Genomic DNA, 144,179 nt, shown 5'->3' on the forward strand with positions numbered 1-144,179 from the left:
CATATAAGCACAAAGGTATGTCATACTACCAAACGTGCAATCAAGAAACACTTAAACATGTTATAATGCTGAAACATGTTATCAAAAGCATGTGAATGCATCAAAGTACATCAACAAAAGCATGATATGCAGCCAAAACCCATCGTCCTAAGGTGTTCAAACCTAGGAGCTCTGATACCACTTGTGACGGCCAAAGTTTTTCAACCCGGTGCGTCAGTGATGAACCGAAAGTTGACCCAATAACGGATTTGAAATGCGGAAGCAAAAGATAAAATAATAGTCCCTAAAGGTACAACACATCTCTAAGACCCTAATATGATCCTCAATGAGGTCACAAAACCAAAAGAAAACAAGTGCGGAAGTGATAATTCAAAAATGGACTAAAAGGGGCCTAGGGGTAAAATGGTCATTTCCAACATAAAATTGAGTGTTACCGAGCATACCGTTGGAAAGACAACGAAAAATTAATCAATTTCAAAAAAAAATTCACTTGATTTGGATTACGGATGAAGAAGTTATGGCTAACGGAAGAAGAAGGGGCAAAAAGGTCAAAAGTAGCTAACCCTAGGTCATCTAAACGTTTAGGAAGCCTTTCTAACCGGTTAGAAGGCTGAAAATCATGTCCAACCCACTGCCCAAGCACATGTAACCGTTTACATAGCCCTTTGTAATCGGTTACGAAGCAAGCAAGGGTTTTTAGGCAAAAAATGTGATTTGAAGGGCCAAGATGACATTTTCTGGAAAAACACAAAAAAGAAACCCCCCTCAAAATTGAGTTTTCTACCTGACTCGAGAGGAAAAATAAAAAAAAAATAAAAAATAAAAAAGCATTTTGAAATAACCAGAATGCCCCTAGAATAGAATAAGGTCAAAACTCAAAAATATGCAACTTTAGGATTTTGTTTCATCAAGAAAGGTATTGTTATCCAAAGTGAGTATGCAAGTGCACGCAATATGATAAAATAGATGTACCAACGTGGCCTAAAGCCTCATTATATTCCATTATCAAGTTTTAGCATACAAAACCTCAATTTCTCACAAACAAGCTACAATGGCAAAACTTGAGTTTTAAAGAAATATACTTGCAACCTTTCATGTTGATGGCTCTTGGCCTCATGTTATACATACAAAACAAGTATCAAAAAGAGTACTTAGATACACATTACATGAAGGAAGTCATCTTAGCTTCTAAAATACCATACATCCATGGTATGCAAAAGTATTACATTCAAAAGATAAAACATGCTAAACAAGTGCATGCTAATACACAAAAATGCTTCAACTAGCTCAAAAGCTTCTAAGGATGATGAGCATCCATGAACATAGTCTCTTTACCTAAAAAACAACCCAAACCACTAGGGTGAGTAATCAAGTTACTCGTAGGAGAAGCATATGCGTATACCCTAAACTTTTAATATCATTGTAAGATCAATATAAACGAATACAATGGAGCATTCCACTTAACGTCTATGTTCAAGGTGCTCTAAGGGATTATCTTAAGCTAACTTAAATATTCCTTAACAACACATATCAATATCAATGTACTTAACAACATCATCTCGCCAATAACAAGAATTTCAAGCTACAATTAAGCATTGGTTGTCAACTTAAAAATTAATGCGAAAACAAGTAATGGAAGACTTGGACATCACGCCTCGGATTTCCACCGAGAACAAAATGGTTATTCCGGGCATTAACCCGCTGGGAAGACCACCCTAGTGCGCACTATCTCAATTGGGGAGAACTCATACCTCCCGCACTAAAGCCGAACTTTAGCCATGTCACATGTAACAATGTCCCAAGAGATTCCAAAATATATATCAAGTTTAAAACTTATATATATATAATAAGGCATACAAACCACCATCCATGAACAAGTATTTTGAAACCATACAAACCATGTCTTAGGGTTCCAAATCTAGAATGGCATTCCAAATGACAATTCCTCATTATGGTACTATGCACAATAAAATACCATTAACTTAACAACTTAGGTCATGCCTCAACAATAAGCTTCATTTACTAAATATCAACATTATAGCAATAAGCTTCCACATAATTACAATTAGTAATCCACAAGGACATAGAATTATTCTAACAACAAATATAGCAATTCATATCAAAAGAGATTATATATAACATCAATAATTCTACAAGTGTTCCATATCACTAACACATGTGAAATTTCTAGAATTTACATACTACTAAATTTTATAATCCTCTACACATGGTTTATACATAACATACATGCTTAATCCAATAAACCCTATGTCAAGAAGTGAGAGTTTCCTATAATATGCAAAACTATCATATTAAAAGCATGTACACAATATATATTAACTCCAAGGATTATAAAACACTTAAAAGATAAACATACTACCACCCCTACCTCAATAGAGAATTGTATCTCTTTAATCCAAGCTACCAAGCACAAAATGGAAAACAAGTTTAGGGTTCTTGAAGAGGAGAATGAGAGGAAACTTTTCTCTCCCAAGGTTTTTAGTCTAAGGTGTATGGTGATCGGTTAAGTCGATTACAATTATAAATCAACCTTCGCAATAGCACGAATCATTATAAAATAGGGCTATTGGTCGGGTAAGTCGAACCACTGGGACTGCGCTAATCTATGGCAACCTAAGTGTCTAGAGTCTTTTTAGAATGATATGGGGTGTTCATAGAGGATTTATTGGATGTCAATTAAGCTATGAAATTAAGGTGCATAAAGTAAAGGTTTGCAAGAGTTTAAGGGAGATAAAATACAAGTAAAGAGGACTAGGGAAGTGAATCCGCCTCCATCCCTATACACATGCTAGATTAGAGCTAAATTGAGATAAAAACAACATATATTATGGTCATGATACATAGCAACACTTGGTTGCAATAATATCCTCAAGAATGTTCATTAAATTTGAAGAAAGCATGATCCATCAAAGGTTAACGTGTTTAGACTACCTAACTAAGGTGTAGCTTAACCACATTTACTTGAATGAAAGACTATCAAGCCCTAGATAAAATGGTGAAGCACATGAAGGTAAGAAATAAGCATAAATCATCAAAGGTTTCACCTAAGCAATGATCTATCAAAGTCCTCCAACTCCATACCATTAAAACAATTCCATGATCTCACTACCATTATCACCATGAGAGTGCAAGCAACATGATTAAAAGAATAAACCATCAAAGATAGATAATTGACTCAACATTAATCATTTAAATACATGAAGATCCATTACAAAATGCAAAATGCTCTAGACCATGAAAAGACCAAAGAATATACATTGTAATCCCCAAAATATAGCCTAAATTAGAACATGCTTACAAGGGAGGGGCCTTATCACCTCCTTAGATGGAGGTTTAGTTACCCATGGGAGCTTTAGAAGAAGGAAGAAGCTTGGATGCAACCTCCATTTTTGAGCTCCTTTGTTGTAGCTTCAAGAACTCTATCTTCTCCTCCTCTTTCTCTCTCCAAAAATCTTGCAAAGATGAGATATGCTCTTCTTTGTGTGGTTTCCCTCCTTTGTAGACATTCCTCTCCACCAAACAAGGCACAAAAAACCACCAAAAGACATCTCTAACCAAACCAGAAAGATGGAAATCAGAGATGAGGGAAACAAGGTGCAAGTGGGATGAAGTGATGGTTCCCGGAGAGGAATCTGCCCATAGTTCGAGCACTCAAACTAAGCACTTCGAGCGCTCGAACTAAGCAATTCGAGCACTCGAAGTTAGACCAGTGAACTCCTTCCTCTTGACCTGCTTTGCACTACTTTGGTAGAACAGCCATAACTTTCTGGTCCGAACTCCAAATGACAAACCGTTTGAAGATTTGGAAAGTTAATTCGAAGCTCTAAATATGTCATGTTTTAATGGAAGTCTAGTTCTTGAGTTTGATCAGTCAAAAATGGTGAGCAAAGTCAGATTCCACTGCTGCCAGAACTTAGCCTTGAGCACATTGCTATTCAAAGATTGAATAAAACACCATTTTTGCTCCTTTTTGGCCAATGAACCTGAAAATATATAAAAACGTGCAAATAAAGATAATTTATAAAGAATAATCAAATAATGGATTTAACTAATGCAGCTAAGGGCGCTTGAATATGCAATATTCGGCGCTTATCACACCCCCAAACTTACATTTTGCTAGTCCCTTAGCAAAACTAAAATGAAAAACTCAATGAAATGACAACAATGGGAATGCTATCACAAAATCAACTATGGCAAAATGAAATATATACATAGCTCGAATATAACTCGAAACAGACACAGGACTAGAGACGGGGTCATTGAGGAGACGACCATGCATATATGAAGCATTGATACAAAAAAAAAAATTGGTTAAACACATTTCAATATACACGCATCAACATCCTAGTCTATATAAATAACCCAATTGTCATCTCTTGACTGGAAATCAACTCTAGCTTCAGTGAAAGTGGATTGGATTCACAACATGCAGCTTTTACTTTCTTTTTCCAGTTTCAAGACACAAGTCTTCAAATCATTGAATTCCATTTTAAATGAAGTCCCTAAGGCATGAATTAATTTACAAACAACTTTGTTGCTTGTTGACAGTTTATTTTAACTCAAAAATGAAACATAAAATGATTGTGCAATGCTGAAATCCTTTAAGCTTTCTAACCAACCCATATAGCAAGCGTTAGGCCAACAACTCCCAAACCAGATGGCTTTAGGGTGCTGAGTGTAGAGACACTCCTAGGGCTTAATAGCTCGAATTGGCAAGGCTACGAACTCCAACGAACCATGTTTATAAAAATATTTTTGAATGACCGTGCAATGTCTAAGTCTTTTAAGCTTTCTGACCAACCCATATAGCAAGTGTTAGGCCAACAACTCCCAAACCAGATGGCTTTAGGGTGTTGAGTGTAGAGACACTACTAGGGCTTAATAACTCAAGTTGGAAAGGCTACAAACTCAAACTGGTCAAATTTTTCTTCTTTTTTTTTTTTTTTTTTCACACCAAAGGTATCCATCTATTAGGTTCATCAATTCAGATTAACTAGGTCAAGATCACGGTTAATCAAGCTACATGCCTCACGGTTAAGTTTCCAATGTGCATCTGTGCGTCGTGAAGCATAAAAGAGTGGAAAATCCAGCGAGAATCTAATTGAGACATTTATACAAACTAATTTGAATCCACATGATCACTTTAAATTCACATTTTTCTTTATTTTCAAAAATTCACAATTACTTCTATATCCACGGTATTAAACATATGCTTTATCTCCGACAAGTTTCAAATTATACTGTCATTGCTTAGCAAAAATATGGAACCAACAATGCAAGTTGCACCCCCAAACTGGAAGTACACATTGTCCTCAATGTGGGAGACAAAGATGCAAAAATAAAGGGCATAGGGGATAAAAGGAACAAAAATACCAAGTGGAGCGACGAAGGCAAAGGTTTCCAGCTATATAAAAGCGCAAAATGCGTCCCCCAAACTTGAAATGTGCCACCTGTAATGGGACACGAAGAAAAGGCAGAACAACGACAAAAATAGTAACAAACAGTAAAATATGGACGGAAAATTTCTGAAAAGAAGATAACAGAAATGCTAAAGGATTTTTATTCATAATAACATGATTACAAAAGGAACTGAAAGTCAATCATGTTAAACCAGAGCAACTTGTGCATAGCACAATCCTAAAGTTGAAAAGTAAAAGAAAAACAGAAAGGAAACATACACAAATACGAAACAAAATGATAAAGTTCAACACTGGCAACTATCTACAGGGCCGAGGGAAAACGGGTGAAAATGGTATTGAGGAGGGATTGAGTCTCACGCCGGTCCTCCTGTGCCACGTGACGGTCCTCCGCCGCAACACGGCTGTCGTCGGCGGCAAGGCGATAGTCTTCTTCGGCACGGAAGTAGTCCTTACGCACAGTCCGAGTGTAGTCGGCCAAAGAAATCTCAAAACGATCCATCTGCTCATGAAGACGGGCAAGACTAGCCCGGATGAAGGCTTGGTCTGGCAGTAGATCAACAGGAGGCTCGTCCCTTTTAGCGTCCTCCGCCATGGGGACATCCTCAGAAAAAGGAGGAGATGGAGAGTGGGGCAAAGGAGGAGCAGCGAGCCGAGGGTTCCGAGAATGGCTTAGAACATTGGTCCAACGGCGAAGAGTAAAAGTTTGAATCTTTTTGCCCCTTGGTTCATGAGGAGGAACAATGAAGCCCTTGTACTTCAAGAGCTTGATAACAAAGAATAGTAATGGCAAAGGCTGATTTTTAAGATGCTGCTGCCGTGCGTTGATACACTCGTCCCAAAACCGCATAAATGTGTCCCAAATGAGTTCTGGGACAGAGAACCATTTTCCTTGGTCCATGGCATACAAGGCTTGCAACATCAGGCCTCGGCGCTCGGTGCTGTGCGCCAAGGGGTAAACATTATGCTTGAGAACGGAGTCAAGGAACCAAACTCGCTCCGGAAGGGTGGATTTGAGGGTAAAGCTCCGAGGTCGATGAGGGTCATCCACGTTGCAAATGGCAGCGACAACCTGTTCCACAGTTAAAGTATCTGGCTCCTTATATAAAGGGAGATTCTCACGATTGACAATGTCATCGGGGCACTACAGAGGACAGCCAGAGACCGCCACCATGTCAGCAAGAGTAAAGAAAAAAGGGATGCCATCAATGGATGTGGTGAGAGTGACCGGCGGCTCTTCGGGGCAATTAAGATTTTGGAAGAAGAGCCGCACCACACGGGGGTAGGTGACCTTGGCAACAGGTTGGCAAATGTGCTGAAGATGCCGGTTAACTAGCTCCGCGACAGCCCATGAAGTGGTGGGAAGAGTGTCAAAGACACCCGTGAGCGGGAAGAGAAACTCATAATTGAGCTTTTTGTCGAGCCAAGGGGCTCGGGGCTGTTCATAAGGAACGACAGGAACATCCTCAGAGGGTCTAGGACGACGGGAAGGGCCGGCACGAGACATTTGGAGAGGCGAACTTGGTTGGGAAATTTCAGCGAGCACCTGGTATGCATAAAGAAAGAAAGGATGTGAGAATGAAAGGAATCTATGAAGAAACCCAAAAAATTTCAGATACGATGCTCTCTATGATAGAGCATAGCAACAAGCACAATTAAACTCCAAGGATTTGATGCCCATACTCCTCAAATGTAATATAAATAACACAAAGATTGAAGAGAAAGAGGGAAGAGACATACCTTGGAAGAAGAGTGGAGAGAAGCATGGATGGAATGAGGAGGAATAGTGGGGCTGACAGTCATATATATAAGGATGGATGAAGAAGAAGGATAAAAGTGAAATGGGTGGATGAATTATGGAAAGAGAGTAGTGGGATGTGGGTAATTGAAGGAGAGAAGTGGGATGTGGGTAGGAGTTAATGGAGGAAGAGAGGAAGGTGGAAAGGTTGAGGTTGTGGGTTGAGGAGCTGGAAAGACGCGGGAGAGAGAGAGTTCAGATTTAAAAAGTGGGGAAGGAGGGTTCGAGCGCTCGAAGTTAGGCCTTCGAGCGCTCGAACTTGAGGCAGTGAGTTTCGAGCGCTCGAAGTGTGCACTTCGAGCGCTCGAAGTTGAGGTAGTGAGCTTCGATGGACTTTCGAGCACTCGAAGTGTGTACTTCGAGCGCTCGAACTTGAGGCAGTAGGCTCTTAAATGAAAAATGGGAGTTTCAAGTGCTCGAAGCTTGGACTTTGAGTGCTCGAAATTTGACCAGTGAGCAAAGCTTGGGTGAAATGACTGAAATTGCCAATTTGTCAACATCTCTTCAATGCATGAATGGAATTTGGAGAAAATTTTCCAATAATGCATTAAAAATTAGAGGTTACACACATGTGAAGCATTCCAAAGACCCAATAAAATTGCCGGATGGAGCTGAAAATTTCCAAGTATGAAAACAAGGGTTGTAGAAGGCCTAAGAGAACCAGTTTGAATTGTTGGACACAATTTAAGATAATTCCAGATGAGGTTAAATTTTGGCTTTCCTTAGCAATTTCCCAGAAAATTTCAAAGCCCAGGCAATGAAAATGTAGAGAAGCCTGGAAATAGAAAGAAGTGTTTCTCATGCTGTGCTAAATTTAAAGTCGATAGCTAGACGAAGCTAGAAAAGGCATCAATCCTCGTAAATTGGGTCTATCAAGAGGACTTCCTCAATTTTTCGGGTTGGGACTATGCCGTCAATGCAAGGCTTAAGCCGTTGGCCATTAACTTTAAAGAGCGATCCTCTTGCCGGATCTTGGAGTTCGATTGCTCCATGAGGGAAGACAGTAGTGACGATGTATGGACCATCCCATCTTGACCGGAGTTTACCGGGAAAGAGTTTCAAGCGGGAATTGAAAAGCCAAACCTTTTGTCCCGGGGCGAAAGACTTGCTAACAATGTGCTTGTCATGAAAAGCTTTAGTCTTTGCCTTATAGATTTTGGCATTTTCGTATGCATCATTTCGGATTTCCTCAAGTTCATTCAGTTGCAAAGCACGATTAAAGCCGGCCTGTTTGATATCAAAATTTAGCCTTTTTATGGCCCAAAAAGCACGGTGCTCTAATTCTACTGGAAGATGACACGCTTTGCCAAAGATAAGTCGATATGGCGACATGCCAATGGGTGTCTTATAAGCCGTCCGGTAAGCCCAAAGTGCATCGTCTAGTCTTAGTGACCAATCTTTGCGGTCCGGTCGAACCATTTTTTCCAAAATGTGCTTTATCTGCCGGTTAGAAACCTCTACTTGACCACTCGTTTGAGGATGGTAAGGTGTAGCAACCTTATGGATGACGGAATACTTAGAAAGGACGGATTTAAGATAACGATTTCTGAAATATGATCCGCCATCGCTGATGATTGCTCGGGGCGTACCAAAATGACTAAAGATGTTAGATTGAATGAACTCGATCACAACTTTATGATCACTGGTTCTGGTGGCCGCGGCTTCCACCCATTTGGAAACATAATCCACCGCTACAAGGATGTACTCGTAGCCATAAGAAGATGGAAATGGTCCCATGAAGTCAATTCCCCACACATCAAAATTTTCAATTATTAATATGGAATTGAGGGGCATCATGTCTCTTTGGGACATGGATCCGAGCCTTTGGCATCTTTCACATGATTTACAGAAATTGTATGCATCTCGAAACAAGGAGGGCCAATAGAATCCGCTTTGAAGAACTTTGTGAGCGGTCTTTTTGGCACTGAAATGGCCTCCACAAGCAAGAGTATGAGAGAAATTGAGAATGCTTGTGGTCTCAACTTCGGGAATACATCGCCGGATGATTTGGTCCGGGCAGTATTTGAATAGCTCCGGATCTTCCCAAAAGAAATGCTTGACTTAGGAAAAGAACCGGTCCTTCTCTTGTTTGGACCAATGAGTTGGAATTTTACCTACCGCAAGGTAGTTAACAATATCCGCAAACCATGGAAGATTTGCATGGGAAATCTGGAAGAGTTGCTCATCCGGAAAAGAATCACGGACAACAGCAAAATCGGACGATTTTTCAATGAGTAAGCGAGAGAGATGATCGGCGACAACATTGTCTGCCCCTTTTTTATCCTGAATTTCAATGTCGAACTCTTGAAGTAAGAGTATCCATCGAATCAAGCGGGGTTTGGTCTCTTTTTTTGATAACAAATGCCGAAGGGCGGCATGATCCGAGAAAACTATGACCTTGGAACCTAGAAGATAGGAGCGAAATTTGTCCAAGGCATAAACTACAGCTAGCAACTCTTTTTCAGTAGTTGTGTAATTTAATTGAGCATCATAAAGAGTTCAACTAACATAATAAATGATGTATGGGAGCTTGTCCATACGTTGGCCCAAAACCGCGCCTAATGCATAGTCGGATGCATCACACATGATCTCAAAAGGAAGAGACCAATTAGGCGGTTTCATTATTGGGGTAGATGAGAGGAGAGTGCGAAGTTTAATGAAAGCTTCCATACAAGCTTCATCAAAATTGAATGGAACATCCTTGGCTAAGAGATTACACAAGGGCCGTGAGACTTTGCTAAAGTCTTTGATGAACCGACGATAAAATTCGGCATGGCCAAGAAAAGAACGGATTTGACGGACGGAATTCGGAGGAGGAAGATTAGAAATTAACTCAACTTTGGCCTTGTCTACCTCGATTCCCCATTTAGAGATGACATGACCTAGAACAATGCCTTCTTGGACCATGAAATGGCTTTTCTCCTAGCTTAGAATTAGATTTGTCTCCTTACATCTTTGGAGTACAAGAGCTAAATTGTTGAGACAAGAATCAAAGGAGGAGCCAAAGACAGAAAAATCGTCCATGAAAACTTCCAAGAATTTTTCAACCATATCGGAAAATATGGACATCATACATCTTTGAAACGTTGCAGGAGCATTGCATAGCCCAAAAGGCATGCGTCGATATGCAAAAGTTCCAAAGGGACATGTGAATGTTCGTTTTCTCTTGATCTTGAGGGGCGATTGCCACTTGGTTATAGCCGGAATAACCGTCGAGAAAACAATAGTAACTTTGGCCGGCTAGCCTTTCTAGGATTTAATCAATAAATGGTAATGGAAAATGATCTTTCCTAGTTAACGAATTGAGCTTTCGGTAATCAATACACACACGCCACCCGGTGGTGGTTCGTTGTGGCATGAGCTCACCCACTGAATTTTCAACAACAGTGAGACCGGATTTCTTGGGAACAACTTGTGTGGGGCTTACCCACTTGCTATCAGAGATGGGGTAGATGATTCCCGCATCTAGCAATTTTATTACTTCCTTCATTACCACTTCTTTCATGTTAGGATTTAACCGGCGCTGAACCTCTCTAGTAGGCTTTGCGTCATCCTCCATATGAATGTGGTGCATACAGATGGAGGGGTCAATTCCCTTCAAGTCAGCCACTGCCCAACCAATAGCTTCTTTGTGCTCTTGTAGCACCGCTAAAAGGTTGGTTTCTTGGTCCTTTAGAAGATCCGATGCAATGATGACCGGGAGAGTTTGATTTGAACCAAGGAATACATACTTGAGATAGGCCGGGAGCGGCTTAAGCTCAAGTAGTGGTGGAGATTTCAAAGACGGAACCGGAGGAGTAGTGGAAAGCTGAGGAAGTAGCTCTCTTGGAATTTTCCAAGGGGGAATATCCATGATAACGTCGACATCAAGCAGAGAATTAACTTCTTGGATGGATTGGTCAATATCAAAGTTTAAGAAGTCGAAATGAGACATGCAAGTTTCAAGGGGGTCCTTGCTTAGAATGAAGGGGAGAGATTCTTCAACCACTTCATCAATGACATCAACAAGAAAACCATCATCCTCATTGGAAGGATGTTGAGTTGCATGAAAGATATGGAGTTTGACTTGCATGTTTCCAAAAGCAATGTCCATCACCCCGGTTTGGCAATTAATTGATGCATTAGCCGTAGCTAAGAATGGCATACCAAGGATCACTGGAATATGCTTTTTTGGATTGTGGACCGGTTCCGTGTCAAGAACCACAAAGTCTACTGGGAAGTAGAATTTGTCCACTTGGATGATATCATCCTCAAGAATGCCTCGTGGATGCTTGACCGATCTATCGGCAAGTTGCAAAACCACAGAAGTCGGCTTTAAATCTCCCAGGCCAAGCTGTAAGTAAACTGAGTATGGAATTAAACACACTAGCTCCTAAGTCAAGGAGGGCCCTCTCAATTTTGTTGTCACCAATGACACAAGAGATTGTGGGGGCACCCGGATCCTTATACTTTGGAGGAGTGCTGTGCTAAATGATAGCACTAACATTTTCAGTTAACCTCACTTTCTTTAGCAAATGACTTTTAGAAGTGCGCTTTTGAGTGCACAAGTCTTTGAGAAATTTCGCATAGGGAGGGATTTGCTTGATAGCATCTAAGAGGGGCAAGTTGATCTTCACTTGCTTGCAAACTTCCCACATGTCTTGAATTTTACAATTCTTGTTCCCAATGTGTGTTGACTCTTGAAGACGTTGCAGAAACGGAGCTTTTGGCTCATAAGTAGTTTCCACATTTAGGTTAACATGTGTGGGATTTCCGTAAATGGTAGTTGGACGAGAAGAGCTTGGAATTTGATTGGAAGAGCTTGAATTTGGATTTCTCAAAAGAGGTTCTTTTCCATTTTTGTCTCCATTAACCTTGTTGTCAACCACTCTACCACTCCTAAGGGTGGTAATTGCTTGAACATGCTCATGACTCGGCCCACTTGATGGAGGGGTTTCATCAATCGCATGCATCCCTCTAGGATTTTCAAATGGTTGAGCGGGAAGCTTACCCTTGTCCTTTTGAAGCAATTGGTTCACAGAGTTAGCTATTTGGCCCACTTGATTTTCGAGCTTGGCTATGGATTGAGTATGAGAGTGAACCATTTGAAGAGTAGGCTGCAAAGATGTCAAGAGTTGCTTGTTGGAGTCCATGATTTGCTTGTTTAATGACTCCATCATTTGCTTGTTTGCAGCCACAATTTCATCAGTTGGGTAGACCGGAGGTTGATTAGAAACATTTGGATTATACGGAGGACGGTAGCTTGAGGAGGCTGGAAATTGCCTATTTTGAAATTGAGGAGGGGGCTGATTTTGATGCCCTTGATTTTGGAATTAGGAATTTTGTGGGGCTTGTTGTCGCCACGAAAAATTAGGGTGATCTCGCCATCCCGGATTGTAGGTATTGGAATAGGGATTATTCCCGGATCTTGAGAACATGGCATTAGCTTGCTCTTCATTTGGATTGGAATATTGCTCCGGTGTGGGGCAATCTTCCGTGAGATGGAATGGACTAGTACATGATGAGCATACCGAACTTGCCGAATTTTGAGATAATGAAGGAGAGAGATGTGGTGCCATCAATTGATAGAATTTATGAGATATGGCATCCACTTGGGATGATTCCTCCCTTATTGATTTTAGTTGACACGGGTTGGTGTTCTTTGCATTGGTTGAGGTTAGAGCCCTACGAGAATTATGTTGAAGTGAATTTTCGCTTAAATTCTCTAGTAGGGTCAAAGCCTCATCTGCATTCTTGGACATGAACATCCCGCCACAAGAAGAGTCAACCATGAATCTATGGGGTTCGGTTAAGCCAGCATAGAAAGCTTGCACTAATTGCCATTTTGGAATCAAATGATGCAGACATTTTCTAAGAAGGTCATGTAGCCTTTCCCAAGTCTCGTAGAGTTGTTCTCCATCCGTTTAAGAAAAGCTAAGAATGGAACGCCTCATTTGGTTGGTTTTACTCACCGGATAATACTTCTTAAGGAATTCTTGCTGTAATTGAGCCCAAGAAGTGATGGAATTTGGAGTGAGTGAGTTTAACCAATACTTTGCCCTATCTTTTAAAGAAAATGGGAAAAGATGCAGATGGAGTGCATTCTCAGGAAAACCTCTCAACCGGATGGTCGAACAGATTTCAAGGAATTCATCAAGATGCTTATACGGATCTTCATTATCAAGGCCATGGAAAGATGGAAGCATTTGAATGGTACTTGATTTGATCTCATATTGAGCCGCATCAATGTTTGACATCACTATGCATGAAGGTGAAGCATATGTAGTAGGGATGAAATGGTCCCTGAGAGTCATTAGCTCTTCATTTGGAATTTCGGCCCTAATTCCCTCATTTCTGACATCTCCTACATTTTCAGCCATTGTGTTAAATTCAGTTTCAAGCTCTCTTACGCTAAAAGATTCCCTAAGGTTTCGTTTAAGCGTTCTTTCAAGTGAATTTATGTCAACTGGCGAGTCAAGAGTTGGTAGGGAGAGCGATCTACGGCCAAACATCAACAATATATAATGCTATCAATGCTACTATTCATCATTCCTAACTCCACATATGATGTTCCCATTCTCCTCAATTATCAAGACAGAATTTAAATGGCCACGACAAGGACCGATGCTTGTACACGAAATTTAAACAAGATAAAAGCCTCAACAAGGGCTTTAAAACTAAATTATCACTAAGGTTAACACATGCACAATATATTACAAATTCAAAACTAGAAGGTCAAGAAACTTACCTGGAGTTCCCTAGACTTACAAATTTGCTAGCGTTCCCTCAGTGAGCCCCTAGTTCCTAGAATCTCACACAACTTACAACAACAGAATTGTCAAAACCACACAAGAAATATTCACAAATCATAATATTAACAATCAAACTAAAGTTAACCCTAGAACTTCGGTTGCTAAACCGTTTGCAATCCCCGGCAACGGCGCCAAAAATTGATCGGTTGAGTCGATTACAATTATAAATCAACATTCGCAATAGCACGAATCATTGTAAAACAGGGCTATTGGTCGGGTAAGTCGAACCACTGGGACTACGCTAATCTATGGCAACCTAAGTGTCTAGAGTCTTTTTAGAATGATATGGGGTGTTCATAGAGGATTTGTTGGTTGTCACCTAAGCTATGAAATTAAGGTGCATAAAGTAAAAGTTTACAAGAGTTTAAGAGAGATAAAATACAAGTAAAGAGGACTAGGGAAGTGAATCCGCCTCCATCCCTATACACATGCTAGATTAGAGCTAAATTGGGGGAAAAACAATATATATTATGGTCATGATACATAGCAACACTTGCTTGCAATAATATCCTCAAGAATGTTCATTAAATCTGAAGCAAGCATGATCCATCAAAGGTTAACATGTTTAGACTACCTAACTAAGGTGTAGCTTAACCACATTTACTTGAATGAAAGACTATCAAGCCCTAGATAAAATGGTGAAGCACATGAAGGTAAGAAATAAGCATAAATCATCAAAGGTTTCACCTAAGCAATGATCTATCAAAGTCCTCCAACTCCATGCCATTAAAACAATTCTATGATCCCACTACCATTGTCACCATGAGAGTGTAAGCAACATGATTAAAAGAATAAACCATCAAAGATAGATAATTGACTCAACATTAATCATTTAAAAACATGAAGATCCATTACAAAAGGCAAAATGCTCTAGACCATGAAAAGACCAAAGAATATACATTGTAATCCCCAAAATATAGCCTAAATTAGAACATGCTTACAAGGGAGGGGCCTCATCAACTCCCTAGATAGAGGTTTAGTTACCCATTGGAGCTTTAGAAGAAGGAAGAAGCTTGGATGCAACCTCCATTTTCGAGCTCCTTTGTTGTAGCTTCAAGAACTCTATCTTCTCCTCCTCTTTCTCTCTCCAAAAATCTTACAAAGATGAGATATGCTCTTCTTTGTGTGGTTTCCCTCCTTTGTAGACATTCCTCTCCACCAAACAAGGCACAAAAAACCACCAAAAGACATCTCCAACCAACCCATAAAGATGGAAATCAGAGATGAGGGAAACAAGGTGCAAGTGGGATGAAGTGATGGTTCCCGGAGAAGAATCTGCCCATAGTTCGAGCACTCGAACTAAGCACTTCGAGCGCTCGAACTAAGCACTTCGAGCGCTCGAACTAGCACTTCGAGCGCTCGAAGTTAGACCAGTGAACTCCTTCCTCTTGACCTGCTTTGCACTACTTTGGTAGAACAGCCATAACTTTCTGCTCCGAACTCCAAATAACAAACCGTTTGAAGATTTGGAAATTTAATTCGAAGCTCTAAATATGTCATGTTTTAATGGAAGTCCAGTTCTCGAGTTCGATAGGTCAAAAATGGCGAGCAAAGTCAGATTCCACTACTGCCAGAACTTAGCCTTGAGCACATTTCTATTCAAAGATTGAATAAAACACCATTTTTGCTCCTTTTTGGCCAATGAACCTGAAAATATATAAAAACGTGCAAATAAAGATAATTTATAAAGAATAATCAAATAATGGATTTAACTAATGCAGCTAAGGGCGCTTGAATATGCAATATTCGGCGCATATCATATGGAAGTGAGCCAAATTGAAGGGGTAAGCTATGGACTAAGCTTTCCTCCGATGGTGGATTTGTTAGGGTTTATGTGAGATAATGAAATGAAGAAGGTAAAGTGTAAAAATGGTGAGTACAAGGGCTAGAGATCCTCCACTCACTATGTACTCTTGCACTACCTCTCACACACACATAATGCAAGACTACATCATGGCCTTACACTTGTCACTAATCCAATGCCTCTTCCAAGACTCAATCCTAAGCTTACACTTGTCACTAATCCAATGCCTCTTCCAAGACTTAATCCTAGACCTACACTTGTCAATAATCAATGGTTACATGTGCACCAATCCTAGGCCAACACATGGATGACTCTCCACCTTCCAATTGTCAAAGAACTATAGTACCAAGTCTCTTCACCCAATTGCCAACAAGTGGCACCATGAGAATGTGACACTTGTCACATTTTCCAAAAATTGCAAAATGATCCTTTTTCAAAATGTCTTCCAAAATAAATTACAAAAAGGTCCCTCAAACGAAAAATAATTATTTTACATAATTATACTAAAAACCCAAAATTAAAAATAATTACACTAAAGTATGCATTCATGCCCTTTATGAAAAATAAAAGCAACTAGCATGCTTTTCAACAAAAGTGAAAATACCAATGTCATGGAAATCAAGTATCATGAATGCATGCAAAATCGGAATCAAATCCGAACACTCAAAGTGAGGTTAAGCAAGGAAAAAACGAAAAATGAGTAAAAGACGAAATAAGAAAAAGACGGAAAAAAAAAAAAAAAAAAAAAAAAAAAAAAAAAAACAATCACCAAAAATGAAAAAGGAGGAAAAAGACCGGGTCATTACAGTCTATGTCAGGGGTGAGACTCAGGGAGCATCCTAAGCTATCCTAGATCATTTCTAGCATAAATCACATCATCCATGCAATTCAAACCACATAGAAGCATGCTATACAAAGCAACATGATATAAATTCTCAAAGTCATCAACTTGAAATCTAATATATAAAAACGACAAAAAGTGGGTCATGCCACCTAATGTCTATGTTCCAAATGAATCTATAGGATCATTCCTAAGCTACATTTGAACAACAAAACACGAATCACAATATCTATACAATTTTACCAATATAGAGGCATGCTATGCAAAGCAACTAGATATAGATTCTCAAAATTATCAACTTGAAATCTAAAAATGCTAAATCAACTAAATATAACAATTTAGTATAATTAGAATTTCTAATACCACACATTAAAATATAGATTCTCTAAGTTATCAACTTGAAATCTAAAAATGTGAAATCAACAAAAGCGGATATACTTGGACATCATTCGGATCAGACCGACACAGGACTTCTTTTGGGCTACTAACCCCTGGCTAGTCTACCCAATGCGTGTACTTTTGACTTAGAGGACTCTTGTCCCCGTATTAGAGCCAAACCCTTGCCATCAAGCAATATCCCAAGCGGTTCCAAAATAATAAGTTAACAACTTATATACATATTAAATAGTACACAAAACTACCTCCATGCACAAGTAAGTTGAAACCACACAATACATGCTCTAAATCCACAACTACTATAAGATGACAATGTCGAATCTTTAGTGTATGATTCGTTACACACTATAATAATATAATTCAATATTGAAAACATAACTGAAGAATCTAATACAAGTCTAAAATCATGCTTTAAATATAATACAAACGTCAAACATAGGATTTAAATCAATAATGCAATAAAATCAAAAATTAATCAAGTAACCTAATTAATTCCTCTAAGTTTCAAATCTCAACCAAATGGCCTTTAATTAACACATGTTAAGCAACATAGCATAGTCATTACATATACCAAATCAAAAACTTAATTAGGCTATGGAACAATAAGGTCGAATTTAATTAAATCATGATAATTAAATCTCTAATTTCTAAAACAGCACCAAATGGTCCCAAATTAATATATGCTAGTGTACAAGTCACACTCATCACAAACATCAAGTTAAAAACCTAATAAAGCCAATGGAACCTTTAAATAGATTTTAATTAATCAATTTAATTAAAATCTCTAGATTTTCATACTTATCCAAATGCTCTCAAATTAAAGTATATTAAAGAACATGACAAAACTTAATTTAAAAGCATATCACGAGTTATTTCCATGCAAGGTACGGGCATGAGAATTAAACTTTCACCAAAGAAAAGTATTAAATAAAAGTTGCAATACTTTATCAAATATTCCAATTTTAATATATGTTAACAAATATACCAAAGACTAATTTACTAGTATGCCACAATTTAATTCTAAGTTGAACATCATCATGTGAATTAAATCTTAAACATAGAAATTAATTAAATTAAATTCTAGATTATGAACAAAAGCATGCATACAAGTTGTATAATCATGGGAAACACTCAATACAACACAAATATAATCCTAAAACATCCCCTACCTCCATTTGAGATGAAATCTCAAATCCCCACCGTAATGAAAGTGCTCCGAATTCGACGAAACTTCGGGGTTTTGTCGGGGACAACACGGTGAACAAGAATCCCTAGGAAGCCCCATCAAAATCACAATTTGGCTTTAAACCCAAACTCAAGAAATGGTCAGAAATGAATTCTAATAAGGGGGAAAGGTAGAGCACATCGAGGGGAACGATAAACGCTACGGTACTACACCTTTTTACTAAAGGGAAGTGGCCGAAAAAGAAGAAAGAAGGGTGGCAGCCCCTTGGCTGCCATGGCTGCCGGCCAAGAGAGAGGAGAGAGAGAGAAAAATCTGATTTTTTTCTCTTAAGAGCATCTCCAATGCTAAAAGCTATTTTCAACTGCCAAATCTATATTTTGACAGGTGTTACAGTGTCAAAATGCTACATTTTAACAATTCTGCTCCAATGGTGCATTTCATGCAAAATGCTATTTTTTGACGCAACTATCATTCTTTGTCAATTACCATTCCCACCATTCATATTTGCATCAGTAATATTAATATTAGACACATTCCAAGTCAAGTTGTAGACATCAGAAGGAAACTAAAATTAAATCTAATTAAAAAGAAACAAAAATCTAAAATATCTGGTCAAAAAAGGACCAATATATATATATATATATATATATATATATATATATACGTATAAATTTATATATTTGATTATATTGTTATATAATTTTTTTTTATATAATTTTTTTTTTCTTTTTCAAAAATTCATATATATTATATATATATTTATATTATATATATTTGAGTATATTTTTATTAAAAATATATTTATTTTTACGGCAAATCATTTCAGCCTCCCCAATCGCCTCCATCTCTATTCTCGTTCTCAACTCTGAACTCCCCCTCTCTCTCTATCTCTCCCTCTCTGCAACTGCAAACTAGAAAATCTATAAGAATCAGAAGTTGAAAACCCATATAGTTCAGTTTATCTATCTAGCTGCAAGAATTAAAAGATCAAAACCCATATCGGCACATCATTTCAGATTGTTCAAAAACCCATATCTTTCAGTTTACATCGCCTATTGTTCCTGTTCGGGTTCGCCGTTCTCAAGCTTCAGCCGCTCTCTCAACTTTCAAGCTTGGCCTCTCTCTCTCTCTGCAACTGTTAAATTGTATGTATGGGTTTTGTTTTAATTTTTTTCCTGAATCAACTAATCAAGGTCTGTAATTCTTGTTTTGCAAACTAAATCCTATTTGGTGAAATTTTTTATTATCTTTATATATATATATATATATATATATATAGACGAATTTGGGTTGAAATTATATATGTATGTGTGTGTGTGTGGGGGGGGGGGGGGGGGTTGGTGTTAGAGAGCTGCCAAAAAAATTTGGCAGCTCTTATATTTGAGAGAAATTTTGAGATTTTCAAATTTTGAGAGACCAATGAAAGGCCATTGGAGTAGCTTTTTTTACCCAACTCTCAAATTATGAATTTGAGAGCTCAAAATGAAAGAGCATTGGAGATGCTCTAAGACCTCCTATTTATAGAAAAACCTTAAAAGTGTCCCGAAAGGGCCCCGCCAGGTACGAAAAAGTGGAATTTGAGCAGACGCGTTCAAATGGAAAAACTCCATGAATAAAAAAGATTCAAAATAAGAAAATATGAACAACGAAAGAAACGGCGTCAAAAACCGAGTCCCAAGCAGAGAGATATGCCCCAAACAAGTTTGGCGGCAACCGGAGCCAGACCTGAAACTGGAGATAAACGACCAGAAGGAAATTCTAAGAGTCCATGACTTGAAGTAAAGTGAAAATGAATCCCGTACGAGAATCCAGGCTCAAAACGAGGCATTTTGCAATAACTTTCATTAATTGCACAATGGCCCCTTCAAAAAGTGAAAACTACGAAACTGCCCCAGAATGAAAATATCTACCAAAAGATATTGTTTTAGATACCCCTGAAATAAAATATCTTCAAAAGATATTTATGAAAAACACCCCAAGAAAAGAAAAAGATTCTGAAGAATTGTGCATCCATGCCCCTATGGATACTGGGAGCAACCAGAGTACTTTACTGCAAAAGTAAAGATACAAATTTCGTGGAAACTACTTAGAATGAAGATAAGTGAAGTCAAAAACAAACTCCGAACACAAGAAGTGTGGTTACGCGAACAAAGTGACAAACGGGGAAAAGACGAAATAGGGAAAATGACGAAAAAATGAATAGTGTCCGAAAAATGAAAATATGGAAATGACACGGTCCTCAAAGTAAGTTGTCAATCCAAGGAAAAGAGTCTCAGAAACTACTTTTGAGCACTCAAGATGACACTAACTGACAAGAAATTGAGCTCAGAAAGGAAAAGAACAACGAAAAAAATATATATATCCGTGAAAATCTGTGAGAAAAGAAAGGAAGGAAAATGACCGGGTCATTACAGTATTAAGGCAATACTTGTAAGAAGAAAGAGTTTTTAGGGATTTCTCGATGGCACTACTATGAGTCGAAGAATCTGAAGGTTGTGAGGCTAAAGTAGAATCAGTTGACTTGGTTTTCTTAGGAGCCATGAAAGATCGTCAAAGGGAGGAATTTGGGTTGAGAAAGGGAATTTCAGAGTTTGCAATTTAAGGCAACGAGAATGATTTTAGGGTTTTAGAGAACACAGAGCTAAATACTAGTGTTGAGATAGATATGCCCAATCACCACTTTAATCGGGAATCGATAACCATTAAGGCAGGTAGTTGGGTAATTAAAAGAGTTATTACCAAATTTTGAAATTCAAGTTTGTGGCCAATTCAAATTCCAAATGCCTATCATAAGCGATAAAGGCATTTGAAATTCAGGGGGCATTTGTTGGCACCAAAACTTGGCAGCCACCTCAGCGGTGACGTGGACCAGTGAGGAGCCAACAAGTGTTCAGCATGGTTTCAAGAAGAGTCGGCCAGCAACGAGATAAAAGGAGAAAATCTAGGAAATATATTTCAGCCACTTTATTAATAAGTTTGTTGCTGAAAATATATATATATTGTAACAAGAATTTGAATTAATTCAAATTCGGTTGTTGACTAAAAAAGGGAATACTAGAAATTCGGCTATAAAGAAATCCCTATGAAGTAGGGATTTAATTGGAGAAGGAATTCTAAAGAAAAAGAAGGAGCAGTCGCATGTGTTATAGATAAAATCAAAAGTTACAAATGGCTATTAGGCCATTTAAGGGAAGATACAGTGGCCAAGTACAAGGAAAGAAGTTGCTAAAAATTAGCAACTTTCTAGCAACTTTTCAGCAATGACTCGGCAACTTACATGTGACTAAATCAAGGAAGTTGGTTTCAGCAAGGATTTCCTATTGAAGCAAGAAGATAAGAAAAACCGAATAATAATAGGATTTGACTCAGTTCAAATTACAAAAAGAAAGAATCAAGGCAGAGAGATATTTTAGCAAGAAATGAAGTTAGATTAGTTGATTAAGAACTTCTATAAATAGAATTATTGTAATCCTATTCTAATTTGTCCAGCACCAACCACAAATCAGCATGAATCAAAAATTCATCAAATGACTCAACGTCATCTTTATCTTCAATTTATTTGTCCAAATGGCAAATTTCATTCGAAGAAATTAAGTTCCAGTAACTTATTCTTCTTTTACAATGCTTAATTATGGTATTTACAAATTTAATCTTTGTTTTATGCAACGGATTCAATGACAAATCTTTAATCAGATTTATGACATTTTAATTCGGCCTGTTCATTCTATTGCAAACATTACTTTTCAGTTCATTTCAATTCAGCCAATTTATTTTAAAGTCTATTTCAATTCAGCCAGTTCATTTTCATTTACTTTAAATCGCATTTTATTTCTTTTAAGCACCTTAGATAAAAAGTCCTTGCTACAAACAAGGCATAAAAAGAACCTTGCTAGGAGTTCTTATTAGTCTCTCTCCTACAAAATCGCCTGAGAGTCAACTATCGGAAAAAGGGATAGGCTGGTGTTCGAATTTACAATTTTCGAGTGTTTTGTACAAATACTCTTGCATGCCCGCAAAAAGTCCATCGACCGGCATAAAACCGCGCGAACACTAATAAAAATAAAATTACATCTATTTTTATAAAGTTAGAATAATAATGCTTTTTGTTTTTTCCTCGAAGGTTTGATACATGCACAAGAGAAGAATCTCGTAATGGGTCGCGAATCTGCTTTCCAACCCTTCTTTTGTTCTAATTGTTGTAAAATACGGTGGTAACTTGAAAAGGAGGGTTATGAACGGGGAAGGTTCTAACTTATCCATTTTGATGTTATGTCATGATCCATTGGACAGTTTTTTCTGGTTCAGTTCAATCATTTGGACTCCAGAAGACCCCTTCTTAATGGAAACAACCCAATAGTTGAGACACACTAGTTTGGCCCAGATTGTTTTAGGCCCAGATCACTTTTTTGGTCTGTTGAATATTTGGGTATTTTTTTGGGTCTGTTGGACTTGTTTTAGGATTCCTTCTATTTGCAGGATTTATCTCTACTATAAATACATGTATTGGAAAAGCAGTCAAAATAGTATTTTACTATTTTGGAAAGGGCGGTACTTATCTATTCATTAGTGAGCCGATGTGATTCATGAATTTGTCCAAAAAATAATAATAATAATAATAAATAATGATAAACTTATTTTTTAATTATTACTTTCCTTACCTTCAAATAAATTATACGTAATGTGTGCCATTCTGATTGGACCACTTCATCAAGTATTGTTCTTTTGATAATAATTATACATAATGTGTGTCATTCTGATTGGACCACTTCATCAAGTATTGTTCTTTTGAAAATAGGAAATGAGACAAACAGAAATTATTTTTGCTTATTTATGAAGTGTGCTCCTTAGGAAACCATTCTGTTACTATAATTAAATACTTCTTAAGTATTTCACACAGGAATAAAGAGTTAAAGCAACTAAAATACAACAATGTTATTACTAAATTCTCACACAAGAATCGTACTATTCAAGTTAATTATGTCAGTTTATGCTAATCTTTTACAAGGCACTAAACAGATGTTTTGCAAACGAATTAAATCAAGTCTAGTAAAAATTGAGACTGTTTAGTTTTTTCAAACAGGTAGAATTTTAAAATAGATCAATGTTACCTATCTAGCTTTAATTCTCAAGATTCCAAACCCCACTTTCCCGTATGATTACATACCTATATCATGTTGTAGTGTTCTATATTAATGCATCTCTAAGTTATTCGCTAACAAATTTAAATCCATCTTACCTACTCTCATTGACAAGGCACAAAATTCCTTTATTAAAGATAAAAAAATTGGGGACAATATTATCTTAGCTTATGACTTTTGAGTCGCAAACACTTCAAATCGTGACATTGAACTGGTGAAAACATTGAGGAGATAGAGGAGAATAACTCTCTTTTTGAGTCCCTCTAAAATCCCACTTCTAAGCCTTTAAATACTAGAGAGAAGTTGGAGAAGAAAGTGTATAGGTGAGCACCCAGTGGATTAGTGCCTCCCGTGAATCTAATCTAACATTTGAAACTTCTTGCATTGAAAAAAAGAAAAGAAAAGAAAAAGAAGTACTGTGAATAATTGCAGATATAGATAGAGAAAGAGAAGTCAAGGAATGACGGGCTCTCCTTCCTCCATTCTATCTTTATATATCCTTCAACTTTCTTTAATTACAAACTTAACCCACAATTTTGGCCTATTTGTTCCTTCCTCCAACAAACTCTTGAAAAATTAATAATTGCCACTCCCCCTTTTCATTCTTCTCATTCAAGTTCCCAACAATTCTCACCTAACAAATCCCGAATCCAAAACTTGTTCCGATCCCACACACCCGAATCAAATGTGCATCCGACAAAATAAAGAAACATATCTGAAAACACTTCCAAAACATATCCTGAGCCCACACACCTGAATCAAATGTGCATCCGAGAAAGTAACAATCTGAAAACACTTAATGCTGACAGTACCACAGCAGGATTTCTTAATCGTACTTTAACAACTTTACGTAAGGTAGAATTGGGTTGTTTTGGAGTGAGTAAAAAAAGTTAACGTATAAGTCACCCTTATTGTCACTCTACGTAACGGTACCATAACCATCTAATTTTTTCAAAATCTTTTTCCTAAAAAAAAAAAAAAAAAAAAAAAAACACAAACAATTTGCCATAACTTTTGACAAGAATAGTATAATAGTCTGTATCTCTTGTGCAATTTTTTTTTTTTTTTAATTAAAATTTGCTTTTATTTTGAAAGAAGACCAAAGCTGTGGTCCTATTTAATAACAATATGGACAATATAAATAAATCAAATATTTTCTGATAACTTTTATGATATCCAACTATAAAATGGTACTCCAACAACTTTCTTAGAAAATCTTTCATACTAACCAAATGAATATTAAAAAAAAAAATTATTTTCCTTTCCTTCACTTTATTTTCTTTACTATTAATTTTCATCTAACCAAGAGCACTATTTTTGGATCACTATTTCCCAAGGCTGGTGCAACAATTTTCACCTAGGTTTCTGTAAACAAACGTGCTACACAGGCAACAAGAAAGTTCAAATCAAACGGTAAATCAACAGAAACAATCACATAATCAATGTGAAAAACAAAAATGGATAATTTCCTAGGAAGCCCTTTTTTTGGTCATGACAATTAACTCTCCAGTTAGGTAGACTCAAACCCTCTAGCTCTACCTCTACCTTTCAGGAGAGTAAATACCTCTGATGCCTTTACTTAATATTGGTTTGGTAAAATTGAGAATATATTTTTGACAACTTTTATATAAAGTAGTGACTTCTCTTAAAATTCAGTTATACTTTCACTATTCTACCAAAGAATAGTCTTTCGAGATTATTACAAGGCTCAAATTCTATTTAAAAAATGTAATACCTCAACCAAACAAAAATATAATGATTTCGTTCTCATTTTTAGTAGATCATAAATGTTTCTAATTCATGTACAAGCTAGCAAGTTTTAATAACATCAAGAGAGGTATACATGTAAACAGACATCGGATCAGGCTTATGTTGAACACACTCGAGAATTATATACATGTATTTATATGGTAAACCATGAGTATTAATCATATTTCCACAGAAAAGTCTTCAGTGCCTTGTCTATCAACCCAGTCTTGTCTCAGTTCGCTCAAGAACTTGGCTTTCTCCTACTTATCATGGCCTCAAAAGTTTTGGACCTGTGTTAGAAGCCATCCATGATGTGATCACATCTACAAGCAAGTCTAGATCCTTTGAACTTTCTGCACGAAAAGCCCTCGATTCTACACCTAACGTGTTGCCTACTTCTCTGGCAACCGTCTCCCATGGTGTCCCTACAGTCAAATTTGCCAGAAGCTCCCCTCCCCGGTTTACTGCATCTGCCATTGCAGGTGGAACATCTGGGAGAACCTGCAAAATGGAAATGTGTATCAAATTTCGTGTTTCTTGTATGCAGCTTTGAGGAAACTAAGATTGCATCCATGTATCAAGCAACGATATACACACATTCAGACACAGATATATATATATATATAAAAACAAAAATGAAATTGTATCAGAGTAATGGAGGTTCCCCTAACTAAATTTGTGGTACAAATTACAACCTGTTGCAAAGGAAGCCCATGATCCCCAGGCAACAAACGAATTGACATATCCAGCATTGTGCTAATAGCAGAATCTGAGGTGAGAATCTGTGCTAGTGCTGAAGTTTCATCAATTGTATCATCTTTGAACTTAATTAGAAGATTCCTGGAAATGCCATAGTATGACTTTATCTGAAAAACTCATGATTAACACAAATGAATTAATGAAGAACTGTCTGATAAGCAGAAAAACTTTTTGTTAAAAAAAAAAATTAGAACAGAGAGAATAAAAATTTATGTACAAATTAAGTGTCACATACTAGCATGCTACAGCACAATGCATAAAGAGGCTAACTTAGGCTTCTTATAATTCTAAATCTACAGCAAGAAAAAAAACCTGCTTTCATGCTTTCGGTCTGACTAATGGCAGTTACTACAATGAGAGAGAATTCTGAATGGTAGTGCAAATAACTGAACAAATAGGATGAAACGAAACAACCACGTAAGGGTCATGCAAACGACATTTTTCTCTTACCAGCTTCTCCTTTTGTAAATCAATTGAAGGGTCAAACATAAGGAAATCATCTAAGTGAAGAATTAAACTAAGATAATTAGCCGTGACGAGTATTCTTCACTTGGATGATTTCCATATGTTTGACCCATCAATTTGCCAACTATTCCTCATTTCCTGTATAACCTTTCTCATTTATTGAATGCCATTTTTACTCGTCACGGCAGTCATTTCATTAATAGCTTTATTTCCACTACACGTGCTAAATCCCATCCTTCTTCATTGCTAGCATAATTAAAAAGCACGGGACTGTTCTCTATTGTTATGTGACCAGTATTTAGTAACTTAGTAATCTGCCTACTTAGCTATTCATGCCCTTCTGAACTCCTGAAATTGTATGGATTTACAAGACAAACTTGCTCTGGGTACTGGGTCAACATGGTGCTACATATCTCTTGTAGGTGGCATTTTTTTCCTTCCTAAATGGGAAATTCTCATTAACATCTCTCAAATCTTCACTAATAGGCTACACCTGTTCTGGTAAAGCAACAAGCAATAGTGCATCCATTACAGTAGAAATATAAAAAGAATAGAAAGGAGAGAATTGTGTAAAGGCTTAAATGAGATGAATTACTAATTCACAGCTCTAGTATTTAAAGATAAAAAGAGCACATGCTCACATTACAAGAAAGGAAATTAAATCAAATCTAAATCAAATCACAACCTATTCTAAAGCATATTCTATAGCATAGTCAAATCTCTGCTATTATGGTAAGTCATTCCATAAATCGTGGTATCATATATGCTAACACTCCCCCTCAAGTTGGTGCGTGGATATCTGAAACGCCCAACTTGGACAATGCATTCTCAAACACAATCTTGCCTCAAGTTGGTGCGTGGATATCTGAAACGCCCAAACTTGGACAATGCATTCTCAAACACAATCTTGCTGACGCCCTTTGTAAGAATGTATGTGTTAGCATATAGTAGAAATATATAAAAAGAAGAGAAAGGAGAGAATTGCGTAAAGGCTTGAATGATATGAATTACTCATTCACAACTCTAGTATTTATAGATAAAATGAGCACATGCTCATATTACAAGAAAGAAAACTAAATCAAATCAAAATCAAATCACAACTTATTCTAAAGCATATTCTATGGCATATTCTATAGCATAGTCAAATCCCTACTATTATGGTAAGTCATACCATAAATCATGGTATCATATATGCTAACATATGCATAGTCAAATCTCTGCTATTATGGTAAGTCATACCGTAAATCGTGGAATCATATATGCTAACACTCCCCCTCAAGTTGGTGCGTGGATATAAGAAGCGCCCAACTTGGACAATGCATTCTCAAACACAATCTTGCTGACGCCCTTTGTAAGAATGTCTGCAAGCTACTGAGAGCTTGTGACAAATGGAGTGCAAATTTGACCAGAGATGATCTTCCCTTGAATGAAGTGACGGTCCACCTTTATATGCTTAATCCTATCATGCTGAACGGGATTTGCTGCTATGCTAATGGCAAACTTGTTGTCGCAGTAAAGTGAGAATGGAAACGACACTGGAAGGCAAAAGTCTGTCATCAAGGTTTTCAGCCAAAGCAGCTCACCTACCCTAAGAGCCATAGCCCCTATACTCTGCCTCTGCACTAGATCGAGAGACAACATCCTGCTTCTTACTGCGCCAAGTAACCAAGTTCCCACCAATAGTGGTACAATAACCTGAAGTAGACCTCCTGTCTGAAATTGATCCTGCATAATCAGCATCTGTCCAAGCCTCAACACGTAAGTGACCATGATTGGCAAACAAAATACCACGGCCTGGACACCCGTTTAAGTAGCGAAGGATCCGAATAGCTGCATCAAGGTGAGGGGCACGAGGAGAGTGCATGAATTGACTCACAACACCCACGGCATAAGCAATGTCAGGTCGAGTCATGGATAAATAGATGAGTTTCCCCACAAGTCGTTGATACTGACCAATATCTGACAACTCCTGCCCCTCAGAATCAGCCAACCGATGATTCTGCTCAATCGGAGTATCAGCAGGACGAGCGCCAAGCTAACCAGAAGCAGAAAGCAAGTCAAGAACATACTTGCATTGAGAGATGAAAATGCCAGTCTTGGAGCGAGCCACCTTAATGCCCAAGAAGTACCATAGGGGACCAAGATCCTTAACCTCAAACTGACGGCTAAGATAGCTCTTAACCTCATCAATTCCGGTAGTATCATCGCCGGAAAAAACAATATCATCGACATACACAATAAGAGCCACTGTCTTACCACCTGAATGACGTAAAAACAAGGTATGATCAGCTGCACTTTGATGGAAACCAAACTTGAGCATAGCAATGCCAAAGCGATCAGACCAAGCTCGAGGAGACTGCTTGAGGCCATACAGAGAACGTCGAAGACGACACACCATACCAGAATGAGCAAGAGAACGAAAGCCCAGAGGAGGAACCATGTACACCTCCTCTTGCAAATCACCATTGAGAAAGGCATTCTTGACATCTAACTGAAATAGAGGCCAAGATCGAATTGCAGCAACGGAAAATAATACACGGATGGTATTTATCTTGGCAACAAGGGCAAAAGTCTCCTGATAATCTATGCCATAAATCTGAGCATAACCCTTGGCAACCAATCGGGCCTTGTAACGAGCAACTGACCCATCTGAATTATGCTTAACTGTAAACACCCAACGACAACCCACAGCCTTTCGTCCAATACGAAGCGGAACCATGTCCCAAGTCTGATTTTTCTCAAGTGCTTGTAGTTCTTCTGTCACAACATCACGCCATTGAGGTTGTGACTTGTGCTAGTGCATCTGCAACACTAGAAGGAATAGGAACCGAGGCAACAGAAGTAAGAAAACTCCGATAGGAGTGTGAGAGAGCATAATCAGAAACAAAATTAGAAATAGGTTAAGTACAAGAACGTTTACCCTTTCGAAGAGCAATGGGACGATCATCAAGCGAAACAATAGCTTGAGAAGGCGGAGCTGGTGCCGAAGGAACACGACAGTCGATCGTGGGAGTAGAAGCTTGTACCAATTGTCTCCGACTACAAACCTGTGAAAAAGGAACAATTCCCCCTACTAGAGGGGTATCACGAGGAGGAATCATAGAAGAAGAAACAGGTAATGGTAGAGGAGTTGAAGACGGAAGAAGGTGATCATCCATTATATTCAATGGGAACCATTCACTCTAAGAACCAACTGAACCACTATAGTATGGTGTATGCTCAAAGAAAGAAACATCCATGGATATAAACCGCCGATGACTGGGAGGATGGTAACACCTATAACCTTTTTGAGAGTGAGAATAGCCCAAAAACACACACTTCAAAGCCTTGGGGTCAAGCTTTGTACTAGTCTGCCCCAACTGCTGAACAAAGCACACACACCCGAAGACTCGCGGAGGAATCAAAAAAAGAGATGAATTGGGATGTAAGATTGAGAGTGGGGCTGCAAAGTTAAGAATCCTAGAAGGAGTCCTATTAATGATGTAAACAGCGGTAAGAACTGCATCTCCCCAAAATGACTGGGGAACATTCATGCCAATGCAGATTGCTCTGGCTAAGTCAAGGATGTGGCGATTCTTTCTCTCAGAAAGACCATTCTGTTGAGGAGTTTTAACATTAGCCATTTGATACTCAATCCCAAATTCTGTACATAACCGTTGTACCTCCCTATAAGTGTACTCTGTACCCTGGTCAGATCGGAATTTTTTAATGGTACGACCATATTGAGTCTGAACCATTGTCATAAAATTTTTTAAAATGGTGTATACCTCATTTTTGGTTTTCATAAGATAAACCCAAGTAACACAACTATGATCATCAATGAACAACACGAAAAATCGAAATCCAAGACTAGAAGTAACTGGGCAAGGACCCCAGACATCTGAATGAACAAGATCAAAACGTGTTAAAGCAGATTTATTACTACTAGCAGGATAATTGGAATGAACATGTTTAGCCATATGACATGTTTCACAAGATAAATCTGACACTGCCACGTTACAAAATAAGGAACGAAATAAATGTTTCAAATAACCAAAAGAAATATGTCCTAAACGCATGTGCCAACTAATAAGCTGGGCTTTATTAGATGAAACAATATTAGAAAATGAAGCTGAATGTGCTTGAGGTGACAAAGGAGCATCCAACAGGTATAGACCGTCCACTTAACGCCCATTGCCAATCGTCCATTTCAACAACAGATCCTGAAAAATACAATGAGAGGGAAAGAACGTTACACTACAAGTTAATTGTTTGGTAACGCTACTAACAGAAATAAGATTTGTAGTCAACTTGGGAACATGAAGTGTATTTGACAAAGTTAATGAAGGAGTAACTAATATGTGATCCTTTCCAGCAATGGAAGATGGAGAGCCATCCGCAAGACGGACCTTGCGTTGGCCAGAGCAGATACTATAAGATTAGAAGAGTGAGGACATACCAGTCATATTGTCTGAAGCACCAGAATCAATGATCCATGGTGTTGAAGATGTAGATACACTATGTACAGATGCAATAGTACCTGAGTGGGCATAAGTGAAGGTTGGCTGAGATGATGCCTCCATTTGGTTGAAGAATTGCTTAAACTTGTCCAAATCAGCTTAAGTCAAGGTAACTGTGGCAGAAGATGTAGAGGCAGGGTTGTCAGGAGTTGACAACGAGACTGGTTGTGTAACAGAATGTGCAGAGGATCGAGGCTGTTGTTTCTGTTGCGGTGGACGTCCATGTAGAGCATAACAACGAGATTTGATGTGACCAATTTTTCTGCAATGGTCACACCATCCACATTGTCGTCCCAGAGGAGGACCGGTGGTAGTGCTCTGAACTGACTAGGATGGTGAAGTTCCAGAAAGGTTGGGAACCCGAACTGCCATAGCAAAACGATCAACAGAAGCAACACCTAATGGATGAGTCCGGCGGCTCTCATCTGACAACACATAGGAGTATGCATCCTCAAGAGTAGGGAATGAAGATAAGCCCAATAAATGAACTCGAGCATACTCAAACGTTCAACCTGGCAAGAAACTGAAACACTCGATTCTTCTCCACAATTCCTACATATAAAACTGCATCATCTGGATCCTTCCAAGAGTGGAAGGAATCATAATACGACATCTCCTCCCAAATAGCACGAAGCTTCGCGATGTAACCTGAAACTGTCAAGTCACCCTGAGAAATCCTGGTGATATCTCGCCCCAGCTGGAAAATTCGTGCATTATTCTGCCTCTGAGAATAAGTGCGTTGAACTGAATCCCAAATCTGCTTAGCAGTCTTCATAAACATATAGCCAACAGCTATGCTTGGTTGCATCGAATTGACTAGCCAAGACATAACCATAGCGTTATCTGCAAACCACTGTGGATATGCCTTCTCTGACTCAGCTGGTTCTTTCTCCGAACCAGTAATATAGCCAATCTTACCTTTGCCACCAACAAACATTTTGGCAGACTGTACCCAAATTAAATAGTTGGAAGCATCCAACTTCACTATCACAGTTGTCAAAGGCGCCGAAGGCGCGCGCCTGAGGCGCAAGGCTCCTCCAGGCGCCATCTCAGCGCCTCTAGAACCTTAAGGCGCATGGGTTGCAGAAGGCGAGCGCCTTTTCTCTACAGGCGCAAGGCTAAAGGCGATCTAAAGGCGCGCCTGATGGAATTTGTAATATTTTAACTGTTTTCTTTTGTAACTTTTGTTTGTTTATTGACTTTATTGATTTGTTATATTATTTTATTGTTTCTATTATATTACTTTTGTTAAGTTACATTGTTACCACATTAAAAAAACAAAAAAAAAATGGAGAACAAACACCAAAACAAAGAAGAGTCGGAGACAGAGGTCACAGAGGCGACGACTTGGACAACAGTTACTCTCGGTCTCGGTCCTCACTCCTCTCGGATCTGTCATCTGTGTCGGATCTGCCGGATCTACGCCGTCGGCGACTCTGCCGGTACGTTCTCCAACTTCTCCTTCTCTCTCTTCTTCTTCTCTTCTCCTTCTCTCCTCTTCCTTCTCTTCTTCTTCTCTCCTCTTCTCGGATCTGTGATCTGTCTCAGTTTTTTTTTTTTTTTTTCTTCTTCTTTTCTTCTCTCGGCCGACTATCGAGTCGAGTTTGGCAGTTTTTTTTTAATTATTATTCTTCTTTTTTTTCTCTATTTTTTTATTTTATTTTTTTTCTTGAGTCTGGACTCTGTTCAAAGAAACTTTTTACTTTTTGATGCTCTCCTCATTTTTATAGATTAATTCATATATTAAGTTTTCTTTTATTTAGGAATTGATGACCAATTAAGATCACATGTTTTTTTTATTTTATTTTTTTTTTTTTATGAAAAGAAATTGTTATATATGGATGGAATTGATGAAGAGGCCGGGGAGAGGAGAGTGGAGACTCTGGACTGTGACAAATTTATTATGTTGCTATTTTAATCTTAAAATAACAGTTGCTAAACTTGCTATTTTATTTTTTATTTTTTTTTTGGATTGTTGTAGCCTGTATGTGACAGATAGAATGTAATTCTTTTTCTTGGTTACCCAAAAAAAAAAAAATTATTGAAATCAGAAGGTATTTAATTGATTTTCTTGTAAAATTTGCAGAGGAATACAAAGCTTCTAATATATACAGAATTTACATAACACCAAAATACCAAATACAGAGAGATAGACTGATAGAGAGAAGAAGTTGTCCAGTTAACAACACACACCAAATTGAAGTCAAATTTATTAACATCAACTTTAAAAGACAATCGCAAATTGTAAATAGCAACTGTTTACTGTTATATTATTTTCATATAATATAATTAGGTTCTATTATTGAAAGTATGTTTAGTTGTTATAGTTATAGAATGAATCATGGTGCTTATAGTTATAGAAAATTAGATTGATTTGCAACTTACATAATTTCTATTGAACTTGATTGTAGTTTGAACTTTAAAAGATGCCTAGTGAAGGTTCAAGAAAGGATCCGGCATGGAATTACTCACATTTGGAGAATCCGAAAGATACAAATGCCGTCACTTGTAACTTCTGTGCAAAAGTTACAAAAGGAGGTATTTATTGGGCTAAGCAACACTTAGCTGGAGGATATAGAAATGTGAGTGCATGCACAAGATGCCCATCTAGTGTTAGAGAAGAAATCAAAGAGTACATGAGTAAGAAAAAGGAAGAAAAAGAACAAATGAATTTGTTACCTAGTGATGAGATTAATTTCATTGATGGAGAGGATGAGGATGATGTCATGGAAGTTAGCAATCGGGGAAAAAGGGTAGCTAGTGCAGGCAGTGCTAGTGTCAATTCCTCAAAGATGCAAAAGCAAAAGGGACCGATTGATTTATATTTCACTCCCAGACTGGAAATTTTGGTACAAAAAAGAAAGGAGGGGGGAAAACAAACAGCCATTAATGATGCATGCAAGAAAGAGTTGAGAGGAAGAGCGTGTGCTGCTTTTGCAAGGTGGATGTATGATGCAGGAATTGCATTCAATGCTGTTAAGTATGATAGCTTTGCCGAGGTTGTTGAAGCAATTGGACAATATAGTCCTGGCATGAAACCACCTAGTTATCATGAGGTGAGAGTTCCTTTGCTTAGGAAGGAATTGGATAATACCAATGCTTTGATGAATGACCATAGGGAGGAGTGGTCAAAATTTGGATGCTCATTAATGGCAGATGGGTGGACAGACAAGAGAGGGAGAATATTGCTTAATTTCCTAGTAAATAGTCCAAGGGGAACCATGTTTATTGAGTCGATAGATACTTCTTCTTTTTCAAAGGATGGTGACAAGATGTTTGACTTACTTAATAAATTTGTGAACCGCATTGGAGTAGCAAATGTCGTCCAAGTCGTCACAGATAGTGAGTCAAGCAATAAGTATGCCGGTAAGAATGTTCAATGTTTATAACTTTTAGAGTTTACATTCTTTACAAGTAGATAATTTAAATCAATTTTGATTTACTCATTCTCTTTATATCATTTTTTCTTTTTTCCATTTGGTTTCAAATAGGGAGGATGTTAGAGAAAGAACACCCACATTTGTATTGGACCCCATGTGCTGCTCATTGCTTGGACTTGATGTTGGAAGACATTGGGAAAATACCGTCCATCTCAAGAACAATGCAGAGGGCAGTGGAGTTGAATAGTTATATTTATATGCGACCAAAGTTGTTGAACATTATGAGGAACTTTACTCACAAAAAGGAGTTGCTTAGGCCTGCTAAGACTCGATTTGCTACATGTTTCATCACATTATCAAGTATTCACAAGCAAAAGAATAACTTGAGAAAGATGTTTACTTCAGAAGAATGGAATCGTAGTAAATGGGCGAAAGAGGAAGCCGGTAAAAGAGTTGCTTCTTATGTTTTGATGCCTTCCTTTTGGAACAACATTGTCTTTAGCCTTAAGGTTTCCGGTCCTCTTATTCCGGTTTTGAGATTAGTTGATGGCGAGAGAAAGCCTCCCATGGGATACATTTATGCGGCTATGGATAGGACTAAAAAAGCCATTGCAAAATCATTTGGGGGAGTAGAAGATAAATACTCAGATATTTTTGAAATAATTGATAAGAGGTGGAATGTTCAACTTCATCGCCCTTTGCATGCAGCAGGTTATTATTTGAACCCAGAATACTTTTATTCAAATTCGAAAATTGAAGAAGATGAAGAGATTGCAAAGGGTTTGTATGCATGCATTGCAAGGTTAGTCCCCGATGTCAAAGACCAAGACAAAATTACTGAGGAACTGTCCTTATATTCTAAAGCTGAGGGCCTCTTTGGTAATCCCTTTGCTATTAGACAGAGAAGTACACGAGGACCAGGTAAAGTGGTAAAGTATATTAAGTTAGTATAGCTAAGTGTTAAAATTATTTTGACAATAGAGTCGATAGAAAGATGAAGCTAAATTTGCTAAACATCATTATTAATTTTTTTTTAATAGCTAATTGGTGGGAAGCTTATGGCAAGTCAACAAAACTTCTCCAAAAGTTTGCTATAAAGGTTTTAAGCTTTACTTGCAGTTCTTCTGGTTGTGAACGAAATTGGAGCGTGTTTGAGCATGTAAGTATATACTATTTACTAACTAGGTTTGTAATTTAATTGTTGAAAATTAAAATTTTAATTTTTTATACTTACTAGTTAAAGTTGAATTTATTGCAGCTTCATAACAAGAAAAGAAATAGGCTCCCTCAAACAACGTTGAATGATTTAGTGTTCATCAAATATAATAGAGCATTGAGGCGTCGATATAATATGCGTGACACTCTTGATCCCATTTTACTCAATGACATTGATGAGAGCAACGAGTGGTTGACGGGGAGGATGGATGATTCTGATGCAGAACATGATCTAGTCTATGAAGATGATTCCTTGACATGGGGTGATGTTGCTAATTTTACTGGTATTGGAGAGGCAAGCAGGCCGCAACGGTCTACTAGATCAAAATCTAGTTCTAGTTCACAATTACCAACAAAGGGAGCAGGAAGTTCTTCAGTTCGACTTGTGGATGAGGATGAGGATGATTCAGATGAGATAGAAGAGGATCCTGAGAATTATGAATCATTTAGTGACGATCAAAATGATGTTATGCTTATTGATGACGAGGATGATATTTAGATTCATTGGTGTTGTCTTCTTAGGAAGAATGATGTTTATGTTTGTTTTAGTTTTATCTTATACTTCTCCTTAGTTGACTTTTGCATCTTTATGTTAATATGTTTGATTATTCACTGTTTTGAACTCAAGTACTTGATTTACTTGGTTTTGGCATCTTTATGTTGAATATTTAACTTAAGTAATTCATTAAGTTGACTTTTACATCTTTCTATATACTATTGCATGATTTGCATCTTTAATACTTTATTGGGTGGGTTTTTTTTTTTTTTTTTTCCAACGTGCGCCTTGCTTCAGTCGGGCGCGCGCCTCGCCTTGCGCCTTGCGCCTCAGGCTCCAGGAGGCATTTGCGCTTTTGTGCGCCTTGAGCCTTTAACAACTATGTTCACTATGGTGATTTGAAGTCCTGGATTTTCTAATGAGTTGGTAGGAAAAATGGCACCACCACCCACAGAACGTGAACCAAGAGAATTAATAATCGAGGACCCTGGATCTGCCATAATCTGTCACACGACAATAAAAACTCCAAAAACACTACAGATTCTGTTAATAAATCAAAAGGTCTCCTTAGACCATTAACAATAACAATGTCTCCTCAGACTATTCTTGAAAAATTCAAATAAATATCTTTTTTTAAGGAGCGCTGCCCGCTTATATATAGCCAAACAGCCTCCTTCTTAATATCTGAAACCTCTTTGTAGACTAATTTTTTTTTTTTACCAAAACCCTTCTAGGTGTTGGAAACCAACTATCCCAATTTACCCAACCCTAGAAAAGTGAAAAAGAAATTGTAAAACTTAAAAATACCTGTTTTCGATCACAAAACAGTAACACAGAAAAACATGTGTAGGCAACATCACACGATGTCACAAACAGCCTAAGGTAGCTGTCGCACGAGTAGCAAGGCTGCTGAAAGGTGTGGAAAGGTGTTGGCTCTGATACCAAGTAGAAATATATAAAAAGAAGAGAAAGGAGAGAATTGCGTAAAGGCTTGAATGATATGAATTACCCATTCACGGCTTTAGTATTTATAGATAAAATGAGCACATGCTCATATTACAAGAAAGGAAACTAAATCAAATCAAAATCAAATCACAACTTATTCTAAAGCATATTCTATAGCATAGTCAAATCTCTGCTATTATGGTAAGTCATACCGTAAATCGTGGTATCATATATGCTAACAGTATGCAAGCTGCTGAGAGCTTGTGACAAATGGAGTGCAAATTTGACCAGAGATGATCTTCTCTCGAATCAAGTGACGGTCTACCTCTATATGCTTAGTCCTATATTGCTGAATGAGATTTGCTGCTATGCTAATAGCAGACTTGTGTCGCAGTAGAGTGAGAATGGAAGCGACAATAGAAGACACAAGTCTGTCATCAAGGTTTTCAACCATAGCAACTCACCTACCCCAAGAGCCATAACCCTATACTCTACCTCTGTACTAGATCGAGAAACAACATTCTGCTTCTTACTGCGCCAAGTAACCAAGTTACCACCAATAGTAGTACAATAACCCGAAGTTGACCTCCTATTTGAAATTGATCCTACATAATCAGCATATGTCCAAGCCTCAACACGTAAGTGACCATGATTGGCAAACAAAATACCACGGCTTGGACGCCCTTTTAAGTAGCGAAGGATCCGAATAGCTGCATCAAAGTGAGGGGCACGAGGAGAGTGCATGAATTGACTCACAACACTCACGACATAAGCAACGTTAGATCGAGTCATGGATAAATAGATGAGCTTCCCCACAAGTCGTTGATACTGACCAACATCTGACAACAACTCCCCCTCAGAATCAGCCAACCGATGATTCTGCTTAATCGGAGTATCAGCAGGACGAGCGCTAAGCTGACCAGAAGCAGAAAACAAGTCAAGAACATACTAGCATTGAGAGATGAAAATGCCAGCCTTGGAGCGAGCCACCTCAATGCCTAAGAAGTACTGTAAGGGACCAAGATCCATAATCTCAAACTGACGGCCAAGATAACTCTTAACCTCATCAATTCCGGTAGTATCATCGCCGGTAAGAACAATATCATCGACATACACAATGAGAGCAACTGTCTTACCGCTTGAATGACGTAAAAACAAGGTATGATCAGCTGCACTTTGATGGAAACCAAACTTATGCATGGCAGTGCCAAAGCGATTAGACTAAGCTCGAGGAGATTGCTTGAGGCCATACAGAGAACGACGAAAACGACATACCATGCCAGAATGAGCAGAAGAACGAAAGCCCGGAGGAGGAACCATGTACACCTCCTCCTGCAAATCACTATTAAGAAAGGCATTCTTGACATCTAACTGAAATAGAGGCCAAGATCGAATCGTAGCAACGGAAAATAATACGCGGATGGTATTCATCTTGGCAATAGGGGCAAAAGTCTCCTGATAATCTATGCCACAAGTCTGAGCATAACCCTTGGCAACCAATCGGGCCTTGTAACGAGCAACTGACCCATCTGAATTATGCTTAACTGTAAACACCCAACGACAACCCACAGCCTTTCGTCCAATAGGAAGCGGAACCATGTCCCAAGTCTGATTTTTCTCAAGTGCTTGTAGTTCTTCTGTCACAACATCACGCCATTGAGGTTGTGACTTGTGCTAGTGCATCTGCAACACTAGAAGGAAGAGGAACCGAGGCAACAAAAACAAGAAAACTCCGATAGGAGGTTGAGAGAGCATAATCAGAAACAAAATTAGAAATAAGGTATGTACAAGAATGTTTACCCTTTCGAAGAGCAATGGGGCGATCATCAAGCGAAACAATAGCTTGAGAAGGCGGAGCTGGTGCAGAAGGAACAGGGCAGTCGATCGTGGGAATAGAAGCTTGTACCTTTTGTCTCCGACTATAAACCTATGAAAAAGGAACAATTCCCCCTGCTGGAGGGGTATCACAAGGAGGAATCATCGAAAGCGAAACAGGTAACGGTAGAAGAGTTGAAAATGGAAGAAGGTGATCATCCATTATATTCAATGGGAACCATTCACTTTGAGAACCAATTGAACCACTATAGTATGGTGTATACTCAAAGAAAGAAACATCCATGGATATAAACCGCCGACGACTAGGAGGATGGTAACACCTATAACCTTTTTTAGAGTGAGAATAGCCCAAAAACATAGATTTCAAAGCCTTGGGGTCAAGCTTTGTACGAGTCTGGCCCTGAACAAAGCACACACACCCGAAGACTCACGGAGGAATCAAAAAAAGTGATGAATTGGGATGTAAGATTGAAAGTGGGGATACAAAGTTAAGAACCTAGAAGGAGTCCTATTAATGATGTAAATAGCTGTAAGAACTGCATCTCCCCAAAATGACCGGGGAACATTCATGCCAATGCAGATTGCTCTGGCTAAGTCAAGGATGTGGCTATTCTTTCTCTCAAAACGACCATTCTGTTGAGGAGTTTTAACATTAGCCATCTGATGCTCAATCCCAAATTCTGTACATAACCGTTGTACCTCCCCATAAGTGTACTCTGTACCCTGGTCAGATCTGAATTTTTTAATGGTACAACCATATTGGGTCTGAACCATTGTCATAAAATTTTAAAAAATGGTGTATACCTCTTTTTTGGTTTTCATAAGATAAACCCATGTAACACGACTATGATCATCAATGAACAATATGAAATATCGAAATCCAAGACTAGAAGTAATTGGGCAAGGACCCCACACATCTGAATGAACAAGATCAAAAGGTGTTAAAGCAGATTTATTACTAGTACCAGGATAATTGGAACGAACATGTTTAGCCATATGACATGTCTCACAGGATAAATCTGACACTACCACGTTACAAAATAAAGAAGGAAATAAATGTTTAAAATAACAGAAAGAAATATGTCCTAAACGCATGTGCCAACGCATAAGCTGAGCTTTATTAGATGAAACAATATTAGATAATGAAGCTGAATGTGCTTGAGGTGACAAAGGAGCATCCAACAGGTATAAACCGTCCACTTCACCGCCACTGCCAATCGTCCGTTTTGACTCCAAATCCTAAAAAATACAATGAGAGGGAAAGAATGTTACAGTCCAATTTAATTGTTTGGTAACGCTACTAACAGAAATAAGATTTGTAGTCAACTTTGGAACATGAAGTGGATCTGACAAAGTTATTCAAGGAGTAACTGATATATGACCCTTCCTAGCAATGGAAGATGGAGAGCCATCCACAAAGCGGACCTTGCGATGGCCAGAGCAGATACTATAAGATTGGAAAAGTGAGGACATACCAGTCATATTGTCTGAAGCACCAGAATCAATGATCCATGGTGTCGAAGATGTAGATGCGCTATGTGCAGACGCAATAGTACCTGAGTGGGCATAAGTGGAGGTTGGGTGAGATGATGCCTCCATTTGGTTGAAGAATTGCTTGAACTTGTCCAAATCAACTTGAGTCTAAGGTAACTGTGGCAGAAGATGTAGAGGCAAAGTTGTCAGGAGTTGACAACGAGACTAGTTGTGCAACAGAATGTGCAGAGGAACGAGGCTGTTGTTTCTGTTGCGGTGGGTGTCCATGTAGAGCATAACAACGAGATTTGATGTGACTAATTTTCCAGCAATGGTCACACCGTCCGTGTTGTCGTCCCAAAGGAGGACCGATGGTAGAGCTCTGAACTAACTGGGATGGTGCAATTCCTGAAAGGTTGGGAACCCAAACTACCATAGCAGAACGATCAACAGAAGCAACACCTAATGGATGAGTCCGACGGCTCTCATCTAACAACACATAGGAGTATACATCCTCAAGAGTAGGGAATGAAGATAAGCCTAATAAATGAACACGAGCATACTCAAACTCGTCGTTTAACCCAGTAAGAAACTGGAACACTCGATTCTTCTCCATAATCCCTACATACAAAACTGCATCATCTGGATCCTTCCATAAGTGGAAGGAATCATAATATGACATCTCCTCCCAAATAGCACGAAGCTTGGCGATGTTACCTGAAACTGTCAAGTCACCCTGAGAAAATTCGTGCATTATTCTACCTCTGAGAATAAGTGCGTTGAACTAAATCCCAAATCTGCTTAGCAGTCTTCATAAACATATAGCAAACAGCTATGTTTGGTTGCATCGAACTGAATAGCCAAGACATAACCATATCGTTATCTGCAAACCACTATGGATATGCCTTCTCTGACTGAGCTGGCTCTTTCTCAGAACCAGTAATATAGCCAATCTTGCCTTTGCCACCAATGAACATCTTGGCAGACTATATCCAAATCAAATAGTTGGAACCATCCAACTTCACTGTGGTGATTTGAAGTCCTGGATTTTCTGATGAGTTGGTGGGAAAAATGGCACCACCACCAACAGAACTTGAGCCAAGAGAATTAACAGTCGAAGACCCTGAATCTGCCATAATCTGTCACAAGATAATAAAAAAACTCCAAAAACACCACAAATTCTGTTAATAAATCAAAGGGTCTTCTCAAACCATAAACAATAACAATGTCTCCTCAAATCATTCCCGAAAAATCCAAATACATACCTTTTTTAAGGAGCGCTACCCGCTTACATATAGCCGGACAACCTCCTTCTTAATATCTGGAACCTTTTTGTAGACTACTTTTTTTTTTTTTTTACCCAAGCCCTTATAGGTGTTGGAGACCAACTATCCCAATTTACTCAAACCTAGAAGAGTAAAAAGAAATTGTAAAACTTAAAAATACCTGTTTTCGATCACAAAACAGCGACACAGAAAAACATGTATAAGCAACATCACACGATGTCACAAACAGCCTAAGGTGGCTGTTGCATAAGTCGCAAGGCTGCTAAAAGTGTTGGCTCTGATACCAAGTAGAAATATAAAAAGAAGAGAAAGGAGAGAATTGTGTAAAGGCTTGAATGAGATGAATTACTCATTTACAACTCTAGTATTTATAGATAAAAAGAGCACATGCTCATATTACAAGAAAGGAAGCTAAATCAAATCACAACCTATTCTAAAGCATATTTTATGGCATATTCTATAGCATAGTCAGATCTCTGCTATTATGGTAAGTCATTCCATAAATCATGGCTATCATATATGCTAACATATGCATAGTCAAATCTCTGCTATTATGATAAGTCATTCCATAAATCGTGGTATCATATATGCTAACAATTACAAAGCAAACACAACTTGAAAATTCTTTACTTCCTCAATAGGTTTAGCCATAAAGAGAACAATAAAACTATTTTTATTCTCTTATATAGGCTTCGTTGGATGTAGATAAAAATTATCTACTTAACATCTTAAATAACTATAGATATTTCTTGAACTATCATACTTCCCTTCACAGTCATAGCACCATAATACATTAAGCACAACAAATGCCACAAAATTACACCATGTTTTGACAGTATCTATTAATAGAAAAGGCAAGTAAATAGTGCTATAGGAACCTCAAGTTTCACGATGTAGCTCCATGTCTATCTTCAGTTTTTGACGTATTAATATTCTTAACTTCTACCACTAATTACGAACTTGCCAAGTCATCCACCAATTGTGCAAGTTGTATGAAGACATTTCCCCACTCTCCACAACCAAGTTTGGTTGATACATGCTTTGAGGTATCATAAGTGACTCACAACATCACAATACACCAAAGACTTGTTGTCAACATTGTCTTGTTCATCATAGAGAAGTTCCTCCATCTTCAATTAGGAATTGATTTTCTTCTCTACCATTACTTCTCAAATAGTGCATTATTTGATTAGTGATGCATCGGAGTTTATTTCCGAAGGGGACAATGCATGCCCGCTTATAGATTTGCAAAAAAAAGGAAAAGAATTTTGGGCCAAAGAGTAAAAAATAATGCAACGTAAAATTCCTATATCTGCTTAGGTCTCATCTTATCTTAACTGAAGTATGTGATCGAGCTTGAGATATTTTTGATGTATTCTCCACTATTTTTCATCTTCATCACCTTCTTTGGGTTATAAACATAAACTAAACATTTTGTTCACTAGTATATCCACATTTAGTACTTCGTAATTTGAGACAATTATTTAGGGAAACATATCTTCAATAATTTTTAGAAGTACTTAAAGAAATCTGTTCTCTTGTAGGGTGACCAAATTATATCCCTCGGCACTATTATATGCCTTATGGATTCAACTTGCCTTCTTAATTCCATAAAATCTCCTTACCCGCCCACAGCATGTAGATATTGCGCACTTTGCACACTCTTCTCTTGGTGCTCACAATTTTGCTCAAAACGCATCAACACAGTTACCACACATATAAGTCTCAACAAACCTCTCCACCTCGTTGGTGTGGGACGTCACAATGACCCCCTCTTGGTACCCAGCATTCTCACTGGCCTGACCCGTATGGGCTTGCACACACCCCACTTTTCTGGTTAGGGATTGGCTCTCATATAATATGTCATGACCCATCCAACCCTTGTAGATATTGTCCATTTTGCATACTCTCCTCTCGGTGCTCAAGTTTTACTCAAAACGCGTCTACATGTTTAAGGGGTATCCTCACTTAAAAATGCCAGGAACTTCTCCCCCCTAGGCAATGTGGACATCTCAATCACCCCCTCTTGGGACCAGCGCTGGCCTGACCGGCATAAGCCGATGCATGCCCCCACATTTCCGGCTGGGGATTGGCTCTGATACCATTTTTTCACAACCCACCCCAACTCATGTAGATATTTTCTTTTTTGCACGCTCTCCTCTCATTGCTCACGGTTTTGTTCAAAACGCGTCTACACACTTAAGGGGTGTCCACACATATAAACCTCAACAACTTCTCCTCCCAAGCAATGTGGGACATCACAATCACCCCCTCTTGGGAACCAACATACTCATTGGCTTGACCCACATGGGCCTGTGCACACCCCTATTTCCAACTAGAGATTGGCTTTGATACCATCTGTCATGATCTGCCCACACCGTGTAGATATTGTCCATTTTGCACACTCTCCCCTCTATATACACGTTTTTTGCTCAAAATGCGTCTACACAGTTATGGGGTGTTCACCCATATAAGACTCAACAAACCACCCCCCACCCAGCAGGCAATGTGGGACATCACAACATCTCAACCAAAAAATCATCAGTGCACTAATTTTATTTTGCCACTGCATCAGTCCCTCCGGGTTGGAAATAACTCGACCTCGAGTTTGGTTCACGTGACTCATCGTATATTAGTATGAACAAGATTTCATGCCAATGAAAACTTTTTCTTAATGCTACAAAATCTTGCTCCAATGATTTCATGTCTAATTGCATTGTTCGAACAAATATGAATTTCACCTTGCCTCTAACTTTAAGTGGACAATCAAGCCATTTTATATCCAAGGGACATGCTTGAATGATCACTTCATGGTGAACTTTCATACTGAGATGACTGTGAGCTCAGTCCTCATATTTCCAAACCTCGAGGTGCTTGATATCATCCTCAAAACTGTTAGTAAGAGAAGCAAAAAGCATTGCACCAAAGTTGAAATGGAATTTGGTTGACCAGTGATGGTTCCATGTTTCGATGTCAAGTAAGACTACTTGAGTCAGCTTGCAGGCAGGCCTTCAGACTTAGGAAGATTGTACTAACTTCAATGTGACATCACCTTCTGAATGGCTGAAATTATAGCTTAACCACATTGGTCGAATTTCTCAAAATCAAGATCCATAACCCGTTGACCCGAAAGGAAAAGTTCAAATTTAACCTTAATAATAAAACAAAAAATTCTTCTTAACCCCTCTTAATTCCTACTCTCTGATTTCCTCTCTGCTTTGTCGTCTTCAAATTATTTATTTTTCAAAAAAAATTCTCATACACAGACACCAAACTATTAGAGAAAACCTATAGAGATTTTGAGCTCTATTAACACATAAATTAACTAACATTCAATTTGGGGCAACAGGAAGAGCGTGAGTGATCAAAAGGGCTGAGGGTTAATGGTTTCAAGATAGCATAGGAGAGATGAAGAGAAAGAAATGAAGAGGAGAAAGAAGAGAGAGGGTTAGTAGCAGATTTACATCAATATGTTATTCAACATGCTTTTAATGGTCTTTGGTGACGAAGCAAGGCCAGTTTTGTTAATGGTCTTTTGTGTGTAGTATGGCACTTTTGTATCTACGGAATGACCAAACTAAATTTGGGTGAAGAAATTTTTAAGTACCGTTGCAGATTTAACTAATTTTCTGCTGGCAGCTTTCTGAATTTTTTGAAACTTCCCATATTCTGATTTTTTTCCATATTCTGATTTTGGAAGCTTCTCTGATTTCTGTAATTTTCTGATTTTCAGTAACTTTCCTTTATTGTAATTAAGCCAATTATGGCTAGAATTGCTAGGAGACTCTATATAAAGGGTACTGGAGAGGTGGTGATTAATTTTATTTTTAATAGATTAGCAGCAATGATTGTTTGATCGTTTGTTTTCCTCTAAGAAGCACGGACACGGATATGAGACACAGACACGACACAACACCGACACGGCAAATCCAAAAAAATTAGGACACGGACACGGCGGGGACACGGCAAATGGTATATATATATATATATGATGCAATACTTTAAAAATTACAGAGTGTTACTATTTTTCATCAACCTCACAATGAAAACAAAACACAAAATCATAACTCATAACTAATAAACTATAAAAGAACAATGTTGCAGAGTTATAAAACCAAATAAAAAACAAGACATTAGAATAATAACTAGTATCATTTAATCATCATTGCAAATTTACTCCAAATACAAAAGTATAGACAGAAAGGACTATTAAAATTCATGACTGTTTAACATTCAGGACTTTACTGTTAGCACTTAACATTCACAAAAACCTAAAGGCTAGTCCCCAAAAAAGATACAAAAACAAGTCAATGTACTATCATCTATTCCCATCCATCATTTGACCTAGGACTTTTACCATTTACAATACCAAAAAGGTAGTACAAAACAAAAACAAAAAAAAAAAAAGAACATATCAGCATTCAAAAAAAAAAAAAAAAATTTTCCAGAAGCGTCCGTGCCGTGTCCGTGTCCGTGCCCGCGTCCGCGGAGTGTCCGTGCCGCGTCCGCGGAGTGTCCGTGCCGTGTCCGAAAATTCAAAAAAAATAAAAAATTCCAGACACGTTTTTTGGCATGTCCGACACGTGTCGGGGCGTATCCGACGCGTGTCCGTGTTGGACACGTATTCTTCGCCCATTTTGGAGTGTCCATGCTTCATAGGTTTTCCTCCTTGTTCTAGCATTCTTTTCTTTCTTCGCTTATTTCTTTCTTGCTTTAGACGACAATTGTTTGTCCTCTTGGTAAGGCGGCATCAGTTTGGTATCAGAGCTTTAGGTTCAGCTTTTCGACTGTGTAATCATGCTTCCACGACAACAACCGAGAAGAGAACGTCATAGGATGCAAGATCCAGCCAAGCCCTTACCCCAGCAAGTCACAAACGAAGTCGAGAATCTGCAGAGACAAGTTGAGATGTTGAACCAGCAATGGGCTCAACATGTTATAATCAACCCGTCGGTTGATGACAACTTTCTGATGGAGGATGACCTGTCCAACATCAAAACTTTCGCGAAACATCTGTTTTATATTTCGTGTCACCATAGATTACCCAACGGTCGGATCGATCATCGTTGGGAGGCAAATATCAAAATTGAGATTCCTGAATTTCACGGGAGTCTAAAGGCAGAGGAGTTTATCGATTGGATAAATACCACTGAAAGAGTTTTTGAATACCACAAGATACCAGAGCACTTGAAGGTCAAGCTTGTAGCTATTCGTTTAAAAGGTAAAGCGTCGACATGGTGGGAGAAATTACGCGTTACCCGAAAGCATAAATGTAAGCCAAAGATTGTAGAATGGGAGAAGATGAAGAAAAAGTTGAACAAACAATTTTTGCCCTTTAATTATGTCCAAACGATACTTATCAAAAAAATTATGTCCAAACGATAAACCGACATTTTCTTAATGTGAGGCAAGGAGGCCGTAGTGTGGAAGACCTATCAGAGAGAGTGAAGAACAGATTGTGGCACACTATATTAGCGGACAAAGACTCAACATACTAGAAGTTCTGCTCTCGCATTCATTTTGGTCAGTTTCGGAGGCTTATCAATGAGCTTCGGTGGTGGAGAAACAACAAAACAAGCAGGTTTTGCGCTCCAGCAGCACTTCACAAGGTTGCAGCGCAGTTTCAAGTGCAAATCAGCTTCTACAACAGTGCGAAACGAGGCCCAATGTGTGGGACAACAGATAGCACTTGTTGATGGGGTTAAATAGCAGGCTGCCACTGTTGAAAACTTCAAAATTATGGAGGGCCAGCAGGCCAAAGTCAAGGTGGAGCCTGTGGACTGAAGTGTTGCAAGTATGGAGAGCCTAGCCATAGATCGGAGTGCAGAAAAGATGAAAAACTGATTTTGATCGAAGAAGATGATGCAACCCCAGAGGTGATGTCACATTGAAGTTATAAGCTATAATTTCAGCCATTCAGAAAGTGATGTCACATTGAAGTTAGTACAATCTTCCTAAGTCTGAAGGCCTGCCTGCAAGCTGACCAAGTAGGCTCACTTGACACCGAAACATGGAACCATCACTGGTCAACCAAATTCCATTCAATATTATAAGCATTCAAGACATTACCTTTGTAGTAAAGGAAGCATCACAAAGCTTGAGCAATTACACTGATCGGCTTAAACTCCACATGAGCACATTTCCTGAATCATCAGTTTCAACGGACTTCTTTTTGGAAAAAAAAAAATCAGTGTCAAAGTGTCCCTCTGTTGTTGGTGGATAAATGTTTCAAAATAAGGCCCACAAAGATGGTTACCCCATAGAGAGCGCAGAACATCACCTCAGAGCGCGACTCACTAGTCCCTACCTTAAACCAAAGCCCCTTTCTAATGCTTGAGTACTTTAAGATTTCAGATGTAAGAAATGGTCAACGTGAATCATAGTTAGCAGTAACGTTCTACAATTTAAAATTTTGGTTCAAATTCCTGTAACTGAATTCAGCATAAAATATGTAGTGACTCGAGCCTCATCAAAATATTATAACTGATTTTTTGCATAAAGATGAAAAAGAAAATTGTATTGGTAAAAACATAGCATCAATTAAGGAAATATAATGAGAATTAAAGATTTTGCATACTATTCGTCGAGTTTCCTCTGGTTTTGGGGTAAAATTTTCCCTTCCATTCACTAAATCCATGTACAAGGGAGGAAGTTGCTCAACCAATGGAAGAACTTGTTTCATAATGTGAGGGCTAAGGTTCTCCAACTGTTTCAGAGTCATCTCTGCCTGAAAAGATATTATCAGAAAAGATCAGTTTTCCATTTAGAAATCATTAATTGCAACTGTATTGTTAGGCTGCAAACCAAGCATATGATTAGTATTACACCAGTAAGACATGATGTTATTTCTATATATATACACTAGTCAAAAGATTTGTAGTATTACTTTGTAAAGTATGATTTTACAAGAGAAACAGAGTTGAAGAAATTAAATTCCAAAAAGTAAAGGATTGGGCTGAAAAGGATGAGAACTCAAAATTTTAAGTCCGAGCAGCTATTTTGAGCAAAAAATTGCCAAAGGTTAGGTAAGCCCCCAAGCCCCAAGCACAGCGTGTAGACAAGACATACACAAAATGATGCACTTCAGTTTCAAAAAACGAACGACAACAGTCTGCCCCTACCAATTAACTGAATTACTAGATTACACCACTGGTGATGGCCTTTAAGAGAATATAAAAGTAGCCTAGAACTGGAAGGCGGGTGAGGAAGAAGGCAGCAAAATTAGAGTTCCAATACGTTTTAGTTTTATCTACTACAAAAAAAAAAAAAAAAAAAACAAACAAACAAAAAAAAAAAATATATTCCTAGCTACTTATTTCGTGGTCAAAACTTGATCAAAAAAACCCCTAGCAACTTATTTTGTGGTAACTTGATCATCAAGTTGTAATTTTTATCAACTTGAGTACCGATTTTGAAGATTGAGTGTTCACCACAGGATCAAACCTTGGACAATTTGAGTGTACAACAAGGAAACTATTTTTCAAGCTGATTTTGTTTCCGACTCCTATCCAAACACAGAGACGTCCTCGAAAGTATTTTCGCAACTTTTTCAGTATTATCGAGGACTCTCTAAAGTTATAAAAACTCAGCATTTATCAAGTTCTATTATTGGGTGTTCTGTGTTTTTTCTAGAGAAATCAAGTAAAAAAATTCTTAGTTTTGTTTCTTTGATTTGAACAAACACATTCACGTTGAGTGCATAGTGTTGTTCTTTTTCTGTTCGTCATATAGTGAGCTTTGCTACGGAGTTATCCACTTCGATCAGAGCAAGAGATTTCATTCAATTCTTCGCATTGTTCAGTGGAAAAAAAGGCAATCAATCACTAAGAGAATTGGATCATCGTGAGGCGATTGAGTTGGCTTGGATTAGCATTGCTGGTGATTCCAAAGGCACTGTAGTTTTTTTTTTTTTTTTTTTTTTTTTTTTTAAAAAAAAAAAGGAGGTAAAGCAACAACTGGTGCTTTCGAAGGACCTGGAGTCGGAGAACTCATCGTACTCTTTCTCGAAATAGTGGATTGATTCGCCTAAAATGGTTAGCCTCCGTGGTTTTTCCTCACTGAGATTTTCCGGTAAAAATCCTAGTCTCTCTCTTATTTTGCTTTACTTTTATTTTTATTTTGTGTTCATTGATTTGGTTGTGTGTTAAATTTGATAGCATTGGAAAAGAAGCTAAAAATCAATTAAACGAACAAACTAGAACCTAAGAAGCACGAATACGCATACGAGACACGTATACGACACAGACAAAGACACGATGACACAACAAATCGTAAAATATTAAGATACAGGCACGACGACGACTAATAAATATATCTTTTTATATATGATCCTATATTTTATGAGTAATATTATTTTTCTTTTCTTTTCTTTTTTTCATTGGCAAGAAACTCGTGCACCCATTTACCCCTACAAGGACTCGAACCCTCGCCATCCCTTTTGCAAGGTAGAGGAGATGCAACTAGGCTACAGTCTTTTGGTAGTAATATTATTTTTCGTTAACCTAACAACGAAAATTTCACAAATCATATAATTAATGAGCTATAAAAATAATTAGTTTATCATTTAAAGAACTATTAAATGAATTCAATCCACAACAATATAATTGTTTTTTAAACCAAAATTTTGGAAATTTTATGTTACGACAACCATATTATTAAAAATGTTCCAAAACAACTACATATTATTTTTACACTTTAACCAATCATTTTACCTCCTTTTTTTTTTTTTTTTTTGGATAAGTATCATAAAAGAACTACACAAGGGCCAAATATGGCTCCTAACCTCTCAACACATCGACAAAATCCACCAACTCCTCAACGGATTTAAAATTTCTTCCCTAAATCCAAAAAAATAAAGACTTACGAAATGAGAACTTAAGAACCCACATAGAAGCCCCTTCTCCCTCGAAGGATCTCCTACTTCTCTCCCTCCTAAGATCTACCATAAGCACATGGGTGCCCCCCACAAGCATATCAAATTGAGACCACAACCTCTCCAAACCTTGAGCAAGCTCACTGAGGAAAGAGGAATGACCCAATGAAACCCAAACAAACCCACCAGCATGGCCCAACAATCCTGAGCCACTAGACAGTGAATAAGAAGATGATTCACTGACTCCTTGTCTCTCTTGCACATGCAACATCAGTTTACAATAATCTGCCTCCTCCTTTTCTGATTATCTATCGTCAGAATCCGCTCTAGACATGTTGTATAAGCAAAAAAGGCCACCTAGAGGGGGGCCTTGGTACGCCAATCTGCCTTCCATGGAAAGTGTTGAAAGGGAAAGAGAGAAAGAGAATATATGAAAACTTATATGTTATTGAGTTAGTAATACAATAACACAATGGTGTTTATATAGGAGAAGCTACGGAAGCAGGTAAGTGGAGAACAAGAAAACCCTACACATGGTAATTCTATATATGGTAATGAGGGGTAGGTGACAACTCATACAATACTAATTGTACACGTGTGACAACTCATACAATACTGTACAACACTTCCCCTTAAGCTGGAGAGTAAATGTCAATAACTCCTAGCTTGCTACATATGGAATCAATAGAGTTCTTGGGAAGCGCCTTAGTGAAGATGTCTACCAGCTGTCTAATAGAAGGAACAAAAGGTGAAACAGTCTCATTCGAGTCAACTTTAGATCGAATGAAATGGCAATCTACTTCAATGTGTTTAGTCCTCTTATGGTAGACTGGATTGCTAGCAATATGAATAGCTGCCTGATTGTCACAATAGAGAGGAATTGGGTACTGGACTAAAATCCCAAGTTCCTATAAAAGAGTTTTCAACCAAGTAAGTTCACAGGCAGTGTGTGCTATGAAGGTGCAGTAACCCGTGGTGGACCGTCAATCAGAAGGAGAACCGGCCCAATTTGCATCTGTATATCCCTCAATCCGAAGATGTCCAGAAGATCGATAAAGCAGACCACGTCCCGAAGCACCCTTGAGATACTTCAAGATGCGTACAACTACCTCCATGTGAGGTACCCGAGGACTGGTCATGAACTGACTCACAACACTGACTGCATAAGATATGTCTGGACAAGTGATTGTGAGGTAAACAAGTTTACCTACAAGTCTCCGATACATCTCTGGATCATCGAGTGGGTCACCATCATCAACCCTAAGTTTTACATTAGTCTCCATGGGTGTAGCTACAGGTTTCGAACTAAGATATCCAGTATCCTATAATACATCAAGAGTATACTTCCGCTGAGAAAGGCTAATGCCTTGCTTCGACCGAGCCACCTTAATTCCTAGAAAATACCTAAGTTTGCCCAAATCCTTAGTAAGGAAGCTAGAACTCAAGTGATGGATTAGAACTTGTATCCCATCTTTGTCACCGCCGGTGATAACAAAATCATCTACATACACTACAAGAATCACAATACCGCGTTTCATTTTCTTTAAAAAGAGTGAGTGGTCAGCTTGGCTTTTGGTCATACCATGAGCTACCACTGCTTTACTGAACTTATCAAACCATGCATAAGGGGACTGTTTGAGGCCATAAATAGACTTCCTGAAATGACACACACACTCCCCCTTATACTTAAACCCGGGTGGTTGAGTCATATAGACTGTCTCATTAAGGTCACTGTGCAGAAAGGCATTTTTAACATCAAGTTGATGAGGGCTACAGGACTCGGTCGATGTGTGCAGGTTACACGTCAACCGGTTTGAACCTGCACCATGAAATTGGCTACTGCCCAAATTTTTGAGATACCGGCCGACGTGTGGAATCCCACACTTCGACCGGTTCATGCTGAAATGGCCTTTAAGGCCTATTCTTGTGATCTAAGTCCCCGGCACCCTCGTTGGTCCATTTGCAACCTTAAATGTGATCTAAACCTATCCCAAAAGCATATATTTAATCGAATACAACCACAAAATAACACCCATGCATCTATATAATCATTAAACAAGCTTGATACATCATATGTGATCAAAATAAGTTCGGTTACATCGTGTCATAGCCATTAGGCTTTACAAGGGATTAGAAATCCTAACGAGACCACGAAAGATTAAAAGATGGTCTCAAAACTATTTTTATCCTCAATTTGAGTACAAGTACGATCATATACAGCTACTAGCAAAAACTAGTTACATAATCATTACAAGATCCATGCTACATCAAAAATTACATAGATCACAAAAGAAACCAAATGGCCCCTCTAATCCCGTCTAAGCTTGTGGAGGAATGTCATCCACCACCTACTTTCCGTGACCTAAAAAATGGTAAGAGGAATGAGCACAAGCCCAGTAGAGATTGCCTAAATGGCATCTCCTAAAATCCAATAGACGAAACGCATGTTTAGACACGTCAATGAATAGAGTATGAGAATAGGGATCATGCCGGGATTACACATCATCAACAAATAGCAACTAGTGTACCATCAACCATTTGAAGCAATGCAATGCATGAAATGACTTATGCAATGCATACCACACACACACCCTCGCATATCCACACCCACACACAACAAAAACGTACTAACTAGCCGGACTTTGGTACCTCCGCCGTCCTTAGGGAGAATTTGCTAGTCATCCTAGCAAAGGGTGACTCCCAACTACCATTTGAGGCCCAAGGTTGCTAAATTACTCACGGGCACCTCCCGTGTCCCTATTAATTAGTTAGCACTGCCGACAAAGGGGTACCTCCCCAACTACCGGGTTTAGGAAAAACCTTTCATCAAAACTTATTCAAAATTCACATTCCCCTTCCACATTCCTCACAACACACCCAATGGCCAATGACAATGCAATGTCATGCTCACAATGTATAACATGCTTAATTAATCATCATTGTTAATTCATGGTCACAATTCTACCTCGCATGGGTTTATACATAAACATCAACTTTAAAGCACACTTAACATTTGAGAATAACACAATAATTCAACATGTCAACACACAATTATTAAGGCAACAATAGCATGCATTTGACAATGAAATAATCACATTACCATGCTCATTCAAAATTAACCACATAGTCCATACTATACTTGCAATTCAACTCACAAAAGTCACAATTCATCACATTTCAACTAACAACTCAACATAATCCATCACACACACACACACATACACATATATATACATATATATATCCCTAGCATGCTACTACCCAATTGACATCCAATTAGCATGCAAAATTTAGGAAAAAACATAAATTTGACTACTAAATTAAAGAACTATGCAATTTAGACAACTCTACCTCTATGGATACAAAAGCCCCAAATTTCGAAATCACCCAAGTCCTCCAAATGCAAATATAATCGGATCAAAACGTTGCCCTCGTCATGCTCTACAAGATTGCCTTCTATGGCAAGGATCAATTCCAAGAGGAAATAGATGAATCCAAGCTTTTTGTGTGAGTTTGTAAGGAAAATAAGATGAAGAAGAAGAGAGAGGGAGTGGCTGCGGGAGAGAGAGAAAATGCTGAGAAATGAAGCTCCCCAAACATATATTTGTCTTCCACCACCCATTTAGTCAAAGGTGGGGCCCACTTGTAAGCTAAAGTCCCAAAAATGCCCTCTCTCATGCAAATATACACTACAACATGACACAATGATACATTTAAACACTTAACCACATAAACATGTATCAAATAATAAATATGCAATGTAATGACCCTGAAAAATAGCCCCGAATACGAAAAATCTGAGTGTGGGGTCCACACAGGACCTCTTGGACAAAAAATCTGAAAATAGCCTAAATGACCCAAAATACATTTCGAAGAGTTCTAAACTCAAAGAAACGCCCCAAATCACTCTCAGAACCCTCGTGGCACGCTAATCGGTGCGTGACACGCAAAACGAGGCGATAAAAAGAAATAATCCCAAAAATCCCAAAAAAATAAAAAATTGCGAAACATCAAATGTATAGTTCTAGGAATTGAAACACTAGAGAGATTTGTGGTAAAAGCTCTATAATTTGGAGACAATCTATGGTAGGACACATATTTAGCAATAGGATGCATGGTACAAGAGCGAGTACCCTTCCTAAGTGAGATAGGAATATCAAGGTCATGAGAAAGGCTCTCTTCATTGCTGGTTTCAGGAATTAAAGATGGATTAGAGACAGAAATACCTGTTTCATTCAAGTTGCCTTTATTCGGAGAATTTTCTTGGCAGGTAGTAGGTTGGTACTCTTTACTTCTTCGAGAGTAAACACGGAGCTCTGATTGAGGTTGCATTTGAAGTGGTTCTCCCCCTGAAGTGTAGTCTATAATGTTTGACTCAATAGGCTTCGAAGAGGTTGAAATAGTGGGTTTAGTAGGTTCAGTAGGTAAGGTAGACTTTGGTGAAACACTCGGCAATGGTAAAGAGCCCAACACTTCCTAAAAATGGTCTTCCCTTTCAATACTCTCCCCCTGAAGAGTATTTTTGGTGAAATAGGGTTGAGTCTCAAAAAAAGGTCATAATATTTATACCCTTTCTGTTTAGGAGAGTACCCAACAAACACACACTTTTCAGCCCCAGGAATAAGTTTTGAACGGTCCCGTGTATGAACATGTACAAAAGCAGTGCATCCAAACACTTTAAGAGGTAATGAGGTGAAGATCCTAATATGGGGAAAAATTGACAGCAAGCTGTTTAGGGGCGTCTCAAATTTCAACACCTTAGTTGGCATTCTATTGATCAATATGAAGCTGTAAGAACAGCCTCACCCCATAGATATTTAGGAACCCCTGTAGTGAACATTATTGCTCTAGCAACCTCAAGTAAATGGCTGTTTTTTCTCTCAGCTAGCCTGTTTTGCTGTGGGGTATCAAAGCAAGTGGACTAATGGAAAATACCCTTTTCTTTCAAAAAATCACCAAGAATAGAGTTAAAGAATTCTTTTCCATTGTCGATTCTAAAGACTTGAATACGGGTTTGAAACTGGTTTTCAATCATGGCATAAAACTCTTTAAACACTCTCGCAGCCTCAGATTTTTCTCTCAAAAGATATACCCAACAAACTCTAGTATGGTCATCAATGAAAGTGATAAACCACCTAGTTCGAGTCACGTTAGTAACCCGAGAAGGCCGCCACACATCACTATAAATCAAATAAAATGGTTTGGATGCTTGATATAAATAAGAAGGATAAGAAACACAATGATGCTTTGATAATTGACAAGATTCACATTGAAATAACAAAGGATTTAAATTTTTGAATAGGGATAGAAACAAATGTTCTAAGTAAGAGAAACTGGGATGGCCTAACCTATAGTGCCATAACATTATTTGACTTTTAATAGAAATAGAAATATCATTACTACTTGCAGCTTGAGCTTGTCCACTCTTGAAGATTTCATTATCAAAATAATAGAGCCCATCAACCATCTTATCACTGCCAATCATCTTCCCCGAATATAGGTTCTAAAAGAGAATCAAGAAATTTGACAACACAGTTAGAATCCTTGGTGAGTTTACTAACTGATAAAAGATTGCATGAAAGGTTAGGCACATGGAGGACAGATTTTAAAACAAGGTTTTCTGAGACAACTATAGAACTTTTTCCTGCAACAGGAGACAAACTACCATCAGCAATACGAATTTTTAAGTGACCAGAACTCGGAAAATATGTACTAAACAAATGTGATAAACTAGTAATATGATCAGATGCACCAGAATCAATGATCCAAGGTGCCGGATTTAAAGAACTAGTGAGAGCACTTAAAAAGCTACCTTTTTCGGCAAGAGAACCTGAGGAGACACTTGAAACCTGAGTTTGGTTCAGCAGTTTGGAGAGATGATCAAGTTGCTCCTTACTGAATGGAGATGTCTGGGTTTCAGTAGTAACCTGCATTCCATGCCCATTCTTGTCTCCAAATCTACCTACCTTCCAATTTGCTGGTTTTCCATGTAGTTTCCAGCATATTTCTCGCGTGTGCCTTGGTTTGTTACAGAAATCACACCAGACCTTGGTTTTCTCTTCAATCTTCCGATGTGGGTGATTTGTTAGCTTTGGATTAACTGCAGCTGCTGCAATTGCAGTGGCTGTTACATTGAGTGCAGAGTTCTCACTATGAGTGTTAAAGGATTTCTTTCCTATCATCACCAACCTACGGCTTTCTTCCCTCCTAACTTCTGAGAAGACTTCTCTAGTGGTAAGCAGTGGCTCTTTGCCTAGAATACGTCCTCTCACTTCGTCTAACTCAGCATTGAGTCCAGCCAAAAATTCAAATACACGGTCCTTCTCAACTGTTTTCTTAAACTAGGCACTATCGCCTGCACGCTTCCATTCAAAATCATAAAAAAGGTCAAGTTCTTGCCACAAACCTTGTAATACGTTGTAATACTTTGTAACAGTCTGGTCTCCTTGTCTTGTTTCTCGGATCCTTGTTTTAATTTCATAGGCTTGTGCAGAATCGCCTAAGTTTGAGTATGTCTCACTCACTGCGTCCCGTAATTCTTTGGCAGTGGAGAGATACATAAATGTTTGGCCCATCTCCAATACCAAGAAGTTCACTAGCCATTACATAATCATGGAATTTTCTGCATCCCAAACGGCATATGCTGGATCATCTTCCTTTGGGGTTGCTTTGCACCAATTAAATAACCAATCTTCCCCCGCCCTCGGACGAACAACTTTACGGATTGAGACCACAGTAGAAAATTATGTCCATTCAGCCAATGAGTGGCAATTTGGAGGATTGGGTTGTCACCTGAACCAGATGAAGTGATCTGGGATTTCCGAGCATTTGAAGAATCGACCAAAACTTTCTCAGTGGAGATTCCAGACATCGCGGATTTAACCAAAGAAATCATCCAGAAATGGCAAAGATAAATAGAAGAATAAGTCTTCTGTAATTCTGGTATAAACGACCAGAATTAACGATGAATATTTGCTGATTTTATCGGATAATCAGCAAACAATAGAGTAATTTACCATCCAAGTGAGGGCGGCTCTGTCACTCTGATACCATGAACACAAAGGTGAAAAAGAATAAATTCTGATATTCTCTTTTCATATCAAATATGTTAGTTTACAGGCCTATATATATAGAAGTGTATTACAAATTCTATCTAAGGAAAAGATATATACAGATCATAATTCCTATAATATAATTTTAAAAATTCAACTATCAAACTATGGATGCTACAGGTTCTTCGGGTGGAATTTTAGTTATGTGGGATAGCAGATGGTTGTCTAGAATGGATGTGTGGATGGGGAGATTTTCTGTTTCCTGTGATATTTAAAATGGAAGAGGATGATTTTAGATAGGTCTTTTTTGGGGTTTATGGACCGGTTGTTGATAATGAGAGACCTATTTTATGGGAGGAGCTAAGCCATGTTCAAGAAATGTGGTCTCTCCCTTGGTGTTTGGGTGGGGACTTCAATTCTGTTAGGTCCGCGTCAGAGAGGTCTACTGGGGGAAGGAGGTCCTTAGATATGGATCAGTTTTCCGACTTCATTGATGAGCATCTTCTCATTAATCTACCAATGGAAGGTGCAGCCTATACTTGGTCTAGTGGTAGGGATCCAATTACTCTCTCAATACTGGATAGATTTTTAATCTCTAGGGAGTGGGAAGAAAAATTCCCAGATGTTGTTCAGGCGATCTTAGCAAGGGTTACCTCTAATCATGTTCCTTTGGTTTTGGATTTTGGGGGTTTGTGTTCTCGTAGAACCCCGTTCCGATTTGAGAATATGTGGTTGAGAACGGAGGATTTCCAAGGGAAAGTTCGATCTTGGTGGGAAGGAGCGATGGTTACAAGTGCGCCCAGCTTCATATTAACACAGAAGTTAAAAGCTCTCAAATACGATCTGAAGCAGTGGAATAAAAATGTTTTTGGGAATCTTGAATGGAGGAAGAATAGAGTCCTTGCTGAATTTTTTGAGATTGATCTTCTTGAGGAGGCGGGCGGGGATGTGAAGTCTCTTTGTACTAGGAGAGCTTCCTGTCAGCCAGTTCTTGCTGAGATTGCTAGCATGGAGGAGATTTCGTGGCGACAAAAATCCCGGGCTCTTTGGCTGAAAAGAGGGGGATCGTAACACAAAAATTTCACAAATTTGCTAATGCGTATAGAAGGAGTAATCACATTGGGCGCATTCGGGTGGAATGTGTAGAGCTGTGAGGGAGGAAGAGGTGCGTAATGGGATAGTTTCTTTTTATTAGAAGCTTTACACAGAACCATTAGGTTGGAGACCTAAACTGGATGGACTCCCTTTTGAGGCTATTTCTGAGTTGGAGAGTGGAGAGAGATGGGCTAGAGCTTCCTTTTAATGAAGAAGTTGTTCTGAAAGCCTTATCAAGTTGCAATGGGGATAAAGCTCCAGGGCCTGACGGGTTTACTATGAGCTTTTTTGATGGAAAGTTATGTGGTAGTGAGAGAAGAGGTGATGGGTACCTTTCAGGAGTTTCATTCTACTGGTGTCTTTGAGAAATCGCTAAATGCATCATTTAGTGCCCTCATCCCTGAGAAGGGAAGCGCTTCTGACATTAAGGATTTCCGTCCTATTAGTTTGGTGGGTTGCATTACAAACTTATAGCTAAGATGCTTGCTCAAAGGATGAAAGAAGTTATGGATGGGATTATCTCAAATTCCCAGAATGCTTTTGTTGGAGGTCGGCAAATTCTTGATTCAATTCTTATTGCAGGCGAATGTATGGACTCAAGATTGCGCAGTGGTGTTCCTGGAGTTCTATGCAAACTTTATATTGATAAAGCTTATGATCATGTAAACTGGAATTTTCTACTCTATTTGCTACAAAGAATGGGGTTTGGAAGCAGATGGAGGAAATGGATTGAGACATGTCTTTCGTCTGTCAAGTTCTCAATTCTTGTGAATGGTTCTCCTGCTGGTTTTTTTTTGGTGTTCTCAAGGTATAAGACAAGGTGATCCATTGTCATCTTTCCTCTTTCTTATTGTTATGGAGGGATTAAGCAAACTTATGCGCAGGGCAAAGGATCTTGGGCTCATTAAGGGATTCAGGGTGGGAAGAGATATAGACCATCAGGTGGAGATTTCTCATTTGCTATTTGCAAATGTCACTTTGGTTTTCTATGATGCAGATGTGTCTCAACTTAGATATTTGAGATGCATCCTGGCTTGTTTTCAGGCAGTTTGCAGGCTAAAGGTAAACGTGGCCAAGAGCGTGCTTGTCCTGGTTGGGAATGTTCAGGATATCTCTTCTTTAGCTACAGTACTTGGGTGCAGGGTGAGTTCCTTTCCTATTCCTTATTTGGGTTTGCCCTTAGGGTTTTTTTTCCATGTTAGTGGGGAGTTGGGATTCTGTGATTGACAGGTATGCAAAGAGGTTGGCAAGATGGAAGAAGCAATCTTTGTCTAAGGGGGGCAAAGTAACTCTTATCAAGAGCACTTTATCAAGTCTTCCAACATATTTTCTTTCTATGTTCCAAATTCCATGCTCCGTTGCTGGAAGGATTGAAAAAATTCAAAGGGATTTTCTTTGGGGCAGAATGGGAGAAGAGTTCAAGTATCACCTTGTCAGATGGGAACGAGTCTGCAAGCCTATGAAGTTGGGTGGTCTTGGTATTAGACAATTACTTCCTTTTAATCAAGCTCTCCTAGGCAAATGGTTGTGGAGATTCGGGAAGGAAAGGCATCGTCCTTGGTGAAGGTTAGCCTCTTGTCGGTATGGGGAAGATGTTGGCAGTTGGACTACACGTCCGGTTTCTATTGCGGGAGGAGTTGGGGCATGGAAATCCATTCGGAAGGGATGGGATGCTTTTTCCTCTCACATTAGATTCAAAGTTGGTGATGGTAGATGCGTCCGGTTTTGGGAAGATCTTTGGTATGGGGATCAGCCATTATTTCGTACAATTCCCAGATTATACAGTATTGCAGTTAATAAACATGCCTACGTAGTTGACTGTTACCGGCTTGATAATATTGGGATTACGTGGAATGAGCATTTTCGGCGTTCATTTCAAGATTGGGAGCTAAACAAGGTGTTTTTCTGGACCAATTGTATTGGCAGGGGGCATGACAATTTGACATGGATTCCCTCTTCTCACGGTCGTTTTGAAGTTAGATCCTTGTTCTTATGTTTGTCTAATTTTGTTAGCTTTGACTTCCCATGGAAGATCATATGGCGCTCTTCGGCACCTACTAGGGTGGCATTCTTTGTATGGATAGCTGTTTGGGGTCAGATTCTGACGATTGATAATTTGAGGAAGAGGGGAAATTGTATTGTTAATTGGTGTTGCCTTTGCAAGCAAGATGGGGAATCTGTTGATCATCTCCTAATGCATTGCCCTGTGGCGCACGATTGTTGGAATCTTATTCTTGGATTATTTGGCATGTGTTGGGTAATGCCATGTTCTACTAAGGATTTGATTCATGCCTGGAGAGGATGTCGTGTGAGCAAGGGTGTGCGCAATTATTGGAGAACTGTCCCACATTGCGTTTGGTGGTGCATTTGGAAGGAGAGAAATAATAGAATGTTTGAAGGGAAGGAGTCGTCTACGGCGACACTGAAACTTCTTATTATTCGCTCTCTCTTTAGTTATGTGAAGAGGAGTTCTTGCTCCTCTTCTGATGATTTAATTACTTTTCTGAATTCTTTGGGGCCTTAGACCCCGGTTCCCCTAATGTTTAAGGGACGCGTTCCCCTTTTGAAAGCCCTTTTTAATTTATTATTACTTATCAAAAAAAACTAATTTCCTAACAATTCAGCCTAGAAGTGGAAGATGGAGGAACAGGAACCTCTGGTGAAAAAGATATTGTGTCCAGACCATAAGAAACAACGAACCAAGATCTAAAGCGCTAATAAACCTACAATGAAGGAGTACAAGGCAATGGAGGATCAGACGATGAAGCTAATGGCATCGGAAGAGTCAGGGAAGATAAGAAGGCTCCCCCTCATGAGCAGATATGAGATCTAGAGACAAACTCTGACCAAAGGACGTAAAGAAGGTGATGAACTCAAAAAAAGTAATGATGGCACTCACAAAGTATCGATGAGAGACTCAGGACTGCAACACCGATATCCCTTTCGTGTGTGGGAATATCCAAGAAAAATGCATTTACAAGCACAAAGAGACAATTTGTCACAACTAGGATCCAAAATATGAACAAAAGCTGCACAACCAAAAACACGAGGAGTGAGCTGAAACGGAGATATAGCAGGATATAAAAGAGAAAAAGGAGTCTGATTATTCACAACAGCCGAAGGCATATGATTAAAGAGATGACGAGTACTAAGAACTGCATTAGCCCAAAAATGTTTTGGCACCTTCATATTGAATAACAAGGTACAGGCAACATCCAACAAATGCCGATGCTTTCGTTCAGGAACACCATTCTGTTGAGAAGTATGGGCACAACGCCATTCCAATAATACCATGAGCAACACAAAAGGAATTCATGATAGAATGTGTATATACCAAGGCATTATCAGATCAAAAAACTTTAATGCGCTTGCCAAACTGAATAAGAATTTTATTATAAGACTTTGTAACATTACGAGGTAATTCAATTCTCTCTTTCATTAAAAATAACCATGTCCTGTAAGAGAATAATCAGCAACAAATGTCACAAAATAAAAAAATCCATTCGAACTAACAATTAGAGAAGGACCGCAGATGTCCGTATGTACTACATCAAAAGACCCGGTTTGACGACTCTTAACTGTTAGTTTGAATGCTTGAAACCAGAGTGAAAGCTGGTTCTTTTAATTCTATTTCAAAAAAAAGTTATGTCCAATTGGTGTTGGATTAATAATTACGAAGCTCATGGCTTGGGGAAAATCTGGATAGGGTGGAATCCTGTTGTGCTGGATGTTAAAGCTCTTGATATGAAAGATCAGTGTATGTTGTTGCAAGTTAATCAGTTAAATTCTGGTTAAGTCTTTTTCTGCGCTCCTCTTTATGCTGCAAATAGGGCTGTAGATAGGAAATTGCCATGGAAATACATCATTTATTATTCTACAATAGCTGTGCAACCATGGATTACTCTTGGGGATTGGAATGCTATTCGTTTTCATGGAGACAAGAAAGGAGGTAAAAAAGTTTCTCAAAGTTTGCTGGATGAGTTTAATTCTTGCCTGCATAGTGCAGAATTGTTGGAAATCTCAGTAATTAATGGTGAATGGTCCTGGAATAATAGGCAAAGGGCAAACAAAAGAATTTGTGTGAAGCCTGATAGGGTTTTCTTGAATACTCACTGGATGAATCAGATACCTGGTACAAAGATGACTTATTCAGCAGCAAAGAGCTCTGATCACTATGGGATTTTGGTGCAAGTATCAAAGAATTTTGCAACTGGACCTAAGCCTTTTAAAATGTTGAAAATTTGGTGCCTTAAAGATGCTGTGCTTCCTACTGTTGAACAGGCTTGGCAAATGGAGGTCTTTGGATCCCCTATGCACAGGTTGATCAAGAAACTCAGACAGGTCAAGATAGCTATAAAAAAATTGGAATAAAAACATATATGGGGATATAGGGGAGAGGGTTCTGCAATCTACCCAGAAACTTGAAGATATACAGCAACATCTGTTGGTTAATCCTTCTGAAAGTCTATTTGAGGCTGAATATAAATTGAGAGAAGAGTATGAGGCCTCTATTTCTGATCAAGAAATCCTGTTAGCACAGAAGTCTAGAACTATGTGGTTAAAGGATAATGATAGATGTACAGCCTTTTTTCAACAGAAAATAAAGCAGCATAGGAACTTCAATGCCATTACTAGCATGGAGAGTGCAGATGGTCAAATTCTCAGGGATTTGCAAGATATAGGTCAGAGATTTGCGGATTATTAGCAGAATTTGTTCTCCAAGTAAGTGGACAATCAGGTTGGTGATTTTATTCCTAGACATACTCTGTCAGCAGATGATAATTTCAGGCTGGATGCTCCTATTCAGTATGAAGAAGTCAGGGAAGTGGTGATGGGGTCCCATCCAGATAAATCTCCTGGACCTGATGGTTTCCCTGCAAGGTTTTATCAAACCTTTTGGCAAGTGATTGATAAGGATGTAGTAGCTGCAGTTCAATACTTTTTTAACTCAAGCACTATGCCATTGGGGGTTAGTAGCTCTTTGCTTACTTTATTACCCAAGATTGGGAATGCCTCTAAGGTTGGAGATTTTAGGCCAATTGCTTTATGCAATTTGGTATACAAGATCATCACTAAAATCATGGCTAATAGGTTAGCTTTGAGTCTTCCTAAGTTGGTGAGGGTGGAGCAGTGTGCCATTGTTAAAGGAAGAAGGATTCAAGAAGCTCTAATTATGGCTCATGAGATGGTTAGGGATTTTATTAATCCGAAGAATCCTTCTATGGCTCTAAAGGTTGATATTATGAAGGCCTGTGATTCAGTTTCTTGGGAATTTTTGTTGAAGGCTTTGGGGTCCTATGGTTCCAGTACTAGGTGGATCAATTTGGTGGATACTATTTTTCAATCTACTAGATATTCCATTCTGCTCAATGGATCTCCTAAAGGATTTATCAAGCCTGGAAGAGGTCTTAGACAAGGGTGTCCATTATCCCCCTTGTTGTTTACCTTAGTCACAGAGTGTCTTTCTACCATCATTGCAGAAGCTGCCCAGAAGGAAGACCTCTCAGTTATCAATTCTGTCAAAACTTTCAAGCCTCATTTATGTCATATATTCTTTGCAGATGATCTTATGGTGGCCTGCAAGGCTACAATTCATAATCCCAGAGTGTTGGCTAATATTTTCAAGAAATTTGAGGCTGCTACTGGTTTGCAAGTGAGTCCTTTAAAGAGTAGTGTGATTTTTTCCAGAGCAGTCAGAAGAAAGTCTGGTTTGTTGGAGATTCTGCAATGCAAGGAGGGATCATTTCCTATTAAATATTTTGGACTTCCTCTCTGCTCAACTGGTTTAAATAAGTCTCACTGCAAGGATCTAATTGACAAGATTGCTAACAAATTTTTTTGTTTGAATTCCAATTTGTTATCTGTAGCAGGGAAGCTGGAACTCATTAAGGCTGTAATCACTCCTATATTTCAGTATTGGTGCTTTATTTTTGATATCCCTATGGCTGTGATTAACCAAATACAGAAGATGTGTAGGGATTACTTGTGGGGTAGTAAGGAGCATGCAAAGAAGTCACATCTTTTGAAGTGGGCTATGATTTCTAGAACTAAGGAAGAAGGAGGTTTGGGTATTCGAAAACTGATTGACATTCAGGCTGCCTCGAAATATGTGCTGGTGTGGGACTTCTTACTAGCAAAGACAGATTATGGATATCTTGGTTCAAACATAAATATACTCCTAATTGTAATTACTGGGCTGTGGTTCCAAGGATGTCTAACTCTGTTATATGGAAAGCAGTGGTGGCAGTCAGAGAGATGATGTTGCAGCATTGTGGTTTTCAAATAGGTAATGGCCAGTCTATCCTATTGTTTAAGGACCCTTGGTGTGCAGGGCAGACAGTTACAGCTAAATTTGGGCATAGGATGGTAAGAAATTTGAATTTGCCTAGGGATGCTTCACTGAATGCAATAATTCATAATGGGGTTTGGAATTGGCAGATGCTACAGGGACCTGAATTGTTGCCGTTTAGATAGTTTCTTCACTCTTTTGACTCTTACAATGAAAAATATTTGTGGGCAGGAGGATCATTTTCTTTTAGGCACGCTTGGGACAGGTGCAGGAATGGGGCTGAGGAAGTGCAGTGGTTCAGGCTTTGTTGGAATAAGGCTAGGCCAAGGTGGTCTGTTACGGCAGTTTTTGTGATGTTGGATAGGTTGCCATCTATGTGCAATCTACAGAAGCGAAAAGTTTATTTGGCTTCTAGATGTTCTAATTGTCAACAGGGAATAGATGATAGGGATCATCTCTTTCTTTCTTGTTCATATGCTCAATCATTTTGGGCTTGGATGGGGGAAGTACTCAGGTGGGATATGGAACAGTTTGATGTAATGTTAACTGTTTGGGAGCTTTTCCCAATGGATGAAACAGTTATATGGATCTTCTAGGATTCTGAAATCTTTGTTTGTTGCTGCTTTATGGCATCTTTGGAGGGAGAGAAATGTTAGACTTCATGGTAATTATGCACTTCCACCAGATGCAGCTGCTTTATGGAATGTCTAGATGTTCAAAATGCATCTCTTCAGGACTTAATTTCAATTTAGGCTGAATTTATTTTCTTATTCTAGATTGAAGCTTTATTCTTTCTATTATTAGCCTAGTTTTATGTTCTTGACTGAGGGTATGCCCTCTGTGCACCTGTAATTACACTCTTATTTTTGTATATATTTACCACCATTTATGGAAAAAAAAAAAAAAAAAATCTTCAAAACTAAAATCAAACACTACCATAATTCTTAGAAAAATCAGGTGAGCCAGTTGGTATAGTTCTCGATCTGCAGATGCTGAGCATGACGTCAGCGTACTGACGCTGGTATCAACCTTCTTTGATGCTAGGCAAGTGAATATGTATGAATTCTTCAATTTAGCTCTAATACCAAGTTGAAGTTGGTGAGATTGTGTTCTAGGGTTTGTGAGTGAAATATTATTATCATGGAGTAGAAAAAGTAAATCAGATTCTACACCACTCTAAAATTATACATAAACAGCAAGAAGACAAAAATGCCCTTAATACAATAAGGCACAAATTCACAATAACCCAAACTCTCTAACAACCTAAACAATGTTTTACAAGTTAGAGAAGATATAAAATGCAGAATACCAATTTCTCTGTGTGTGTTCGTTTCCTTCTCAAACCCAATTCCTATATTCCAATTTCAACAGAAACAAATCAAGAACATTATAACAATGTTCTGTAATTGAGTCAGAGTTATATGCAGAATGATCTTTCTACTAGAACTCCTTATACGTATATAAGAGAGAATTTAAATTAATTTACATGCAAAAGACTGCTTATCCTCTTCTCACTTTGTAATAGTTGTTTACACAAAATGAATGCTGCAAGTAGCATACTATGACTAATATCCAAATCAATCATCAAAAGAAGTAGGCACGTTAGACTCTTACTCCAAGGCGAATTGTTGGCGATGATGCGATCTGTGATAAAAGTGGTCCAATGCTTTGGGCCATTGGGGCAAGAACAGGTGAGATTAATGGGACAGCCAGGCTTGCTTCCTGGAAGAAATTAAAAGATGCATAAGAAATTTTTGTCAATCTCAAAACAGTAATATATTTAAGAGAAAAACTAAGCTCAACAGAGTAAACCAAAAAATTATTAGTTTAGATGAAAGGTGGGTTGCCAAAAGGCTAATAACTAAGGAAAACTGGGTAGCCAAAAGGCAGATAACTAGGAAAAACAAGCATGAAGTCCTGCAAACAGCAAAGCTTACTAACGTTAATGCATATAGATCAGCATCCATTATCTTCCATTTATATATATGCATCAAGTAGAAACAGAAAGGAACAATAGTAAGGAAGACCAGAAATACTCCAATCACCGTTGGAGCCTAGATTTCTAGGGTTACTCCAACCAACGTCAGGGCCTAAATTTCTAAAGGGAAGTCTGGGAAAAGCCTGTAGAATTGTTCATAAACTGATAATATTTCAAAATATAACTGATTTAAGACTTGGTAGAGCAGATATAGAGGTCCTTCCTTTTTATAATACTACTATTAGCCTTCATTTATAGACAGATGGTGGTCGGGGTGGGCATGGACGAGATGATGTGGGTGGGTACCTCAAGAGGGGTGTTCGATGTTCAGTCCTTCTACAAAAGTACGTTGGAGCATCCTGGCCCTATGTTTCCTTGGAAAGCCATTTGGAGAATGAAAGCTCCACCGAAGGTGGCATTCTTCTCTTGGACTGTTGCTTTGGGAAGCATCCTTACTATTGATAACCTCAGAAAAAGAAGTCATATTGTGGTTAACAGGTGTTATACGTGCAAGAAGATTGGGAAATCTTTCAACAATCTCTTATTCATTGCTCAGTGGCTAGGGATGTTTGGGCTATGTTTTTGGTTGCGTTTGGTCTTCCATGGGTGTTCTCAGAATCCACGGTCGACTTGTTACAGACTTAGAAAGGGTGTACAGCGGAGAGCCGAGTAAGAGATGCTTGGAGGGCCACTCCGCTTTGTATTTGGTGGGGTCTGTGGCGCGAAAGAAATAGTAGATACTTTGAAGGAGAGGAGTCTCCCTTAAATACAATATTCTTACTTTATTTTTTGGGGTAAATGGGCGGGATTGTAATTCAATGGATTGTCTTTTAGATTTTGTGGATAGCTTTAAGCTATAGTGTCGATTTAGGTCAGCTGTTGTCTTCTTTGGGATCGCTCCCCTTTTAAGCGTCTTTTATAAAAATCTTACTTATCAAAAAATAATAATACTACTATTAATGACACTTCAGTTCTCTAGACTGTCTTTCAGACTACCCACAGTAGCATTAATAACGGCTTCTACTATTCCCATGACATTCAGATTTCCCATACCATAATTACTACTTAATAAACTTTGACTAGACACATTTCAAGACACTATTGACTGCATCAACTTTCCAAAGCACCATTAATTATTTGCATGAGACCCTCCTCCTTGAAGAAAACTCGCCCACGAGTTTGAAGCAATTTGCCACGATATATCTTCCATCCTTTCTTTCTTGTTTTCCTTACTCGAACAAAGCACAATACGCTTCTGTTTTTGACAAAGAGTTTGACTGGCGGTTGTGATGTGGGCTGGTGCGAGACATTGGACGAACTACCACACTAGCAGGGTGTAATGATCTCACATCACCTTGGGATGGTAAAGTGCTATATGTAAGGTTCAACACCCTTCAATGACACAACACGTTTTAAAGCCGTGATAACCATAAACCCATCAGAACTCCAAAGTTAAGTGTGCTTACTCCGGAGTAATACCAGGATGGGTGACCCCCTAGACAGTCTTTGGTCTGGGAGAGTCAAAAGCGAACAATATTGTGTCTAGGTAAGGTAAGGATTGTTACAAATGGTATCAAAGCCGGAGCCCAGCTGGAAGTGTGGTCAACAAGGAGGTTGGCTCCCACAGGGGGTGATTGTGATGACCTCTGTGGCGGGTGTGATGTGGGTGGGTGCAACCGTGCAAGACACTGGACGAGCTACCACACTGGCAGGCTACAGGGTGTCATGATCCTACATCGGCTTGGGAAGGTAAAGTGCTATATGTAAGGTTCAACCCTTCAATAACACAACATGTTTTAAAGCCATAATGGCTATGAACCCATCATAACTCCAAAGTTAAGCGTGCCTACTCAAGAGTAGTACTAGGATGGATGACCCCTAGTAAGTCTCTGGACCCAATTCAACCAAAACTCCATTTCAACTTCTTAAGTAGCTCGGTAGCATATTTTTGTTGGTAGATAAAGATATTAGAGGATGATTGATAGATTTGAAGGCCTAGAAAGTAGCTCAAGGGGCCAATCCGAGAAAGCATTGGAGTATGAATTCTAAAACTGAGGACTCTATCACCATCATATCATATGCATATAAAGAAAGTGCCCAGAAATGCACCTGCTTTATCTTAATGAAGTTTGTCAAAAGGTTTATTTCCAGCTTATCTTAGGCAAGTTGTTTACCTCTAAAAACCTGATTTCATTAGCAAAGCCTCAGCTACTGGGAGTGGCTCGGTCACGTTACGCATCGAGTCATTCTGTTTCGATATGAAGATGCCACCCCACAATCGCGCACTCGAGTTATTTTTGTTCTGGCCAATATCTCAACCTACTAGGAGTCAATTCCGAGTAAAATCGTCTCTGGTCCATGGGATCCAAAAGCGGACAATATTGTGTCTAGGTAGGGTGAGGATAGTTACAAAGAGTACCTTTGAACGAACTTTTAGAGCTCTTTCTTTAAATTTAGAAGATTTTTGAAGCTTGTTAGAACACATATCTCTAAAAAAAACCTGAATTAATCTGATTTTTGAATTGGAACAACTCCTAGCTATATGTCGCACCAAGAATCCATCCCAAATCAAATCACGAATGTGAAATTCATGATTTCTCAACTCCATGCAAAAAAAAAAAAAAAATGAACCTTCATTTCTAACCAAATTATTCAAGAAACTTACCAGAAAGGCTCTGATACCACTTGAAGCAAACATGAATGAACAGACGCCTTCTTACAATGGTAAGGAAGATTAGAAATACTCCAATCAACGTCACAGCCTAGATTTCTGAAGGGAAATCTAGAAAAGCCTGAAGAATCGTTTATAAACTGATAATATTTCCAAATAATACTGATTTAAGACTTGGTTACAGCAGATATAGAGGGATGTCCCTTTTATAATACACTACTATTAATGAAACTTGACTTTTCCTAGAATGACTTATAGAATCCACACACAAAATTAATAACATTTTACCACTTTCTTAAATAATTGGTACCCAAAACAAGAATGACTCTTTGACTTTTTTCTTCAAGGCACTTTCCAAGGCAGCATTAATGATTTGCATAAAAAAATCCAAGTCTGCTCTCTCTAGTTTTTTAACCAATGGGGCACTACGCCTAATTTTTTCTCTCACTTCCATTAGTGATCCTATCTCTTCTAGTCACTCCACTCATCCATCTTAACATTCTCATTTCCGCTACATGAAGGCGTTGTTCTTGTTTATTTTTTAGAGCCCAACACCAATGGGTGTGTTACAACTTATAATGTATTCGCTATTCTTCACTCATCTCAAATAATGTGCATAAACTATACATATCCTTCCTTTGGTATTGTGTTTCTGATTGTTTTCCATCTCACTTTAACATGATTGCTGCACATATCAGGGAAAAGGAATATTACCTCTCAAATGCATCTTCTAAATGCCCAAGGTCAATTTTTCAAAAAACAGCCCCAGTTTGCTTGTAAAAACTTCAAGTGGATTTTATGCAGCATTTAAAGACAAATAAATTAAAAAATAAAGCAGTCAAGTACCTTGTTGTTGAATGCCATCAATACATTCCCATTTCTTTGCACAGCATACCTTGAGCCTAATGAACAGTCAAATCAACAATAAAGAAATAGCAGGAAAATTTTCTGCCACCCTCCTAGAAGAAATATCATTGAAGAATCTAGCAGTACCAATCAAAAGATGGATGACAGATCCAAGAGAGTGCCCAATGCCAAAAGTAGGAAGATCTTGTACCTGTGTAATAGAGCAGCTTTCGATAAATAAAAGTTGGATGAGAAACAATAAAAGTTGTGATGGTTCTAACTTGAAACTCACTGTTTCCTGTAGAAACCGAATACACCTATCAAATTTAAACTGCACTTCATCTGCAATGAAGAAGTGATCAAACCCACTAGCGTAAGGAGTCGCAATCACCAAAATACCCCTAGATAACCAAAATAAATAAATTTTCTTAATTCTGGGTAATAAACATTGTTACTGTAAACCACTACCAGCTAGAGACACAGTCAATTAGAAGAACAGATCACCAAAATACCAAATCCAACTTTTAACATAAGAGGAACAATAGAATGAACTTGACCTGAAGAATTAAGAGCAAATGAAAGCAATCAACTTACTATTAACACTGTATTACAAGCAATATCAGACAATGAGGCACATAGCAGTTTGTTATAAATTAAATAAGCCTAAAAAGAACTTGTGATGTTGTGGCCCGAATTTGATTCCGGGTCGTATTGCGACCCCTTTTTGACCTAACAACCCATTGAAATATCGACCCTAATTAGTAGTCTCTTGTAGCCCAATATATAAGGGCGTTTAGTGTTTGGAGTGGGACATTGAGAGAGGGTTTTCTTTCGATGAGTACCTTATCTCGAATATAAGATCACTGAAAATCGCATAAAAGAGAGTGAGAGAGAGAGCTAGGGTTTGGGGGCTGAAACTTGTAATCTCCAGATTTTCGCATAGTGAATTCTTTCGCTGGTTCTTCACTGTGGACGTAGGCTTTGCCGAACCATGCTAAATCTTTTTGTTCTTTGTGTGGCGTGTGCTTATTTTTCTGTCGTGTTTCTTAGTTTCGCTGCATTTGTCGTAACAGAACTGTCAGGGAACAACCCCAGTAAGTGTAGTATGCAACAGAAACTTAACTGGTGACAAAAGACTAACTAGCACAAGTTCCACCAAGATATCAATAAGAGATAAATGAGAGAGATGTTCCCTTCTTGGAAACCAAAAAATATAGAACTCAGCATCACATGTCTTATCTAATGAACTGGTGACAAAAATACTAACAAGCACACATTCCCTGAGATATTAACAGAATAAAATTGAGGGAGCTATCCCTTCCCGGAAACACAAACTCAATAACTCTATCACGTCATGTTTTGACAAAGAATGGCCTCATTTCATCCAAAAAAGTGTGTATCTATTCCATTTCTTCCACACTAACCACCACAAAATAAGGGCACTGCAATACACACTGACCTGGCCATATTACAGGCTCTAACCCAGACCAAGTCTCTAATACAAGAAGCAATTGAACGCGGCAACACTTCATCCACTCCGGAGATGAGGGAACTAACCATACGTCCCAAGCAACAAGATATTGCACTAAAAGATAACCAAATTTTCGATCTAATTTTTTCCAGTACCACATAAGTTAGGAAATTAGTTTTCCTTTTTAATTAAATTGCCGCCTTTCAGTATTTAAGCATGTGAACTTTTGCACAACCAGAATAGAAGAGAAGAGAGAGAATATCATATTCTGTTGTTCAATACATAAGACACTGTAACAGTGGGAAAACCCATATATAGAATATAGGCGCGGACATCCTGTGCGCGGGCATCCCTCTTGTGGATAGCTCTTTCAAGGGCATCCCTTATGGTGTGGGCATCCTTCACTGGGGGAATCAAGGAGAGGCCAAACCTCGCATGGGACTGCCCCAACTGCGGTCATGCTTTGACTACTCAATCTCAAAACTCTACATGGTCAGGGAGTGAAAGACACATGAGGTGAAGGGGTAAAGTCTTCAAGGAGTGGTCACGGGTTGTGAAGGGTCAGTAATTAACAGAAGATGGGTGGCGGCAGTGTGAGAGGGCAATTGTGCATTAACTATGGCCTTGCGTACACATAGTTTGTCCGTTAAAGTAAGCACATGAGCAAATCCACGTTTCCACCTTGATCAAGGCTACCGGATATCACAATTGGAGTTGCATTTAAGGTGCAATTTAGTTTTCCATGATGTTCTTTTAAGATGCAAACCGCGGTGTGTCCTAAGAACAACAGGAAAAACTTTCCTAAAGCGCAAGTACAAGCTATCAAGGATGGTGTCACACTGCGTTGTCGTGTCATCCTCAGCGACAATGGTGTGGTGTCCTGAAAGCACTCCGTTATAGTCCGGCATAGGAAGAGGGTGTATTGTGGCGTGGTGGATTGAATTAGAGGCTCGTTTGGGTAGGATGGAAGTGGAGCGGGAAAAATTTTGTGACCACATAACCCATGGGAAAGGGACATTTGTGCTCAGACCCAGAAAATAGACACATGAATTAGATACATGGGCCGATCAATTGGTGTAATGGTATAATATTGTTCGCTTTAGTCCCGAGCCCGCACGGTTTTGCTCGTGTTTTACCCCAAAAGGCCTCATACCATTTAGAGATAGCACCACCTACATATATAGCACTTCCTCTTTCCATACCCAGGCAATATGGGATCGTGCACCCGTAGCCTGCCAGCATAATAACCTGCTAGTGCCTCGCACCCACCCCCGCACACCCACCCACAAGGTTGCCACAATCCACCACCTTAAGAGGCCCAAAGCCCCCATCGGCACACTTCCAGCTCGGTTAGTCTCTAATAGCATTTGTAACAACTCACTCCACCACATGGTATGATATTGTCCATATTGAAGCATTAAATTGTTAAAGTTACACCCTCTCTAACAGCATAAGCTTTTTGAGTAAATGGTTGTCAATATAGTATTAGAGCAAGCAAGATCATGGGTTCAAACCTCACCGTTGCCCTGATAATTAAAATTGAAACACGTGTTAGACCAAAAGGCCACATGTGAGGGGGCGTGTTGAAGTATTAAATATTAAAGTTACACCCTCTCTAGCAGCTTAAGCTTTTAGAGTAAATGGTTGTCAACAATCTGCATTGGCCCGAGCCAGCACAGTTTTGCTCTTGAGTTTTACGCCAAAATGCCTCATACCATTTGGATATAGCACTAGCACATATATACCACTTCCACTTTCCACACCCAGGCGATGTGGGATCATGAACTTATAGCCAGCCAGCATGATAGCCTGTCACGCACACCCGCCCACAAGGTCCCCACAATCCTCCCCTTAGGGGCCCAACATCCTTGTTGGCCCCACTTCTGGCTGGGTCATACTCTGATACCATTTAAAACAACCCATTCCACCACATGTATGATATTGTCTGTTTTGGGCCCAAGCTTGCACGATATTGCTCTTGGATTTTACCCCAAAAGGCCTCATATCATTTAAAGTGTATCAATCCTACATACATTGCACTTTCCCTTTTCGCACCTAGGCAATGTGGGATTATGCACCCATAGTCTGCCAGTATGGTAGCCTGCGAGTGCCTCACACCCGCCTATGCATACACACCCACAAGGTCGCCACAATCCACCCCCCTAAGAGACCCGACATCCCCGTCAGCACACTTCATGCTAGATCGGGCTCTGATACCATTTGTAACAACCCAGTCCACCACATGGTATGATATTGTCCACTTTGGGCACGAGCCCGCACGGTTTTGCTCTTGGGTTTTACCCCAAAAGGCCTCATACCATTTAGAGATAGCACCACCTCCATATATAGCATTTCCTGTGATATCTGATGAGTGCTCAAATGTGATGCATTTTAGCACCTAAGCTAGGGTATTTTAGTCCATTCATTTATCTTTATTTTCCCGTTTTAGTACTAATTTATGTTTTTGTCTATTTTTAGGTCAATAAGGTTCAAACAGGCTAAAAATGGTCCATTACAGCTTTTTTGGAGTCGAGCAAAAGTTCCAAGAAGATTCCAAAAAATTTCAGAAAAAGGTCAAAAATGTGGAATTTCGCCACCAATGGGTTTGGATCGATCGAAGATACGCTGGCAACGAGCTATTTTATTCCTACACGCCCAAACTCCACCTACCACATGGCTGGGGGATTACATATTTTAAAGGCTTATTTTCTCACTTATTCACTATTCCAAGAAGCTTGTATAAAGAGGGAATTGAACCATTTGTAAAAGGTCTTGAATTTTATTTTATTTTTACATTGTAATAGTTAGTTTTCTCTCTCTAGAAAAGTTAGAGATTAGGGTTAGAAAAAAAGAGAAGATGGAGGCACCAAGAACACATCTCAAGATTTACACACACACTCTCTCTAGAATTCAACAAAGAAGAAGAGGAAGAAGATGGAGCCATGTTTGGGGATAGCCCTTGAGGGTTCCAAGATCACATCCACCTGTTCCATGATAACCTCTATCTCTTTCATACTTTTTGGGGAATAATATCTTGTGATTAGTGTTTTAGCCCTGTGAATTTAATGAATCTTGGGTTCTCCTTTGATTTTTATGAATTAATTCTTTCTATTGATTCTCTATGTGATTACATGTTGTCTTATGTGTGATTATTTGAGAATTGTTTTCTACACTAGTTTTTCTATATTAATTGCATGTCTATGTGTGGTTGATTGAGAATCTAGTGATGGCTAGACATGGTTTTTATTAGATGGGTTTGTCAATTAATTTGATGGATTATGCTTATGCTTGATAGGTTGTTCTACAATTTAATTCATGTTTGTAGGTAGGTAAACAATCTATACTTGATTTGATATTCTAGATTGATGTGTGCTACAATTGTGACTAGCTTGATGGGTCATGCTTAGAATTGATGTGTTGTGCTACACTTAGTTTATTTATCTATTAGGTAGACAATTCATTATTGAATTTGATGGTCCATGCTTAATATTGCAATTGGTAATTGCATTTTGTTCACAAGAAGGTTTTCCCCAAATTAGTTGAAAGTGTGTGGTTTGGTGAACGAGCTTGGTGGCAATTCCAATGCACCCCAAGACCTCACTTCTCATCTCTTAAATCCCTAACTCAACTTAGTTTATTTTAATTGCATTTTAATTACATTTTAATTAATTGTTTTCTAGAATAATCAACCAACCCAACCCTCCTTTGCAATCAATTGATACATTAGAGTCGAAATTAAATTCCAACACGTACAATCTCTTGGGATGATCCCTTCTCACTCATACTACATAGTATAGGTGTTAAGCGGTTTATAAATTTAAAGTATGATGCCCACTTGACACTAATTTCCAAACTCAAAGTGTTGTGCAATATTTTGTGCACACGCTCGGGTCGCACCAATATCCTAGGTTTTATTAGGACATTTAATTGTGTTTACTGACTCTTCATCGTGTTTAGTGATTCTTAATCATGCTTAGTGACTCTTAATCGTGCTTAGTGATTCTTAATCGTGCTTAGTGAGTTAATTGTTTTTATTGAGGCATTTGTGTGATTTATTTAGTTGTTAGGGGGGAGGCTGCAGTTAGATAGATTTTCCTTAAGTGGAAACCATGTGTCAGTTTCCTAAGCCTCTTAGGACACATGTTTCTTACCTGCATCATACATCTTGTGACTCATCGCCAGCTATACACTTGTTGATGCCTTCTCATCTAACAGTTGAACCAAGACAACGAAAAGAAAACAACATAGGGGAAAGCAAGCGAGCTCGAGTTGTGAGGGTTTAGTGAGAGAAAAAAAGGAAGGAAAGGGAGAAGAGGGATATGGGCTAAATTGTAGAATTCATCACCATCTCATCTTCATCTTCATCTTCATATTGTCATTCATGGGTAGGCTTCTCTATAACTTGAATTGCTTGGAGTAGTTTTACTCACTAATTTCCTTGGTTTGGCCATGAGATTATCTGTTTTAATTGCTACGTGTGTTTCACCTAAATTGATATTCAAATAAAGTTGTTGTTCATCTTTTCTTGAGCTCCTTGTTCCATTTTTGTTGAGAAACAACCAAACAACCATGTCTTGTGTGTGTGTGTGTGTGTGTGTGTGTGTATGTGTGTGTGTGTGTGTGTTTTAGTTATACAAATGATTACATATTTTATGTAAACTTACTTCCGTGTGCCTTTAAACCTCTTTGAAGCTCCTGTTATAGTCTACTCCTAGTGGGTTGTTAGCTCACCCTATCATTTTTCGGTACCAAGGAGTCGTTGGAGAACTTTGAAGTTGCTAGACTTGCTTTGTTTGGACCTAGTCCTGTTTATGTATTTTAAGTGTTTGATGAATAGCCTATGTCCATGTTATTTAATGATTTTAGATATAATAAAGGACTGAGTTGTTGTTTGTTAAGTATTTTAAGGTTTTAACCTTGTACCTGAATGGAAGTTTTTCAAATTATATGTGTTATGGGGATTGCTATGTTGGATTCCAGATTGTGAGAGAAACTGTAAGAGGACAGTTGACTGTGGCCAAAGGTTAGTCGATTGTACTGTTTTCTTTTTTATGGGTTGTGTGAGGCATGGTAGGCAGGAGCAGGCCTGTGAGAGGCAAGGCTCTGGTGCGAGCTACGTGTGCTCACAAGTCCCACATCGCCTAGGTCTGGAAAGGTGAAGTGTTATATATAGGTTCATCACCCTTGTATGACACTTTTTTTTTAAAGTCGTGATGGTCGTGAATCTATCAGAACTCCAAAGTTAAGTGTGCTTAACCAGGACTAGTACCAGGATGGGTGACCTCTTGGGAAGCCTCTAGTCCGGGGGAGTCAAAAGCGGATAATATTGTGCTGGTGGGGTAAGGGCCGTTACAAATGGTATCAAAGCCTGACCTAGTCGGAAGTGTGCCGACGGGGACGTCGGGCCCCAATAGGGTTGGAATTGTGAGGCTCGGTGGGCGGGCACAGGCGTGTGAGAGACAAGGCTTTTGTGAGAGCTATGTGTGCTCACAAGTCCCACATCGCCCGGGTGTGAAAAGATGAAGTGCTATATGTAGGTTCATCACCCTTCTATGACACAAAAACGCGTTTTAAAGCCGTAATGGCCTTGAACCTATCAGAACTTCGATGTTAAGCGTGCTTAACCTGGAGTACTACCAGGATGGGTGACCTCCTGGAAAGTCTCTGGTCCGGAGGAGCCAAAAACGGACAATATTATGTCTGGTGTGGTGAGGGCTGTTATAGGTTGTGTGGTTTTGGTCGTGACACTTCCCCTTTCCATACCCAAGCAATGTGGGATCGTGCACCCGTAACTTGCTAGCATGGTAGCCTGCCAGTGCCTCGCTCCTGCCCACGCACACCCGCCCACAAGGTTGCCAAAATTGGTGCCACATGGATGACTCTCTTGCATCAGGCACGTGCTCATACTATTATAAATAGCATAGTGCCCTGACGTGAGGGATCATCGAGGCCCTCTACCATATTCCGTCCTGTTCTAGCTCTCATTCTCTCCCCTCCAGCTTAATTATCTCCTATTCCTCAAAAGGTCTACTAATCAACCATATTACTATGGACTAAAACAAAAAGAAGATGAATCAACTGAGGAAGCAGTTATAGCTGGAACAAGGAGCTCCTCAAACCCATACAATCCTCCCGCTATATGGCCTATTCCAATCAGCTTATTAGAATGAGGATCTTGCACAACAAAACCAATTGGAGAGAAATGAACAAAATATCCAAAATTGAACCATTAGCTAATACGAGGAAAGAGAATTGTTCCAACACCAGCCAATGATATAGGTGTGTCATTGGCAGCTAAAACTGAAACAGAAGATGGAAGAGAGCAAGTAGACGTGAATAAAGATGAACCACCAGGCATATGGTGTGTAGCACTTGAAAAAGCATTCGGTTGATGGGTGGAAAGAAGCTTTGACAACTGCTTTGCAATCAAAGACAACGTAAGAGTTAGTGATGATAGCTCCTCCCCAAAAGGTATAACTGTTGCAGTGTAGTGACCCTTACTCTTTTAAGACTCCTGCTGTTGTCCATAAATTGGCTTATTTCCCAGTTTAGTGGACTTGAGTCTTCCGGTATTCCTTTTGTCAACAAAAACTGCACTCGTCAATACCAAGTTACCAACTCTAGCACACTGCCTGCTTTGTGTGCTAGAATGAAGCATAGGTGGGACAGCCAAAACGGTCTGACTGGGTAAAGGGAGAAGTCCTTTTCGGGGACAGCTTTGAGACAAACTTCTTCAACTAGCAATTCATTAACCACTGAATCAATGAAAGGCAGTGAACTCTGGTGAAGAATGGATCCACGGATACCCTCAAAGTCTATCTCTAAAAGCCACCAAACCTTGAACTAATCTATGCTCTTTGCTGAAAATACCACACAACTCATTAGATTTCAGTCTTCCAGGCTCCATTTGAGCTAACCTAGGAAGCATGGACACGCCTAAAAGGGCAAAGAATTCATGTTGGACACCGACATGCGCCGGACACGCCAGACTGGTGTCAGACACGCCAAAAAATGTGTCTGAATTTTTTTCATTTTTTTGAATATTCGGCATTGTGCGAACACGACACGGACACGCCGTGAACACGACTTGGAACAATCAGATATTTATGCTTCTATTTTAGTTCAAAGGTTCAAACTCTGACACGGTCATCTTTGACTCTCTTGTTCTACACCGACCAAGCTTCGGTTCTCTCTCTCTCTCCCCTCTTTTCTATCTTCTTTATCCTCATCTTTTCTCACATCCTCTTTGTCCTCCTTTTTTCTTTCTTCTTCTTCTTCTTCTTCTTCTTCACAAACCCTATGTACTTCTTTTTTCCCTTTCACAACAAAAATCTTTTTGTCACTTTTTCCTTTTTCCTCTTGTTTCCATGAACTTTTTCTGTTCTATGGATTTTTACTAACTAAGCCCTAATTCTTTTTCTAACAAAACCCTAATCCTCTTAATTCCTTCTCTTTCTTAATCCTCTTTCTATCATTCTTTCTTTTTCCCAGCAAAACACATTTTTTTTTCCTTATTAGGTTGATAAAAAAAAATAATATTACTCTTAATTTCATAAACTACAACATCATATATATTATATAAAACATATTAATCCAAGTGATTATCTTAGCATTATTCAACATTATTTCAACCTTCTTATCTGATGGGACAGCCATAACTCCAACATAACCCCACATATTTTTTCCCAATAGAAAATTCTTCATCACATAAGCCTAATAGTCATTATTATCACTAGTCAACCTTACACTAATAGTTTGAAGAGAGTCAGTATTCCCACTGGCCATCTTTAAAATAAATCAACCAATAACCAACTGTCCAATGTCACAGAACCAAGAAAGCAGGACTGTATTACGTATTACCATTGCCCAAGTACAAAGAAGAACTGCTATGCAAGCCGAGAAGAAGAAAGAATAATGAACCAAAATTGAAGAATTGAACAAAAAAAAAAAAATAGAGTCTAAAATTGATGCAAACAGAGAGCGCTTGTGGTGCTGGTCGAACAAACAGAACAAATCAATGAGAGCAACAAAACAGAAACTATACTGGTCTAGAAAGAAAGAAAAAAAATCAAGACTGTGCTGTGAAAAAGACGAGATGTCATTGACTGGCTATGAAGAAACAAAAAGATTGAATTGCGATGTCATTCCGTTGTGACTGTGCAGCAAAGAGATTGTTGCATTGTCGACTGTTATGGTACTGCAATTGGCTGAGTGATAAAGTCGAACAGAGTGAAAGATTCGAATAGAAATGGACTGTCACAACCACCCTGCTGTGCAGATATTGTCTGCTTTGCACAGTTGCCATGGTCACAATTTTCAAAAAATGTCTACACGGTTGGGAGGCGTCCACACATATAAGTGCCAACAACCTCTTCCCCCCCCCCCCCCCCCCCCCCCCCCCCCCAAGGGGGGCAATTTGGGATGTCAAATGGACTCCACCAAAAATCAATGCGATGGTGCACTGGTGCTGTGAGTGGAGTTACGACTGGTTGTGCTGCGATGGTGTACTGGTTCTGTGCAAGAAATCAACGCAGTGTCGTGAGATGAAGGAAATCCAAACAGAAAGAGAAAGAAAGTCTATGAATGTTGCAATGCAATGGTTGCTGTTGCAATGTGATTGCTGCAATTGATTTCGATCAGGGTTTGCGTATATCTGCAATGATGAACACAGAGAGTCTATGCTACTGGAATCAAAAATTGCAACAGATGCTGCAATGGTGTGATTGTCCATTAGGATTTTCAATTGTTGCAATGCGATGACTTGGTTCTATGATGCGATCAAGAGGTGTGATTCAATTCCCACAATCAATCTTGCTCTGATACCATGTGAACTTTTGTACAACCGGAATAGAAGAGGAGAGGGAATATCATATTCTGCTGTTCAATACAAAAATACAAGAATAATAAATATGCCCTAAAGGATGGCCGAGTCGGCTGACCAAATAAAAGAGAAAAGACTAAACTACCCACAAGTATAAAATATTCTCTAACAAAGCAAAGCCAATGAACAATTAACAAAGACTGCATTACACCAAATGCTCTCCCAAGAAACTGAATGACAACCACTCCAGGCCCCCCTTTCTTCCCCCTCCCCTCTCTTCCCACCTCCCCCAAAACCACCACCGCCTACTACAACAAGCTCACTCAAATATGAGACTCCTTTAGACTATCCAACTCAACATATCCCTGCTACCAAATGTGCTGGAAATCTATACTTGAAATAAGATGCTACTGACTCTCTCTCCTAGTCCTAAACTGCCATAATAAACTGAATTTTACAAACTATATGCCTTATCTAAGATACATTCTTCTCCAATAAAGCATCCTTAAAATCATTATCTGAAAAAGATCTAGAAAGATTTCACTTAGAATACCTCTTTGCACCATATTTCACTACAAAGATGTTGTGTTTAGAGAACTCCCAACTATTTTCAATTGCTTTTCCACAACCACGAGCCATCCTCTCACCTCTAGTGGAGACCACTCCCCCTTTGCTATCCGTATTTTCTTTCCACCAGAACAAATCCCACCTCTCTGCAGACCTCCACAACCACATACCAAAAGTGCTCAGTTGAGCAAACCAAGCATTTGAATTCATAATCAGTTTTCCTTCATTAGAGTGCATACTCCAATGTATATTACATGAAAAATTGTAAAGAAAAATTGAAAGTTTAAACGAAGAAACATCTAGGCAATATAGTTATCACAAAGATAAGCAACCATAAAAAATACATCACAGATGTATATTGTGGCAACCAATTCAGGGAAACTGAAAAGTATTTATAGTACAGAGCCACTCACTTTTCTGAAAGGCGCTCAAGAAATAGACGGTAGGTAAGCTGTGGGGCAGCACCAACAAATATGCCTCCAACAAAATGTACAATGGACCTTGGGTTTGTGTTCCTTGGTTTCAGAACCCATGCTCCCTGAGATAATATAATAGTATGTCTATTTAATAAGGTTGGTAAAATTTCTACCCATATAAAAAAATAAAGGGAGAGAGAAAAACTTAAGTGAACTTCCGCACGAAATAAAAGTCAATTGTTAGTTTTCTACTAGTTAAAGGGTAAAGATGATGTTCAAGCGCCTAGGAAGAGTTGAGCCATGACCTTGGATATGACCCAGATCTATGTGTTCGTGGACTCTACTAAATGTGTATGGCACTTGTGTTACACAGGTTAGACATGGACGTTGGTAAAATGTGTCCAACAATCTAATTTGACATGCACCTAGCAAGCACGTCCAGTATTTCAAATTTACTATATAATTGTAAATTTATTTTTTTTCCAATGTCATTGTAAATCAATAACTACTATTGTGTGTGTGAAAATATATATATATATATATATATTACATGTTTTATTCAAATTTCAAAATGATTGAAGTGCACAAATTGAACTCTCTATTCACATAAAAAAACAATATTATGACGCCGCATTACCAAGAGGAAACGTTCAAATCTTCTTCACAGCAATTATTAAAACGAAACAAAGGGACAATGCAAGAGAAAGGAGAATTGAAAAGCAAACATTTAATTGTTGTAAAATTATCTCTTCCACTATTGATCAAACCCTAGAAATTACAAGGCTTTTAATATAATTTTTTCCTCCTCAACCTTAGCCATAGATTGACTTTATTACCAAATATAAATCAAAACCAAAACAGGAAAGCTGTTGAAAATTAGAAGATTACTGAAAACAAGAAACAAGTCAAAAATTACTAGAAACCTGGTTCTTCTTTCCCTTCCTTCACTTCTTTCCTTTTTTGGGTGTTCCCAATATTGTAGGAAATCTTATACTGGGTCCTCAGCTACATCAATCCCCCCGTGTTGGAAAGAACTTGCTCTCGAGTTGTTCAAATCCTCATCAGAAGAATAACTCTTGTAAGTAACCAAATGCTTGACATTAGAAACATCTGATGTGTGAATATGACTTGGTAACTTAAGCTAGTAGGCATTATTATTAACTTCTTAATCACCTCGAATGGACCAATGTTTCTATCCCTCATCTTGTTATAAGAACAAGATGAAACTCGATCTTTTGATAGAATGGCCCAAACATAATGTCCAATTTCAAAAATTAATCTTCCTTTGTGATGACCAGCATTAGCCTTATATTTCGCATTTGATGCTTTAATTTGTTGTCCTGCTTTCATATGAATTTCTTGCATAAGTTCAGCCATATTTTCCGCCTTCATATTGGCCTTCTTGGGAATATGAATTCAAGCCAAATCAAGCACACTATATGGTTTTGCTCCATAGACAACCTCAAAAGCAGAAAGAGTGGCAGTACGAGTCTTTGACTACTTATAAGCAAATTCGACAAGGGGTAGAGTAAAATCCTAATTCTTGTGGTTGTTGCCCGTTAAGCATCTCAACAAATTTCCCAAACTCCTATGGACAACTTCTGTTTGCCCTTTGAGGGTGAAAAACGGTGATATAATCAAGCTCCGTTCCAATCTTCCTCCACAAAGTCCTCCATAGTGCCCAACAACCTGATTTTGACATCTTTCCTGATTTTATTTGATTTGGTTTCCTTTTTCTGTACACTATTCTTGTATATAATTATAGCTCTTGGCTCTCAGTTTGAGTAAGCCAAAACCCAAAACTTCTTTTGTATTACTTTGACTTTGAGCAGCACTCCAAGGCTCTTAAGTCATCTCTATCTCCATTTCAGTGGCATTGTCGTCTTGGCCACCATTCACTTCCGGTTTTGCAGCATCAAGTCCCTAGTCTTAGCCGTGTTTTGTCTACGTCATGTGAAGCGTGTCAGCTTAGTAAACATCATCGTGTATCTTTCAAACCTTGAGTTAATAAACGTGCATCCAATCCTTTTTCAGTTAGTTCATTCAGACGTATGGGGTCCAACAAAGCATATTTCTAGTAATGGATTTTGTTATTTTGTGACATTTGTGGATGATCATTCTCGCATGACTTGGTTGTTCTTAATGAAAAATCGCTTTGAGTTATTTTCTATCTTTCAAATTTTTCGTAATGAAATCAAAACTCAATTTGGATGTCCCATTCAAGTTTTGCGTTCCGACAATGCCAAAGAATATGCACAACAAAACCTCATGTACTTATACCCCACAACAAAACGGTGTGGCTGAACGTAAAAATCATCATCTCTTGGAAGCGGTGCGTGCCCTTTTATTTCATATGCGCGTCCGTAAATGGATTTGGAGCGATGCAGTCCTTACTACCTATCATCTCATTAACCGAATGCCATCTTCTCTGTTGCAAGGGAAATCTCCCCATTCAGTCCTCTTTCCTGATTCAGCCTTTTTCACTCTTACTCCTCAAATCTTTGGGTGTGTATGTTATGTCCATAACCTTGGACCTGGTTTTGACAAATTTGATCCGCATATCACTAAATGTGTTTTTCTTGGGTATTCTCGATCTCAGAAGGGCTATCATTGTTACAGTCCTACTCTTCAGCGGTACTTCACTAGTGCAGATGTCTCCTTTTGCGAGTCCGTTCCATATTTCAAAGACTAGTTCTCCTATTGATTTTACTCCTGAGCCAACTTTGCCAACTATTCCTTTTCCTCTTCCCTCACTGTCTCCTTGCCCGGCTTGTGATATCCTAAGATTTAATTAAGCCTTCTAATCATGTTTAGTGATTCTGAATCGTGCTTAGTGGCTCTTAAACATGCTTAGTGACATCTTAATTGTGTTTAGTGACTCTTAATCACGATTAGTGACCTTTAATCATGATTAGTGACATTGGATATAAAGTATGATTTATTGAAGTTATAGGATTTTATTTGGAGGCCTTTGTGTGATTATTTAGTTAGTTCGGGAGAGGTTGCAATTAAATCAAAATCTGTCTTGGTGGCAGCCATGTGTCAAAGCCATATCAGTCTTCCTAACACCTTGTCTTATATCACAACCCAAGAGACACGTGTCTGCAGAACCTTACACCTGTTACTGCCAACTGCCTTCTCTTCTCTTCTATTACATCCACACTTGAACCAAGACACAGAAGAAAACAGTAGAGAGGGAGCATGAAAGTTCCAGCAGTGAGGTTTTAGTGTGAGATAGAGAGAAGAAGGAAGGGAAAGGAAGAAGAGAAAAGGAGCTGGGCTGTAGAATACATCACCACCTCATCCCCATCTTCATTTTTGTCATCTTTGGGTAGGGTTCTCTATACCTTGAGTTGCTTCAAGTGGTTTTACTGCCTAAATTCCTTGGTTTGGCCATGAAATTATCTGTTTCAATTGCTACGTGTGTTTCACTCAAATTGATAATCAAATCCTGATGTTGTTCATCCTTTCTTGAGTTTCTTGTTCCATTTTGCTGAGAAACAACTTTATCTTGTATATATATGTTTTGTAATACAAATGATTACATATTTTCTATAAACTCACTTCCATGTGCCTTTAAACCTCTTTGAAGCTCCTGTTATGGCTTTCCTACTGGGCTGTTAGCCCACCCTATCATTTTTCAGGTACCCAAAGATCAATTGGAGATTTGGGAATTGCTGACTAGCCATATTTAGAAACCGAACTGGTTTTGTATGTTAGGTATTTTCTGAAATGCTTGTATAGAGGTGACTTGACGATCTTTGTAATGTCACGGATTTTCTTGATTTTTTCGATTTTTTTTATTTTAATTATTTTGCGTGCCACAAGGGCCACGAGAGCTGTTTCGGTTATTTTTCTAGCCAAGGGTTTTAGAAATGCATTTTTTATTTATTTTAAGTCAATTAGAGGTGACAGTGTCATTTTTAGAATTTTTCGAAAGTTGAGACGATTTCCAGGCTCGGGAACTTCTCCCGATTGTGTCATTTGCATTGAGGGGCATTGTGGTCTTTTCACACACTTACATATATATATATATATACACACATGTATCTATATATTAGAGGTAGATATTTTGTGGGATGTAGAGGGTATTTCAAAGGAAGAGGAAGGTCATTTGTGTAACTTAGCCATAATTAGTAACCATCCACATGTTGACACTTGGCTCAAGGAGAGCCTTTCATTCAAAATGAGGACCAAGGCCAACCCCTCTTCCTCTTCATTTCAGCCGAACCACCTCCTCTCTCTAGACTTTTCTCTCTCTCTCTCTCTCTCTCTCTCTCTCTCTCTATATATATATATATATATATATATATATATCTATACATATATATCTGCAAGTTTCAAGCCAAGATTTGGGAGGTTTAGGCTAGGATTTTGATGATGCCATAGGAAAGAAAGTGGACGAGCTTGGAGAGGGCCATCTTTTGATACCATTCGTGCATGGGTTTAGAGAGATTTCGAAATTGGGCTTGCCTAAGGGCTTGTTTGGTTGCACCAAATTGAGGTAGGGGTTTTCTAAGACCTTGTACTTTGACTTTCATTGAAGTATTTTGCCCTGTACTACAATGAATTTCATATGGAATGCATGACTATGATTTTATTGCTAGCTAAATGATGATGATGTAGTAATGTGAGCTAAGCATGTTTATATGTGACAAGTATAATGCTTTTCCATGCTATGTGTTAAGTGCTAACTTAGTTGAGAAGAAGTGAACTCCATGATGAGTATGTTGTGTTTAAAGTATAGGAATTGCCTTAATTGCGATTACATTGGGAAGTATGCTATGGTGATGTTTAAATTTCATAAAATGCCATGTTGAGTTAAATTGCTAAAGGATGACATATTCATGTTGTTGTTGTTGTTGTTGTTGTTTTAGTAGAATTGTCTAATTGAGAACATTGGTGCATATGCATGGCATGATAGGGAAAGGAAAGGGAGAAAGGGACTTGAAATGAAATTTCATAAAAAGAACCAAATTTCGCGAGTTCGGTGCTAACTTTGACTTAGAGGGAGCGCGTGCCGATTTAGGTCGTGTAAAATTGATTACTAGGCCCTAAATGGTTGTCGGTTTAAAGGCCAGGGATAGCTAATCCATCTCGCCTCGGTAAAGTCAGTTAGTGGTTTTCGGTGTGACTTAGGGTCAGTAAAGACCAAGTTGGGGACATGGTGTATTGCATTGCATTTTTATGAATACTTGTGATAAGTTGTACATTTGCCGTGACAAGAAAGATTATATAACTTAAATGCTATAGAAACCCCAATGCATGACCCTGGTTTTTTTTTATTCCCATTATGTGTTTCGTGGCTCAAGGGATGCCTTAGGCAACTTCTACTAAGCCTCCGTACTCACCCCTTCCCCTTTAACATTTTTCAGGTCACGACAAGGAAGTGGTTGATGACGTTCCTCCACAAGTGTAGTAGAGGTTGATGAAACCCTCTCTTGTAATTTTTATAAACAAAGCTTAACTATGACGATTATTTTTGTAAAGATGACGTTATCCGTTTAATTGTATAAAGCATTGTAATTAAGACCTTAAGGGTCTCTAACTTGTAAACTTATTTTTTTGGGATGTTATTTGTATAATTTGGGCATGTAAGTGATGAGGATGACAACAAAGTTTTCACCTTGAAGTTATTTTGAACCATTATAACGTACAGATGATATTTTGGGAGTGTATCTATGTTTTCATGATTGCTTTGGGACAGGTTTTAAATGTATGGAAGTGTCATTTGTCTTAAATTTCAATGTAGGAACCAACCAGGGCTTCATTGGAAGTCAATGGCAATTTTTAGGGTCGAGCTTGATCTATCGAGTCCCGGCTCAATCGATCGAGCCTCCCATAGTTAGAAAAATTGAGAAAAACCTCAAATTTCATGCTCTCAACCCCACCATTTGAGCTTGGACTCGATCGGTCGAGTTAGGCTCGATCGATCGAGCACTCTTGCTTGTCCACTAGTTGTCAACCCAAACTTCGAATGGCTATAACTCCCTCGTTTCAAACCCAAATAGGGTTGTTCTTGAGTCTAAACTGACTGGCTCGAAGTCAGCTTTCTAATGATATCAATATCATCCTCAAATTCCAATTACACTGAGAGTTATAGCTGTTTTAGTGAGGAGGTGTCGAAGAATCCTTCAAACTGAGAGTGTGTAAGTGTGTGAAATTATACCTATGGCCATTATGAACTTATGAAAGGGACTAAATTGGTTAAAGTGATGTTAGAAAACCCCATTTGACTACTTATAGTCAGCTCTTCCCCATATTTCCCTTGCACTGACCATTTTGCCCTTGTGTGCCCTCGGGTCCGAGTAGGGACCCGTATAGCGATTCGGACCTCCGAGGTTGGGTCGTTACAATTTTGATGTAATTGAGGCCAGATTGTATATATACAATGTGTTGTAAAGGATTTTGGTGACTGGGACTACATTCTGTTGTGGGTTGTATGTTGAAAGGGGGTGATGGAAAGTAGGCTGGTTTGTGTTTAAACCTCAATTTATTCACTGCCTATGTTTTGGGTCATGACACGGCTCCTCTCCAATCTGCTGCGCCATTACAGGTTTACACTAGGCGACCCAAGCCGCGTACCATGCTTCAACCACCTTCTTCGGAGTCTTTGGATCCTGCACCATCTGCTCCGTCTGATATTTACCTATTGTTGTACGTACAGGTACTCGGTCTTGTGTCATTCATCATCCCATTACTAACTATGTCTAATATAATTCTTTATCACCCTCTTTCTCATGTTTTTCATCCCAATTGTCTACTACACGTGTTCCCAAGAATGTGCAGGATGCTCTTTCTAATCCGGGTTGGAGAAAAGCAATGGAAGATGAAATGGATGCCCTTCATCGTAATGGGACATGGGATCTTGTTCCTTCGCCTCCTGGTATCAAACCTGTTGGTTGTAAGTGGGTGTACAATGTGAAATACCTTCCTAATGGTTCTATTGAGCATTTAAAGGCGCAACTAGTTATGAAGTACACACAAACTTATGATGGTGATTATAATGAAACTTTTTCTCTAATTGCAAAGACTTCGTCTATTCGAGTTCTCATTTCTCTTGCTGCTAATCGTAATTGGCCCCTATTTCGATTGGATGTTAAGAACGTTTTTTTACATGGTGACTTAGTTGAAGAGGTTTTTATGGAGCAACCACCTCACCTGGGTTTGTTGCTCGGTGGGGTATCAGTATAGTGTTTGTCGCTTAAGGAAGGTTCTTTATGGCTGTAGTGTTTCTGAGTCTCCAAATCAGTAGTCAATAGATGATACACACTTAATTCCTCCCACATACCTTTCAAGGTGGAGTAGTAATCTTCAATAGATCGATCTCCTTGTGTAGTGGGGAAAAAATCCTCACATAGATGATGAATCCGAGAGATGTTTTGCATACATCTCCTTTAGGGCATCCCAAATCTCTTTAGTGGTTTCAAGAAAAGAGACATTGTTGAAGACCTCCGGCTCCATACTATTCCATAACCAAGTCATAATTTGGGCATCTTCTTGTTCCCAAGTATCAACCAATTTGGCATTGGTAGGTTTGATTAACTGAAGATAAGAGAACTTTCCTCGAGCTTTCAAAGCAACTTGGACACCTCGAGCCCATTGAAGGTAATTAGGACCCTCAGTTCGATATTTGTCATGGAACCGAAGAAGAGAGGATATTTGCTATCTGTTTTGTCACCTATGGAAACCGAGCAAGAACGAGACGATATCCGAGCAAGAACAGGATCCGTGCTACGAGATCAACAAGAGGATTCTTTCCAAGCAAGGCAATGCTATGCCATCGAGTCGATGAAGCTGTAACCCTTCTTTTTTCTTTCTTTTTTTTTTTTCCCTTGTTTTTTTTTTTTTTTATTTACATAATGAAACAACTAAGAGATATAAAACTATTTACATAAGAAAACGCAAAACTGAATAGAACTATTGGAGGAAGAAAAAGAATCAGATGTGAAAGATACGCAAGAACAACAAAGATGCGGAGCAGAGGTAGGCTGGTGATGCAGAGGAGATTATGGTGGGGACTGGGCTAGGAAGAGGAAGACATGATATGCATATGGGTCTCAGGAGCATTCCGCTCTTTAACCATGTTGGAAAAAAATAAGAGCTAGAAAATAGAAGAGAAGAATTCTGGTATATTCCACAGTGTGAGTACATGTGGGTTTATATAGGAACCCAAGGCAGACAATCAATACAATCATTTAGCCAAATACCAGAATTTAAGCTAATCAAATATTAATTCCTATAATCAAGCTAGCAGCATCAGAATATTCCTATAATCAAGCTAGCAGATTATATGGATCAGAATAGTCAACTCTGTCAGCTAATAACAGGCTGTAAACAGCCTATATTCATGAGTCACGACAGTATTAAAAAATAAAAACATAATTACTTAGCCATATCTCTGTGTACTTACACTTGAGATTTGATAAATCCTATACTTAGCTTAATTCTTCCCATGGGAGGAGGAGTACACCAGCATTGAAGGGAGAGATTGGCGTCGGGCCTGTGCGTAGCCATTTGAGAATCTTTTTCAGAGTTCTCCTTAAACTCATAAAAGTTCAACATCGCTCTGTCCACAATGGCTTTGGGATCCCAATTCACTTTGTTAAAATGCCCAATTCTTTAAGGCAGCTTTTAGAGTGCGAGCCCTTGAAGACGTTAGGCTTTTCTTTTTTGATCTTCGGTCATCGTAAGTGAGGGAAATACGATGCTACGGCCGGCACCCCTTTGAGTCTATTGGCTATAATCTTAGCCATGTCATAATAATAGAGAGTCTTGCAGGAAGCAATCAGCCCGTAGTCTGAGAGGGAAGTTGAGTTAGGGAATTTCGATATCTTCCGTTCGCTTCTTGCTTTAGTGTGAACATATCCATTTTTCCTTTACATTCCCATCTGGAGAGCAAGAAAGAGTCCAACTGGCGGATAGTTTGGGGTTGGAATGGGCTCACCAAGGACCAACTCCAAATTCTTTTCCCCAACTAATCTTCCTGCTGGCTCTCCAGTTGTATTCCAGAAGCTCGCAGCATTGGTCCTGATAAACCCCAATTTATTGCCTCTTTGCCTCCAATAATGCTCACCCCTTTGCCCCAGATTGACTTCCAGATCATAATTCTCTCTTCTTTGTTAATATTCCAAAATAAAAATAGCGAAACTGAAACCAAAATATTCCAAGGACTCTTCTGACCAAACAAAAAATATGTAATTGTCAGCAAAGTTGTTTGACGTTCATACGGATTATATTATGAAAATGCTAAGATAGGACGATTTGATGCGAATAAAGGTCCTGCATCTGATAATGGAGGAGGCTTATACCATTACACTCACTAGCAGAATCTTAGCCTGAGCCACCTTCGCACGCCTCCGATGATATTAGATAGGGGGCTTAATCCTACTATGAGAAAAATGAGCATTCACATATCAACAACTAACACACAACCGCAAGTTCACGTAACGTAGAATCTAACAAACTTTACCAGCAGACCTTATTGAACATAATCAATAAGTCAACCTCAATTGCCCTGAATACTTCTTGTGTTACATTAACTCTCATGTTACCAACAAGCCAGTGGCCTAGCGGTACCAAGCCCCTACTTCTCAAAGAGAGGTCAAGGGTTCGAGCCTCCATGGAGGCATGTGTGTGTGAGCACCCAACTAGGAAAAAAAAAAAAAAAAAAAAAACTCTCATGTTCCCTACAAAGTACCCACTGTCAAACAAAATGAACTTCTTATTCTGTGATTTTTGGAATACCCATTGATCTTACCAAGTACAGTTTGTAAGGAAGGACAATGTTAAGAGCAAAATTATTTGATAAGATCACTACATAGGAATAGACTAGAAGGCATATAGTACTTGGTAAAAAAGCTAAATGAAAGTACACCTCAACTTCGATCCAATTTCTTGAGCCTCCCCAACCATCTTGAGTTTGCTTTACAGCCTCAGTAAGTATTCTGCAAATAAAAAATAAAGAACATATGATTGTTTCAGATTCTGTGAAGTGGGCCAAGACACAAATAAATAAGATTATGTGTTGTGTCACATTGAACAAATAAATCACTACAAATCCAAGCTTCTCATATAAAAAGCAGGGAGATGGTTGCTGAACAAACTACCTCAATCATTCCTTCTTTTAAAGTCCTATTTCATGCTGCACAATAAATCATTCAGATCATACCAAGTTAAATTTTAATTAACAAAAACCATTCTATGAATGAACAATCATTCAGTCATGCCCATTGACCACAAAGATGATGCTTCTTCACTTAAAAACTTCATAAGCACATCATTCCATGTTCAAAGTGGACATGCAAACCCATCAACAGCTAAAAGAAACTATGGACTTAGTCCTTCTGAGTTGGAAACAGAAGGAATACAAGATAGAAGGAATACAAAAGATATATGTAAAGGCTTGAATCATATTTAGGAAAGGGTTTGTAGTGTGACATCTCTACACCCATATATTTATATTAGTCAGAAATACAATTTACAATACTTACATGGTCAAACTCCACTAATTATGACAATAATTACGTGATCAAATCCCACTAATTACGCCCTCAAATCCCATGATTATAGGCTAACATACCTCGGCTAACACTCTCCCTCAAGTTGATGCGTGGATATCTCAAACGCCCAACTTGGACAATGCATCCTCAAATACAGTCTTGCCAACATCCTTCGTCAGAATGTCTGCTGAGAGGTAGTGAAAAACAGAGTGCTTATTTGACCGGAGATGATCTACTCTCGAATGAAGTATTGATCAACTAAACAAAGTGTCTCCTCAGAACATAAAAAATCAACAATCTCAAACCCTAAACAACCAACCATGTCTCCTCAGACCATAAACAACCAATAATGTCTCCGCAAACTATTCCCCTTCATACACATGTTTAAAATATGTATATGAAAGAATCAACCTCACACCATAAACCATCAACAATGTCTCCTTAGATCATTCCCCTTCATACACATGTTCAAAAATATGTAGATGGAAGAATCACCAATGTCTCCTCAAACCATAAACCATCAATAATAACATCTTCTCAGACCATTCCCCTTCATACACATGTTTAAAAATATGTAGATGGAAGTATCACCAAGGTCTCCTTAGACTATAAACTCTAAGCAATGATAAGTACACAGGCCAAAGCCATAGCTCTGCAAGTCATTATATTAGCACTAGAAGTGATAACTGTGGACTGATCTTTTGCATTTGCTAGGTGACCGGCTATACTACAGTCTACAGCGGAAGTGTAACATTAACAACATAACGTAACAATATTATTTTCCAACAACGAATCATAAGCGGACTGAATGCAAATAGATGTAAATTAATTGATTATTTATCAAAGGAGCAGCAACGAGAGGATAAAAATAAATGAGGAAATTTGAAAAATTAAAGACTGAGGGAATGAGTGAGTAATTATATTAAATAGACCTTTCGATCTCGCTGTAAAGCTGGATTCCTGCTCTTTCTGGTTGGTTGTTGTTGCTGCTATTATTGGAATTGCAATAGATTCTGCTGCGGGAATGACTTCTGGTGGCAGTGGCAGTGGCATTTGAGCGAGGAGTGTGATGATGAAAATCGGAGTAGCAGCGGATGCGAGTCTGATGATGATGACGACTATGGAAAATAAGACCATTATTCTTATTATTATAATACTCTGAGCAGTATCCAGAAGCAACCTGCGGATGGGGCGTCCATATCCAGCTGGCCATCTATCCTATCCTTTCTCTCTATCAGATTCAGAAGGTCCTCCCTCTCCCTGCCTTAAACCTTGACAGAATCCGAGAGTAAGACAAGAGCTGTGTGCTTAAGCTCTCTCTCTCTATGGGGTTTGATCATGAATCTTCCAGCGAACAAATATATACGAGGCGCGTTCCTTTCGTTTGTTTCGACGGACGGACATCCACGGCGTTTCGGGTGGGTCCCCTAACATAATATGAGTTACTAGTGATTTTTTTTTTTTTAGCTGGCAACGAAACTCCCCTGGTAGGGCCCCTTAGAGACTCACCCCAGACTGCAAACCGGAGATACTATCTATGACCCCACACCTCAGCAACAATTTTAGTCCAAGATATAAAAGAGTGGGAGAGTCTCGAACCTGGGCAAGTGATATCCCAAGCCAATAACTCTCTCATCTCATCCAAGCCCCCGGGGACGAGTTATTAATGATTATTATAAGGTGAAATGCGAAAAATGTTATGTATATATATATAATGGAAGTGGGGCCCACAATGAAGTATGTCATTCATGACATCACAATTTAAAGCTTACAGAGGAAGATTTTAGTAGTGCCTTCTAAGGGAAGCCAATTCCTGCGCCTATATATATGGCCATACATACGTACCGCTGGGACGTGTTTTGGAATAACAAATTTTCATTCTCTGTCTCTCTTCCGTTCTCTCTCTCTTCATCTCTTTATATTACTCTCTTTATATATATATATATGTATGCACACACATATATATTTTATTATACGTTATTAGCACGAGCTCCATCCATCTCAGATTTGAAGAAAAAGCTTTCTCTCCCTCTTTCTATCCCAACTATATATCTATTTTGTGATATTAGTTTTGATAGATTGTTGGGTTGGTTTGTTTTATTAAAGAAAATAGTATTTCTGATTCCAAAGGGTAAGAAAATTGTAATTATAGATTATTGTTCATAAAATAAATTTGTTCACTTAAATAATATATGTGCTTACACTATGGTCGGTTCTACCACCTTTATTATTTACTGATCCACTAATTATGGTCGGTCTTACCACCTTTATTATTTAATGTTTTATGACTGGTTTTACCGCCTTTATTGTTTCATAATTTATTCACTATGGCTGGATTTACCATCTTTGTTATTTAAATAATTTATATTATATTATTATTTCATTCAATGCCATTTTATTTATATACTATGCTAAATTATATTTTTATACTGTTGTCACATCTAGTTATTCTGAAAATGTCAAATCTGACAAAGCTGGAATTCGTGGCTCTGGATATTTCTGGCAAAAATTATTTATCATAAATTCTGGATGCTCAGATCCATTTGGATGCCATAGGCCTTACAGACACAATTAAAGAAAATAATGATGCATCATTGCAAGATAAAGCAAATGCCATGATTTTCCTTCGGCGCCATATTAGTGAAGAACTGAAAAATGAATACCTCACTGAAATAGATCCACTTTGTTTGTGGAATAATTTGAAAGAAAGATATGATTATAAAAAAACAGTCATCCTCTCAAAGGTGAGAGCTAATTGGCTGCAACTGAGGTTGCAAGATTTTAAAACTGTGGCTAAATATAACTCTACTCTATTCAAAATCAGCTCTACATTGAAAATTATGTGGTGATACTGTTACTGATGAACTTTTGCTAGAAAAAACATTCACCACATTTCACGCCTCGAATATACTCTTATAACAACAATATCGAGAGCGTAGATTTAAAAAATATTCAGAGCTGATATCATGTTTGCGTGTGGCAAAGCAAAATAATGAGCTTTTGTTGAGAAACCACCAGTCCCGTCCAACTGGATCGACACCAATCCCTGAAACATATGTTGCCTCATCTCGTGATCGTGGACGCGGATGTGGACGTTGTCGTGGTGGTAGAAATGAATATGGTCGTGGCAAAAATAACGAACACAATAATGACTATGGTCGTGGTAGAAATCATTCTTATTATTGTGAAGGATATTAATCCTCACATTTTCGCAATCAGAGATCCATACCATATCCTCAAAGGAGAGATCATCATGAAATGAAACAGGAAAAAAGGAAAGATGTGGCTCAACCTTCCAAGGCACATGATAATACTTGTTATCGGTGTGGCATGACAGGGCATTGGTAAAGTATTTGTCGTACACCTAAGCATCTGGCTGAACTTTACCAAGCCTCAATGAAAGAAAAGGGAAAACAAAAGGAAATGAATTTCTTTGATCATGAAGAGCCAGTTCACACCACAAATCTGGAAATGTATTTCATTAATCATGATGAGCCAGTTAACATCACAAATCTGGATGTATCAGATTTTTTTTTAGGACCGTAATAAAAGGATAAACTTCCTGATTGGTGATGGAAATGTCCCCACCAATTAATCTTATTTTCTTTTCATATTATGTCTACTATGTTTTTATTTTCCTTATATTAAAGTTTTTATCCACTAGTTTGTATTAAAGTTTATTTTGTTATAAAAGTTTCTTTTCTAATAAAGAAATTTGCATGAATAGGAATGGATCTGACTAGTTCTAATATAAATGGAGAAGACATATGTCTTGCAGATAGTGGAACAACACATACAATCCTTCGAGATCAAAAATATTTTTCCCACTTAATTCTATCAGACGCCAGTGTCAGTACCATATCAGGTCCCACAGACTTGATTTTACCACATGGAACAAGATTACAAATCAATGATGCCTTATATTCTACAAGATCTCGGAGAAATCTGTTAAGTTTTAAAGACTTGCGTCGTAATGGGTATCATATTGAGACCGCAAATGAAAGAAATGTGGAATATCTCTACATTACTTCCATTACCTCAGGCAAGAAGCTAATATTAGAAAAACTTCATGTTTTCTCTTCTGGGTTATACTATACAACCATTAGAACAATTGAGTCAAATGCTGTGATCCATAAAAAATCTTGTGACCAAAAACTTTTTATGCTTTGGCATGATCGACTTGGTCACCAAGGGAGTACAATGATGCGTCGAATTATTGAAAATTCACATGGTCACCCACTAAATGATCAAAAAATCATCTTACCAAATAATCATCTATGCACCGCCTGCTCACAAGGTAAGTTGATTATCAGACCATCCCCTTCAAAAGTCATTATTGAGCCTCCCCCATTTTTGCAACTAATTCACGGGGATATATGTGGGCCAATTAATCCACCCTGTGGACCATTTCACTATTTTATGGTCTTAATTGATGCCTCAACAAGATGGTCACATGTTTGTATGCTTTCTACTCGTAATGTTGCATTTGCTAAATTTCTTGCTCAAATCATCAAATTACGGGCACACTTTCCTGATTACCCAATTAAGACAATCCGTCTTGATAATGCCGCTGAATTTTCTTCTCAAGCTTTTGATGATTATTGCATGTCAGTTGGAATTAATGTTGAACACCCTGTTGCACACACTCATACTCAAAATGGTATGGCCGAATCTTTTATTAAAAGACTTTAGTTAATTGGTCATCCTTTGCTTATGCGAACAAAATTACCTGTTTCTGCCTGGGGTCATGCCATATTACATGCTGCATCATTAGTTCGTATACGACCAACTTGCTTATCATACGAGTTTTGGTTGCGCTGTATATGTTCCAATTGCACCACCCCAACGCACTAAAATTTATGTTAGTTTTGATTCTCCATCTATTATTAGATATCTTGAACCCCTGACAGGTGATGTCTTTAAAGCACGATTTGCTGACTGTCATTTTGACGAGACTGTTTTCCCACCATTAGAGGGAGAAAAGGCACAGCAGCAACGTGATCTTACTTGGAATGCCCTGGAATTGTCTCATTTTGATTCTCGTACAAACCAATGTGAACGAGAAGTTCAGAGGATCATTCACTTGCAAAATGTTACAAATCAATTACCTGATGCATTTACTGATACAAAGAAAGTGATAAAATCACATATACCAGCTACAAATGTGCCAGCACGAATTACTGTCCCTGAGGGACCTTCTGTTAGTAATGCAACAAATGCATCTAAAACATGCTTGAAGCGTGGCAGACCAGTTGGCGCAAAAGATATCACTCCTCGTAAAAGGAAATCACAAAGAAAAGTGGCACTCCTGAAGAGGCCACAAAAGGAGCAACAGATATTATTGATCAATCTGAAACAATAGCCTTTGATAAGGCAGAGGCTCTTGATGAGTCTCAGGTACCTAAATATGATGAAATAATAAATATTGATGAGGCAAAGGCAACAGATGATGATGTGGCCCTTGATGAGGCATATGCCCTTGATGAGGCAAAGGTACCTGAAAATGATGAGATCTCATTAAATTATGAAACGAGATGGAATAGAAATGAAATTATTGTCGACAACATATTCTCATATCTCGTTGCTCTTGATATTGAAAATGAGGATCCGGAATCTCAAAACGTCGAAGAATGTCGATGAAGAAATGATTGGCCGAAATGGAAAAAAGTAATACAAGCAGAGCTAAATTCATTAGCTAAATGTGAAGTATTTGGACCAGTAGTCCAGACACCTGAGGGTGTTAATCCTGTTGGGTACAAATGGGTGTTTGTACGAAAACATAATGAGAAAAATGAAATTGTGAGATACAAAGCTCGACTAGTAGCTCAAGGTTTCTCACAGAGACCTGATGTTGATTATGAGGAAACATACTCCCCTGTGATTGATGCACCTACTTTTAGATTCATAATACATTTGGCAGTCACAGAAAGATTGCATATGCATCTAATGGACGTGGTTACAACATATTTATATGGATCACTAGATAGTGATATTTATATGAAAATCCCAGAAGGATTTAAAATGCCTGAAACAAAACCACGTAATATGTACTCGATAAAATTACAATGATCCTTGTATGGATTGAAACAATCTGGACGAATGTGGTATAATCGCCTTAGCGATTACTTGCTTAAAGAAGGGTATGTGAACAGTCATATTTGTCAATGCATTTTTATTAACAAATCAGAATTTGGTTTTGTTATTGTTGCAGTATATGTTGATGATCTGAATCTTGTGGGAACATTGGATGAAATCGAAAAGACGGCCACTTATTTAAAGAAAGAATTCGAAATGAAAGATCTCGGAAAGACAAAATTCTGCCTTGGGCTGTAGGTTGAATATTTTTCGAGCGGTATTCTCATCCATCAATCAACATATACAAAAAAGATTCTAAAACATTTTCATATGGATAAAGCCTATCCATTGAGCTCCCCAATGATTGTCCGATCACTTAACATCAAGAAAGATCATTTTCGTCCTCGAGAGGATGATGAAGAACCCCTTGGTCCTGAAGTGTCTTATCTTAGTGCGATTGATGTCTTTTATATCTTGCAAGTAGCACAAGACCTGACATAATTTTTCCTGTCAATTTATTAGCAAGGTACAGTTCTGCACCAACTCGCAGACATTGGAATGGAATCAAACACATATTGCGATATCTTCATGGTACAACTAATATGGGATTATTTTATTCAAAAGCATCAAATCCTCAATTAGTTGGATATGCTGATGCCGGCTATCTCTCTGACCCACATAAAGCCTATTCACAAATAGGATATGTGTTTACCTGTGACGACACTGCTATATCATGGCGATCAATGAAACAGATAATGATTGCAACTTCTTCAAATCATTATAAGATACTCGCAATTCATGAGGCAAGCAGGGAATGCATTTGGTTGAAATCAATGATCCAACATATTCGAACAACATGTGGTCTCTCATCAATAAAAGATAGCCCAACAGTATTATATGAAGATAATGCGGCATGCATTGCATAGATGAAAGAATGGTATATTAAAAGTGACAGGACCAAGCACATCTCACCAAAATTCTTTTATGCACATGAACTCCAGAAAAAGGGTGATATTGATATTTAAAAGATACGTTCATGTGAAAATCTAGCAGATCTATTCATTAAAACGCTTCCAACTACAACATTCAAGAAGCTGGTGCACAATATTGGAATGTGTCAACTAAAGGATCTTTATGATTGATCTAATAAGGGGGTGCAATTGATCGAAGAGGTATTGGTATACTGTACTCTTTTTCCTTCGTCCAAGTTTTATCCCACTCGGTTATCCTGGTAAGGTTTTAATGAGGCAGTTTTTAATCTATGCAATACCATTTTCAGATACATAAGAGTACTGTACTCTTTTTCCTTCGCTAGGGTTTTGTCTTACTGGGTTTTCCTTAGCAAGGTTTTTAACAAGGCATATTCTTAATGTAGTATTGTGGACCCCAAGGGGGAGTGTTATGTATATATATATAATGGAAGTGGGGCCCACAATGAAGTATGTCATCCATGACATCACAATTTAAAGCTTACAGAGGAAGATTTTAGTAGTGGCTTTTTAGGGAAGCTAATTCCTGCGCCTATATATATGGCCATACATATGTACTGCTGGGACGTGTTTTGTAATAACAAATTTTCATTCTCTCTGTCTCTCTTCCATTCTCTCTCTCTCCATCTCTTTATATTACTCTCTTTATATATATATATACACACACACACATATATTTTATTATAAAAAAAAAAAAAAAAACCCAACCCAGTTTTAAAAATGTGCAAATAAAATCCATCAATTTCACCCTATAGTTTTGAAAGTGTGCATTAAAGACTTTTTGTTCGGAGAAATGAATTGTGTGCTAGGTAAAAAGAAGAATTGCGCTAGTTGAAAAGATGATAATACCTTCAAAGATGTTGTTTACGATCCTCAAAACGCCAACGTTTTATGCTTGAAGCCCCCCATTGGATAATTCCTAAAACAAGTCGACTGCAAAACTCTTCAAACCCAGTAAAAAGAATGATATTGGAGGATGTTAATGGTAAATGGTATGACTCTAAGGGCTTTGTTTGGTATAATTTTTGCTTCTGCTTTTAGGTAAAAGAGAAAGAGAAGTAGAAGCTATCTCTTTCATTTGGCTTATGTGTTAGTGTTTGAATATTGTATTTTTAAAGAGTTTCTAATGCCAAAACTAAATGTTTGGCAAAATATTTGTTGAAACTCTTTTATTACTGAAATAACTATTTTGCCCTTAAAAAGAATGTTATTTTGGATTGTTTGGTAACATAAGTATTTAACTGTTTTTTCATACCCAACTCTTTTCTAAGTAACAAATAAACTTTCAATGTAATCAAATTTAATTTCACACCAACGCGCAGTAACTTAAACGATATTAGCCTCTTATTTCACAAAGAGAGGTCTCAGAAGAGACAAGTGTGTGTGAATACCAATTAGGAAAAAAAATATAATTAATTTCACATACCAACGTATATTGTGCTTAAAAAAAAAAGTACCAATTTCATCTCATTGTTAATATGATGAAATAAAATATTTATCTAGACATAAGTTTTGGATAACTCCCAATATATTTTCTCTGTCAGTCAAGTAATATTTATCTACAAAATAATAAATTCACGGATAATAATAAATCATTATCCAAACCAAAAGCACCCTAACCTAATATTTTGAAGTTAGAACAGAAGCTCACCTAGTAAGCATTTCTGTAGGTAAAAGCAACCTAACAAAAAAAAAATTGGGATTTGAGAAAAAAATTTATCCATGAAAAAAATTGGATTTTGATACCTAATCAGCAATATATTGAATAAATAGAAAAATTAAAGAATTAAGTCAAATGGAGGGGGGAAAATAAAGTCAAATGGAGGTGGATAGCTTGTTCAAGCGAAAAGGAAAAAAAAAAAAAAAAAACCCATATTCTTGCATTGTTGGATGTCAAAGATGGGATGTTTAGTTCAAATTATAGAGCCAAACTATGATAGACTGTTAGACTTATATTACAGGACATCAATTTTTCATTATATATTGGGTTAATTTCTAAAAACTCCCACTACTTTTAAAAAATGATCATTAAACCCCCACCAATTTTAAATACTCCTAATAATATTACAACGTTGTGATTTTACCCCAATTCTGTCAAATGGGCCATTAACCCAGCGCGTGGTTAACAATTGCTTTGCCAATGTGACTTTATGACGAAAATACCCCTGGTGTAACATGTGCAAACAAGTGATATATATTTATATGTATTATTCCGAAAATACCCCCAAGCATCTCTTCTCTCCTCCATGCCTGAAAGTGTTTCGAAAGCCATGTTGTCCTCGATCTCGCCTGCCCTGCCGTCCTTGACCTTTTTGAGTCATTTTACCATTCTTTTGATAAAAAAAATACTACTAACATCTTTTGCATATTAAATATGCCTAAAATCAATTTGTTATATTGTAGGTGCTAAGGATGATCTAATCCAAGTTGTTTGAGGTGCAGCAGATCTAAGTCTTTGCTCTGCAGAAAGAACTTACTTGGTGAAGCTGCATTCACATGATATTACTAGATTTTACTGAGGCCCCTATTAATCTTGATGATTATGTGTCTCACTTTATTACTAATCTATTTGTAAATTGTTTGCTTTCTCGATTAAGTTTTAACTATATTCTTACCCTTTTAATAAATTATGGGTGTAGAATTTGAAACAACTCATAAATTGTGTGTTGTCATCAGCTTCTCTTTCATATTATGAGCTTGGAGTCAAAAAAGGGCACCACATCTAATAATAGTGCCCTTCATATACATAATATTGATTAGAATCGGGGATTGGAATGTTTATTGATAGAAACAGATGGGGTTCATATATATATATATATACACACACAGACACAGTACACACATTCATCTGTTTGATTTTAGTATATGTAACCCTCTTATTCAATGGTTTAGAAGTGGTTTGGACTTTTAAGTACTAGGGTTTTAGAGTTAATTCAGGTGTATGTAAAGAAGGGTTTTTTATATTGTTGGTGTAAGTTTAAAGTTAATGTTGTTATATTAATACATATATACACCCTGTGAGGAAGAAAGCCCATGCATAGGAAATGTCATTTGACACTTTAACAGCAGTGGAACAAATTACCTCTTTTTCAATGTCGGCGCATGAGATCGAGGACGGTAGGGCAGGCGAGATCGAGGGCAGTCTTGGCACGGACGACGACATCGAAGGCATTTCCAGGGAGGGAGAGGTTGATGTCAGACCGCGTCGCTGCTCGTTGCCAAAGAGATGACTATTACAGCCACTGCTCTTCAATTTGTTCACACCCAGTTCAAAGTCATTCTCTCCGTCAACGTTTTCCACCGTCGGTAACAACAAACCCACTTCTCTAGTCCTTCACTTCACCGGAGATTGAGAAATCCCAATGGTCGACGCTCTGAAACTCATCGGAATAGTTGGGTTTTCATGTCGAGGACGTTTTAATGTCCAGTACAACTACTACGGTGGTTTTGTGCTAAAGGATAATATTGTAATTTCAAAAATATGATTTTTTGGTTTTGTAAATAAAAGGGAATATAATAAGGGTAATTTAGTCATTTCACATAGTCAATTAATAGAATTGGGGTAAAATGATAACATTGTTATATTGTTGGGGGGTTTTTTAAACTTATGGGGATTTAATGATCATTTTTTGAAAGTAGTGGGAGTTTTTAGAAATTAACCTTTATATATTTTAGAAAACAATAATGTCACAAAAGAGGATATACCAAACAGGCACCAAGAACATCAAACAACTAGAAGGACCAAACCACTTATTTATACACATATATATTGACCCTCCAACCAGTACAGCAGTGGTTTCTAAGCCATTTCACTTCCATCTCCTTCGTAAAAGACATACGAAACTTCATAGTGCAAAACTCAAACATTCAAGTTTTTCTTCTATATGCTAATATCAATAACCAATGGTTCTTCACTTTCTGGAATCGGCCCTTTCTCCCGTAAACTAAAATATTCCCCTTTTTCATGCTTTCATAATGAAGGACGAAAAAACGGATGAAGATCGGCTAGGGGAGCAGACCTTGACAGAACAATCAACATATTTACTGGATATGATGATAAACTTTCAGATCGCCTGTGCTTGAGTTGTAAAAATTGTCCTTTGAGTTGTGTTAGGGTTTTGGAAGAAGACGCCTTTTTATAATGGCATATATTGTAATTTTATTTTCTCACTACCTAAATAAGAGGGTACGCTTGAAATATGTGTTTGGAAGAAGAAGTTTCTCTAAAATGCTCTTCTAAAATTCAAAAGCTCTTCTAAAAAATTAGCCTAATATTACTCAAAATAACTTTCAAGTCCAAAAAAACCAAAAGCAACGTTTGAAAAGACAATCCAAACAGGCCCTTAAGTGGTTGTTAGAAAGATTTCTCAATCATATTTCTCATATCTCTGTTCTCTAGTGCTACATCAGATTTGAACTCATAGTTCTAAAGAAAAATTGAAAGCTTCTCTCAATTGTCAATGGAGTCCTGTTGGAATATCTTCACATATGAGTTTGGCTCTTCTGCTACGCAGTACTCGGATCTGAGCTCGCCGGTTGAGACTGGTTTAGGCTGTGAGAATCAGAAATCTTGGCCTATGTTTGGTTCTCCTCAATCGACACTATGTGGAGTGATTAGTGGGTGTGGTTGCAAGAAATGTTCAACTCGTTTAATTTTCCTCTTCTTTAGTTGCTTATCGCCGTCGTTGGAGTCCGATAAAGATGTCAAAGCATCAGGCATGTGTGTCTCGCACCGAGTCTGACACGGCGGCGACTCAGAATCGTCTTCTTAATTTCGAAGTTGTACCTAACATTCCGGTGACGAATGCTCCGTTGCAGGTCACACTTCTGCGCAGCAGTGACGGCAACACGGCGTGCAAGATCTGCCTTTGACGGCCTTCCCTTCTTCCTTTTCATGATCTGACCCATCTTTTTTCTTTCCTTACTTTCTCTCTGTACACTTTCTCTCACTAAACTGACTGTCTGTCTCTCCTCATTTTCAATCCATTCTTCCAAGCCACGACGGCGACACTCCAGAATTCGACCCACCTTGATTCATGGTGTTGAGGCTTTTTCGGGCATAATTCGAAGATGCGGAGAGAGAAAATATTAAAAAATGAAAATTATTTAGGAGTAAAAAGAGACTTTAGAGAGGAGAGAGAGAAAAATAGAAATTATTTAGAGAGATAAAAAGCCAAATTTGAGAGGAGAGAGAACATATTTCTATTATATATAAAGAAATAATTATTAAGAGTATTATATATTATATAGAGAAATGAGAAAAAAATGAGTAAGGGATAATTTAGGTAGTGGAAAGAGGTAATATGAGTTTGAAAGACCTTTTTTAGTCACATGATGATGCGCCTTTATTTGCACACTTTTAAAACTACAGAGGTGGAATTTAAATCTTATTTACACATATTTAAAACTAGGAAGGGGGGGTGGGGGGATTTGCACTTCATCCGACTATTGTATATGCAGTAGAAGAACCTCGTAATAAGAAAAATAATAATATTCACTTGTAAAATGTAAACATTACGTCACAAATTATTTTGGTGATACAATAAACCCAAATTACGTGTCATATGGAAATGTGTGTACTGTAAAAGAATTTCTTTGAGATAATACAGTAGATTGTGAAAGCAATTTCTTCAAGAGAATTAGTTTAGGATAGAGAGGAAAAATAGAAAAAGTAAGTTTTATTATAGAATACAATTCTAATATAATTCAATTTATGAGTCATTTCAAAAAAGGATTAAATCTTCATAATTATAAAATTCAAATTCCAACATAATTTAATAATGTTTGTTTCAGAAAGAATTAAATCTTCATCATTATATAATTCAAATTCCAGCATAATTTAGTAACTTGAATTCAATTTCTTCTAGAATTTTTGTTTTTAACATCCTCTCTCTTAAATCTCACAAAGTTATAATTTTTTTTTTCCAAAATTTCTTTGACCTACATTTTCGAAATGGATCTTTCTTGTGAATATGAGCTCTAATTTTCACAACCATCTACTTGTGTGATTAATTAGATAATTATATAATTGCTTCTTATATTTATTTTGATTTGACATTTTGTAGTTGCGGTTGAATTCTAGAGAGAGAACATGTGTGTAGTTAAAGAGAGACCCAGTAAAAATAGAATTCTGGATAGAAGCCGAGAGTATACATATACACACACAATCATAGTTAGTAAAATACGGTACGGAAAAAATACGAGTACGGAAACGTACGAGTATGATTCGATATTTATTTTAAAATAAGTTTAAAAATTCAGCAAAAAAATACGAAAACGTAAAAATAGGAATACGGATACGTACATGTATAATATGTTATACACACCAAAAATTCGGGATAAAAAATTCGGCTATATACATCTTATTATTTTCTTATATATCATATATTTGTAAGGAGGACAATAAAGAATATATAACAAATAATAAAATAAATATATTACAATTGACACTATCACAATAATCATAAAAAAAAATTCATAAGTATATAATGTGATACTCTACTAAAACATCTAAGGAGTGTGGTGATCGACAAACTTCTAAAATAATAATAATAAAGATACTAACAAAATTTAAAAGATCTCATAGTAAAATAAAAAATCTATAAATATCTACAAAAATCAATAAAAACTTATTATTCTTCAATATTATAGTGTTTCACAAGTGTGTGTGTGTGTGTATATATATATATATATATCTTTTATTACTTTGATTAAAGATCATTCATTGGAGTGCAACAATAAGAGATTAAAAAAAAAAAAAAAAAAAAAAAGTGATAGCTTGAATGTAGAACAACTTAGTAAGGGAGTGGTCACAACCATCCACAAGATTGCACAACAAATAACATTATTTTGATGGCGTGAAAGATAATGACTATACCAAGTAAAAGAGAGTAAAAAAGATGGTAGTTTGTGTTTTAGAAAAAAACACTTTTAAAAACGTTTTAATCAGCAAAGATTGAATCTTTGAATAAAAATACTTCAATTAAGGTACATTTTAAGTTACTATACCTTTTTAAGATATAAATATTAAATCTTTGAATGAAAATGTGAGGTTTTAGTTAAAATTATTCGTCACAAAGAGTGTTTTAATGAGTAAAGATTGAATCTTAGAATGAAAATACCTGAATCAAGACACCTTTTAAGTCACAAGACCTTTTTAATGTATAAGTAATGAATCTTTGAAAGAAAATGAGAGTTTCTTGTTAAACTTATTCGAGTTTCTTTTGATGTCACAAAGAGTGTTTTAATGAGTAAAGATTGAATTTTTGAATGAAAATACCTTAATTAAGGTACCTATTATGTCACTAGACCTTTTTAATGTATAAATATTGAATCTTTGAAAGAAATTAAATGAGAGTTTTTAGTTAAACATGTTCGAGTTCCCTTTGAAGTCACGAAGAGTGTTTTAATGAGTAAAGATTGAATCTTTGATTGAAAATATCTCAATCAATGTACCTTTTAAGTCACTAGACCTTTTTAAAGCACAAAGATTGAATCTTTAAAAGAAAATGAGAGTTTTGAGTTCAATTTATTCGAGTTACCTTTACAGTCACAAAGACTATTTTAACGAGTAAAGATTTAATAATTGAATGGACATACCTCAATCAAGATACCTTTGCAGTCAATAGATCATTTTTATTGTATAAAGATTGAATCTTTGAAAGGAAATGAGAGTTTTAAGTTAAAATTATTTCAGTTCCTTTGACATTACGAAGAGTGTTTTAATGAGTAAAGATTGAATATTAGAATGAAAATAACTCAATCAAGGTAACATTTAAGTCACTGGACCTTTTTAATGTATAAATATTGAATCTTTGAATGAAAATGAGAGTATTTTGTTAAACTTTTTCGAGTTTCCTTTGAAGTCACAAAAAGTTTTTTAATAAGTAAAGATTGAATATTTGAATGAAAATATCTCAATCAAGGTACCTATTATATCACTAGACATTTTTAATGTATAAAGATTGAATATTTGAAAGAAAATGAGAGTTTTTAGTTACACTTATTTGAGTTCCATTTGAAGTCACGAAGAGTGTTTTAATGAGTAAAGATTGAATCTTTGAACGAATATACTTCAATCAAAGTAAATTTTAAGTCACTAGACCTTTTTAATGTATAAAGTTTGAATCTTTGAAGAAAATGAAAGTTTTTAGTTAAACTTATTCGAGTTTCCTTTGAAGTCAGGAAGAGTGTTTTAATGAGTAAAGATTGAATCTTTGAATGAAAATACCTTAATCAAGGAACCTTTTAAGTCATTAGACCTTTTTAAAGTATAAAGATTGACTCTTTGAAAGAAAATGAAAGATTTAAGTTTAACTTATTTGAGTTCCCTTTGAGGTCACAAATAGTGTTTTAATGAGTAAAGATTGAATCTTTAAATAAAAATACCAGAATCAAGGTACCTTTTAAGTCAACGGACCTTTTTAATGTACACGTAAAGATTTTTTGAAAGAAAATGAGATTTTTTAGTTAAACTTATTCGAGTTCCCTTTGAGGTCACAAAGAGTGTTTTAATGAGTAAATATTAAATCTTTGAATGAAAATACCTCAATCATTTTTTCTTTAAGTCACTAGACCTTTTTAATGTATAAATATTAAATATTTGAAATAAAATTGGATTTTTGTGTTAAACTTATTCGAGTTTCCCTTGAAGTCACAAATAGTGTTTTAATAAGTAAAGATTGAATCTTTGAATGAAAATACCTCAATCAAGGTACCTATTATGTCACTAGAGCTTTTTAATGTATAAAAATTGAATTTTTGAAAGAAAATGAGAATTTTCAGTTAAACATATTCGAGTTCCCTTTGAAGTCACGAAAAGTGTTTTAATGAGTAAAGGTTGAATCTTTGTATAAAAATTAGAGTTTTGAGTTTATCAGAGTTTTTAATGATTCTTTGAAAGAAAATGAGAGTTTTTAGTTCAACTTTTTAGAGTTTCCTTTGAAGTCACAAATAGTATTTTATTGAGTAAAGATTGAATCTTTGAATAAAGATACTTCAATCATGGAACCTTTTAAGTCACTAGACCTTTTTAATGTATAAATATTTAATATTTGAAAGAAAATTAGAGTTTTGAGTTAAACTTATTCGAGTTTCTTTTGAAGTCACAAATAGTATTTTAATGAATATATTGTGAATCTTTGAATCAAAATACCTCAATCAAGGTATCTTTAAAATAACTAGACCTTTTTAATATATAAAGATTGAATCTTTGAAAGAAAATTAGAGTTTGGAGTTTAACTTATTCGAGTTCCCCTTTGAAGTCACAAATAGTGTTTTAATGTGTAAAGATTGAATTTTTGAATGAAAATATATCAATCAATGTACCTTTTAAGTCAGTGGACTTTTTTAATGTATAAAGATTGAATCTTTGAAAGAAAATGAGAGTTTTAAATTAAACTGTAACGATCCAAACCTGAGAGTCCGAATCGCTAATTGGTCCTTACCCGAACCCTAAGTCATTTAAGGCAATACCATCATATCCAAGATCAATACACCAATAGTACGTCATTCTAAGGTCCATAGTGATCCAAGGTAACTTCCTTTGACTTAGGAATGGTCATACCAGAAGAAGAAATAAGAAGCAAAGAGGGGCAACAAATCGGTCGATCGAAGTGGTACTTCAGTCGTCCAAATTGGCCCTATACCGGTCGATCGAAATAACTCTACCAGTTGTGAGGCTAAAGCATGGTTGGCTACTGGAAATGGTCAAAATAGATACTAGTCGACTGAAATGATATTTTGGTCGGCCGGAATGACTCTGCTGAAACAATCTTGCTGCTGATCTGGTATAAGAAAAAGGGAAATGCATAGGCCTCATTTAGGCCTTAATGCTGTCATAACCTGTCCTAACGCACTACAACACAATATAAGGTCCCCTAATCATTATCATTAAAAATGTACATTCAAAGTAGCTCACGTCCATCTCATCCATTCTAAATATCAACATAGTTCTTTACATATGTAACCTTAGAACAAACTGAATTTCTACCCATAGCATACATATCTCAAATACATTCATACATGTCCGAGGGGCATAATGAAAGATACAGGCCACAAAAATATAAATTTGTCTTTACATGATTACAAGGAATTTAATACATAAATGAGGCCGCCATGGCCATAAATACAACATCATAACATTATTGGGAATTTTAGCTTCGTCTAAGTCCATGAGTGCAAGTCATACATCCATGCTCCTCCGGTATAATGTTAAAATAAAGGGTGAGCTCAATAGCTCAGCAGGCAATGCCTAAAACACTGGTTTTGGACCCCCTTGAGTTAACAACCAAAGAACAGGAAGAAGAAGTCGGGATCATACACAAGGAATTATCAAAATCACAGTCCACATCATTCAGTTAAAAAGGTTATCATTGATGTGTGTCAAATTATACCACTCGCAATAGCACGAATCCTTATGGAATAGGGCTATATTAAGGGTGTCGATCCCACAGAGAGATGAGTGTTTACTTTTAATATCCAATTATCCGGTTTTGATTCAGAGATAAAAGATCTTTTGATTGGTTGTTTGTCATGAACATAAAAATAATATTAAACTAAATTAAGGTAAAAAGATCAGAGAAAGAGAGTCTTAGGGCTTGAATTCACCACAGAACTTTATATTATGGTCAACTGTTCAACCTTGGGATTTCAACAATTTATATATTATATAAATTAAACTCAATAAAAATCATTTAATTCAGTTTTAAAGAAAGATGTTTTATGAATTTCAACTAACTATAACCTATCTTCGGTTAGCACGAACTATCCACCTACCTACTTCTAATTAATTTTGTAGTATAATCTGTCTTTCCTAAACATAACCTATGAAAATATTGATTCATGAAAAACATTGGAACATCATTGCATGATCTCCATTATTAATAGGTTGAGAATAATTTAAGAACAATTATATCTAAGACAAGGTAATAATTATTCAAAAACTATTATTTCATTAACATACCAATTGATGTGACTCAATTGCTCATAATCATACAATCAAAATATATAAATCATTAAATTCCCAAAGTTAGAACAATCAAACCATAATACTCAGATCGGGTTACATCAATGCCCTAAGAGAGGAATTAGCTACTCATGACGACACAAGATATCATCTGTGTTATTGTGGTCTTCATCATTACGGACTGCTCTTCTCTTTCAGGATCTTCACCTTTTATAACTATAGAAACCCTAAAAGCCGCCACTAAAATAAGAGAGAATTCAGAATGACTCAAGAGAGAAAACAAAGAGAGTTTTTCTATGGCCTTGTACCTCATTTTATAGAAGAATTAACTTTGAATAACGTTTAAACGGGCTTTTAGGTCTTTTGGGGTAATTTGGGCCCATCCAAGATGAAAGATGACTTAATTAAGACAAATCCCACATCTGAAAAGTCTGACTTAACAGCAAGGGCTCGAGCCTTTTGGCTTAAACTCGAGCCTTAAGATCTAGGCTCGAGCCTTTTTGCCTTAGTTGATTTCCTTGCTTCAGTTGGATATTTGCTCGAGACTAAAGAACACAGGCTTGAGCCTTGGTGAACTTCTCCAAAATCACCTTCTTGACTCCCGACTTGCTTCAGATGACCAACAACAACTTTGTAAGCTTCGATATCAATCTTTTCATCTTAAAGTCCCGGTTTTAACCATTTCTTTGGAAAAATACCTACAAACATGAAATAAATATAAATCAGTCTAATAATGGATAGAAGTATCACTTTAGGTCTTAACATACGTATATTTAAGGGCTCAAATATGTAATATTCAGCGCTTATCACACCCCCAAACTTACATATTACAAGTCTATTAGCAATACAGAACTAAAAAGCCACTTTCATGGGAATCACGGTTGCATTTAGCTTATGTAAGAAGCCTTTAAACCCCTAGGTTACCCCCAGTGGACGAGTTGTAGTCTCGTGAGGGTTTCCTACCCACAAGCATCACAAATAATGCCTTACTTGCACAATAAGCTCATTCAAACCTATTTTCGTATCATAATGTCCCAGTAATGCATCAATCAATCAAATACAACAAGTATAACAAACTATATTAATTAGGAAAAAATTTAAACTTTCAACCTCAATTTAGTAACCATGGTCCCCACATGTCAGTTTAGTCACTTATTCAACAATCTCAATCCCCAAAATCCTTTTCAGAAGTGAACCAACATTTTTAAACATATGGCTTACTATCCATACTCATATCTATTCCATGCTATCCCTCAATTCACAGGTAAACTTTTCAGATCCCAATCCCCAAGGTATTTTTCTTCTTTTCATAGGTATGCTTTCTTTTCATTCATCACTAATTTTTTTTTTCAATTAGGGTACTTTGTGCAATGTTTGGATCTCTTAAGCTCTCTAAATCACTAATATAACGAATTTTCAGTCAATGACTCCCAAACTAGTTAGTTTTAGGGTATTAAATATTAAAACACCCCTAATGACTTAATTGCTCAAGTAATCTAGGTTCCAAACCCAAACTTGACCCTTTGTTTCTTTTTTTTTTTTTTTTTTTTCTTTTTTTTTCTTTTTTCATTTGTCCCTTTCATATTGGTGAAATAGCTCTTTTCAACTTCATTGCAACATACCTTTTTTTTCTTTTTTTCTAATTTTTTTTTCTACCTTGGTTCTCAAAATCATCAAATTCACCTGCTCATCTCAGTTTAACACAAAATAGAACAAGACTTCAAGTTTATACCCCACAGAATGCATACAAGTGTGAACATGTGCAAAGTGAAGCATTTTCGGAATTAAAATCATCAAACAGTAATTATCCTAACAAAGTCGACCACAGGCCATCAACTGATTTAAAATTTTTTCAAAAATTCCCTTTTAACATGAATTTGGCATAAAATCCATCTTTAACCAATATCAGACTGCATATGGACATCATAACACAACAGCAGACTCAAAATCATGCTTAAACAGTTAAAATGCAACCTCTTATGCATATCATATCACATTAACAACAAAAATTTAAAAGGCCATTGCCTTACCCCCAAAGTTAGTGTGCACATTGTCCTCAATGTGGGAAAACAAAGTAGAGTTAGAAAGATATTACCATACTACACAGAACCAGCAAAGATTTAACAATTGAAGCTCAGAAGGGCAAAATAGGAAAATCACCCCCAAACTTGGTCCATAGTACCTGGCAAAACAGTCACACTCCATAACACATATCAGAGTATCAAGTAGATAGAGTAAAACAAGTATATATCATCATGCACAAGTCAATTTTTTTTTAAACCAACCTAAACTAACTTAATCTAAAAATAAAAGAAAAATAAACAAATAAGCTAAAAACTTAGAAAATAAAATAAAAACATAGTAAAGAAAATAACATAAAATAAAACGCACCGAACTAAAGTATATACATACAAGTGCTAAGTTTAATGTCGATAGCTCGACAGCAGTGCTAAGTTTAACGTCGATAACTCGACAGTACACCACTCCTTAGCCTGTATCCAACAACTCAACTACCTTCCTCATCCTAAAACCAGTCTTGTGGGCTCTTGTGGAATTTGAAGCATTGGAAATTGGTGTGGTTCCATTAGGACTTAAGAAAGAATGCTCAAGCTTATCCGGTGGTGGCTTAGGCTCAAGTTTGTGAGAAGACTCATGAGAAGGACAACAAGGGAATAAAGGAGGATCACGAGGAGAACTCGGAGGCAAAGGAGGAAGTTTTCTTGCTTGAAAGGCAGTGATTGAATTCTCATCAATAACATTAACAAGGAAACACTCCTTTTTGTCGGAGGCATATTGAGCGACATTAAAGATGTTTAATTTGACCTTCATGTTCCCAAAAGAAATATCCAGAGCCCCAGTTCTATAGTTAATGTTGGCATTCACTGTAACCAAGAATGGACGACCGAGGATTACGGGAATACATCTATTGGGATCGTGAACAGGCTCTATATCCAGGATAAGAAAATCAACTGAAAAATAGAACTTATCCATTTTGATGAGAACATATTCAATGATCCCACGTGGTTGCTTCATAGATCGATCAGCAAGTTGCAATATAACCGACGTGGGTTTAAGCTCTCCCAAACCTAATTTCTCTTACACCGAGTAAAGAATAAGATTAACACTTGCTCTAAGATCAAGAAGTGTGTAGTGTCCCAGATTTTATTTCAGATTTTTTGGCATTTATTTTCATTTTTTATTTATTTTTTGAGCATCGTTTTATGCGCTGTGTGGGTCCCGGTGTTATTTCCCCATTACATTGTATTTATCTATTTGTGAGTTAATGTATTAGATGTGTATGTATATATATATATGTATGTGTGTGTCATGTGGGTGGAGATGGATATTATGTGGCATGGTGTAATTTTAGTGAGCTTTGAAGGGCATTTATGGTATTTGAGTTTGGGTGGACTTTTGACCCATTTTAGGCCATACATTTTGAGAAGAAAATGGCTAAGCTTAGGCCACAATTTCAATTCCTCTCCCCTCTTTCGGCCACACACACTCTCTCTCCTCCATTTCATTTCATCTTTCTATAATCTCAAGCTTGTCTCTAAGATTTGAGCTAGTTAAAGGAAGATCTAGGTGGGGAACAAGAAGGAAAGGTTGTTCTACTCTTCAAGGTCTACATTTCCCTCCGGTCTTGCTTCCATTTGGGGATTTTTAAGCTTGGGAGCTAGGGGCTTTGGGTTGTATCTTTGAGGTAGGGATGTTTAAAGTACCATGCTTTATCTCTTGTTGAGTTTCTTTTCTTGATTTCATGTTTTACTTGCTCTAAATATCAAATTTGTAGTTGAAATGATGTTCTATGTTGAATAGAGAAAGCATGTCTAAATGTGATGTTGATTATATGTATAATTCGATTGCTATGACGTTACAAGCATGAAAATATTGATCTCTATAATGCATGATTTTACTCATGGCATGAGCATGGTTTGGGAATAGTGGTTGAAATTTTTTTTAGAAGAAAATGATTTGGGAATGGTTGGGAAAGTGATTTTATGAAAGGAACCGGGTTTCGCGAGCCCGGGGCTAATTCGACCTAGAGGGAGCATATGACGGATTTGGACGTGTAATGTTGATTGTTAGGCCCCAAATAGTTACCGATTTTGGAACTAGAGATAGCTAATCAATCTCGCCTCAGTAAAATTGGTTAGCGGTTTTCGGTGTGCGTTGAGTTGGGCCGAAAATTGTGGTCGGGAAAGTATAACATTTCATAGCATGATGGTGTGTTTGTATTGATTGTGGCTTATTGGTATTCCCACGCATGACCCCGGCTTCTTTTAACTATTCTTTGTATGTCGACTCAATGGAGCCCAAAGCTAATGCTTTAGGCATCCCCTATTGAGCTGTCGTGTTCACCCCATATTTTATATTTTCAAGACATGACAAGAATATTGTAGACGAAGCACCCTCACAAGCTTAGGAGTGTAGAATGGACTTTTGATATCTTTTGTAATAGACTAGTATGGATAATGATTTTGTAATGTAATTATATTCTTTTGTGAGCTTCAAGCGAAGCCTTTGTAATTATGGCCATGGAGGCCTTATCATCGTGTAATCATATTCTTTTGCACTTGTATAAATGTTTCAAAGATGTATGAATGATGATATTTGTAGATTTTATGAAACGTTTAAGGGTTGATGATGTTCATGGAGCTTTATTTTCATGTTTAGGTGTTTGGGGATTGCACTTGTTTGGGTTTGGGAAGTAAGAATTTCGTTAGATTCATCATTGGGCATCATCTAACCGGTCAGATAGGAACATCTACCCGGTTAGCTGAATGGTCAGTGTGTTAGTTTGATTGGGTTTTCCCATCTAACCAATTAGAAGGGGTTTCCTAACTGGTTAGATAGATTTGGGGTGTTCTTCTACCCGGGTAGGAGATTCCTTGTACTCGGTTAGATGTATGGGGCAGAGAAGGGTTTCATCATCTAACCGGTTAGATATGATTTTTTTATGATTTTTGCACTGGACCATTCATGTACCCGGTTAAAAGAAATCTTCTAACCAATTAGATGAAAATTGTTGCTTCGCTTAATTACTGGCCATTCATGTACCCGGTTCTAACCGGTTAATGTGATCTGAAAACTTGTATGGCTACTAGACCATTCATCTACCCGGTTAGAAGAACGGTTAGATGAACTAATGTTTGCACAATGACTTCATAATTCAATATAATTACCTAATGACCCCCAGACCCCAACCAAAGTGCAGAATGACCCTAAAAAATGACAGAATTACCCCTAAAGGGTGTGAATGTTATATTTTGACTAGAAAATGACTATTTTGCCCCCAAGGGCTGTTATATCACCATTTGGATACGGTAAAAGTCTATTTTACCCTCTTGGGTTTAATATTATTATTTAACCATGCAAAAAGACCATTATACCCCTGTGAATTCTAGGAGCATTAGAATGACGTGGTTTAGCTATAAGGCCTCCGGACCTTCTTTAATTCTTGGAATGACTCTAGTAAATGACAGTTTTACCCTTAGTGGACCTTAAATCATCAAATTAATGTGGAATAACCATAGTAACCCTGTGTCACCTTGGGTCTAGGTAAGGACCCGGTTAGCGATCTGGACCCCTGGGTTTGGGTCGTTGCAAAGTGCTCGGTCTATCACATTGTTTCCAATGATGTAAGATATTGTAGGAGTAGCAGAATATTTGAACTTAGGAGGAATACTGTGCTGAATGATAGCACTTACTTGCTCGATGAGATAGATTTTCTTAGAGACTTGGCTCTTTAATTTTTTCTTTTTGGTGCACAAGTCTTTTAAAAATTTAGCATAGGTTGGGATTTGTTTGATAGCTTCAAGGAGAGGAAGATTGACTTTAACCTGTTGGAAGACCTCCATCATGTCTTGAATTTTCTCCCCTTGTTTACCAAAGTAGGAGGGTTCCTTAAGACATTGAGGAAAAGATGTTCTTGGCTCATAATCTGTCTCAAGGTTGGGAGTAGATGAAGAAGTTACTTCACCTTTAACTCCTTTAGAGCTCGATGGATTAGGATGTGAGGGAACATCTGTGGAATGTGGATTTCGAATGATGGGAATCCTACTCCTCTCTATGTCTTCCTTTTTTTCCTCAACTTGATTAGCAAAGTGGTAATGGCCTGAACTTACTCATAATGATTACTTGAAGGATTAGTGTCATTAATCATGTAAGTTTGCCCTTTCAGGTTGGCCCCTGGCTGACTAGGCAGTTTTTCTTCCTCTCTACTAGATATAGTACTCGTAATTTGCCCAACTTGTGACTCTAGCTTAGTTATGGCTTGAGAATAAGTGTAAAGAAGTTGGGTATTTACTTTAACTTCAGCAAGAGTACTTATTACTTGCTCTTCAAAAGTAAATGAATACTTAGGAGGAGTAAGAAGAGGAGCTGGATTAGCTTGATTCCTAAGTTATGGTGGACGATAGATGGAAAATTAATTGAAAGAATTATTTTAAGGCAGAGGATTGGATGAATTGTGGTACTATCCCTGAGATTGGGGAACAGTATTTCCTTGGCTTTGATTTCACCATGATAAATTTGGATGATCTCTCCAGCCAGGATTATAAGTATTTGAATATTACAACCCTGATCAGAGAATGCAGCATTGGCTTGCTCTTGGGGATGTTTAGAAGATTGCTCCATAAAAGGACAAGTATCTGAAAGATGTGATAGATTGGCGCAGACAGAACACACCTTCTTTGGCAAAGAAGAGTGCTAAATAGAACTAAGAACAGTGACAGCTGACAAAATGTGGTCAGACTTTTGGTTCAATACTTCTATTTGAGTGGCTAGCTCTCTAGATTTCTTGACTTTATGAAGATTTTTAACCTTATGGATGCCAGGAGAAGACCTAGATGTAGAGGAAGAAGCATGCTGCATTGAATTTTCACTTAGGGCCTCAAATAGTTCCGAAGCATCAGTTGTACTCTTATGAAGGAAAGCTTTATTACTGGACTCGTCAACCATGTTTTTATGTGGATCGGATAATACATTATAGAAGATCTGCACTAAGTGTCATTTAGCAATATCATGGTGTGGACATTTCCTTAACAGATCGTTATATCTTTCCCATGAATCATGGAGTTGTTCACTCGGGATTTGGGAGAACGCCATGATCTCTCTTATCATTTGTGTGGTTTTACCCATAGTATAATACTTATTTAAGAATTCCTGTTGCAACATGTCCCATGTAGATATGGAATTATGTGGAAGGGCATGCAATCAGGTTCTTACTTTGTCCTTGAGAGAGAACTGAAAATGTCGCATCCTGAATGCGTCATCTGAAAGAGTGGACAACTTGGTAGTTGAACATAATTCCAAAAACACATCCAAATGCTTATAAGGATCTTCTGTTGCAAATACATGGAGTGTAGGAAGCATTTGGATCATAGTAGGCTTGATCTCAAAGTGATTTGTATCAGATTGTGGAAATTAAAAGTACGAAGAGGATGTATATGAAGTGGGAATGAAATGATCCCTCAATTGTGGTTGTGGTGGAGCAACAGGTGCTTGTGGCATATGTGCCCCATTTGGTGCTACATTATCATCAGCCATGTTTTTCCTAAAGGAATCTCCTAACAAGTTCGAATTCTTTCTAGGTCTTCTAATTTGCTTAAGAGTTTTCTCTAGTTTAGGGTATTGGTTCTGATAAAGAACGACGACCTAACATACACTAAATCCAATTGCATAAGTAATAATAAAAACAAAAATTTCAAGCAAAGAAAACAGCAAAAACTCACAAAAGGTCTTGAAACCGAAGCTTTTTTTCCTTAGGCGTCTTCATCCTCACTATTAATATCCTGTACTTGAAAAGAAAAAGAAATAAGGTGAGATATCAAAAAGTCCTAAGATTTATAAACCAAAACAAACTAATTGTAATTAAAATAAACAACAAATCTCCCTGACAACGGCGCCAAAAATTGATGAATGTCAAAATATACCACTCGCAATAGCATGAATCCTTATAGAAGGGTGTTGATCCCATAAAGAGATGAGTGTTTACTTTTAATATCCAATTAATCTGGTTTTGATTCAGAGATAAAAGATCTTTTGATTAGTTGTTTGTCACATAAAAATAACATTAAACTAAATTAAGGTAAAGAGATCAGAGAGAGAGAGTCTTAGGGCTTGACTTCACCACAAACTTCGTATTATAGTCAACTGTTCAACCTTGGGATTTCAACAATTTATATATTATATGAATTAAACTTAATAACATTCATTTAATTTGGTTTTAAAGAAAGATGTTTCATGAATTTCAACTAACTATAACCTAATTTTGGTTAGCACGAACTATCCACCTACCTACTTCTAAATAATTTTGCAGTATAATCCGTCTTTCCTAAACATAGCCTATGAAAATATTCATTTATGAAAAACATTACAACACCATTGCATGATCTCCATTATTTATGTCGAGAAGCCCTTATGCTGCCATCTCGTCCATTAATAATGGGTTGAGAATAATTTAAGAACAATTATATCTAAGATAAGGTAATAATTATTCAAAAACTATTATTTTATTAAAACACCAATTGATGTGACTCAATTGCTCATAATCATGCAATCGAAATATATAAATCATTAAATTCCCAAAGTTAGAACAATCAAACCATAATACTTATATCGGGTTACATCAATGCCCTAAGAGAGGAATTAGCTACTCATAGCGACACAAAATATTATATGTGTTATTGCGGTCTTCATCATTATGGACTGCCCTTCTCTTCTTAGGATCTTCACCTTCTATAACTACATAAACCCTAAAAGCCGCCACTAAAATAAGAGAGAATTCAGAATGAATCGAGAGAGAAAACAAAGAGAGTTTTCTGTGAACTTGTGCCTCCTTTTATAGAAGAATTAACTTCTAATAAGGTTTAGATGGGCTTTTAGGTCTTCTGGGGTAATTTGGGCCCATCTAGGATAAGAGATGACTTAATTAAGACATATCCCGCATCTGAAAAGTCTGACTTAACATCAAGGGATCGAGCTTAGAAGATCCGGTTAGAGCCTTTTGGCTTAGGCTCGAGCCTCTTGGATAGGGCTCGAGCAAAACTTCAACACTTAGTCATCTTTTTTTCAAATAATTTTCGAAGTGTCTTTTTCATCAACACTTAGAATATTTTTGGGATGAATCTTCATGGTGCTCGATCACTATGTCTTGGTGCTCGAGCCTTGGAGTCTTGGGCTTGATTTTTTTGGACAAGGCTTGAGCTTTTTGATAAAGGCTTAAGATCTGGCAACTTTGGATTTTTCAAAGCGTCTTTTGGTATTCCAAGGCAGTTTTGGCTTGATCACTTTTGCAAGGGCTCGAGCACCTTGTGTTTGGGCTCGAGCCTTAAGATCTAGGCTCGAGCCTTTTTGCCTTAGTTAATTTCCTTGCTTCTGTTGGATATTTGCTCGAGCCTAAAGAACATAGGCTCGAGCCTTGTTGAACCTCTCCAAAATTACCTTCTTGATTCCCAAATTGCTCTTAAAGTCCCGGTTTTAACTGTTTCTTAGGAAAAATACCTACAAACACGAAATAAACATAAATCAGTCTAACAATGGATAGAAGTATCACTTTAGGCCTTAACATACATATATTTAGGGGCTCGAATATGCAATATTCAGCGCTATCGATCATCACATAATCAGTTATAATCAAAGGTGCCAAATGCCATGGAATGCAATGTTTTCCTGACTACAGTCCCGGCCCAACACAACACACACCGAAAACCTTTAACCGACTTTACCGAGGCAAGATTGATATCTATCCCCAGTTCCAAATTTGGCAACCATTTCGGGCTTAGTATCAACTTTTTCACGCCTTACACCAAGCCGCGCTCCCTTTAGGTCGAATTAGCCCCGGGCTCGCGAAATTCAGTTCTATTTACAAAACCTTTTCTCACAACCTTTTCTAAACACATTTCTTCAAAAAGAATCATTTCAACCTCACTTTTCCCAAACCATGCCCATGGCATGAATGGAATCTTGCATTAATGAAATCGATATAAACATGCTTGCACTTTATTAATTTAGCCATACATACTCATCATCATCATCATCATCATGTATATATAAGTACTTTCAAAAAAACAATTAAACGTAAGGCATGTTCTTTAAACAACTTTGCAACCAAGCATATATATACATACACAATTAATATCATCTAAAGTATGTTTCGTCACATAAACACATAAGCACATAACCGACATTCAATTTTTTCAAAATTTTTCATTTTAAGAAAAGTTCATTAACCTCAATCCCATCTTAGATAATTAATTAATCATTTAAACAATAAAATATAATTAAAGGAATAATATATTTAATCTAAAACTTAATAATGATGTTAATTATTTAAATCACACAGCCAATATCTAGGCTTTCACAAATCATCCTTATCTCTACCAATATTATTTTATTAATATATAAAATAATACCCTAACCTTTAAATACTCGATAATTCTATTATACAAATATCTATCATAATCTACTCATACATACAATAACCATTGATATAATTTAGTAATATAATACACATAACACTTATTTATACTTTGGCAAATCAACCATGCCATTATAAATATATTTATTTATAAATTTACAACTCAACCATGTATCCTTAAGTATAATTTATACTTTTAACTTAGCAACTCATCTATCTTCCTAGGTATGTATTTTATTCATACCAATAATTAGGCAATATTTTTAAGCCTTTAGCAACTCATCCATGCCTACAATTTAACCATATACTAACTTTAAACTTAACAATAAGCTAAATCATATATAGACATCTCATGTATATTATAAGCATATTATTAATTTAATAACCAGCCTATTATGATTTAATCAATCATACTACCTATCAACCATGATATACCAAATAAGAATAATAATATTAATCATGTTAACTAATATATACCTATACACATATATTATTTAATATATATATATATATATATATATATATATATATATATATATATGTATGTATAACACCTTCCATAATAATCCTTGATATATATATATATATATGTATAACACCTTCCATAATAATCCTTGATTATTTAAAATCATATATATATATATCAATATATATATATATCAGCCTATTATTCTGCCTGTTTTGTTACTCGAAATTTAAATGGTCATATCTCAGTCATCTTAAATCAAAATTGGGTCATTCTTGAGCTCAAATTGAAGAATTTTTCGTCCTCTTTCCAATGGTACTAATATCATTCTTAAATTCCCATCCTACTAGGAAACCATTTAATTTACTTAAATATAATAAATTAATAATTTGTTATGGAAGGATGTGTGATATACATATATATATATATACATCCTTCCATACAACTCATAAATTAATTAAACTATATATACACATATATGAATAATTACACACACACACACACACACACACACACACATCCTTCCATAACAAATTATTAATTTATTATATTTAAGTAAATTAAATGGTTTCCTAGTAGGATGGGAATTTGAGAATGATATTGGTACCATTGGAAAGAGGACGAAAAATTCTTAAATTTGAGCTCAAGAATGACCCAATTTTGATTAAAGATGACTGAGATATGACCATTTAAATTTCGAGTAACAAAACAGGTAGAATAATAGGCTGAGCTCAATTGGTACTGTGAGCGTGATTGAACTGGATTAAAGACGAAGATTCTGACACGTGGCTCACTCTGATTCACTGCTACATCAACTTTGATGGCACACGCTGCACCGGATCATTTCTATGTTGACCAGAACAAGTCAACAGTCCAGATCTGAGTGTGCACCACTTTCAATAGTCTGCGCTACACTAGACCACTTGTTGACCAGTTCACTTCTATGGTCCAGATGACCATACGCACTAAAACCCCATGCACCGCACCACACTGAATCATCTATCCCTCATCAGCACCGTCCAAGGGCCAAGATATGCGTGTGCATGGTAACACAACACATCGCACCGCACTGGATTATAACCCTATTGATGTGCCGTTCCACAGACGCCGGTGTATATATATATATATATATATTTCCAAACAAAATAGGAAAATAAATCTAATAAATTCCAGAAAATATATAAAAATACTAAAAAATTCCAGAAAAATACCAAAAATGCTAGAAATTATAATTAACTCTTGGGTCATAGATCAACCTATAAATTGATTTTAAAATATATATAGAACATCTATATATACAATTGAAATCCAATAATCCAAAATTAAAAATATATAATAATTCATACTTTTAAATAATCCGATCTAAACATGATTTAATTAAATAAATTTAACCTAAAGTTTTTGATACTCAAGGTGAAATAATTATGAGTTTTAAGAGGAAAGATATAATACCCCTAATTTTAAAAGGATAGTCTCGGTATTTTATTAATTAATTTTAATGGGGTTTTTAATTCTTTATTTGATTTGTTTGGCTGTTTGTTTAATTGTTTATATGAATTAATTGATTATATGTTTAATTGAAATACATGTTTAGTTGATTATGTGTTTATTTGAAATACCTGTTTAGTTGAATTATGTGTGAGAAGATGTGTATTTGTTATGATAGGGAAAAATAAACCTAACCTACCTTGACCTAACGATAGGGGCAACTAAGTGTTGACCAGCCGTCAGACCTCTTTGTCTTTCAAACGATGATATTTCTATTTGATAAGAATGATAATATTTCATTATCAAGGATAATGAAAGATAACCTGGTTCAACAGGGTAAGGATAACCTTGGCACAATTTGAGGAAGTCAAAGGGTTAAGTCATATCCCCGGTAAATCTGGCAACAAACAGATCTCCTCTGATCTCGCACAAGCGGATCTCCTCTGATCCCACAAATGAACTTAGGGAGAGCGACTATAAGAATGAGATCCTACCAGTCAATAAAGGTATGACAAAAAACTATTATTAAATCCCTGCTTTTCTTTTAAACATCTGGTGACTAACTTGATCGTCGGAAAGCTTTTGGCAGGCACCACACCGGTGCCGTCAAGATTCATCGATCTTCTATTCTCTTCTTTGCAGGAAAACGGTTTCGTATCGAATCGCGTGGATTTTTTCCCGAACAGTTGGCGCCGTCTGTGGTAAATGATGATTCCCTTAAATTAATAATTACTCAGTTGAGTACATCCACTTGCGGTTCGGTATGGTAACAGGAAAAGAAACATCGTTGCAAGGATCCAGTCAAAGAGAAGGGTCGGGCGAACACCCAGACGTCCCGAATGACCAGGAATGGCTTGCAGCATTAGAATTACAGGTCCAAACTCTGAATCAAGGTATAGACCAGTTGATCCAGCAAAATGCAGAGATCTTGTAACATCTTATCCCAGCGGGACCACCACCTCAACAAGAATTGTCCGACCCATATCCTCCCAATTTGAATGATGGGAGAAATATGAGGAGGATCGAGAAAAAGATCCTTCTCATAAGTTCGAGGCAGAACAAAGCCAAGTCGAAAACCAACATAGAAAACCTCCTTCCCCGCCTCCGTGGAATTCCTAGCCTCAAACAGGCACAACCTTCTGTGTTAAGGAAAAGATAGAGAAAGTTACTTATTTCGACCTACAGATCGAGGATCTCAAGGAAAAAAAATGGAAGATGTAATGTAGGCTATTAAAGGGAAAAGTCCTGCTGCCATAGATGACCCGGTGCAGAGGACCAACTTGCCTTTCAGCCCCACCGTTATGAAATGTCCCCTGCCTAGCAAGTTCAGGATGCCCTCGTTCGAAAGCTTCAATGGGACCAAAGATCCTCTTGATCACCTGGATACCTTTTAAGCTCTTATGCATTTACATGTCGTGCCAGATGAAATCATGTGCCGAGCTTTTCCCACTATATTTAAGGGATCGGTAAGAGTTTGGTTCAACAAGCTAAAGCTAGGAACCATTAACACCTTCAAAGAATTGAGTAAGCAATTTGTGAGCCACTTCATTGTAGGTCAGAGGAATAGGAGGCCGGCCACTTATCTGTTTACCGTGAAGCAACAGAAGGGAGAGTCGATCTGGGAATACATCACCCGATTCAACACAGAGATGTTGCAGGTAGAAGAGGTGAACGACAAGGTGGCTTTGACCGCTTTCATAGGAGGACTCTAAACCTCCAAATTCTTGTTCTCCTTATCAAAAGAACCTTCCACCAGCATGGCAGAGCTGTTGATCAGAGCGCAGAAACACATAAACACTGAAGACGCCATGAATGCACGAAAAGGAAAGGAAGGAAAGAACAAGAAAAGGTCAGCCTCTCTCGCTAGGGATGAAAAGGATACCAACTATAAGAGATCATTCTTCAGCCAAAGCGATATGACATTTCGTGAGAAGGACTCAGATAAGTATACTAACTAACAATTGTCTCACAGCTGGAATTAGCCTTATCAAGTCATTCAAAATAAAGACTGGGGGTATCTTAGTTCATCATTTTAAATGGAGGCTAGCTCCCTTACGTGTTATTTTGTTTTCCAATAAAGTTACCATCACCAATGAGATGGACGACCCTTAGTTTTTATGCAATAAAATATTACGTTTTCAGTTACCTACCTATGTGGAAATATTAAGCTCATAGTACTTTACTTCCATTATTAAAGGGTGAGCTGGATAAAGCTCGTATTAATCTACTTATCTTATTAAAGAGATGAGTTAAGTGAAACTCGTATTAATCTACTTCCCTTATTAAAGGGATGAGAGGTCGACTACACCTTATTAAAGGTTTTTTCATTAAAGGGACCAAGGGCCAACAACACATTCTTCCCTTATTAAAGGGACAAGAATCCGACTACTCCCTCTATACAAAAGGGTGAGTAATTAAAGCTTCCTTCATTTACTAGAGAGATGAAACGACTACCTCTCGTATTAAAAGGGTCACCTTCCTTTAGACTACACCTCTTTTTCCCATAAAGGAATGAAGGGTCAACTTCATCTTCTTCCCTCGGTAAAGAGACGGGGGGTTAACTACTCTCTTATTAAAGGGTGAGCTTATAACGCTTGAGCAAATCTACTTCCCTTATTAAAAGGGGCAAGAAAGTAATCATCAAGCATGCTTAGCTTAGTAGGGCTTGGCATTCCCGACGCTTGATAAAAATCTAATTCCCTTATTAAAGGGACGAGCTGAGTAAGGCTCGTAAAACCTAATTCCCTTACTAAAAGGACGAGCTGAGTGAAGCTCATAAAATTTAATTCTCTTACTAAAGGGATGAGCTGAGTGAAGCTCGTTCCCTTATTAAAGGAGTGATAAGCTGAGTGAAGCTCGTGAAATTTATTCTCTTACCAAAGGAATGGGCTGATTGAAACCCACAAAGTTTACAACTAGTATATTGGATTTTCAAAAGAAAAATTCAGTTTTACATCACTAAGAGTCATTGACCATGGATTTGAATTCATGCCCTTCCAAAATAGAACCTTGATTTAGTATCTGTATTAATTCCACCATTGGGAATAGTACCCACATGAATAGTACCTAAGGGAAGATTACCCAAGAAAACAGTACCCAAGGGAAGATTACCTAAGGGAAGAGTACCCAAGGGTACCAAAAAAAAAAAAAAAAAATTTACTGTTCAAGTGACCAGTACTCGCGGCACTATTCCCTAGGTAATAGTGCTAAGGGCAAAAAAAAATTGTTTAAGTGAACAGTACCCGCGACACTATTCCTGAGGGAACACTGCCAAGGGCAAAAAAATAAAAATAAAAATAAATTTCATATTCCCAAAGCTAAACGAGCAAGTTTGGGAATAGGGGGCAACTGATAGGGAAAAATAAACCTAACCAACCTTAACCTAACGATAGGGGTAACTAAGTGTTGACTAGTTGCCAGACCTCTTTGACTTTTGAATGATGATATTTCCATTTGATAAGAATGATAATATTTCATTATTAAGGATAATGAAAGATGACGTGGTTCAACAGGGTAAGGATAACCTTGGCACAATTTGAGGAAGTAAAAGGGTTAAATCATATTCCCGACAAATCTGGCAACAAATGGATCTCCTCTGATCTCGCACAAGCGAATCTCCTTTAATCCCGCAAATGAATTAAGGGAGAGCGACTATAAGAATGAGATCCTACCAGCCAATAAAGGTATGGCAAAAAACTATTATTAAATTGCTGCTTTTCTTTTAGACCTCTAATGACTGACTTGTTCGTCGGAGAGCTCTTGGCAGGCACCACACCGGTACCATTAAGATTCATCGATCTTCTACTCACTTCTTTGCAAGAAAACGGTGTCGTATCAGACCGCGTGAATTTCTTCCCCAACAGTTTACTTAAATGTTAGGTGTTTTCTTGTAATTAATGGTTAGGAATTAAATGTTTTAAATGGTTGTTTTGTGACGACCCTGGTTTTTCAAGCCAGTGCATCCTATGATGAACTGAAGATTGACCCAATAACGGATCCAAGTGCGAAAGTGAAAGCAAAGAAAAATAAGACCATGGAGATGCAATACATCTCTAACAAGCCAAAGTGACCTTCCATGAGGCCACGAATCTCAACGAGAACAATGCGGAAACGAATGATCAGAAAAAGACCGAACAGGCCCCCAAGGGCAAAATAGTCTTTTCACATGGAAGCAATGTCCTTGGGAATATACATCATTCCTAAGACACATCCGTGACTTCCCATGAAGTCACGGGACTCAAAGAAAGTAGCGAAAACAAATTAAAAGAAAACCGGACAAATTTAGCCCCAAGGGCAAAATGGTTATTTCAGAAAATACAAAATCGGGTGTTACCAAGCATACCACTAGCAAGACAGCAAAAAATTAACCAAGTTAGACCCAAGAATCACTTGATTTGGAGTCCAGATGAAGAAGATATAAAACTCCAAAGTTTCATAAAATCAAACTTTTGGGTTTGAAATCAGTGCGGCAAGGGTACTTTACAAGGGGTAAAATGGTCTTTTCAGACAAAACTAGATGCAACTGATCATACCATTAGATAGAATAGGAGAAATTAATGAATCTAGATTCAAGAATCACTTGATTCGGAGTCCGGATGAAGAAGATATAAAACGTCAAAGTTTCAAAAAAACCAACTTTTGGGTTTAAAATCAGTGCGGCAAGGGTACTTTACAAGGAGTAAAATGGTCTTTTCAGATAGACGTGGATGCAACCGTGCATACCGTTGTATAGACCAACAAAAACTAATAAACTTAGACTCAAAAATCATTTGATTTGGAGTCGGGATGAAGAAGATATGAAGCCTCAAAGTTTCAAAAAAACCAACTTTCTGGGTTCAAATCTGGGCAGGACCTGCACAGATTTTTGGACTTCAAATGTGGTTTTGAGGGCTGAAACTACATTTTTTGGAAAAAAGTTGTGAACAAACCCTTCCCAAAATCATGTTTTCTACATGACCATGTTAAGAGAAGATTTTATTTTACAAGTAAAATACCCAAAATGCCCCTTAGATCAACACTTTTTTCCGAAAAAACCTGAAACGCACCAGGTTACCAGATCTGCGAGTTGTTTTCGGCATCAAAATGATTTTTTTTGTAAAAACACAAAGAAAAAAACCCCCCATAAAATCATTTTTTCTACCCAATACGTGGAAGAAAATGAAAAAAATGCATTGTGAAGTACCCAGAATGCCCCTAGATCAGAAAAGGGCAAGAGGATTAAAAAGCTACTATATGCAAAACAGAAAGCTGAACTTTGCATGGGATTTTCGGCACCAAGGCAACATTTTCTGGAAAGACACGAAGGCCGGAATTTATTTCTCGAAGTAAAACCCCAAAATGCCCTTAAACCGGATTATGCAAGAAAAATGTGAAATGAGTCCATAGGAGGCTCAAATCACAAAGGAAAGGGTTTTTCTTGAAAACGACCATGCACGCAGACGTAATTTACTTATTAGGACGCGCTACAATGATCCATGGCGTAAAAATATCGCCGATGCAAAATATGACCCCCCGACGGCCAAAATGGCTAAAATGAACATGAAAAGGGAATTTTGAAACTTAAAATTATAAAATGGTTTCAAATTACCATTTGGCCCTTGGCCACACTTCATGCATGATTAATAAGACCCTATGATCCAAACATGGTGAGCCAATGACTTGCCATTTTTCAATATTTTCATAGTATTTCATGAAGTCAAAAGTTACATAGGATACAAATTAGATGTCATTGGCCTATGACCTCATCTTATACTTGTCTATACTTGTCAAATACATTGTAAAGAGTGTGCTTATATACATATTACATAAATAGAATCAAATTTACACATTTTGACATATAAAGTTATAAATGGCATTTCAAGCCATCATTTACAAGAAATGAAAACTTCAAATCTACAAATCATCCAAGCATGATGTGAATCCCAAATCTTGATCCCGGTACCTGAAACATGTCCCCACTACGTGGGTGAGTAACATAAAGCTACTCGTAGGAGATGAGCATGCAAAGACCTAACGTTTTACAAACCTATTAAGTTACTATAATTTAACTCAAATGGTTATGCCACCTAGCGTTTATGTCAAAGGTGAGACTCAGGGAGCATCCTAAGCTACCTAGAGTATTCATAGCATAAACCACTTCATTCATGCAATTTAAACAATATAGGAGCATGCGGTACACACAACAAGTCATGCAATATATAAGTATACGTGCGCAAGTATACAATCAAGATTGAAATGCACTTAAGACAAGTATAGAAGATATAAGTATACTAAGTTATCTAGAAAATAAATCATCAATATACAAGGGTACACACTAAGTACACTAAGTAATATTGAAATGGAAATGCAACATATAAATTCAAGTATACATTTGTAAGTATACTAAGCAATGTTGACATGCATGGCATACAAGTATACAAATCCAAGTATACTAAGCATTTTTATATATAAGGCATACAAGTATACAAATCCAAGTATACTAAGCAAGAAATGAAGTACCATGCATCCAAACACAAGTTAAAAGTAATCCACAATTACAAATAGGAATTGAATGTGAAATCAACAAATAGCGGAAAGACAAAGGACATAAGGTCTCAATGACCAAGCAAGTGGCTCTGGGTTACTGGCCCGCAAGGTACTACCTAGTGCGCAACTAAACCCGGAATAAAACCATTATATTGGTGATTTTGGGTTACTAGCCCTCAGGGTGCTACCCGGTGTGCGCTATATGAAATAGAGGGAACTCTCATCCCCCGTACTAGAGCCATGCCCTAGCCGTAACAATTTTCAATGTCCATACAAGCTTTCCAAAAATCATCAAGTTTTGCAACAAGTATATCACATATACGTAATGCACCAAAATCAATCACCATGCACAACCAAGTCATGGAATACACACAAGCCATGCCCTAGGCATTCAAGCTACAATGGCATATTAAATGTCATATAAGTAAAAGGTGAACACTTACAAGTTAAATCATAACTTCAACTCATGGAATACTATCATGTAACCATATAACAAGTTCCAAACTACAAATTAAGCAAGAATACAACATCAATGCCTAATTACCTCAATGAAAGCATAAAAGGGAATTCAATTATCTTAAGTAATTAAATTCTCAATATTACAAAACAATTCCAAATATTCTACAAATCATATATGTTAAAGGTTATATCAAGGCCTATCTTAATTTCATGTTACAAGTTGATTCTATACTAGGCATCATTAGGTGAATTAAACTTAATACAAGAAGATAATTAAATAAAGTATTCAAGGCTCATTCAAATAATTTCAATTTAATATACATGATATAACATGCCAAGCTCATCAATAATATCAAGTCAAAAATTCAATTAAGTGATTAGAATACTTAGAGTAAAATTAATTAATCTAATTAATTAATTTTCTCTAGATTTTAAAATAATTCCAAATGTCCTCAAATTCACATATGTTAAAGAACATATTAAGACCTAATTTAATATCACATTACAAGTTGATTCCATGCTAGTTACAACCATATGAATTAAATTTTTATTCAAGTGAAAGGTTAATTAAAAGTTGCATTACTTATTCAAATCCTCCCAATTTAATATATGTTAACAAGCATATCAAGGTTTAATTTAATAGCAAGCTAAAATTTAATTCCAAGCTATATACAACCATGAGAATTAAATCTTAAACATAAAAAATAATTAAATTAAATTCTAAAATTAATACAAAGGCATGCTTACAAGTTGTATATGCTTATAAAACCATCAATAAAACACATATTTAAACCTAAAACATCCCCTATCTCATTTTGTGATGAAATCACAAATCCCCACCGAAACGAAAACGCTCTAAATCCGACGATACTTCAGGGTTTTGTCGGGGACAACACTGTGAACATTAAACTCCAAAGAGGACCTACCAAAATCCTAACTTGACCTCAAACCCGAACTCATAATTTGGCCAAAAACGGGTTCTAATAAGGGGGAAAGATGCGCGTCATCAAGGCCTTCGATAAACGCTAAGGCACTACGACATTTTTCACGAGGGAAGAAGGTGGAAAAGAAGAAAAGAAGGTGGCAGCCATGGAAGGGATGTGATCTGGTCCAGAATGTGTGGAGAAGAAGAGGAAAATTAAGTTTTAATTTTTCAAACCCCCTATTTATAGAAAATCTCAAAAAGTGTACCGAAAGGGCCCCGCCGGGTCCGGAAAAGTGGAATTTAAGCAAACACGCTCAAATGACAAAACTCTGTGAATGAAAAAGAACTAAAATGAGAAAATATGAACAATAGAAGAAACGGCGTCAAAAACTGAGTCCTGAGCAGAGAGATATGCCTCAAACAAGTTTGGCATTAACTGGGCTAAAAACCCGAAAACTATAAGGTTCGACCGCAAGACAATTCTAAGAGTACACGACTCGAGGAAATGTGAAAATGAATCCCGTATAAGTATCTAGGCTCAAAACGAGGTATTTTGCAATAACTTTCGTTAATTGCACAATGGCCCCTATAAAAAGGGATTACTGCAAAACTGCCCAGAATGAAAATATCTTCCAAAAGATATTTTCTTAAAAATCCCCAAAATAAAATATCTCCAAAAGATATTTATGAAAAACACCCAAAGAAACAAAAATGTTTCTGAAGAACTTTACATCCATGCCCCTATGGACACCAGGAGCAACCAGAGTACTTTCCTACAAAAGTAAAGATACGTATTTCGTGGAAACCACTTAGAATGAAGGTTCATGAAGTCAAAACTCAACTCCGAATACGAAAAGTAAGGTTATGCCAACAAAGTGACAAACGGGGAAAAGGACGAAAAGTGCATAGTGTCGAAAAACGAAAAATGTGGAAATAACGCGGTCCTTTAAGGAAGTTGTCAATCCAAGGGAAAGAATCTCGGAAACCATTTCCGAGGGCTCGAGACGACACTAAGTGATAAGTAACCGTACTCAGAAAGGAAAAATCAACGGAAAAAATTTATCCGTAAAAATAAGAGAAAAAGGAAAAGAAGGAAAATGACTGGGTCATTACATGTTTTATTTTATTTCATTTTATTTTAATGGTTATGGATAGTAGTCATGGGCCAACTAATTGGGTTCCATGGACTACTTGGATAAGGGGTTTAATGGGCATGGATAGTGTATGTGTATATAAATATATATACATATATATATAAGGAAAGTCTTTTAGTGATAATTTGATGTATTTATTTTATTTATATAAAAAAAGTATATGTAGATTATACGTAATATATATTTTAGTTACCTTTTTAGTATTTTATTTTTATTATTTTCTTTATTAATTTGAGGTGGATTGGGAAAAGGAGTAGGGTTATTTATTTAGTCTATAAATATATATATATAGTGTGGTTGTGTGTCCTGATAGGTCTAGGTACTCATGCCCACTATATGTGCGTTTTGTATGTTGCCTACTATTCAGGTTTAGGCAACCCTATAGTCTAGTGAGGTTCCTTTAGTGTGTATATGTATTATGGGCTATATAGTTATTGCACGGCTAGCTATAGATATATAGTTTCTCCGGTCTCTGTTTGGGTTATCGTAGAAAGAACTTGTTCGTAGGCCTGACCCACTATTATTATTTTTTAGGTGTTCGTCAGTTTCAGACATAGAGCTTGTTCGTGCTGAGCAGAGACAGTCCACGTCACTCTTCCGATTCTACGTAGGATTCTCTTTATGTTTTAGTTTCGGATTATGTTTAATTTCAGTTGTTTCAGTTGGGTTATCATTAGGCGTCTACTAGATGGATTTCCAAGTTTTAATAATATTAAAGGTTTTGGATATTTCATTTGGAGGATTAATTATTTATGAAGTTAAGGATTTATTATTTAGTTTCTTTTATATTATTTATTTATTCTTAGTTATTTCTTTTGTAATCAAATGCTTGTTTATATACTTAATTGTTTGGTATCCTTCAGATCTGTGTTCGGACTTGATTACCATGACTCTAGAATCGAGGGGTATCACAGTTGGTATCAGAGCACTCCAGGTTCAAGTGTTTCTAGGGTTATTTCGTAATAAGACTTCCACATAGCGTATTCTCTTGTTTAGAGCTTAAGTTTAGGATTCATTGTATTATTTTACGGTTCGTTTACAAATCGTACTAATGTCTGTCCTTCTATGTTAACAGAATGGTTAATGCTAGAACTAGATGGAACAATCAGAGAAACAGGAAGTGAAAGGAAGAGGCACATAGGCAGCAAGATCTCCTATAGCGTCAGCAAATGGAGGATGAGCAACAATTGCTTGGGTTTCAGGATGGTGATGGTCAGTTACACACAGAGCATGAGGATGTTCAGCAGATTACTCAGGAGTCTCAGGATTGGGGCTATAATCAGGGCGGGAATCCAAAGTTTCCTCCCTATATAAATGACCTCATTGCTCGGGCGATAGAAGCAGGTATAGCAGCTGCACTCCAGAATCAGCCCCAAGTTCAGCAGGCACCTATCCCAGCACCAGTGGTTCAGACTGATCTTTGGGAAAAGGCTAGGAGTTCTTTCAAAAAGGGAAGCCCACCTGAATTCTCAGCCTTCACCGATGCGAAAGTAGCTCACCAGTGGAAGAAGGACATCGAACAACATCTTTGCAAGGTTAAGTGCACAGAGGTTCAGAAACAGATGCTTGCTACCTTCAATCTTGTCGGAGATGCACTCCAGTGGTGGGAGTCCGTTACCACCATAGAGGAGATGATTTCATTGACCTATAACCAGTTCAGTGCTTGTTTTGATGAGAAGTACTTTCCATATGCGGTCAAGACAGCTATGAAGACAGAGTTCCTTAATTTAGAGCAAGGGAATATGACAGTGGCAGAGTATGAGCAACAGTTCACGTGCTTATCTCTTTTTGCTCAAGAGGAGGTAAATACAGAGGAGAAGAAACGTAATATTTTTGTTAAGGGACTTATGTGGTCTATTAAGCGATCTATTACAGGTAGTCCAACCTACACTACTTATGCTCAAGTGGTAGATGCTGCTCTATAGCAGTATCAATTGACTGTGGACTTCAGACAGGTTTGAGGTGAGAAGCGGAGTGACAGAGACTCTGTTAATTAGCTAGCTGAGAAAGGGAATGGCAATGGACACCGACACAATGATAAGGGTAAATTCTAGGGACATCATTTTGGGAAGAAGCACAAGGGTGGTTCAGATGATCACAGAGATGGGGCATCTATTCAGAGGCAGTAGAATGGTAGACCATAGGCAGGACAGGGTTAGCCACAGGCTAACCAATAGAGGAGGAAATTTGGCACTTTCCAAGGGAGTTGTTATACTTGTGGAGAGTTTGGTCATACTTCCAGGCAGTGTCCTAAAGCAGGATAGGGACAGGGACAGGGGGCACCATTACCTTTACCCACTCCACAGATTCCATGGATTCAGGGATAGATGTATCCTGCTTTACCAGTACCGCCACAGTCTCAGGGACAGGCACCGTAGCAGTTACACTATGGCAGGGTGTATAACCCCATGCCACAAACGCCTCAGGCTGTTGAGGGTATGTTTCTTATTTATGGTAGATCTGGTTATGTTTTATTTCATACAGGTGCTACACATTCATTCGTGTCTGGTACTTTTGTTACATTATCTGGGATGACGACACGAGTGTGCGATAGACCTCATGGTATTTCTACACCCTTAGGTGATACTGCCATTTTACATGAGAGTGCTGGCCTGTGACACTAGTGTGATACCCCCAGATTTCTGAATGTGGGTTGACCTGGCCCACACTCGAATACCCGAGGATATAAAAAACAAATCGGCAATAAACGAGCACAGAATATAATTAAGATAAATAGGAATAAATAAAATTGCTGAAGGAAACTAAAATGATAATCCAAAAACTGAAACCTCAGAATAAATTTCCATTAATTAATAACCTCTTATGATACAACTAATCCTCCCAAAATACAACTCCGGAATCCATCCAGTGGACCCCTATTCAAAACCTAACTGAAGACAAACTAAACTAAAAAGAAAATCCAAAGCTAAATATAAATAGCAATCCTACGCAGTTGGAAGAATGAGTGATCGTCTCTGCTCAGCACGAACAAGCTCTAAGACTGGAACCGTCCGATACCTTAAAAATAATAGTGGGTCAAGCCCACGAACAAGTTCTATTCTAACTACAAACAAAAACCCGATACGCAGATACATCCTAGATATCTCAACCATATCTATATAGTCCGTAAATATATATATCCACACTACAGGACTCTCACTGGACTAAAATGGGGGTCTCAACCTGAAAAGAAGGCAACATGCAAAAATGCACCCAAATGTGGGCATGAGTACCTAGACCTAACATGGTATACCTCAACCATCATAACCAGTTATGCATCCCAATACAGATACGCTCCCTAACCAACGATCCTGAGGCTCAAGCTCATATTGTGGCATCATAAAATATATATCTAAAGTCCATCCAAAACCATAACATGTCATTCAATTGTTCATTGATCTAACATAAGATTTCCAATCCAGTTAGTCACTCAACTTATTTAGTTGATCTGACTTAACTACAAATAACAATTAATCCATGAAGTCACTCAACTTACTCAGTTAATCTGACTGAAGTATAAGTAGGATTCAATATTTTACAATCCATTCCCTTATTTCAATAAGGTAGGACTTAGCGTTTTGAGTTAATCCATCCCTAGTATGCCACCGTCCTATACCGGTGCATACGATCCATAACATCCATATAATTGACAAAAATTATAATAATAATTCAGCAATTAAAATCCAACACATAAATCCATGTAATTGACAGACATAGTTTAGTAGTCCAGCAATTAAAGTCCAAATCAATAATCCAAGTAATTGCAGAATAAAGTTTAATATTTCAGCAATTAAATTTCAAAACCGTAATTCATGTAATTGCAGATTAAAGTTTAATATCTTAGCAATTAGAATGCAAAGTAAGCATAAACCAAGTCTGATAATTACATGACCCTATTATGCATCCAAAACATGATTTATAAATCATACTATAGTCCATTAAATTGTTAAAACAAAACTAAACGATTTAATCATGTCTATCCGTTAACAGTATGCAAGATCGGTTAAACTTTCCTACTGTTAAATCCATGAGCACAAAGACATTAATTATGCAATGTGGGTTCTAATACAGCATAGTATAATGTTTGGAGTCCATGCTACAATCCATTAAATTGCTAGACATAGTTTGAGTAATTAAATCCTCTCTATCCGTTACATTCGTGAACAACATGCAATTTGTTTTAAACTTTCATACTCTTTAAAAATCATTAGCATATAAATAAAATGTTGCATCCTAGGGCTTTAATACACCATGAATTAATATTTAGAACCCTCTTAATATCCCAACACAGTTCAGAATACCAAATTTAACCAAACAGTGCGCAAAAACACCTCCGATACGCTTCAAAACAATAGAGACTGCTCACAAGAAAATGGAGCAGGCTCAAGCCACCTCAGAGCTAGCTCCCTAGACCTTGGAGTTGGCTCTATGAAGAGGGGATCTGGCTCTCAACCTCCTGGAGCCAGCTCTGCACAAGAGGGAGCCGACTCCCACTTCCCTAGAGCCGGCTCTCTCCCTCTTTGAGAGCACTACACTTCTTCGCTTCGTCTGCTTCGTCTCCGGCAGTTTCCAGCCATCCTGTTCTTCATAAATGTGATCCTAACAGTCTATATTTCATCCAGTATCATCCCCATCATTTATTTAAGCAATTTACATTAAAAACGATAATGAAAACAGTTACCGATTCATTAGTCTGTAAGATCAAACGGTGAAAACCTAAACTTGCAAGAACAGTTCTAGAGTAAATTAAACACATACAGACCAGAAATTCAACATATATTAAGCATGTAGGATTCAGTTAATATTCGGTTAAGGTCCTAGAGATCATCTAAGTACGCACAGAACACAGGTCAAGGGGAGAGAGACAGAATAGAACTTGCTTGAGATTTTGAATCAAAAACCTCGTTGCCTTCTTCCTAAGCTTTCCGATGATGTCCGTTCATTGTCAACCTCCTACTGCTCAACCTTCCTTCCTCCTAGGTTCGTCCTTTAAGCCACAGCTGAAACCCTAACTGATATCTCTTTAATTCCCTCTCTGTTTCTCTCTATAACACTGTATATGCATAGGGTTTTTCCAACCCTTTTAAAAACGTATAACAGTGTATTTATAGGCACCAATAAAACCCTAGGTCTAATTCTAATCAGAGATGGAAAACCTAATTAACTCCTAGTCTAGTCGGCTAATACGTGATCCATAAAAGACTAAAACCCTAATTTTACATTACAATTAGAAATACTAATTTAATACAATTAATTCCATTTAAATAAACTAATAAACCATTCAAAACAATTAAAACAAATTAATTCAACTAAAGAAAATAAAAATACAATTAAATTAATAATAACATTTTAATCCCATCAAAGAAAAATACAATACAATTAAATTAACAATGAAACAAACAATTCAATTTAAAACAATTATCAATCAATTTAGTAATTAAACAGGCAACCAAACACATAAACAAATAAAAATACAATAAAAATAAAACTTAAAATGCCGAGACTATCCTTTTAAAATTAGGGGTATTACAACTAGATATTTGTAGACTTCGATTTCTAGCCAATGTATTGGTCCTGGACATTCACACTTATGACGTGATACTAGGGATGGATTGGTTATCTCTTTACCATGCCCAAGTTAATTGTTATGATATGTCTATTATTTTCATTTTACCTGGTCAGGATATGTATGTCGTTACTATGTCACGTTCTAATAGGGTTTTCAGCACTTACTTGTTTTATATGGAGGAGGAGACCGAGGAGGATGTTACTATGTCACTGGATAGCATACCAGTTGTACAGGAATTTTTAGATGTTTTTTAAGAGATTCTAAGGTTGCCACCTAGTCGAGAGATAGACTTTGTTATTGATTTAGCTCCAGGCACTATGCCTATTGTTAGGGCACCATACAGGATGACACCAGTAGAGATGCGTGAGCTGAAAGATCAGATTCAGCAATTGATTAGTCAGGGTTTTATTCGTACGAGTACTTCACCTTGGGGAGCACTAGTTTTGTTTGTGAAGAAGAAGGATGGTTTACTTCGCCTGTGTATAGATTACAGGGAGTTGAATAAGGTTACTATTCATAACAAGTATCATTTGCCTAGGATTGATGATCTTTTTGATCAGCTGAAGGGAGCTATATACTTCTCTAAGATTGATCTGCGTTCTAGATATCATCAACTTCGGGTTATGGAGCAGGATACTCCTAGGACAGCGTTTCTAACTAGATATGTGGTATAAGCCGTCGCGATGCAACCAAATTTGTGCAAAATAGTGTGGCCAAGTTTTAAATTTATAAATGCCACTACTACCTCTAACTAAAAATATAGCTAGGGTATGTAGGGATCATCCTAAGGGATTGTGGGCATACTAGCAATGGAAACAATATATAGGTTAGTAGGTCGAGTGATCAAAAATGGATTGTTTGGTTGATTAAACTATAATGCAATTGAAATTAAAGCGAGCAAAATAAAATAACTTTAGAAGATAAGGAAAAAGATATAGAAGAGATGACTTGGGGTACTAGAGCTCATTACTAAGCTTGACTTCACTAGTCACTAGCAATTGTATATCAATGGGGAAATTGAATTGTAATTTGTGAGTGTGTGTGACATTAATTGAAACTATGCATGGATGGTAAATAAGTATAGATTGTCTAGCTAATTCAAATGGAAAGCACAATCTATCAAATGAGACCAAAATCCATTCAATGAAACCACAATTTATGCACACATAACTATCTAGAAATATACACCCCTTGCATTCATAAGTATGGAACACCAAGGAACAAGAATAGATTGTCCACCTATCTATGAATCTAAAGCAACTACACTATATCTACACTAAAGACATGGAAATTAAACTAAGTAAGCTAAAGGTGTGGCAATCCATCAAGAAACAAGTGTGAACCATCAAATAAATTACAAGAGTGTTCAATTAAGTACTATATTTTGATTATCACTAGATTAACTTCATCCATATACATAGACATGCATAAATTCCATTAAATCTAGAGAAAAGCACATGAATCATCCATTCTAGCATAAATAGACATATGATTAGAAATATATAATCAATTGAAAGCATTAATCCATACACATTAAGTAGAAACCACAAGATATATATATATAAATCCAAGATCAAAACATTTATTACAAGTAAATCCCCAAAAATATACAAAGTACTAGGTCTAGGAAGCAAACTTAGGGGCTACTTTAGCCCCAAGTAGATGTCTAGCCACTCATTGAAGTAGTCATCCAACCCTCAAGGGCTATCTCCATGGTAGGAATAACCTTTTTCTTGATAGAAACCCTAGAAGAATGGAAGAACTCCCAAAGATGTGTAAAAGCTCTCTCTAATCTCTAGCCTCCTCTCCAAGATAGATGATATGATATTAAGATATGAAAAGTGAATCAATCCCCTTGTAAAAGTGGCTCAAAATCCTTATATAGGAGGCTCAAGTGTCACACCCAATGGTCTAGATTCGTGCACTAGGGTCCTTGCAATGATTGCACCATGAGCCAACTTTTAATAAGCTAGAATTTGTTTCATTTCGGACTTACGGAGGTTCGATCGATCGAATTGTCTAGAGATCGATTGAACATTGGTGAGATCCATCGATTGCTGCAGAGATCGATCATCCTTGGCGGCGCCTTTTTGAATAAAGACAAATCTCTGAGATATTTTGGAAGAGACAAAAGTGGTAGGTGGGGTAGTAGGTGAGGATAAGATCAAGAATTTCGATAGATCAAAGAAAAGATGGATCGATCAAAGATGGTGGAATCTTTTGGATAAGGACAAAGGCTTGGATCCATCTGAGTGAAGTGAGATCAATCGAAAATATTCCTGATTGATCGAAGATGCTGTTTTTCCACACTTTGCTCCTTTCTTCCATCTAGCTTGAGTTAGCTTCTTTAATACTCTTATTTGGCTAAATTAACTTATTTTTGGTATAAGTGCCTGAAAAGGGCAATAACATGAAATTAGTCTAAGACGGAAAAATAAGATAGATAAAGGTCCTAGAATACCTAAGCTTAAGGAGTTTAAATGTGCACTTTTCAGCGCTTATCACACTCCCAAACTTAAATATTGCTAGTCTCTAGCAATGAACTATAAAGTAAAGGAATGAAATGAACAACTATACAAGTATGAACTAGAAAGCAATAAAAGGATAACGCCACTTTCGTGGGGAACACGATTGCATTTAACCTATGCAACAAGCCTTTTAAACCCCTAGGTTACCCCTAGTAGACGAGTGAAGTCTCGTGAGGGTTTCCAGAAATGATACCCACAAACATTAAACTCTTTCTGACTAAAAAGACACCAATATTGCAAACAAGCATTAGGAGAAAACTACCTCAAGTATGCAATTTTTTAACCATTTCCAAATCAATCTTCCAAAATTTCAACATCAAGCAAGCAAGCATGGTCCTCCACACATCAAGAAATTGATCATACAAATTAAAACAACACTAGAATCCTTTTGAGTGGACCAGCATCAAGTATGTTGCTATCTAAGCCAACTAAAGAAATGATCACATCCTTACCCTCAAACTAGTGCACAAATCTAGTCCCAATCATCAAAATAAAGAGTGGGCCTTTTATTGAAGCTTTATTGATCTAGGTGCGCTTATTCTTTTCATTTATTTATTTATTTATTTTATATATTTTTTTAAAACTATCCTAAGGATCAAAGATAGAAGCACGGTACAATGTGTTGATCTATTAAGCTTTCTAGCGATCCGTGAAGTCGAGCATTAGGTCAATGACTCTCAAATCAGTCGACTTTAGGGCATTAGGTGTTTAAACACCCCTAAGGACTTACAAGCTCAAATCAATTAGGTTATAAATCAAAACAACCTCCATCTAATAATTTCCCACTTCTCACCTTTTGGGAGAAGTCCTCACTTTTTTTTATTGCTTTTGCAACTTTTTTTTTTGGAACATTCAATTATTAACCTAGAGTTTGGGCCCTCCACCTTTCGACGCAAGAAATTCAATGCTTGATGAGGCTAGAATCCCGGCTATTCAATGAAAAGGGTTTGTTATCCACCTTTATCAAAATGAAAACTTTCAATGCACTACTAGCCCAATTGGGATATAACTAATTCAATAATCAACAAAGCATGTACCCCACAAATGAATGCTAGTGTGTGCCTGTGCTAGTGTAGAATCCTAGAGTGAATCTCAAAGCAATCACAAAATTAGGATGATGTGGACCACAAATGCAAGCATGATATCAATCTTTCAAAAAAATTACTCAAAATGGCATCCACAAGGCATACAAGGAGTATTGGACTCTCAAGTCAAGCAATTTTTAAATTTTAAGCAATATAGTTCTCAAAAGATCAAAATCATACCTAGTTATGGACCAATCATAGAAAATCTCTCAAATACACAAGTCATGCCCAAAATTTTGAATTGAAAGTAAACACTGTAATTAACACCATTACCCCCAAAATTAAATGGCACAATGTCCTCAATGTGCAAAGAGAACAAACGGAAAGAGTATACCAGTGCAACTATGGCAAAGAATGACCGGGACACAAGTATCCAAAGTGGGTTATATAACCCCCCCAAACTTGGGATTAACTGCGGTCCTGAAAAGATGGCACTGGGATAAAACTCATTAGATAACAAAGGGATAATAACAGTGCACAGTGGACATGGAAGTGTAAATGGGATAAGAAATGAACTAAAGAGAGAGGAATAAGGGTGGTCCTGAAAAATTTTGGGCAGCATTCTCTCTCACTGAAGTTATTGGGATGCACCTGATAATAGAGTCAATCATAGACAGATATATCAATATAAAGATATGACATCCAAAAGATAATATGTATATAAAAAGAAATAATTAACAATATATGGTACATCACAACGTCTGGGCCGACAGACTAACCGCAAAAATATCATATCAGTATAAAAAAGAATAGTCAAATATCATAGATATATATCAGATAAAAGAGAGATAAAAAGATCAGGCAGAGGAGGTAGGGCGAGTGGGTCGTGATCCCCAGATATCTCTGGATATGCCCTGCAGCGCAGCCTTGACATCTGAGCAGAGAGATGCCGCATCAGTGCTGAGGGAGGCCACATCTGACCGAAGAGAGACAACGACATCCTCCAAGGTTTATGTACGCTCACCTAGGCTAAGTGTCTGTGCTAGAGCGTCAGGTATGACTGGGTTAGGAAAATGATGCTCATCCTGACTAGGCTCCAGGACATGTAATGGTGACCCTGCCTGAGAGTGATGTGGTGACTCTAGTGCTAGCTCTCGCTCCAGATCAATATCCATATGCATGTCTGCAGCCACGGGTGGGTCTGTTGGATCATGCTCTGCTGGCACTGCTGCTGCTGCCTCCATCTCTGCAAGCTCCGCCTCCTCAGCTGCTAAAACAATGTCGTCCTCTAAGCTCTTGATAAGAGCGTTGTAGCTCTTGTTCCAATCCTTCTTGATGAAGCTGCAAGCCCCTGACTCAGAACGCTCCTGTGGATGGAAAGGGTAGTGCTGGTTTCGGAGGATCTGAGTGATAAGGTGCGTAAATGGGAGGTACTTAGCCTTGATTGGTTAAGATTCGATCTCAATTATAAATCAACCCTTTGCAATAGCACAAATCATTGCCCCTATAGGGCTATTGTTCGGGTAAGTCCAACCACTGGGATTGCTAGTTTATGGCAACCAAGGTTTTTAAATTCACTTTTAGTTTGATGAAAGGGGTAGAGAGTTTTGGTTGGTTTGTCACTAGAATTAGGAATTAAAATTGCATTAAACAATAATTTGCAAGGAATTTAGAGGAAAGAAATCTAGGTAGAGAGGACTAGGGAAGTGAATTCGCTACTTACCCTATAAACATGCTAGAGAACAATTTACTTGGGAGAACAACATATACATATGACCATGGAATGCAACAACACAAAATTGCTACATTACCTTCAAGAAATTCATAAAATCAATAGGCAAGAATATCCTATCAAAGTTTTACATGCTTTGACCACCTAAACTAAGATGCAGCCTTAGACATGCCTACTAAGCTAGAGATTATCAAGCCCTTAATCACTGATAAAAGCATATGAAGTTAGAAATCAAGAATAGTCTATCAAAGGAAGGCCCTAAGCTATAGACTATCAAACTTCCTAAACATCATGCCATTACAACCATTCCACAACCTCATTTCCATTGTCACTATGAAAAAGCAAGCCATATAATCATGAGAAATTAGAATCTAAGACAAGACAATAACTTCAACATAATCATTTATAGAGATTAGAATTCATTACATCAAAATGAATGCTCTAGATTGTGAAAAAAAAATCATAAATATACATCATTTCCCCCAAAATAAACCAAGACTAGAACATGTTTACTAGAGAGGTCTTCATCACCTCCCTAGATAGGGAGTTAGTTGCCCATGGATGCAGTAGAGGAAGGAGAAAGGATGAAGAACCCCTCCATTTTCATGCTTAGAGCTCCAAGACACAAAAATCCCCTAACCTTACAATATTTCTCTCTCTAAAACTTGCCAAATTCTGTGATGTATAATACAAGCTTCAAACCTTCTTTTGTAGATAAGATGTCTACCAAACCACCCCAAAACCGAGGTCCATATCCCCCAAAAGTGTTTTTCCAACAACCTAATTAAGGAGGGAATCCAATTGAAAGGATTAAGAAGCCAAGTGGGTCTGCAGTGTTTGCACGAGCGCTCGTAGGACACAGCACGAGCGCTTGTAGATGCCTTAGAATTCTTCTCATGGTTCGAAACAACAGAGACGAGCGCTCGTAAACGAAGCTACGAGCGCTTGTAAATAGCTTGCTTCTTTTTGCCTTGAATTGGAGTGCTCGTTAGAAGGACGAGCGCTCGCGTGACATGATGTGCGAGCTTGGTGCTCCTGAATGCCGGATGAGTGCTCGTAAGGCACTGGATGAGTGCTCGTCCATGCCTTGGAATTTATTTATCTTTTCTCTTGCTTTGAACTCTTTTCACTTTAATCATGGCTTTGGGTCTTTGAATCCATCTTCTGCCTTTTTGATTTGTAGAGAGTCTTTATGACCACATTGACAATTTTTTCTTGGAAACCAAAGGATGCAAAAGCCCGGAATGACTTGTTCATTAAAAAGCTTTTAAAACCTTCGCCTTATTTCTTTTAGGGAGATAAACCTAAAAATACACAAAAACGAGGAACTGGAGAAAATCTATACCATAAAGCCAACTAATGGACTTAACTAATGAAAATAAGGGCGCTTGAATATGTAATATTCGCCACTTATCAAGCCCGTTTAGGCTTTACCTTGTTGATGTAATCTGTATAGAGCTTCATCATGACACTCCAGTAGAGTGTCAGAATAGATACCCAGTGGCTTGTATAGAATACGTATAAAGTAGCCAAAAAGTCTGAATGCCTCTGGATCTTATGGCCCACCATAAATACGTTTCGGTACAAGACTGAATCGAAGAACCAAAGATCTTCAGGCAAATAAGTCCGTGTGGCGAATGTCTCACCAATTGCATAGTGGCCAGTCAGTGCAACGGCCACGTCTGCATCAGCAAGCTTCCTCAAGATAGGATAATAAAGGTCGGGAGGGCAGACATAAGTGCACTGAGAAGATCTGGCTAATGTGTCAACTGTGATCCGA

At 37.5% G+C, this 144,179-nt stretch overlaps 1 protein-coding gene, 1 long non-coding RNA gene and 3 other non-coding genes across 6 annotated transcripts; 4 read left to right on the top strand and 1 right to left on the bottom strand.

The window, feature by feature from the left end:
• Window positions 1-25,135: 25,135 nt before the first annotated feature.
• Window positions 25,136-93,434, bottom strand: LOC132277529 (uncharacterized). 2 transcript variants are annotated; one of them, XM_059779398.1, is made up of 10 exons: window positions 93,008-93,431; window positions 91,451-91,520; window positions 81,571-81,695; window positions 70,591-70,699; window positions 70,446-70,509; window positions 70,299-70,354; window positions 66,418-66,525; window positions 48,073-48,222; window positions 25,837-26,007; window positions 25,136-25,642 (listed from the first exon to the last, which is right to left on the bottom strand). In XM_059779398.1, exons 1-10 carry the CDS (start codon window positions 93,286-93,288, stop codon window positions 25,409-25,411), a joined length of 1,368 nt encoding a protein of 455 aa, XP_059635381.1. In that variant the 5' UTR covers window positions 93,289-93,431; the 3' UTR covers window positions 25,136-25,408. The 2 variants fall into 2 exon arrangements, with proteins under 2 accessions (XP_059635381.1, XP_059635420.1); XM_059779437.1 differs by lacking the exon at window positions 48,073-48,222 and having other exon boundaries at window positions 93,008-93,434.
• LOC132277658 (uncharacterized) lies at window positions 34,855-35,528 on the top strand. Its single transcript, XR_009471042.1, has 3 exons — window positions 34,855-35,165; window positions 35,285-35,403; window positions 35,503-35,528. It is a non-coding gene; the product is annotated as an uncharacterized LOC132277658 (long non-coding RNA).
• Window positions 93,435-101,544: 8,110 nt separating the features above from the next.
• On the top strand, window positions 101,545-101,661 carry LOC132284473 (small nucleolar RNA Z278). The gene has a single exon (XR_009472289.1). It is a non-coding gene; the product is annotated as a small nucleolar RNA Z278 (small nucleolar RNA).
• Window positions 101,662-101,760: 99 nt separating this feature from the next.
• On the top strand, window positions 101,761-101,863 carry LOC132284545 (small nucleolar RNA snoR97). The gene has a single exon (XR_009472311.1). It is a non-coding gene; the product is annotated as a small nucleolar RNA snoR97 (small nucleolar RNA).
• Window positions 101,864-102,151: 288 nt separating this feature from the next.
• LOC132284605 (small nucleolar RNA U49) lies at window positions 102,152-102,215 on the top strand. The gene has a single exon (XR_009472322.1). It is a non-coding gene; the product is annotated as a small nucleolar RNA U49 (small nucleolar RNA).
• The last annotated feature ends 41,964 nt before the right edge of the window (window positions 102,216-144,179 follow it).

The sequence above is a fragment of the Cornus florida genome, unplaced genomic scaffold (assembly GCF_030987335.1).
Source record: "Cornus florida cultivar Cherokee Brave unplaced genomic scaffold, ASM3098733v1 CherokeeBrave_3.0.0_Hap2_Chr01, whole genome shotgun sequence".
Taxonomy (NCBI): domain Eukaryota; kingdom Viridiplantae; phylum Streptophyta; class Magnoliopsida; order Cornales; family Cornaceae; genus Cornus; species Cornus florida.

Bases quoted from the DNA above. Each gene is read 5' to 3' on its own strand.
- LOC132277529 (XM_059779398.1), bottom strand. From the start codon at position 93,288: ATGGCCAGCTGGATATGGACGCCCCATCCGCAGGTTGCTTCTGGATAC. The intron at 81,696-91,450 runs GTGTACTTTCAT...ATATTATCTCAG, and splicing joins GAAATTGGATCGAAGTTGAG to GGAGCATGGGTTCTGAAACC. The intron at 70,510-70,590 runs GTGAGTTTCAAG...TCTATTACACAG, and splicing joins TTCGGTTTCTACAGGAAACA to GTACAAGATCTTCCTACTTT.